This window comes from Gobius niger (assembly GCF_951799975.1).
Source record: "Gobius niger genome assembly, chromosome: 3".
Taxonomy (NCBI): domain Eukaryota; kingdom Metazoa; phylum Chordata; class Actinopteri; order Gobiiformes; family Gobiidae; genus Gobius; species Gobius niger.
The window spans coordinates 16,131,556-16,253,451 of NC_136854.1; the positions used below are offsets into that span (position 1 = coordinate 16,131,556).

The following is a 121,896-nucleotide window of genomic DNA, read 5'->3' on the forward strand; positions in this document are numbered from 1 at the left end:
CAAAGGTTACCAGTTAAAAAGCTTTTAAACAAATACTGAGTCACAAATAGCCTAAATCTATTGCTGGGTTGCAGGTGACATCACAGCGTTCTTAAGGCCAATACTAATATATAGAGGAAAAATTATTTAGTTTTTGAGGAAATTTTCAGTCTTGTACAGAAAGATCATTGACCCAGTGACTGATATTGATGATCATTTTTCTAATTCATACATTTCTACTACACTACATTTTGAAATTGGGTAAAAAGTAAAAGTATATTACTTATAAAGTGACCTTTCTATGATGAACTGGTTTAGTCCCAGTTTGTGTAATAAGAAAAACCCTAAAGAAAATGTTGGTGCACCGACTGTAATAGCTTTCTGAACTTTGTTGTGAACAAAAAGAAAGACATTAGGGCCAGCATCAGTCCACCCCGACATGAAATGGCTTTACGAGGCTGACGTTCATAACGTTAATGCAGTGCACATTTAGTGCCATTCATAAGCAGTGTTAATTATGCATTAATTACAAAATTACAGACGTTTTAGCAGTAATACATTAGTACTTTACTTTCTGTTACGAATATGAACAATTGACATTACCAACTTGTTTCTGAATAAACATAGGGTATATGTAATTTATTATAATTGTATTTACATGAATTAATCAAGACTGTGCACTTTTTCTTCTCTCAGCATGATGGTGGACAGAAGTAGACTTTTTAGTTTGCAAACTCCACACAGAAAGGCACCATCCAGGTGGGACTCAAGCCCGGGACCTTCTAGCTGTGAAGCACTAGTGCTATCCATCCACTGCACCACTGTATAGGGGGATCGCCCTGTCGTTATGTCCAAGGCTCTGGTGGGCAACGCAAATGTATTAAATAGATAATAATAGTTCTACAGTGGGTCAAACCTTTATTCACAAACAGAGCATTGCTTTTGTAAAAAGATCTGCGCTGATCTGTGATTTAAATAAATAGCTCTTTACACCTGGAAAAATGGCTGTTTGCCCAGAATTCAGCAAAACATCCAGTAAAAATCCCGGGTATAAACAATAACAGCGATCCTCCCTATAGTACCAGCAAGAAGACTTTCACCCCTGCATATATAGAGGCTATAATGTGTAATGTCATGGCTAATAAAATAAACACTGCATTCAAACAGTCTGTATTTAAAAAGTACTTTATTAAAGAGTACAATAATTACAAATGGACTTAATTACCGTGGGCTAAACCAGCAGCAAACTCAACTAATGTACGTGTTGGTCTTCCAGACATTCCCTTTCCTAAATATGGAACTTCATCCTTGTTGCTCATCACTCCAGCTATATCCAGATGTGCCCAGTGTGGAGAAGTGACAAACTCTCTCAGAAACGCAGCAGCTGTACAGGCACCTCCAGATCTAGATAGACGTGATTAGAAAATTAGGGTTATCTTCCGATGGTAGAAATATACCATAGGAAGAAATAGAAGACATACATACCGGCTGTACTTGCCGATGTTGTTGAGGTCAGCCAGCTGGCTGTCAGTCACCTGTCGGGTGTAGTGCTGGAACAGAGGCATCCTCCACACTCTGTCACCTGTCACAACACTGGCCTACACACACACACACACACACACACACACACACACACACACACATCAGTGGTCAGTAACAGGAGCGGACACATACAGAGCAGGATACCTTATGGAGCTGCTCCCAGAGCCAGTCTGAGTTTGTGAAGACCCCTGTGGCTGCTGAGCCCAGAGCTACGTCCATTGCACCTAAAAGTACATTTCCAGAAATGAAATGCAACATTTTTTTAATGCTTTGTTTTGAATACATAAACGAATAGAGAATGGAAGTACATATATGTGAAACAAGAGAGTTTTTAATTTACAAAAGTAAAGACATTTCACCTGTAAGTGTAGCCACATTCACAATGGCTTTGGGGTTTAAAGTGTGTCCATAGCACAGTGCATCAGCGAGAATGAGCCTGCCCTCTGCATCAGTGTTGTCGACCTGTAAAAGTACATTTCACACAGTGCACAAACGCCTCAAAGGGAATGTCCAACTGTTTCAAATAATACCTGAATAGTCTTTCCATTCTTGGCTTTGACAACATCTCCAGGTTTAGTAGCCTTTCCACTTGGCATATTTTCACACAAGGGCGCCAGGCCTAAAATCAATCAAAAGTGCATTTTGTTTTGCCCATATTTATTTATTTATTTATTTATTCATTTTTTTGCTATATTCTAGTTGTAGTACATGAATCTTGTGCAAATTTAGTCCTGGCTAGCACATCGTTTCCCATAGTCAACAAAGGTATCTGGAGATATGTCTCCTTCATATTTAACTGTAAGTCAGCAAAACAAAACCTCATCATTGCTCAGATTTCTAATCAACTTCTTCACAATGTGCATCAAGTGTGTGACAGCTTACCAATGAGGTTGACTGGCAGTTTGAGAGCTGCAGCTGTGATCACAGATGCACACACAGTGGCTGCCCCTCCCATGTCTGCTCTCATGGCATCCATAGACTGTGAAGGCTTCAGAGAAATACCGCCACTGACACAAAATGATACAGACATTTAAGCATGCTCTGCTAAGTTAGTGTTTTTCTGTACATTTCAAGTGCAGTAAATCAAATTGCAAAAAAAAGAATATTTCATTTATAATCCACATGTGCCGCGGGCCACATGGACCTTTGTGTGTGGACCTTTGAGGAGCATGAATTCCTGAGCATGACCAAAACAAAAAAGTAAGTCTCTAGCCCATTCCTGCGAGTTTACTCAATCCAGCCACTATGGGGCAGCTTAAATTTAAAAAAGGAAACAATTCCACAGGTGTCCAGCAGAGGACGCTGAGATAATAAGAGATCAGGATATAAACAGTATATTATAGCCATGTGGTACATGGTCAGTCTGCCCTAGAGCGGCTGTGGCTACTTACTGCCATCGAGTGGAGTAAATGAATGATGAATGTGTTATAAATGAAGCCCATTATACCAACAACTCTGTTGCCAAAAAGTCCCCAACCCATAGCAAAACTTCCCTTCATCTCAAAAATCTTGGAGAAAAAGTTGGCTGAACAGCGAACTTCACTTTTGGAACATCATGATTTGCACGATTATCATCAATCTGGCTTTAGGGGAATGCAGTCCACTGAATCAGCTCCAGTGACGTTATGATGGCCGCGATACAGTTTTGGTTTTACTGGACTTGTCATGTGCTTTCGACCCGTTTTGAGAAATGTCTCTTAAGTGAGGAACATGTCGGATCTTGAAATGATCATCCATGCGTTATTGTAATTCTGTGTTCAATTGTTTCAACAAAACGACTCTAAACAGACTTCAGATTGTACAAAATGTAACACCCAGAACAGCCCACATCACCAGCCTTGGATTCCAATTAAACTTTGAATCATGTTTAAAATGTTAGACCAGACTTTCTGGGCGTTGCATGGTCAGGCCCCTGAGTATATCACTGACTTATTATGCCCCTACACCTCAGGGCACACCCTTCGGTCTTCAGGCCAGGGTCTCCTGAAGATTCTTTTCTAATAAATCCAAAAAAATAAACGATAAATAAATGATATGGATTTGTTTACTTTGAGAGTCAAAAATGGTCCTAAAGAAGCAGCTTTTTAAAGGTAAACAAAAATGCTGTCTTATCAGCTAAACCCATTTGAGACCTACAGAGTTCTTCCTCTGAGACACTGAAGAGGCACCAAGAGCCCCTACACCTGCAGCACAGTGGCAGCGTCACAGGAGGAGCAACAGGAAGCAAGGGGCAGACAAGGAGATGGTGAAAGACTGTTGTGGATTGGAGGGAGCTGCAGGAGGAAGGAGGAGGTGGAGCTGACCAGTGCAGGACACCACGCTCTGAAACAGGGACAAACCCAGGAGGTGGTGCACCGTTTCAGAGGATCAGAAGGCAGCCAGCCACTCCAAGGTTATGTGGGTTATGTTTGTACAATGACAATAAAGCACTTACTTAAAAAATATATAAGAGTACCACACACATGCTTTACCTGTCAAATGTAATACCCTTGCCAACCAACAACAGTGGAGCTTGTGTGTTGTCAGGGGAACCGTTGTAATGTAGCTCCAGGAAAAGAGGGGGCTCTTCTGACCCTCGCGCAACACTCAGAAAAGCCCCCATCTGCTGCTCCTCGATCCAAGCCACTGACCTGCAAAACCAGTCTTATTTAAAAACAAAACAAACAAAAAAAGAAATTCACAGGCAGAAAAACCTCAAACCTCTTGTGGATGGCGACTTGTTGAGCACTAGATGATATTTTCTCTTCGATAATATTTGCAAAAGTTGTGGGAGTTATGTGATTGGCGGGCCCTTCCATGAGTAGGCGTGCCAGATTTTGGCCTTCTGCGTACACCACACCCTTTGCCCATCCAGTCGAGTCAGCACTGAAGAAGAGGCAACGCAAAAAATCATACATTACTTGACACCACATATCAACATGGGGCTTATTTTGTGTCTCATCAATAGTCGACTGTTAAAGACCTCTCAAAAGAAGCCCCATCAAGAAAATTGATTATGGGGGCAAGTAGGGGTGCAATATGGACTATACAGTCAATTCATACTACATTATGAATGTCTATTACTTGGTGGACATAAAGTAACCACAGAGATGAAGGGGCAACAATCTACGCAGATTACCCATGGAGAAATGTGGGCGTCCAGTGGTCACACAAAGGACAAAACAAAAATCACAGATAAAAAACTTTGGCCTAAATGTGATTGTATTTACCTTCCATGAAGCTTTGTTGTTACTTTTGTCTTCTTCTTGGTTTTGAGTTGGTCATAGGCAAACAGCCCCAGAGCAGCCCCTTCAGCTGCAGATTGGGCATCACCACAGCCATCCACCTCAACGTGCTTTACCTCCAAGTCCTGTAGCAACCTGCAGCCAGCTGGACACACCACAGACTTCATATACAAGACGCAGTATATTTCTGCACTACAAATACTTCTTGTCATCAGGATGAAGAGAGAGTGTTTGCGAGTGCGAGCGAGGGACAGTGAATGGAAATGGGCCCATGACATGGCCCAGGGCTTTTCATTAACATGCACAGTCTCAACCAAGAAAACAAACAATAAATAAATGAGTGTAAGCCCTCGGTCATCTCAGAATGCACCGCTTTCTGAGATGACTGAGAAACATTAACTTTTTCTTTTGCTGTAATCACTGCAAACAAATAACAAATTGTGTCATATATTAGCAATAAATGAACTAACCCGATACTGCCGCTCTGATGTTCTCTTTGCTTGTGTCCCAGTTCTCCGCTCCACACACGCCTGTGTCAGCCTTACCCAGTCCAACTACAGCAACACAAGGAAAGTCCTAAAGCACATAGAGATAAGTAATTCACCAACACTATTACGCTACAATGTTCACAGAATATGGTGCTATTGTAATACCTCATGTAGTCCATAAAACAGTCTGCTTTTGCCTTTTTTGAGTGATGGTCCTGATCTAAACAGTCAATGGCAAGCAGAAAAGAACATGATGGGTAATTATTGTATGCTAAAAGTAAGGAATAATAAAACGACTCCATCACTACCAAGAGAGTTCCTCATCAATTCAATCACCTACAATGACCCCAAATATGACATGTTATTATTAATTGATTGACTGCGGAATTCTTCCGCAGTCAATTATTGGTTTTCATGTTCTTTATTATTATTCCTCTTCCATCTTTTTCCCGATTTTCTAGAGCTTTCTGCACCTTCATGCTTTGTGCAATTTATGCAAGTTATGCATCAAAACGTTCTGCATGTTGAGGAGAAGGGTGCTATTACTTTTGGGACTTCTGCAACTTACGTTTTTTCCGCAATCGGCCAAAATGTCGGAGATTTTTCCCATTGACTTATAATGGGGCTGCCGCAAATCCATGCTTTTCTGCACTTTTTTCTGCATTTTATGCAATTTCTGCACTTTGTGCATGTTCAGCTTCTGCAACTTGTGGGTTTTGAGAAAAAATTTGCCTTCTGCAGTTTTCCAGTTTTTTTTATACGAGAGTTTGACATTTTTGCATTGGTGTGTATGGGGGAATCCAGCCAATGGGGAGACTCCAGGCCTTTCAGCCATTTGTGCAGCTTCTGCCAATCAAGCTCTGAGGCCATTTCAACAGTTTGACCAGTTTATGGAATATAAAAGTTTATGCAACATTAATAATTTATGTAAATTAACCAGTTAATGCATTTTAAAGCGTTTATGCAACTTAAGAGTTTATGCCATTTAGGATTTATGAATTTTAAAGAGTTTATGCAATTTACATAATTTATGCAAATTAACCCATTCATGCGTTTTATCACTTTATGCAGTTTATACAGTTTATGCAACATGACATTTTATGCATTTGACCAGTTTATGCAAAATAGATTATGCAAATTAACCACTTTATGGAATTTAAACAGTTTATGCATTTTAAAGCCCTATTATGCAACTTAATAGGGATTTTCGCATGTAAAGCAGAATAATGCAATTTAATAGGGATTTTCGCATATAACCAATTTATGCAATTTGAACAGTTTATGCAATTTCTGCATTCGCTTCCCGCAATTCCGCAGTCAATCGCAATGGCGCAGCCATTGCATTTCTAGTTAATATTATAATGTTGAACTATGCGAAAGTACAAAAAATATTTCATACTTTGTGAAAGCTGTCGTTTCCAGTCTTTGTTTCACTTACACTTCAGTTCAGGCAACTAAAACCAGTTTGTAGGACTCTCAATCACAATAAGGGCCAGTACTGGTCTGCATTAGTTAAAGCTCAGTGACTGAACTCTGAAGGTTCTTCAGTTTCTCCTGAGGTATGGCATGTCAAGATATAGTGAGATGACGGAGGTAGAGCTTGTGCTTGTGTCCTCATGCTTAAGGCAACCCTAATTCAGATGAAGTTCAGGGGCATTTTTTTTTCTACACAAGGCCCATAATTACAATGACATAACATACACTACTGCTGCAATAACACCTTTTATGACTTACATTTTTAACAACTCTGAAAGTTTTCCAGAAGTACTTTGGTCAAATCCTGCTGCTGTCTCTGTTAGATGATGGCCCTCTTCTCCTTCCTTCTCAAATACACCAAGAACTAGACCCTATAGGAAAACAATTCATTGGATGACAGACAGTACGCTACATGCGCCCACGAACAGAAAATGTATGTCTGTAAGCGAAATACTTACCTTTCTGTCGCTGAAATGACTTTGTGTTGTGGAAAAACGCCTACAGTAGTTCTTACCCGACAAACATCGTCTCAAAAGTAGCATTGTCATTTGCTTTTCGCGGAGTAAAAAGAGAAATGTGTGCTAAAATAAAGCTTAAAGGTCGCATATGCAACCCAGCAACAACGTCGCCTAATTATTACGTCACCAATAACAAAGCTGCAAAAGCGCGTGTTACCTCCATCTAGTGGCGAATTGTATGCATTACTATATTGGTCTGGTATCTGGGCTGATGATGAGGCCTTTTTGACCCTGAACCATTTTTTCTGCAATTCTCCAAGGCGTTCGTGAAGATTGTTGTGCCATGTCTATCTCTCGACTGTGCAACGAAGACAAACTCTAACCTTTGCCTTGTGCTGTTGGTCTTCAATGAGGGTATTCGAGTCGTCTTCTGTACTCAGTGGTCATATGGCCTAGATAATTATATGGATTATTTGTTTTTCCTTTATGCAGATGTTCTTATTTATTTTTGAGCAAAAGATCAAAAATACATTCGAATACATATTAGCGCATATTAACCAGACTTGTTCAAAGATTAATATTACATGCAAGATTAATAATGATTTGGGAAAATAGGTTTTAGAATGTGTCGCTATACGATCAGTTGGGAGACCAGAACATTCAATAGTTTAGGAAGTATTGCACGGTGTACACCTTCTATTACTAAATGTCCACAATAAGGGCTGAGGCTCGGCTGTGCTGTTTGTTTGGCAATAATAACAACACATTTGCATCGTCCTTTTCTTTAAAAACAATGCCACTTTTTTTTTACTGTGATTAGGCAGCAGTATTGGTTTGGTTGTTTATCTAAAGCCACACTGCATAACATGTCACCCAAAAAAATTAAATTGAAGAGAAGCCTTTATTTTGCTATGGATCGAAAAATAGGCCAAACATGCGTGTTGACTGTGGGCGGGCTTACCTCTCCTCAGACCTGACTCATACCTTTAGTGGGAGTATGACATCACCTGCTCATCTCCATGGAGAAGTTTCCCAAATGGTCCACCTCCGAATACTTTACTCAGATGGCCTATTGCAAAAATACCATTGTCTGTTTCTAGTTTGGTATAATTGGCATATTTGTTTATTCATCAGCACTTTAAGACGATGAGTTGCTCTCCTGACATAGCAACAGATAACCAGGAAAGCTCCGCAGTGTGGCTTTAATTATAAAGTAATAAAATACAGCACACACATAGAGCCATGAGTGTTCGGATATGAATGGTCAAAAATAAAACATTTCAAAAGTGTGACAATATCTACAGCCGGGGTTGAGGAGTTACTATGGCTTTAAAACCAAGTGTTGCAGATGCCTGTATGATTCCACTGTGGTTCAATAGAGAAGATCCAGCGCTGCAACGGTGGGCTCCTCTGGCTTCTTCACCTCGGGTTTGGGCAGTTTGATGCGACTCATGGCGACCACACCACAGGCGCCAATGTGAGTCGCTATGCTACCCACGACCAGGTAGAAGGAGAAGTCCAGGCCGTCTGAGATCACCACGAGGACAAACAGTTTCTCCTCAAAGTTGGCCACCCGCTCTGTCAGACTGTGATGTCTCATAGCGGCAATGAAACAAACCGCTCCTAACGACCCAAGTAAAGCTGGAAGCAGAGGATATAAAATTGGTTGTGAGGAAAATAAGAGCACACACGCTGAAATCCTTTTTTTTTTTTTTTTCTGCACCTGCGATGACGTTCCACAGGTAGAGCCCTTTGTGGCCCTTGACGCTCTGGTATGGAACTTTGCGTGCGTTGTAGACACTGAAAGACAAACTGACCACGGCAAAGCCCATGGACGCCAGCAGGAAGAGGATGACCATGATGTGGAGTCCACCGTTAAGTGTTCGCACAAGTCTGGGGAAAACTGAAACACAAGAGTTGCAAAAGTGAAGTTGTTTTGGTTGGTTAACCACTTAACCCCTGTGCCCACCTGTGCCCACCACCGCCTGCTCTGACCACATTTTCTCCAGTACGGCATTACCTAAATCTAAAAGCTTCTTGAAAAAACAACAACATGAAAACGGCGACAAAAACAAGACAAAACTATGACGAAAACGCAACAGAAAAAGCGATGAATAAGTGTCAAAAAAGTGACAAAAAAATCAATAACAAGTGACAAAAAAGCCACAAAAAATAAACAAAATACAACATAAAAGTGACAAAAATATGACCAAAAAGTGAAAAAAAAAGAAGAAAAAAAAAGCAATGAAGAAGTGACAAAAATAAAGTGACTAAAGTGAACAGAAGAGTGAAGATGAAAAGAGTGACACGGCAACAATGTGAGAAGAAAATGTGCTCAGTTAAATCGTGAGTTAAGAAATTAAAGTTCTATTCATGCCAGATTTTTTTCTAGTAGTGGAATGAAATTATAGCAAAAGCATAGCCTCCTTTGTGCGCCGTGCAGAACCCATTTCATTGTGGAGTAGCAGCTAGTTGTTGCTTATAAACTCATTCCTGTGGTCATTGGAAGGTTAGAAATGCGTTAGGAAAGATAGGAGTTCTGAAAATCCGATTGAGGACCCTTCATTTTGTAGAAAGGGACATCCACAAGACTAGTATTCAGACTTTTAGTTCTTAAAGAGTGGTTAAAAAGTCTATAGGCTACAAATCTCTTGAAAATGATCTGCATTTTACATGGTTAATCAAGACAATAACATTGGTAACAAAGTCAAATCTCTGCCATCTCTTTTGTTCAGATTGACACCTGATGAACTTGTAAAACATGCGTGTATCACATGTATGTGGTCTGAAGCGGAAACTTGATTGACAAATTGTGGCAGAAAGAAAATGTTTTGATCAATAAATCCGTTTTATTTCCTTTTTTGAGGGGAAAAATTTGTACTACAGGACTCAATGTGGCTATGTGGTTTAAAGCCTATCACTTCATGTCACACCTGTAGGTCTAAACCACTAGTGCCTACAGTTTAACATGGGGGTCATCTCCTCGTGGACAGACTTTGAGTCATTATTTTCATTTTGGATTGTCATTAGCAATATCTCTGAGATGGTCCTACATAGTCTAGACTCCAATTTAGGATTAGTCATATAATTGTTGTCACTGCTTTGAATTTTGAAAAACAAAAAAGCCCTTTATCACAGAGGAGAATATGGCCAATGGCTTACTGTAGATCTTGGAGCGTCTATTCCCAAGTCCACAATTCTTGGTCTTCCCTCCCTTGAATAATCCAAAGTAAATGTGTCCCGTGAACTGTTCCATCTCGGGGTTGGAAGCGTTGACTATCTCTGCGCCGGTTTTACACAGAATCCGTCCGGTGACCCAGCGCTCGGTAGACATGGCCACGACCAGCAGCACGACGGATCCGACACAGAGCACCGAGGCCGCGGAGAATGTGATCCGTTTCCACAGGGAAGGCATCTTACGGGCCCATGGTGCCCCGAGGAGAGTGACACGACGCCGGGCATGGATCTCAGTGTGCGCCCCGCCAGCACCATGAGTTCACCGTAAGGTTTATTCCCACAAATAAAGCATAGCTTGAGAAAGAGCGACTTCTGTTGATGAAATGGTGCGCGTGTGATGAGAGGCAGGGGGGAGAAACCGAATCCACGACGGTCAGAGATCTCTTACTGAGAGAAACCCTATCCCTCTATCCCTACTCTGTGTGTGAGCCAAAGCTCCACTCTCTTATTCTCCTAGTCCATGGATTGAATTAACCTTTAAAACTGGCCTTCAACTTGGCATTCATTATAAAATCATTTGACCATGTTTTAAGACCTAAGCAATATATAAAGGTCAATCTGTAACAAACGACATGAGCCAGGCTAATGACCATGCTGCAGTATATTTCACATCGATAGTGCACACTTAATTTAAAGCCACACTGCGGAACATTCCATGTTTTGCCACAAAGCAATTAAACACCTATTAATAAGGCAAGGCAAGTTTATTTGTAGAGCACAATTCATACACAAGGCAATTCAAAGTGTTTCACAGTTGCATAAATATAAGAAAACAAATAGAATCAATAAAAACACACAACATAAAATTAATCAATTACAGTAAAAGGCGAGAGTGCAAATAAAATACTTTCAGTCATATGCATGGGTAAAAAGAACTGTTTTCAGCCTGGATTTGAACATTGTCAGAGTTGAGGCCCGTCTCACATCCTCATGAAGACTGTTCCAGATTTTAGCTGCATGAAACTGAACCGTGTTTATTATTGACTCTGGGAACCACCAGGAGGCCCCTCCCTGAAGTTCTCAGGGCCCGAGATGGTTCATACGGCTCTAACATGTCAGAGATGTACATTGGAGCTAAACCATGAAAAGACTTGTACACAAGCAAAGCTGTTTTAAAGTCTATTCTCTGAGTGACAGAAAGCCAGTGCAGAGACCGGAGCACTGGACTAAGCACTGGATAAGCAGGCCTTTGTGACACAAACATGCCAGGCCAGCCATACCTTCTAAGGATTATCAGCTACAAAGAGAATGACATACTTACAATACATTATCAAACTATGTATTTAGAAGAGGACCGAGCGCAATCTTGTTTTGGCTACCTCTGGAGTCAAAGCAGAGCAGCAACATTTCAATGGGGGTGAGGTGATGTCCCGCTCCGAGCACAGCTACGAATCAAGTCTGGGGAGAGGTAAACCCTTTCACAGTGAGCCTAAAGATGCCATATTTTTTCCTGATTTCTGTAGCCTATCAAATGCGTACTCTGGATTAAAGTAAATAAATAAAAACTTCATAAAGTCAATCGATATAGGCTACTGTATTATTCTTAACCCCCATCTTAACCAAGTGCATTTTCCCAGGTTCAGCTTTACCCAAATCTAAAAGCTTCTTGACTGTAGAGTTTACAACCTACAGTAGGCTAAACGGATTTGTTGCATTTTTGTTAAACAAAGCGTTCTTGTCACTTTTTCCATCACATTTTTGCCACTTTTTGTTGCGTGTTCATTCTTGTTTTCTTCTCCTTTGTCACTATTTTGACTCTTTTAGATTTGGGTAAAGCCCAAACTGGGAAAAATGCGCGTGGTTCAGGTGGGGGTTAAACAGATTAATACATATCGAGAAAAGATCAACTCGAGAGTGCAAGAAAAGCGCAAAAAGGGGTATAAAAAAAAAAAAAAAGAAGTAGCCTAGTCAAATATGCACGTTTGTAGCGCGCGAGCTCTGCTGTTTCTTTTGCGTGATGACGTCGCGGTGTGACGCAGTCTCCCCGGGCAGCAGCAGAGACTGAAGATGGCGGACTCGCTGTCGTCCAGCCTGGGAGAGGAAAAAGACAAGGAAAAAGCGGACAGAGAGAGGAGCAGGAGGAATATCAGAATAGACAAGAACAAAGCCGGGGATGGCCTCACGGAAACGCTGGGGTTCAAGACCAAAGCTGGCGATAGTTCAACCAAGAAACGCAACATGTCAGGTATGGAGCTAGCCTTAAGCCTATGTATGTGTACTGTTTATTCCCTCCGGTGTTTGACAGGGTTTACCCCAAGTATCAGGATTCTCTTTCGAGTCAACCACAAATATCTCATGTGGCTTCGTTATATAATCAGCTGGAGCAAAGCACGGCGCAGGTGAGTTACATTCAGGCACATCGTGCAGCTTTGGGCTCCGATCCAAGTCTGCACACGGGGCGTACAGTACAGCAGCTGACAGGCACTTTAGCTATTTGCTGTATCGTTCAAAAGATGATCCAAATCTGGCCATATTAGTTACGTTTGTGCAGACTCTCGGCACATGATCATGTAATTGTAGCAACGTAGCATTTCAGCCTTGCACTGACGTTAGCTGTACCTCTAGTTATTTACCTCAACTCGCTTTCATTGTGTCTCCCATTATTGTTCTGCACAAACCAGTGAAATGTTTCTATTGTTTGCTCGTTTAACCCGTGGCTAAAATCCTGCTTGTTTTTCTCTTTCGGATGGCAAATTGAAGGCAAATGTTTGCACTCCGTTGGGAGGGGCTTGACGAGTGCACAAGCCTGATTTTTACTTGAGTTACTGTTAAAATGACATTTTTTTCTCCTGAGGGCACATGACGTACAATATATTATTTGACCTGAAATCAAATACTTATTTGCACTTGCTGTTGACACAGGAGCCAGTTTTTTTTTTTAATCAATGTATGTACAATCAGGACCTAACATTGTGCATAATTAACCCCTCTAACCCCAACTAACTGGTGTCTCACTTGCCAACAGTGACATAAGATCTACTCGTAGTAAGATAACTTGCGTCAGGATTCTGAGGTGACTTGGTAAAATATAAATGTGTGGTTTTAACAAATGACATTTACATGCAGCTGGGTTTAACCTGCACTGCACAGCCTGCCATTCAAATGCATACACAAGATGTGCATTTCAGGAATATGTTAACTATGAATTACAGGGAGACTATCAAAGAGTGCCACAATATTTGTATCACGTGATTTCAATATTTAGCTTTTCAATTCAATGTTGATGCTTTTATTATGCTGCTCTCTATACGAGCAATCGTCACATCCGTTGGCCGTGGTAGGCATTTTACATTTTCATATTTGATAAACATTTTATTAAAATCCTATAATCAGCAAAAACAATGTCCATAATCAGGGCATTGCTTCTCTTGCGCTGTAACAGATCTATCATTTTATAAAACCGAGTTAGAGGCCTGTATGCATCAGCTGTTGCCGACCATTCACCAAAACATCCAGGCGAAAATTGCGGAAGTAAACAATAACAGCGATCGCTCGTATACTTTTGATGATGTCATAGATAATGTGCATCATAATGAATGACGTCAATGACACTGTCACACAAATGGCAGCGGTGTCTTGTGTATTTTGTTGTATGTAAATGAAGTAATATACTATTGACACCAATTTATAAATATACCCATTGTCTCTCAGTTATTTTAGTTTTTTTATTTAAGAAAAAGCGGAAAACTGCTCTTTAAAATTAATACAAATCATAGAGGTATTCGCCATGTAATTGTTTAAAGGGACTATACAGAGTTTAGAAATGTTTAAATTATGTATTTCTACCCTACATGTTCTGGCCATGTCCGAAGGTGTAGAATGAGCCCAGACCTGTTCACCACAACTGCCTCTAAAATCCTGCACTGTCACTCAAAAAGTTGTTACTTAGGTCCGAATATGCGAGAGCTTAATATAGAAAGTGTAATTACACGTATGACCTGAGATGGCAGTTGTGAGTATAAAATGGCCAACTTGCAGCTAGCCCCTTTAAAAAACAATGTTAAAAATATGTGTCTATAAAAAATACTTGAGTTTCTTTTATATGATTAAGTTATTGTTGTCATTGTGTGTATTGTATTGAATCATGCAGTACCCAAAGGTTCTCAGCTCTGTTAAGAATGACACTATGACTATGAACATTTAGTAGCTCCCATTTGTTCAGTTTTTCCAACTTTAGATCATTTAGGATATTTAATGAGTACTTGTTTTTATCCGTATGACACCGGCTGACATGGCAATAATGGTCGATATGTTGCCATAGATTGTGCCGCCCCGTGAGCAGTATAGTCTTTATGTAATGGTTTAAATAACTCATTGTACCCTGTTTTGTTGTAGACCTTTCACTACTTAGGTTCATCACCACCGAGCTCACCAGAGGCTACTTCCTGGAACACAATGAGGCCAAATACACAGAGCGGCGAGAGCGGGTGTACACCTGCCTACGTATCCCCAAGGAGCTGGAGAAGGTAACCGCACTGAGCTGAACATTAAAAAGAAACTAAGTTGTTTTGAATCAGTCATGTTTGTTTTTGTCTTCAGCTGATGATATTTGGCTTCTTCCTGTGCCTGGACGCCTTTCTTTATGTGTTCACTTTGTTGCCGCTGCGAGTGATCCTGGCACTTTTAAGGCTAGTCACCGTGCCATGCTGTGGGCTCAGGTAGGGCTACTTTCAACGCTTTCTTAAATTTAATTAGTTTTGTGTTTTTTACACACATGAAGGAAGGGAGACAGTACATCGAAAATCTTCACAGCATTCTCACAGTATTTTGAAATAGGCTTTTGGGGTGTGGATGGTCCCACTTAGTCCAAACTTACTAGTCCAAACTCCTGTGTCGTCTGTAAGGGGGGGTATTATGCAGGTTGGTTTAGTTTATTAGTTTATTTGGTTGGGACCGGGCACACACACTCTCATTCATCCAGGCCTATCGTACATGTTTTTAGTGGTGGGAGTACCCGGAGTAAACCTATGCAGACACAGGGAGAACACGCAAACTCCACACAGAACGGCCCCCGTCCAGGTGGGAATTGAACCTGGGACCTTCTAGCTGTGAAGCACGAGCGCTAACCGCCATACTACCGTGCCAAAACATGATAAAACATGATAAAAATGCCTCCAAACACAAGTATTGAAAGTATTGTAGTTGTGTAGTGTTGTTCCCTCATGGAAAACACGAGTTGATGAGGCATTTTTGGTGACTATTATCAGTGCCGCGTCTGATACAATGCTCCTCCTGTTTACCCCAAGTGCCCCTGCTCGCCCTACGTAACCAGGAAGTGGTTTGTTTCCCTCTGAATCTTTCCATTGTAGAGCACCGATGGGCAAAAACATCCGCCAAAGCTTCAGTAGTGCATAGCAACACGCCACTGCACCTTCTGATACTAGTCTTTACACATGGAGGTTTGGAATGAAGAAGAGCGAGGCGAGGTGGTGAGGGTTAGGGACAGGGTGCTTGTTGAACCAGGAAGTAGGGTCAAAAGAAACTTTGAGTCACCCGTTTTAGATTGATTTATTATTTTCCAACAGTTATTTATGGAAAAAGCCTAATATCCCCTTTTTGAGATGTATATAATAAACATGACAAACCAAATTAAAATCATTTTCCAGGTAAATTTCCAATGAAGTTCAAGTAAAAAAGAGTCATATTAGCTTCTTGAATGTTGTGATGAGTCATATTAACAAAAGGTACATGTGTGTCCTTGCTTTGTGTAGCGGTTCCCGTCTTCTCCAGCCGGCGCAGGTGTGTGACGTGCTGAAAGGCTTTATCATGGTGCTGTGCTACTCCATGATGAGCTACGTTGATTATGCCATGATGTACCACCTTATCAGAGGCCAGTCTGTCATCAAGCTCTACATCATCTACAACATGTTGGAGGTACGGACCATGACCACTTGCAACCGTAGGGGCTCAGCAGGTCTCTTACTCCGTCAGTGTCTTCTTGTTGTCAGGTCGCGGATCGCCTGTTCTCGTCTTTCGGCCAGGACATTTTGGACGCGCTGTACTGGACCGCGACCGAGCCAAAGGAGAAGAAGAGGGCGCACATAGGAGTGATTCCACACTTCTTCATGGCCGTGCTCTATGTCTGTATCCTTCACTGATTTGGCCTGTACTGATGTCACAGGAGCAGGTGACTGTTTAGATGGAGCAACGATAGAGGGTGTGTCCAATTTAAGAAGAAGAAGATCTTTATTTATATAGCGCCTTTCACAGACATGGTCACAAAGCGCTTTACATGAGACAGTTGTACATTCACTCCACACTCGGTGCAACTCGGTAAGCATTTGTTTGAAAAGGCTGGAAAAAGTTGGCAGCAAGAGTGTGTCAGATCTGAACAGTTACAGCTCGAATGATTTATTGCAATTGTATTAAAACCACAAAGGCTGCAATTGTAGCAAAATATGTGGTTTTAATGTTTATAAAACCTGCTAAACCTGTAGTTGAGATCTCTGCTGTCACGGTTGTTTGCATAACCGTGAGATTATAATCTGTGAAACATCATTTTAAACTCCTCCTGTAAAGAACTGGGATGTTAAACATGTGTTAGGAAAGTTAAGAATGCAAATTTTAAGCTTGTGGTTCAAACTCATTCTCCCTTTGTGATTGATTGTAAACAACCTTTAACGCTGTTGCATGTAATGTTCTCTGTTAACTACTGGTATATTGATTTTAAAACGTATAAATCTAATCGCATTGGCAATACTCTAAAAGTAGAAATTCATCCAAAATCTTGTAGCCCTACTTCTGTTTGCATACAAAGAGACATATCTTACTGTATTTCAACTCATTTAATGGGTTTGTCTGCTCTGGGTTGTGGTAATACAACTTTTCCTGTTATTTTGCTGTTTTGGTCACAGATTCTCCACTTCACTTCCCAGTAAATCAGCATTAAGTACTACCAGGCATAAACTTGGTCGAAAATAGGACTAAAATATGACCATAAAATAGAACTGTGATTCAAATATTTTTGCAGCAAAAATGCCCAAAATTAGAAACTAATTTACTGATTGCTTATTGTAAAAAGTCATTTGTGACTCATGTGTGAGTCAGTTGGAAAAATCCCCCTCGGCTTCTTCTCATGTCATGTGGTTCCAGTGGTGACGCGGAGCTTGCAGGTATTTATGTAACGCAGAAAACTTGGATTAAGCTTTTCCTCAACGTCTTTCAAGTTCTCCACGCCATCCTTATTATGGTCCAGGCCACCACTCTCAATGTAGCCTTCAACTCCCACAACAAGTCCCTACTGACCATCATGATGTCGAACAACGTGAGTATAACAAAATAACATGTTCTCCACAATGTAAGCCAATAATGCATTACCTTTTATTTGTTCTAATCATTTCACAGTTTGTAGAAATCAAAGGAAGCGTGTTCAAGAAGTTTGAGAAGAACAACCTTTTCCAAATGTCAAATAGCGGTGAGTACGCCGGTGTTAATCACGTAATTGTTCATGTGCTTCCCTTGGTGCCGGTACCTGCTGATATTGTGCAAGGTTAAAAACTGCTCCTAGTCGCAGGATAAAGTGGGTTAATCCAGGATTGATTTGTGTTTTCACAGATATTAAGGAGAGGTTCACCAACTACATCCTCCTGCTCATCGTATGCTTGAGAAACATGGAGCAGTTTTCATGGAATCCTGGTAATTGGTGTTAAAAATTGACCGTAAAGTCATGAAATCTTTATTGCAGGTTAAAATCAACATCCACGCCTCCTGTTTGCCTCCTAGAAATAGCTCATAATCACTCAAACTCACGTGTACCACATAGTGCCCTAATCTCACCTTTGCCGTGTTTGTGTTCAGACCACTTGTGGGTGCTGTTTCCTGACGTGGTCATGGTCATTGCCTCTGAGATTGCGGTGGATGTGGTCAAGCACGCCTTTATCACCAAATTCAATGACATCAGCGCTGATGTAAGTCAATACTTTATGAAAAACACATTCATGTACAGGACACTTTCGGCTTCAATAGTAATGAATACCGTTTATTATTTATATTTATATTTATATTTTTTCGATATCAGTACTTTAACCTCTTAACCCCCGCCTTTAACAGAGTGCTTTTCTCCAGTTCAGCTTTACCCATGTCTAAAAAGTTACAGCCTACAGGCCAGTGTAACGCCTCATTTGAAAGACCCACAATACTGATCGTGAAGGATCTTTTTCCTTGTGTGGTTGCCATGTTTTCATCACTGTTTTCATCACTTTTTTGACATTGTTTTATTTCATTGCTTTTTTTGTTGCATTTTGTCACTTTTTGTCCTCATTTTCGCTGCTTTTTTTGTTTGTTTTGTTTTTGTTTTTTTTGAGAAGGCTTTAGATTTGGGTAAAGCCAAACTGGAGAAGATGTGCTTGGTTCAGGTGGGGGTTAAAGGAATAGTTCACCGTTTTTCCATAATGAGATATGTTCTTACCTGAGCTTAGACGAGTTGATGCGTACCTGTCCGGTCTTTGTGCCTGTGGAAGAGCGTGGTAGCTTCCAACTTCACCCCGTTTGGAGCTATAGGAATACATTGGGAGAGGCCAAATGCTAACAACATCTTTCGTCTTTTTGCGTGACTGAGGGCACGCACAAAGACCAGACAGGTGCGCATCAACTCGTCTAAGCTCAGGTAAGAACATATCTCAGTATGGAAAAACGGTGAACTATTCCTTTAAGAGGTTAACAACAGGCTACTTGGTTTTCGATACCGATACCTGAAAAATACTTTTTCGTAAGATGTGTTCTAGAACCAGAAAATTAAACAATAATGTGTGGAAGATCTGAAAATTCAGGTTCATCTCGAATGTTAAGAGATGCGTGTAAAAAATTGGGATTATTTGGGGGAAAACTTGGAGAAATTGTGGCAAAATTAAGGAAAAATTGTGTTTCAAGAAAATGGGGGGGAAATGGGAAAATTAATAATTAATTTGAGCTGAAACAACCAAGTCACTTCCTTTTAATGCTGTCCCTGGACCAACAGCATTTAAAAACATAAGATTTGTTTTCGGTGCCTGCTTTTGATACTTTCCTTTATATCAGTAGTACCTGAATGTTTTTTCCTGATACCACACTGGGATTGTTTAATGGTACCCAGCCAAAGTTATCAACCCAGAAAGACAAAAAAGGTTTAAAAAAACGGCACAATATTGGGAAGAAATGTAAAAACTTTCCACATAATATACATTACCATTTGGGTTAATGTACTCTTATATAATACCTTCTGAAACATGAAGCGACTTGCATTTACACAGTTACAGTATAATCCATATGTTTTTACTTAGGAGTCTGAAAATCATACTCTATTAGGGTTGTCAAAATAATCAATACCAATACTAATTGATTCTAAAAGGGTATCTATTACTTCACTGTGTTTTTTTTAAATATTAAACCATTCAATAATAGTTGAGAACCAATACGAGATCTTGGAAAAGTAGTAAGACTCATTTATTGTTGTGTCATATGTTTCTTTTTCTATGACCTTTTCCTCATCCAGCTTTTTCTCTATTGAATCTGAAAACCCTCAAGTACAGTTTTGTCTATCTTTCTGGTTGATTTGGACATACCTGAGCTACATTTCAGGTTTTCACGGTTATGTAAGGGATAGCAGGTGAACAGGAAAGGATTAACCCCTTTATCTCCGGCTTGTCAAACCTAATCACACAGACCTCACTCACACATAGATTTCAGCCATTTGTCAGTGATATTTAATCCGTGTAGGCCAATGTTTAACTTTAAGTAAAAATAACCTAGTAATGTGCTGTGTAAAGGCATCTCTACAGTGGCCTCATAATGCTGTCACATTGCAGGTCTATGGTGAATATCGGGCAAGCCTCGCCTTTGATCTCGTGAGCAGTCGCCAGAAAAATGTGAGTAGAGCCGAGTCACATGTTTTACTTTGAAGCATTTTATCCCAACAGAAAATTAAAAAAAAAAAGAAAAAAATCAAAGGCCCTGAAGGTGAAGCGTAATTGTGTAATTTGAATGTGTCCACAGGCTTATACAGACTACAGCGACTCCGTGTCCAGGAGAATGGGCTTCATTCCCCTTCCATTAGCTTTGTTGGTCAGTGATAATCAAACCCAATATAGAATCATGTATATCATCTTTTAATAATAATTCACACCCTCTTATTGGCTCTTTTAGTTGATCCGAGTGGTCACCAGCTCAGTGAAGATCCAGGGCTCACTCTCCTTTATGTGTGTCCTTCTGTTCTACCTGGGGTAATTACACATATTTCACTTATAAGTCCAGAAGTAAGACATTTGCTGTACTTTATCTATTCTGCTGTTTTGATTATAACAAATGGTGATTTTTCAGATAGTTCTTTGTGACATATTATTCTAATCGAGGTTTAATTAACAAGCGATAATGGTGTTAATGGAGTTCCAAGGCTTGTGGTTGTGAATGAACCTTGCAGAATATTAACTGTTTCTATGTGCGCGTGCAGGATGATCACCCTGAAGGTGCTGAACAGCATCGTCCTGCTGGGAACGTCCTGCGTGTTTGTCAAAGCAGCAAACATGGAAGAGAAGCTGTCTGACCCACCACCGTCTGCCGTCTCGAGCCGAGCCAACTCCCGAGCGCATCGACTCAAACACGTCCCCACGTTACCCCAGCAAGGTACCTTTAATGTCCTGTAGTGTCTTTTTTACAGAAAAGCTTCAAAGCGCATATGACAGGTTTTAATACTTTTAAAAATATGACTTATTTAGATGGATAATAATATTTCAGTGAAGCAATTTTACTAAGAAATGTTGGGCAGAAAGTTATTTTTATTTGAATTTTTATACTGCTCACAGGAAGTGACATAGATAGAGGTAAAGTTCAACAGCAGTTTGACTAATTTCCCATTGACATAACATGGTCGGCACGGCAACAGTTTAAAATTGTTTGCCTTTATCTATGTCACTTCCTGTCAGTGTCCAATAAGGAAGTGAAACTATAAACATCATGACAATGGTCAAACTAAAGAAAGCTGGGTTCAATTTTTATCAAAGCCTTAAATATAATCGTGTTGTTTTGGCAAAAATTGTGCCATGTGCACTTGAGAAATGTTCCATGGGACAGGCTCGCGACCCGCTGAAAATAGTTCCCCAACCCACCTTTTGGTTATGACCAATTGAGAGTTACTGTTGTAGAACTATCAAACAGAAAATGTATAAATGTTGAATCGTATCATTCTTCAGTCATAATTAGGTCCATAAGTTGCCATATTGATCTCTTGGCTTAAACTGTTTTTAAACTGACAACGGCGTCATACGTATGGCTGCACTAATAATAGAAATCGAATTGAAAAAGCAATTTTAACGGGAATTTAATATAATGAATATATTTATATCTCTGAACACCACAAATCTTGTTTTTCCTTTTGTGATTTGTCAGTGTAAAACTTGCAAACCATGTGCTGGTTAAGTACTTTACAGTCTCTCAAGTAATAATGCTGTGTCATGTGGACTGGGGAGCTCGTTTTCCAGAGATGTGACGTCATTGTCCCCAGTTGGTTTGTGTTCATGAGCTTTTTATGTGGGAAAGTGGGGATTCTGACACCATCAAACAAAAACAGTCTTTTATCACTGATGAGCGCTTAGCTGAGCTAATAATTTAAACATGTTAGCATCTCAAAAGCTAAACGGTTGTTTGTGAGTTTTAAAAAATATCAGGTAAATTTACTTTTTGCAAATATTGATGTTGAGCTTTTCACTCGCAATCTTTTACTCCAAGGTGGCAACAGCTCACACTAAAATAAAAAAATAAATGTAAAAAAAGCTCACATTAGACGATAAAAGATATATATATAAGTCGTTTTCCCCAGTTGAGCGAGGGTTCATATGACTTTCCCAACTGGTCCCAGAGGACCACATGAACGCGGCGTAATGCCTCTGAATATGTTTGAAGGGTGCCCTGTTAACTCGGTGTGGGGTTGGTCAGTATGATCTTGAAAATGAAATTTAGGTACTACTTGTACTACGGGTACAGAATTTTTTTTTTCTTTGGATGCAATGGTTTGATGTCTGTTGGATCTAAGGACAGCACTAAAGACATTTACTTGGTGGTTTCAGCTCAAATAAAGGATATAAATGTAAAATGTATGCACTACTGTTCCAAAGTTTGGGGTCACACGGGCCAGTTCTATCGCTTCTCTATCAGCACAACAGTTTTCAGCTAACAGAACTGCATGAGGGTTTTCTCATCATCAATTACCCTCTAACACGATTACCTAACACAATGTACCATCAGAACTCTGGAGCGATGCGCCTCTGCACACCTATGTAGGTATTCCTTTAAAAATCCCCCCTTCCCACAACATTAAATTAATCAGAAATACAATCTAGACATTGTTAATGTTATCCTCATGAAAAAAATCTGTGTTTATCTTTCAAAAATAAGAACATGTTAAGTGACTCCAAACTTTTGAGTGGTCGTGTAATCTTTTATGGAATAAATTAACATTACTATTCGGTTTTATGACTCTAGATGACAAATATTTAAGTATAGGTATTGAAAAAAAGTGTTGTTCAAGTACTGGTATAAAAAAATGCTACCCAGCCCTAGTGTTGGCTTAAAACCAAATTTAAAATTAGGTTTGCTCAATTTTGGAACAATATCTATCTGAAAAGTGTGTCACCTTCTTTTTTGGTGACTGAGTGGCCATTCACCTTAATGGTAGTTTTTGTTTCTTATGGATGGGCCCTGTAGATATATCCTCCGCCTCAATGTTCAACCATAAACTGTTGGTACAGTCTCTCTTGACATTTTCTGACCTCCTTTCTTTCGTCAGAAGCCGCATCCGACCGAGGAGGAATCTCATTATCCTCCGTCACCCCGCCTCTGTCCAACATGGCCAACAGCTCCACGCCCACCATCCCCAAAAGTGACTCAGACACATTTCTCACCACGCCAGACGAAGAAGACGACGTCAGCAAAATCATCAACACGGACACGGGCCTGGAAGGCGACATGAGACCCAAAACGCCAAAGAAAGACTTGCTCGAGATCGACCGCTTCACCATATGTGGCAACCGGATAGACTGAGCGCCAAATCAGGAATCACAGCTGGGTCACGCAGTCAGGCTGGACTTGTACTTTTGCACCTGACCCGGAAGTATTTATTTATTTATTTCTGACAAAACCAGCCAAGGAATAAAGCTGTCACTGCGAGCCCAGGTGCCAGACGTGTCCTGGTGGCGGCTTCAGCGCGTCGTGTCTCCACAGACACGCTGACTGAGCAGCGGCCTCAGCGTAGCCGTGTGTTTATAAACATCCGACGGACAGACTGCACAAAAGTGTGTTCACAAGCACAACTGTGTATGTAGGCAGTGTTATGAAGGGCAGACCAGTCAGTTTTTAATTTTATAAATCTATTTGAAATGATTTTTTAAAATAAAGTTCACATATTTTTTCAGAAAACTTCTCCGGGACTGAACACACTATTGAAGTGAAACAGAAAGCAGGTCTAGCTGTTGTTAAATTCTTTTCTTGGCAGCTGTAATTTTGCAGTAAAACTTACAGAAAAAATACAATGTAGATTCTCGGTCATCCAGGTGGTTAGTTCAATCGTTTAACATCAAACGAGACCTCGTACTCACCTTCTCGGGAGCGTCCTCATGGCTGGTTTCATTTTATTGTTAAGAAATGTAACGGGTGTTGTCATCCTTTGTCTTCAAAAATATGTTTTCAGTGCAAGTGAGTAGATCTGCTTAAAGGAGTTACTACATGGCTGCCTCATACTTTATTTCAGAAAGTCTAAGAATGTATGCTCAGCTTTTTGGACTAATTCAAACTGTTTACATGAAACATGGTCAAACGGCTGATATGGCTAAATGTGAACTAGATCGAATTGAACTGAGAGATGCAGATCATGATTCATGACGACATGTTTAGCACCTTATAGTGTGCAAAATCTACTACCCGCTTTTCATAAAATCAGTAGTTCATGTTTTTCTTTGTTCCAGCCCATTTCCTCATCAACCTTAAACAGCAAAATGCACTAGATTATAAATTTAGTGAATGTGACCAAAATATGCATTAAGCCATTGCTTTAAGCAAGCCTATGATTTCTTTCACAACACTCTTGCTTTTATCGGGCACCCTTTTTTGCGATAGAAGGCTTGTTATTCCCGACTGATCCGCCGCTAACTGCCTCTGCATAAACCTTTCCAAACGAAGTACCTCTAAAATTCACTAGGATGTATTGACTGCTTCATTTGTGTGGCCTGATGTTCCATACTGATTAAAGTGCATAATTATTTCACTTCCTTCCCATGGGCACGGGATGTGTCATATGACCAGGTACAATTTCTATAACTGCAGCCATACTGGACCAATGGGCCATGAGTGAATCCCAGTTCTATTCTTGGATCATGGATCACTGTCTCGTCCGACCGTCAGGGATGTTTTAGAACCGGGGTGTCCAAACTTTTTTTCATTGAGAGACGCAAATTGAAGTGTATACGGTGTGGAGGGCCACCGATTGGTCAATGCAGTGAAAATTCAAACTGAGTGTGTTTAGCAGAGTTTTGCGTAGAGTTATGAAATATGAAACTTGTTGTAAAAAGTACCAATATCTGTGGTGCCAATTCAACAAGAAGCCTGAGGCCACCAGGAGTTGGTCCGAGGGCTGCATTTGGGCACCGCTGTTTTAGAACATAAAGACTCAACATTGTTCTTTCATAGACTTGCCTCTTGGTCATGATTAATACTTTCCACAAGCACTATCCAATCACACTTAGTAATAATTAGAAAAACGTGGAAACCCCCTGTCATAGGCACTTTTTTCTGCCCCCATATAGTCAAACATACTCTAATCATATTCATATCTTGAACGCTAATCATGCTCACATTGATTACCTGTTGTTCATGGTTCCAATTGCAAAGAAGTCTGTTTGGCTTAGTGTGGTGTGATTGTGACTTTTCTGAGTTCCGCTGTGTGTGTGTGTGTGTGTGTGTGTGTGTGTGTGTGTGTGTGTGTGTGTGTGTGTGTGTGTGTGTGTGTGTGTGTGTGTGTGTGTGTGTGTGTGTGTGTGTGTGTGTGTGTGTGTGTGTGTGTGTGTGTGTGTGTGTGTGTGTGTGTGTGTGTGTGTGTGTGTGTGTGTGTGTGTGTGTGTGTGTGTGTGTGTGTGTGTGTGTGTGTGTGTGTGTGTGTGTGTGTGTGTGTGTGTGTGTGTGTGTGTGTGTGTGTGTGTGTGTGTGTGTGTGTGTGTGTGTGTGTGTGTGTGTGTGTGTGTGTGTGTGTGTGTGTGTGTGACAGATCATTTGAAGTGCATGAATGAAGTGAATTGGGGAATAAACGCAGCATATGTACCAACATTTGACTGTTTACCTTTTATCAGTGTAATGCATCTCCTACACAGCAGCTGGAGAATAAAGATTTCGACTTTATTTAAATTTGAGCTTGTGTTTTGTCTGAGAGCACTGCATGCACTGGAACGGAGTGAGCGTGTGCTGAAGGGAGTCACTGCCCTCTCTGTTCACAGAGCAGACAGCAGCCCACTGTTCAACCTGAATGGCTGGTTAGAAACATGTCTGTCGTCACATCCTTGGAAATAATCAGAATCAGGCTGACCACTGATGTTAAGGGGGAAATTCTTTTTAGACACAAAATCTACATATAGAAGATCTAGAAGAAAAGAAATAAGATTAAACAAGTAGTATAGCCTACATATCGCAATATTTTTTCGTGACATTTTTAATCAAGTTTGCATAATAATAATAAAGCATTTATCTCACAAAGCAATACTAAGTGCATGAAATGAACAAAAAACATGCTGTTCAAGACAGAAAAGTGGCGTTAACCCTTTGTCACAGCACATCTCTTTGCACATTATCATAAGGAGACGGGCAAAATGGCAAAAAGTGTTTGTAGCCCCCGGACACTGTGTCTACGATGCTGTTGGACGGTTCCCACTTTATTTTTTACAGCCTGCATTATTCTGTTCTTGATTTCTCCATAGACTGTCACCTCATGCAAATGTATTTATTTTATTTATTTATTTTTATTTATTTATTTATTTGATAGGGACACTGCATATTGATGAACAGTTGCACATGAGCACTGTAAATATGCCAGATTATAGCGGGGATGCCATCTGTAGTCCCTAGGCAGGCAACACATACACAATTTACAATTAACATAATGTGACAACAATAAATGCAGTAACAACTAAAAGTGTTCACAGGCCTGGTTTTCCTTTAGCCACAGTTTAAAACGTGCTTTGAAAGTGGCCAGAGTTGGAGTCTCTCTGACTGATAAAGGGAGACTATTCCAGTACTTGGTGCCTTTTACAGAGAGCACAGAAATGAAGGGGGCGGGCCTGAGATAGTTAGACCCGTGCACTGGGATGACATCTGGGATGGACCAATGGGATGGACCCATTCCCTTAATTTGCATGTGGTGAGACATATCAATAAAATTATAATGTAGGGCGTGAAAATAAAGCATAATAAATAAATGAAAGAAAAAATAAAAGCAGACAGAAAATAATTATACGCCTTTATTATTTTCATTTAAAAAAAAGAGAGACGTTTGTTAACTATTATATGTTTTTACTTCAGCATTTAGGCCCAAAAAATAATTAGGCGACTTCATGTGTTAATGTTCACCCCAAAATAGCAAGTTATTAAAAAACTAACCTTTTCATGTTGATATTTTAATAATCTAACCAATATATTTATTTTTTAACTTACTGATTTATTATTTTGGTTGATTGAGTTTCAACATGCAGTGTTTGAATGAGATATTTGCCGTGTTATTTAGCCCGTTCGCTCATTGAGGCAGTCCTTCTGTTTGTGTTTATGATCATAAAGGTGACAGCTGATTGGATGCTGGTATGTCGCGCGCCACAGATGCCCGTCGTGTGCACGAGCCTTCTTGAGCCGTCTGTGCGCGCGAGATTAGAGGCTCCTCCGACTCCGAGCCCCTCCAGCCTCAGCGGATGAGAGTGAAGCCTCCGAGGGGACAGCGAGAAGAAACATGTCCGTGATGTGTCCGAACCGACGGAAGCGGAGTTAGGGGCCCCGCCAGACCCCGCCGGATGGTCACTCGGAAACTTTCCAGGACGTGTGTTTGCCGCCGACTGTAAAAGGATAAGCCGCGGAGGGACAGGTGTCTTCCCTCTCCCTCCCCTGCGAGCCTCACGCGCGACCCGCAACTACAGTTAACCTTTTGTTTTTCTTTCTCGTGCGCTTTTTGTGTGACTTCTCCGGGGTCATGTTGTGGGCGACGTGGCTCGTGTTGTTGCTCTGCTGGGGGCCCTCAGACGGCCAGGAGCGGGCGGACCAGAGAGTCGGTGCCGCAGGCGCAGGTGTCCATCGCGCCTCTCCGCCGGTGGAGCCGCTGGACTTTGGGTTTGTTCCGGCCGCGGTGTACGCGACCCACGCTTACTACGAACCGGGCGCCATCGGGCTGCTCTTCCACACGGTCCACTCGTTTCTGTACGCCGTTCAACCCCACAATTTCCCTTCAGGTGAGTCAAAGTGGTCCGCTCAGGTAACCGTGTGGCGGAATAATAGGTTTGTCCTGTGCCCAACACTTTTTAAAGAAAATATGTATAGCTTTATGTATTAAATATTGTTGTTGCTCTATTTTATGCTGGCAAGGCACACTGTAACTGTGTGAGACTTGAGTAATTACAGAGTACAATACAGGCCTATAACCCCCCCTCCCAAAAAAAACACTTTAAATCCAAATAGTGTGTAGGGTCATGGTACAACTCTCTATTTGGCTTGGTATATCCCAGAAAAAAAAATCCCTTCACTGAAGGCAAAGTCCAGGAACATCACAGCAGGTGCAGGGGGCAATATTTGCACTGCCTTGTGTGACCTCCCACTGGAATAGTTGAGGAATAAAGTCTAAACCTGGGGTCACCAACCTTATTTCAGCTGAGGGCTACTTTAAGAGCATTAAGTTGTTCGAGGGCGACCAGTTAAAAACAAATCCTAAAGACTTAAACGTACACTGTTCACTTATATTGACCCCATATTATATTAAAATTGCTTTATTTTAAACTCATACCGAGTCACAAGAACCGAAATAACTGTAATTTAAAGAATTAGATTCAAGAAAATGAAGCGTGTTTATATATATATATATATATATATATATATATATGTATCTCCTTAATCTTTCAGAATACCGTAAATGTGGCCACTTACGAGAACAGTACTTTGGCAAAGCGTGCGATACGTTGAGCTCTTAAACCGAAGGTATGAGCAGATTAATCAGTGGATCAATAGTTGTTATGGGTTAATAGTGCTTATGACATCATCCATATGCATAACTCCTGCTCCTCTGTGGCGCAGTCCAGTAAATCAGTCATACATTCGAAAGCCTCACACCTCTGAAATGGCTCTATTTGTCCCATTGAAGGATGACACAGTGCAATAGGATTGAAAGGCTTTAAGTTGCTGCCATTTCGGTGTCCAGGCCCAGAGCCGCGGGGCTGGGTAATCAATTAGCAGATCAGCGATTAGGGGAGGCTTTCTCAGTCACCTGCATCACCGGGTAATACCTTAAGCCAATGGACCATATGCTTCTCCTGCCGGGGACTTTCCAGTTTCAGTCACTGTCACACAACCCGGCGGACCACCCCCCCCCCCCCGCTTCACCCCTCACTTTCTGCTGCATCATATTCACACACCGAATGGCCAGAACATTATGCAATGATAGGATTAAGTTTACATTACTCTTTGGCACTGGAGCTTCATCTCTTGTCCCGCTGCCTGTGCTTTTTGTTAGTTGAGTAAGTGGATCTTAAGCTGTAACTGAAGTAAACAAAGATAATGAGAGTGACTGGTGATTGGTTTAAACTAGCTTGCTTGATGGAGTAGAATTAATCGTGGTTTTACGCAGGGAAGTGTCAGCTTTACAGAGAAAAGTTGAAGAAAAATGTTTATCTCCTCGTGAGAAACATCTGTAGAGCTCTGAGTTGTTCATGGCCCATTGGTGTCAGTATCTTTCCACAGCAAGTGATATGCAGTTTCTACTTTCTACTTCGGATGACATCCTGTGCCCAAGATCACACATACACATCTGGATAAAACGTTGAATCGGGAAGACTTGGCAAAAGTTTATACAAGACCTTGTTGATCACGTTTAAAGTAATTGACTATGTTTAAACTGACCTGTTATACATGTTTCAATATCTCATACTTTGAATAGTTCTTCACATACTTCACGTTTTCATTGTTTAGTAGTTATTAAGTGTTAGTCACACTTAACTAATGAATTGATTTAAGTGTTAACTCATTATTTATTAAGGCTAAAGAAGGTGTAGCTCTTGAAAACAAAAAAACTTCCCAAAAGTGGTGCTTATTTATTTATATTTTTAGTAGATCTTCTGTAAAGATCTACACTTCCAATAACAGTGGTTCTCAAACTTTTCAATTCAACCATCTCCTCTTGTATTTGACCTTAGTAGCAATACTTCATAAATATGTTACCTTCCAAGTATCATCATACTATCCCCAGACTATGTTAAGGATCAACTAGCAAAAAGGATCTTACTTAGACCGAAACTAGACTAAATTAGTCCTAAACGTGGTGTGAACCATGTCTAAACCAGAAAAACACAAAAGTGTTGCTAAGCATATATGAAATTGAACATCTATCAATGAATAGACTCTAAAAAGATCAAAGTATTTAAAACATTAACGCTTTAGGACTAAAGGCTCAATGAAAGAGAAGCTTGCTTGAAAACATCACCAGAGCTGCTGCTATTCCAGCTAAACCTCCCTCAAAAAGAGTGGACTTAAGTCACCCTTTAACAGGATGGACGACAAGAAAGCTCAAATATTATCAAGGAGGAAAGCACAATGTTCCCATATAATATAATAGCTTCCTTTAAATTAATCATATTAGTCAATGTTAGTCAATAAAAGACTTGTGTTGCCGTGCCATGCATAATTAACAGTGTCCTATATAAGATTTTGCCAGATTTGCGCCTGTAGCATGTGAAGTGTAATGCAGGTATGATATAAACATTCATATATGATGATGCTCTGAGTGAGTAGGCTCTGAGTGAGTAGGCACTGACAGAGCCTTATCCCTGAGGTACACAGTGGGTAGATTAGAGGATTAGCATACACAGAGCTAATGCTAACAATACATCGCTACCACCACTACAGATGGCATTGTCGCACACACACAGTAAAAGTGGGTCATAGTCTGGGTGTTTGTCTGTTTTGCCCCTATTACTGTCAGGAAGTGTGTTATTTACATGAGATCACAAGAAGACCTTGCACACAACTAAAGGACTTTGTTATTTTATTGTCTGATCACATTCGCTTGTATTTCGATGAGTACGCAGTGACTGTCAGAAGGGGTTTATTTGTTAAGCTTTTCTTGTGTCACGTTTTGGGCATTTTGATAGAAAGGAAGGTCCTCTTAATCTCCTTAGCTCTGTTTTAGTGTGTCACTCTGGCGAGTTGAACATCAGCTTATGCCTCCTCAAAATACATAGTGATTATGGCATTGTATAACCAGTTCTTGTTCTGTATATTTTTAGTATGATATGAGCTAACTGTGGTTTGCAACGGAGATTATGACTTTCTAAGCTGTCCAAACATATGTGACAGTCACAGTGGGGACAGGGTTGTGCACTGGGGCTTGGTTAGAAATACAGATTTCTTATCATAGAAACTTGTCCACTTGGTTTGAATGGACGTTCACCACTGGACCATCAGGCACAGAGAAAACAATGTAAGAGGAATGTGTTTATCACATTACAAGCAGAAATATCACCATTAATGATGTACATTTATTACTGCTACAATATAAGTAACACATAGAAAATGTGTATGATACACTGAAAAGCTGTGTAAGCATATTAGATGGTGCTCGGACACTAAAAGTGATGATGACGCTCTGTGTTCGTGGGATGTGACAAAACAAGATGATACCAGAGAATGAATTTTGCAAATGACTGTGTGTGTGTGTCAATGCAAGATTCGCTGAATGAGGGCCAGCTTACTAATGAGTACAGGGCGTATTGAGCGAGACTTTTGCTGCTTGTGATCAGTCTGGGAGCTGCATCATACACAGCGTCCAACCAGTGCTCAATTTGTAAATTAGTAGTTTCAGGAACACTTTTGGTCTGAAGTGATGGATTCGAGGAACAGACCAAAACAGTTGCCGAACACTCTCATTAAACACCATTATATCAGATCAAATCTTTGCCGGATCCTCCTAAATATTTCCCGGATCCTTTACCCTGAAAAACTGAAAGGGGGATGAAATTAAGAACTGCGTCCGACAGAAGAGATGGCAGAGGCATTCTCATAAGCCAAATGCCTAAACTACCAGTCGGTGTTTGGGTCCTGATCTGGACCGGAGTCTGCTTGTTTTTGACCTCTGCTTTATAGTCAGTAAATATTGTCAAAGAAAGACTTTGGGGGTGCTAAAATTTGGGGTAAATCCGGGGTTACTGTTTAGGCACAGCAATAATTTACAGAGTCATTCACAGCTGTATCTGCGACATCACGGCCCAAGTTGTATTATGAATTCTTAATAGAGTTGGCCTTAAAATGTAACCTTGTGGGACGCCAGTGATATCAACATCACCTCTACCTGTAGATAACTGCAAATACCTATTACAGGTCTGAGGATGGAGCGCGTTAGCGTTTACTTTATGTTCTAGCCAAATAATGAACTATGTGAGTATCTCTGTCTGGATATATACGAACCATATCAATGTGCTACCCTTTACACTTTTTCTAAAACCTATTACAGTTGTTTGTTAGCCTGGCTAACACCAGACTAAAATCACAAGTGATATTTAGTCTGGGGACCACCAATTCATTTTCTCGTAGGAGAGGTGTGGTTTACAATCGTCCATACTCGTTTATTGGGCGATACGAAAAAAAAAAAAAAGTCTATCATGCGTCTGCACGTAGCCCCAGCCAATCATATCATCGTATCCGATGACGTATGACGCACCCGCTGTAAACTTTTGAGCTAAATTATTTAGAACAAGGTCTAAAGCTTGATCGAAAAATACCATCGTGTCTGCTGCTGTCATGTTGGATCCGTAAATAAACTTTTTTTTTTTTTATCCGTAAATAAACTACAAGCTTCCATATATCGAATAGCGCGTCATCGTCTTGCCGTCCCTCCTCGTTCTGTGATTGGTTCCCAAATCCACCGGAAAATTTGGGCCATGGTCCCCAGGCTGTTGTGCAGTTCGAAATAATTCGAGCGCACACAGCAGCATGGTGTTAGCCAGGTTAGTTGTTTGTACTTTTATCTAATAATTCTGTCAGTAGAAAAGGTCTGATAGTTGTCATATGATTTGATAAAGATTTGGGTGACTGGCATAACTCAAGCAGTTATTTGTTTATTGACATTTATTTATCCAGCCCCTTTGAAATTCAGATTTTTTTTATACTGTATGTCTTCTTGGCCTCCAGAGAGGAAAGTGTTTTAGTATTTGGGACGACACTGACTCCTAACCAGAGGGTTGGTAGTTTCAATTCTACTCTGATCAGTGCATACTTTATGTTGTTGGGCAAAACACTTTACCACCTTTTCTGTCTAAAATGTTGTGTAAGTGCGGTGTAAGCCATGAGGCCACGTGAGGGAAACCTGCAGACATAACATGAGAGACAACCTGCAAACTCCACGCTAAACATATAAGTCAGAAGACAGAACCATCCAGCTGATTATTTGTCTACCTGCTCGTCTCAAAGCAGCAACACACGACTTTCACAAACCTCACAGTGATCCAAATAGATAAGCTTCTTCTTTTTATAGTGTTCCCAGAAATCTATCTTTAGAAAAAAAACAAGTTCAAAATAGCTACATACACGAACCTAAATTATAAAGAAAAAATGTTTAATTAATTAACAATATAAGTCGGCGTTCCTATTTTTTAAATTTTTAAATTTTAATTTGTTTATTTGACTTTGTTGCCGCAATCAATTTGAGTGTAATTATAAATGATCTTGGGGTTGCGTAAGGCCGGGGCAGTAATCTCTCCAAGTAGGTCACTGTCAAGGATTTGTTTTTATCGTGAGCTAACTAACAATCATCCAGGAGTTTCCATAAAAATAGAATAGAATATTGTTCCAAAATGATGCATGTAAGCCTGATTTATCCTTTCCCTTTCATTGACAAACACACAGTTCAACTTTGTCGGTTTAAGGAAACATCTGGGGCCATTTCTTTTAGATTTTTTTTCTTCACGACTTCATGTGTGTGTCTTATTTCCTGAAGTTAGTCCTAATTCTGGGTCACTCATCTAAGCTGTCTAAGCTTAGTTTACCTTCAGTGGCTAATGCTAAATAAGCTGAGCAACAACAGGTGGCAGTGAAGCAACTCCAATGTGTCCGTGCACCAAAACAAAAAAAAGGTTCTATTCAGGCTTTGTATGTCGTATCACATGGTATATTTAATGTGGCGTATGTGTATTGTTGTGTAATGTTGCATGTGGGAGGGAAAAACAAAAGATCTTGGGAAGCTCCGTCCGTCTTCCTCCCACATGAGGAGAAGGTGGTGTTGAGAGGATTATCCATCTGGTTACAGAAGACCCCACAGCGACCACCGCTTACTGAGCTGAGCGACTTACTGATACCTTTTCACTTTTGTAGATAACTACGCAAACAATTTATCAGTATAAAGGAAACACGGGTAGAACAAAGAGGCAATTTATTCAAATACACAAATGTATTATTTTGCCCCAAAAATTAAATGTATTTTTGATTTTAATGAATGATTAAACATTGACTGAAAAATCTGTCAGATCAGTGAGTTCGGTAAGTGTGGAGCTGAGTTATTGGGCTTGTTTTTTCACCTCACATGGGGTCACAGCAGACGTACTAGCAGAAGGCGTGGTATTACTGTAAGCACCGACTCACTGCATGTTTGTGCCTCGAAGTGTTATTAAGCTTCTTCTTAATAACAGGTTACTTGAGACAAATGTTCGCCATTACCGTATCAGTTGGTTCATCACCTTCTCCTCAAGGTTTACAGTCGGCTTTCCCAGCGAGAGATGTAAACAAACGATCTTTTGAAATGAGTATTTATTTATTTATTTTGTTGAAACCACCTCTGTATTTTAAAAGAAATACAGTGTAGTTGTGTAGCCTGGGTCTTAAACACACTTTTGCCTAATGTGTAAAAAAAACTCTTTTAGTGATAATCAGCTTGCCACTATGACTCCCTAAGATGGATTTCATAGTATTTTTCAACGACCAGACCACCACCACCTGATACATGACGCTGTTTAATAAAGCTAAAAGCCATGGCTCCCCAAAAATGTCAGTTTCGAGGCATACGGGCCCGTTTAGCTAATGGTGTGGCAGAGTTGTGAGCATAGACTTTATCATGGCATGCTGTGCCTGCTCTGGTGGTGGTTACCTGCTGAGTAACAGTTTGGGTGAGTCAGTGGTGCACAGGTAGGCTTAGCGGCCTGACCTACATACAGCACACGGACAGTTGGGCCCTGTCTTTAAAGTCCAGACAGGTCTGACTAAATACAAACTTAAAGTCAAGTGTACATCTGCAGTCCGTCTGCTCCAAGATTATTCTAAATTATGCGTCTGTTTGGGATTTAGTTCATGGCAGGTGATGCATCAATAATATAAAACGTGCTCTCCTAATATTCTTTGTTTCTTTCTTTTTCCCCTTTTTTTGGCAGATCTCATTGTGAATTTTATACAGCAAAATAAGGGAGGCATCAAAATAGAAGAATTAAGAAAGGTATGTCACTGGTTTGTGTTGTTCAAGTTAAACAATTGCCTTAATCCTTGATAGTGGTTTGTAAAGAAATATAAGCAACATATATTAACTGTTTACCAGGACTTCACCAACTCAACAAAGACGATTATAGATTGCTGTACCTTTTTTACCTAACCTGTCTTGTTTCTCTTGTTTACATTTTTTGCCTCTCGCCACTTGCTCCTCCAGCCTGAGAACGTCGTCTTTGTTCTACAGGTGAGCTCCTTCACAGGCTTTCCTCTCACATTCTCTAAAACCATAAACCGTAGAATACCATTGCTATTTTCCTTCTCCGCAGTGGCTCTACTATGAAGCAGGGTTCTTGATCTGCACGACCATTGGCGTCTTGTTTGTGGTGCTCACCCCCATCATCGGCACCTGCCTGTGCGTGTGCCGCTGCTGTGAGAACTGTGGGGGGGAGATGCACCAGAGGCAGAGGAAGAACGCCGACTGTCAGAGGGGAGTCTACACCGCCGCTCTCATCGCCACCTCCATCTTCATCATGTGAGCCCCTCCACACAACTGTGAACTAGTCAGCTTTCAACTCTCCACACATTCAGAGTGTATTTAGGATGCTCTAGCCTCAACAACACTTCCAGAGTCTTCAAGTGATAGTCTGTAAGTTTGCAAAGTGAGGAGAGGTTTAGTGAAAATAAACAATTAAGTTCCTCCCCTCTGTAATCAGAAAGTCCTGATTAGTTTACAAAATGAGGAGAGCAGGAACAGGAATTTCAAAAGTGAAAGATCAAGCTCCTCCACCTCCCTCCTGATTGGAGGCGGGTTCCCTGGAAAAGCTCGTCTCATTGGTCAACACGGGAGGACACTAGACTCAGATTGGTAGCTGAGATCCGGGAAAAACTAATATGTATATATATATGTTGTTACTTACTTTACATCATACCATTTGTAAAACATTTAGACTTCCAGACTATCACTTTAATATAAACTCATGCCAACTGAGCTTGGGATTGATCTGAATGTAATTATCTACATTATGGGACTTCATTATAATGCGTCACCGTTTTTCTGTTGTCAGAGGTTACAGAGCTGCAGCTGCCAACACAATATAATAGAAGTTAACAAATGAGATTTTACCTGCTGTGTAACAAAGCAGGTCCTCTGGTACTTTTATCTGCGAGGGAATTGGGGCTCCAAGTTAAATTTGGGAGGCCTCCACCAGATCATATGTGAGGCACATTTTCTATGTGGTTTGAATGGAAAACATTGATTATTGTCTTGATTTTAAAAATCTTGTCCGGTAATCATCCCTCGACCCCACTTTGGGAACCACTGCTCTATTGGAAATTATGATTTCAATTCAGGATTATGCCATTGAATTAATGAATTATAATCCTACTTACCTGTCAGTTCTGTCTTACTCTGAAGGCCTCAAAATGTTTGCACTTTCATTAGTAAAATGTGTTTGAGGGGGACAATATATTGTTTATAATTACAATGCTCCAGGATCAGTTTTTTGGGGGGTTTTCTGGTGAGAGGCTCCGTCAGCAGTGAAAACCTTCCAAACAATTGATCCTGGAGTGTCCGAGAGACCACTGTGCTGGGCAAGAACTGTTTCCACATAAAAGTTGCATAATGCACCTTACATAGAATAGAATAGCTAATAGTATATCTCTCTCTTCCTTTATTGTGCTCAAAATGTGTGTAATGTACCTGCCTGAAGTGAAAAGGATCAATGAGACGAAATGGGATCCGAAAAGTGCAGTTAGGTGTTAGATACAACTCGGCTGACCATGAGAGAGCGCTCTCTCAAACATGGACTCAGACACTGTGTGCATCCACTTAAAACTTCATGATCATGTGCAGTACAGTCAGTCTTTTTGACTGGTAATACCACCCGATACCACCCTCTGCTGGCTGGCTTAGAGTACTGCTTATGGCTCATTTATATTTTTTGTGTTCATTGTTTTTCAGTTTGGGAGTTCTCATTTCTTACGCTGCCAACCACAACGTCAGCGCGCAGGTCAAAAGCACTCGGCGCCTGATCAACACCAATCTGCGAGACTTGAAGACTCTGGCCAACAACACTCCTTCGGTACAAACTACAGAACAATGACGCTTACTCTCTAAATCTTCGGCCCTTCTGTCTAATTTCTTTTGTTTTGTTTGTGATGCAGCAAATTGATTACCTGACAGCCCAGTACACCACAGCAAAGAACAAAGTCCTGTCAGATTTGGACAGTAAGATAAAGCTCTTTACACAAATGCGTTTGATGTCTGTTTGTCTGTGACTGATCAGAGCAACCTTTTTGTAATGTTTTTTTTCTGCCAGACATTGGACCTTTGCTGGGCGGACGGGTCCACAATCAGCTGGAAAAAGACGTGATACCTTCTTTAGATACTGCTTTGCGCATGGCAGGAGGTATAACATTTGGAGCACTTCAGCCAAATACAATAACGTGTTGACTTTAAGGCAAATTGATGTTGTAATCTGTATTTATCTCCCTAATCTTTTGTTTACTAAAGCCAAAGTTGAGAATGCCATCAAAGGTAATGTGAGCTAAAGGCTCTGCCCTGTGACTTGGTGTCAGTCCATCATCCCTGTCCCACTGTGACTTGTTTAAACGGCTTTGTGCCTTGTGACCTTATGTAATCTGTTGTGGTTTGTAGACACGTGCTGTTTGTCCCACTACTGTATGTGTCGCCCTGTGGTGGTGTATTCTAATATAGATAAAAGTTATATCCGCCATACACAGGATTTGTTCTGTTTACAACCAATGACAGAGGGAGCGTGTTCAATCTACATTGTTACTTGTTGGAACGCATTTCTCTCAGCCCTTATGCACAAATGTGTTATTTCACATGAGTTATAGGGCTTTTAACAACATATAAATATAGTAAGTCATTGTCCGGTAGAACCTTCTGCCGAGATAAAAGCAAAGCAGTCTTCTTCTTTTATAGTCATTTGATTTTAATTAAATCCTAGCTAAACAAATGAACTCATTGCACCTTTCTACAGACATACATTTGCTATTGTTCTCTTTAAAAATCAATTTTGTCATTAGAAACATATTGATGTGTCACAGAAGTAATGTGGAAATGGTGGATTTCTTTTCAATTAGATAAGAGAGTTCACTCAAAGAGGTTTTTGTTTCAACGCTATGCCCTTCTCTCCAGCCATGCGGGAAACGAAAGAGGCGCTGGAGAACGTCAACTCGTCTCTGGAGGTGCTTCAGGACGGAACAGTTAAGCTCCAGAACAGTCTGTCCGGCGAGCGAGCGTCCCTGTCCAACACGCTGTCCGACCCGGCCTGCACCAACGGGGCCGTGTCCCCCACGTGCAACGGCATCCGCTCCACGCTGGCGCAGCTGGGGGTCAGCGGGGACTTCTCCAAGGTGATCTACAAATGCAGCCCAGAATCGTAATTCGCAATTTGTTCTTGTCATCGTCATCTAATGTTGCAACTTTCAGCTCCCGGACGTCAACCACGCCTTGGAGAATGTCAACGTTGTCTTGAAAACAGACCTCAGCAACATTATTCAAAAGGTAGGTCTCTCCTGCGGGCACATTTACTTTCATTGCTTTCTTCTTTTTTTTTTTACGCAGAACACGCATTACCTTCCCCCTTCACCATCTCCTCTCTCCGTTTTCTTCACTTTCAGGGCTACTCATCCTTTAATGACACGCCCAAACTGGTTAAAGAACAGACTAGAAATATTGTTGCAGGTACACTCTCTTGTCTTTGCTGTAGTTCATTTGTAAAGTCATTAGAACTCAATGTAACAAGTCGATTTTACGTTTCTCCCTCTGCATGCGCCTATCCACAGCTTTGCCTCGTAAGTTCTGATTTACTTCCCTTTCCATTTCTAACCTGTTGAGCACATTTAAAATGGGTGTAAAATCTCCTACGCTTTGTGTGTGTGTGTCTGCAGGAGTGAAAGGAATGCTGGATAAGATCGGCATAGAGATCGCGACCTATGCCAAGATGTTCCCAGTGGAAACTTCTTTGGCCAATTTCACTGTGTTCCTCAATGAAGGCCAGAAGAACATCGAGGCGTATTACCCACAGTTGGACCAAATGGACTTTTACAGGTTTGCTTACGCATTCACGTATTGGCTATAATGTCAGTGGCTTCCTGCAGTTTAGCAGTTCTGTCCAATAATAATAAAGGAAATAGAAATGCATCGATCCAGCTTTTTTTGCTTCCGATACCGATACTGGGGGTTTGAGTATCTGCCGATGTCCGATATTAACCAAGAGACTTTCTTAAAAGTAGAAGCTGTGTGTAAAAAGTTTGTCTTTTTTCCATTGTGAGATCAAGTCTCATTTCTGTTATCAATTATCAATTATAGGCTATCTATTAATAAACACATTAAACAAGTATACTCTAAAAAAAAAAACCTTTGCCTGGTCGGAGGGTCAGGTCGTAAATGATATTTTTTGAGTAAAATAAATGGTCTGAAATCACCAAATATGACTGAGTAAGGACTAATTTCAGTTTGTTTGTTTGAAATAAATAGTTATTAGAAATTATTTTGATACATTTGTGGGGCTTCATGAACTAAAATACAAACATGCATGCTGTTGCTAGCATTTTGCGCGGCGATCAAAAATACATTTGCGAAGTTTAAATCAAAGTCACCTTGTTGAATTCTCCAAAATGACATACAGCATGCCCATATGCACTGTGATTTAGTTGGTGAAAGTTGTGTTTTAAAGCGGTGTGAGCAAAAACTAGTATTGGATGTTTGTAGCCGATACCAGATATCGTCTTTTTTCTGGTGTTGGCTCCGATATCTAACACCAGTATCGGATCAGTGCATCCCTATTCATTCGTCGCTCCTTGTGTCTTGCAGGTGGATCGGCTGTGTTGTCATCCTCTGCCTCGTGGTCCTGGTGCTGGCCTTCAATGTCCTGGGCTTGCTGTGTGGCACCTGCGGTTATGACAAACAGGCCACGCCCACCACCCGCGGCTGCCTCTCCAACACCGGGGGCAACTTACTGATGGCGTATGTACCACAAGCAACACACACACACATTCGGTGACGACAATAGTGATGTTCGGATATGTCTTTTCGCAGCGGCGTGGGCTTCTCCTTCCTCTTCGCCTGGGTGCTCATGGCCCTCGTGACCACTCTGTTTGTTGTCGGCGGCAACGTGGAGAAGCTCGTGTGCGAACCTCTGGCCAACAGGCAGATATTCAAGGTACTGTTTGCCAACCTTAATCAGCCGCTAACTCGCTTACCCTCATCGCTGCCACGCGCTGCGCTCGGTTTAGACGAGGCTCGATTTGAACCGTCATGAAACCATTACTCAACGACTACTTCCCTTTCTGCAGATCATCGACACTCCGTTTTTGGTTCATCCTGCCAAGAAGAACTTCCTTCCGGGGATGCTGTTCCAAAACCCAAACATTGACTTGACACTCGGAAGCATGTACAGGTAGAGTCTGGTTTGACAATGAGCTTTGTAAGAATTTCAGATTTGTTTGCATCTCTATTGTCAGGAATGATAGATGGATTGGCAGCAATGTACAACTTTAGCATGCAAACTTACTCGTTTTTCTTACAGAGAATGCTATGAAAACAACGGCCTGTACCACGCTCTGCAACTAGAAACATTGTTCAACATCAACACCTTCCTCAACAGAACCGTGGTACGTATCACTCTACCACTTAGAGGATTGTCATCTTAACACAGAGGAGTACATGTTGTTGTTGTTTTTTTATCACAGTACAACAGGGAAGTGTCGAAGGTCTTGGAAGGCGTTCAGGTGGACTTGCGGGACGTCTCTCTGCTGGAGCAAGCCGGCAGAGACAACCTCCTAAACTTCGCCAATTCCGGACTTGGACGCATCGACTATGAGGCGTACGTGGCGGAGGTGAGCCCTGCCAGGGAAATTAAATCCTTTTCTTTGCAGTTTAAGGAGCTTTGATATGAGTGAAAAACAGAGTAGCGTTTTAGAGTGGCTCATGCGAAATGAAAGAAAGTTATGTATGTAGGCAGCATATCTTTTCTTTAAAGGGGCTAGATGCCACCTCAGGTCTTATGTGTAACTGCAGCTTCTATATAAAGCTCCTGCATGACGGCACTTCGGACTCGAATTAACACCTTTGTGAGTGACTGTGCAGGATTTTAGAGGCAGTTGTGGCAGGTCTGAGCTCATTCTACACATTAGGAAATTGCTGGAACATGTAGGGGGAGGAAAATACATAATTTTAATATTTTTAAACTCTGTATAGTCCCTTTAAATATTTTTACACAATGCCGAGCTTTCCCTTTGATTGATAATCGTATTGTTTCAGCTCAACAAGGGCGTCACTCTTGTGGATCTGCTGTCATTTTCCGCAGACCTAGAGGCTCAGGCTGACAGCTTGGTAAGTCCAACACTGACGTCTCGCGCAACTAACACATTTAAGCCACTTATTTCTTCTAAAACCTCCTCTCCATTGCCTCTCATCAGCCCCGTGGAGCGCTTGAAAATGCCCTGAAAGGCCACGCCAGCAGCATCAGGCAAATCCACAGAGAACAAGTGCTGCCTCTGGAGCAGGCGATGGTAAGTGTCTCAAAAGCAAAAAGGCGTCTGTTTTCCTGGACCGAATGCGAACATACCAAAGCTTTTTCTTCTTCCTTTTTGAATTCAGAAGTTTGTCAAAGCGCGGGTAAGAGGATATCGATGTGAACTCACTTGTGCGGTAGAGCTGTGGTTCAGACGTGACACTGTGCTGTCCTGTGACTTGTGACTTTTTGTTCGTTGGTCTGATCTGTCAAATTATTATTGCATTCATGTTTTTTGGCTTCCAGAGCTCACTGAGTCAGAGTATCAAACAGCTGCAGAGGACGTCGGCAGACCTTCCTGTAAGAAAAAAATATACAGTACTATCTCACTGGATAAAAGAAAGAAAAAAGCAATATGAAGAGTAAGTAATTGTCATTTTAGGTGAAAGTCAACAATATCCTGAGTGCCATTGACGCAGCAGAGTACCTCATTACACACAACGCCTCCCATGTGGTCAGAAAGGTAAAGAGAACACTGCTCAAATGTGTTTCACAAGATATGTGCCTCCAGAAAGAGACGTCATGCTTCATATTTGTTATCCAGGTTTAAAGATGTTTGTTTCGCTTTGTATTTTCACCCCAGGGCTTATACAACTGCAGCCATATTTCTATCAGCCAGACATATGGACCGGTACAGTCATGAATCTATTTCTCACTCACATGTTTTATTTCAGGAAACGAAAGGCTATACAGACAGTCTTGTGGGATACTTCAAACAGTACACGAACTGGGTGAAAAACTCTGTGAGTACACGGACTATATTTCCTCTGTGCAAGACAATAAAACTTAAAGAAGTTGATATTTACCAGCGAGAGTTTTGTGCCCACAGCTGACTGCAGAGGTGGCGCAGTGTAAGCCCATCAGTAACATTGTGGACACCCTGGAGATTGTGGCCTGCAGCTTCATCATCGACTCAGTGGTAAGAGCTGAACACTGTGTGAGTATGTGCAGCATGTGAGCCACATGCAGCTGGACTCGGACCAGAAACATGAACGCCTCTTTGAGAGTCAAGGGCCTAGGGAATAAGCCTGGCTACTTCACCATATATGAGAACAGCATGTTCCCCAGCCTCTGCTCAAGCACACACTTTGATACGGTGCTGTAGTCAAGTGTGGACAAAGATCCTTCACTGTATCCAGTCACTGGCTCAGCTGAGCTTTATGTTTTAGCGATATATCATGCACGTTGAGTTTGTGAGCAAATGAAAAGGTTAAACAAGCAATGGAGCGGTAAACAGAGAATCTGTTCTATCCTGCCTGCAGCCTCGGTACATGTGTGCACGTGTGGCTGTATATACAGTATGTGAGGGAGGACAGGATGTTCTGAGCCAGGCACACTGGCCTCATTTATTCTTACATGTGATTGCTTTAAAAGAGCATCACATATTACAACCAGCATCAGTGACATTCTTCTCAAACATGTTTGTTGAACTAAACTGCACCTTAAAATAACAGTTAAAATTACATTATTATGTGTATACATTGTCTTGCTATATCTGAACATCCCTGTTTTGTGTGTGTAATGTTTTCTTTCAGAACACTTTCTGGTTTGGTTTGGGAGGCTGCTGCATCCTGCTGATTCCCAGTATCATCTTCTCTATCAAACTGGCCAAGTACTACAGACGGATGGACACGGAGGACGTCTTTGAAGAGTGAGTTTCCACACAGCCCATCCAACACCAACTGATTTTTATCTGCCACACTTTCCTCGTCACGTTTTTCCCCCACTCTTCCTCTCTTTAATGCTTTTCATCAACATGCTTTGGCCTTGTCCATCATCAGCGGTTATTCTTTTGGCTCATGTCACTTTGACTTCTGATTCATTTCCTTTTTTTTTCACTGCATCATGAATTTTAAATGTTGCCTATTTTTCCATCTTACTTCTTCTTCATTTTCTTCTTGAAGCATCATCATGTCTTTGCTCTGACTTATTTTCCTCATTGCCTCATTCTCTCCAAATTATTTAATTACTTTATGAGCTCCATGTCCGTCTTCTCTTTTTCATCTGACCACCATCTACTCCTGCTGTTTGTTGCTTTTGCCGCTAACATGGGTAACCGTAGGCAACCAGGGAACCCACTGTCTTTGTGCCTGTGTCTTTGTGCGTGTAGATGCCCTTATTATGACACTTTAAGCCGGTTTCCTCGCGCCTCCGCTCCGCCTTGTTACCCCGACTGGTGACGCAACGGAACAGTCTTCTGCAACCGGAAGGTACTCGAGAGGTCGTCGTTTATAAAATCGTCATCTACTCACCAACTAACAGCAATCAATCGTTCATGTTTTTTTCATCTTCATCTTCAATGTAAAGCTATTTTGTAGAATAAGTTTTGTAGAATTGTTTCTGGTGAGAAAATGAAAATGTTTACCCGAGTGAAAGTGCATCAGAAACATCTACAAAAAGACCCTTTTTGAAGCAGTTAGGCAGGGCATGTCTAACAACTTCTTGTTATACAACGGTGAGTAATATGCATGACTAACAATAACGTATGCATGCTTAACTGTAGTTTAAATATTGGTTTGGGACTTTATACCTTTTTGTTTCCTCAGGCTTGAGCTTTTTTTTGCACAAAATCCACTGATCCATTGAATAACCTTTGAACTCATCTGTTGCAGCATGTAGTGCATGCAGTGTTTAGTTGCTCTATGTTTATGTCCAACATTTTAACCAGGGCTTGACATTCACTTTTTTCCTCCCTGGCCAATGGAACCAGTCCTTGTTTTTGGTTACCTGTCAATTTCACTTGTGCTTTTGGTCATTTTAATACACATTTTGTTGTATGCATTTTATTTGCCATTAGATTTACACCTTAGGCCTTCTAAATACACTTAATGTGGTGTTCGGGAAACATCAAATACAATATATTTGCAGTAATCCAAAGTGGCTTTTGAGAGTCGACAGGCAAAATATTTATTGATGATATCCTTATTTTTCCCAGTAAATATTTCTTAAAGGGACTAGATGCAAGTTAGTCATTTTATACTCACTACTGCCACCTCAGGTCATACGTGTAACTGCACCTTCTTTATTAAGCTCGGGCATGACGGCATTTCGGACCTGAAGTAACACCTTTTTGTGTGACAGTGCAGGATTAGGACATGGCTGGAACATGCAGGGGGATGAAAATACTTAGTTTTAACATTTTTAAACTCCATATAGTCCCTTTAAGGTGCCATCAACATCAGATATCAGCATGTAATCCAAGAGCACTCATTGCCATTAAGTTTGTGTATGTAAGTATTAAAGTATACATTTCCGCCAACAGTCTGCGTTTACCATCATTTATGTTCGTCTCGTTTGATTTCTCTACATGAGTGGATTTGTTGAAAATGTCAATTGCACATTTAGAAACATATTTACAGAGAAAAATAGTGATGTTGCCAACACTTGACCTGCTGTAGCTTGTTTTCATGTCAAGCTCTGATTATAACCATAGGATCATTCTGTTCATCAATAGCTGAAAGTCATTTTTCTGAGTTCAGATATTTGCCAGAATGTTAAATGTTGTTTTGTATCCTACAGTGGCCAAGAAAACTGGAACTGAATGTGGTAAGTTGTAAAGAATCGTGTCCCTTTGTAGTGATGAGAAAGACACAAGTTAAATGAAATTGTTTCTGTTTTTAACTTTACAGAATGACTGTAAGGACAAAAGGGAAGACCACCGATCAAAAACTGTGGGGACATCTCGGTCTCCACTGACTCTTCACGCCATTCGACAAAACCGCCAACTGTTTTGAACCAAATGTACAACAGTAGTTTTCAGTCATTGTCCATCATGAAGTGTCAGAGCTGAGTCTCTGCGTAGATGGTTGTTTTGTTGTTACTACATCAGGTAAACTCAATAAAACAATTACATTTTATACGCTTTCAACGTTACTGAAAGTTTTATATATTTTTGTCAATATTTGTTTTTGGTTTTTTTTATGAGATTTTAGTTCGAGTGGCTTTCCTTTGTTATCCATTGTTTCCCCATCCTTCCTGTAAATACAGTAGTTTAGTAGAATTATATAAAGTAACAGTGACCAGGTAGAATTTCACTCTTTGTAAAGAAATGAAATGTAAATTATTAATTCTTCCGGATTTTAACGCACGACTTCATTTTGTGTGCTGCTTACTGATCATGAACATTTTTGACAAAAAAAAAGTGTGCTTTAATTTGTATTTTCTCAAGCTAAATCAAACTGTACTGTGAATTTTGAAAAAATATGTGAATTAAAAAAAGACCACAATGAAATTGTCAACTTTTTACATAAATGCAGTCGCTCACAGCAGTGGAATCAACAGCATTTCAATCATCTTTTTTGTGCTCACATGTTATATAAAAGCAACTGCTGCCAAAACACACGGAAATGGAAGATTCCAGAGAACATTCATGAAACAAATGCAGGGCCAGTACATGCTCGCACAGAGCGGAGCGCTGTGGTTTGGGGGGTCGATAGGTCCAGGCCCAGAGAGTGTGTGAAAGGGGGGGGGGGGGTCATGTGGCAGAGGGTGGTGGCGTGACGCTGCTGCATCCTATCAGCACAGGATTACACTAATTTAATTTAAAGGAACATCTGCTCCGGAAACAAACACAGACGACATGTTTATTCTACACTGGCTGCGTCTATAATAGCACCATATTCAGTACAACTGAAGTCTATCATGCCTCCTTCAGGTGTGTGTGTGAACCCATGTAGGTTAAAACTTTGGTATGTTTGATCAGCTGGATCCAATTTTCTCATTGGAAAAGTGCACGGTTCAGTGCTCAGATCATCACATTCTCTTTCAAATACTATTTCTATTTGAATCAAACATTTGTATTCATAAATAATTCAGAGTCTGATTTAGCTGGTTATTAAATACCTACAAATGTGTATTTTAAGTATATTAAAACATCACATATTAGTGTTTCCTGACCTTTTTATCTCTACAACCCTCAACCCCGTATTGCAATATTTTGCAAAACAATTGTCCCACTCCTACTCGTAAAGAGCGGCAGAGATGACTGAGGCTCTTGCCATTGATTTGAAAGCTGAATATCAATGATTTGGTCAATATAATAATAATATTAATAATAATAATCTTATTAATATTATTGTGAGCTACCCTTTCATCTGCTCTTTTACCACATGCAGAAGTTTCCAACTCTCTCAAATTGCTAATATAACTTGACTTGTGACAATTAGAAATAGCTCTATAAACATGAAGGGTATTTTGGTGTTGCACCGGTGTTTAATGTGTTTGCATGAGGTAAACTTTACCTTTCGATGAACACGATATGGTTTTTATTCTAACTCTTGGGTAAATGGCTTGAGGCTGCAATTAGCTCTTGCACTCTCAGCCCTCTCTGCCGTCGTCAATAGTCAAAGAGCTCCCTATGCCATAAGATTATATAATGTGTCGCGTTCTCACAACATTGGTTTGTGTGTACTGTCCTTCAGACCTACACCCCTCCTCCCTGGAGTCCCACAGACCCATTGACCGCTTCCAGTCGGCCCTCTTCCTCCCCAGCCCCCCTCTCCTGGTTTATGTTTCGCCCTCCCCCTTCCATCCTGTGCCCATCACTTCTTTAAGGCTGGTGCTGACCACACAGAGCTGTGTATTAGCCACATGTTCAGGATATATGTGTCTATGTAAAACTCCTGGGAGGAGTCAGAGCTCACCTGAAGAATACTGTCTTTGTGGTGACTGCTTTATAAGTCCACTCCCAAGCACTTTCAACCTTCGCACGCCTTACCCATCTCTCCACACACCATCCACTCCACAGACCCGCCATGAGGACCAGGCTGAGACTTCTCCTGCTGCTGGTAACGGCTGTGTGTGTGTCTCACGCACAAACTAACAACAACAATGTCAACGAAAGCAGGCAGCCCCAGGCCCAGCCGCCACAGCAGCGCAGCGTTTGGGATGAACCCATCCGATTCAGCACCAAGGCCAAAGACTCCTGCACCATGGTGGTGTCCGGAGCTGGGGAATATACTCGACTGCGTGTAAGCTGCAAAGGCCAGACTCCTGGACAGTCCTACTACTGCGACTTCCAAGGCAAACCCAACCTCTGCCGACCATACAACCTCAACCCACGTCACTACTTCACCCAGATGATGTGGGATCTCAGGAAGTTGAGCAACGCTTGCCAAGGTCAGAAGGTCTACCGCCCGGCAATGTGCAAGAAGTACCCAGATGAGGCCCACATGACCTACCTGTCTGCATACCCCAAGCCCGCCACTGCTAAGCCCTCCAAGCCTGTCCAGGAGCCTCGCAAGCCAGTGGTACCAGCCGTCCAGCCTAAACCTGTCACAACCCCCAAACCAGTGAAGCCTCAACCACAGCCAGTCAGACCCCAGCCAGGCAAGGCCCCCCAGCCCAAGAAGACCACCCCCAAACCTGGGAAGACCACTACACGTCCAACAGAGCAGCCCGATTCCAAGGCGTCCCGCATGGCTACGGAGTACTGCTGGAGGAGCTTCCATGGTATCTGCACCTACTTCATCGGGTGGTTCCAGAACTGAGCCAACAATTTGATGCAAGCAAGTGAGTAGACTTATGTGCAGTGCTTCAGTCAGAAAAAGTAGGATTAAAAAGTTTTATTTTTTCCTAAAATTGTTTTGTTGCTTTGTTTCAGATTGGACCGAGTGGAAACTATCACAGAAAAATGTATGAGATGTTTGGATCTACCGGCATTCATCACGGCTGCATTGCACAGGCTGAACATCCTCCACAATCCATGGCCAGCCACAATGCTATTCTCATTTTTGTGGTACCAGTGTAACGTAGAACACAGCAAGGCTTTTGACGATATGGCAGGCATGTGACTCTTGTTTGTATATGAAGGTATAGTCTTTGTTTTTGTATGACGGATTTGGGAATAAACTGAGGAGTGGTGACAATCAAAGCGCGCCTTGTTTCTTTCCATCACTGTAGGTCAAAGCAACAACAGGCAGGAAACCATTAAGATGCAGACACTTACGATAATACAGGGACGTGACTGAGGAGGGCTAAACACTTTGTCTTTGTACGAGTGGATGAATGAGTCTGCAGAGGTGGAGTGTGCCAGAACAGAGGGGGTCTGTGTGCACGCCTCTGCAGACCAGGGGAAAATAAATTGGACTAAATAAACACACCTCACTCACTCCTCTCTGTGGACGAGAATGCAAGCAGCCCCTCGCACACTTGTTAAAATATGGGGGGAAAAATGTGGGTGCATTCAGTGTCTACTGTTTTGTTGATTCAAAGAAAGTAAAATGAAATGAAAATCCAGTCAATTTTACATGTATAGGTGTTTTTATTTTTCATTTCCAATTTAAAAGTTTAGTCTTTTCCACACCAACTTGTAAGTCCACAATTTGTATCAAAGTAAAAATTATAAAACACAAAGTAGTTTATACCCTTAGGCCTCAACCTGACCATAGTGTTTTGTTAGTGTGTTATTTGCCTAATTTTGTTTAAATAATTCTTGCACACTTTCCATAAATCATATAAACTTTATTTAACTTCTCAAATATCACTGTGTTGATATATTTAACTGAAATTTCTTATCCAGACAACCAATGTTTTATAAAGGAAAATCATGAAAATTTACAGGGATGCCCAAATAATGAATGTAATGAGAGTTTCATTATGAATTCAATTCAATGCATTATTTCGAACTGTGAGAGAAGCCAGTGAGTCCATATAGTCTACTGGAAAAATATTGTGGGACCGTCAGTTGCATTCTCATGGCATCCTTATACGCTGCAGTAGCTTTTGTATATTATTCTTTGTAACGCCTCCACAGGTGAGCAGTTTACATGGGAGTGCAATATCAATAAAACAATCATTCAAACTTTATTTATAAAGCGCTTTTCATACCGAAAGGTATCACAAAGTGCTTTACAGATTACAACATTTAAAACAATGCGCCTGGCACAACCTCCAATATATATTTTATATTAGGATTAAATAAATAGATGTCAGTTAAAAGCTAAGCTAAAAAGGTGGGTCTTGAGCCTGCTCTTAAAAACATGAACATGAAGGTTCATAAGGTAAAAGCAGTTCTGAAAGATAAGAAGGACCAAGACCATTAAGACATTTAAAAAACATTAAAAGAACTTTAAAATCGATCCTGAATCACACGGGAGCCAATGCAGCGATTCTAAAACCAGTGTAATGTGGTTCCGCCTCCTGGTCTTCGTCAGGACACGAGCTGCTGAATTTTGTAAAAGTTGTAAACCTGAGATCCTCTTTTTGGGGAGACAAGAAAGCAGGGCATTGCAGTAGTCGATGCGACTGGTGATAAAAGCATGCATTAGTCCTCAGACTTTTTTCTCTGGGGGCCACATTATTGTTCCTGACTGTGATGTATGACCCAGACCAAAATGCCTCATTGTGAAGTAGAGATTACTCGCCTGCACAGTCGTCCCCACGACTATATCCACAAGATCAACACTTGATTCAGGCTCATATTTGTTTCACTGTAGTGCTTTGCAAAACATCATTATGTAATGTGACCAAAGTAATAGCTTCTTACACTTGTATTGTGCTTTACAAGCCTGTGTCACAAGTTTCTCAAAGTACTGTCTTCATTATTCATTCTCTCCACACTCTGTGGTGGTAAGCTTCATTTACCACGTGGCTATAATGTGTTTATATTCTGATCTCTTATGTAGGTGCCCTCTGCTGGACACCTGTGGAATTATTTTTTATTTATTCAAATTGCCCCCTAGTGGCTGGAATGAGTAAACTGGTTATTTAGTTAAAATATCCTAACTCCGCACAGGAATGGGCTAGAGACTTATACATACTTTTACATACTCAGGGATTTGTGCTCTACAAGTCCGGGGCCGGATTAAATCATCTCGCGGGCCGTAGTTTGAGGACCCCTGCATTAGCGTCTCCGTGTTGGCCCGAGAAAGAATGGGGCGGACTCTGGCTATATTCTTTAGATGGTAGAAAACTATCTTTGCAATATTCTTAATGTGTGGAATAAAAGTCGGCTCAGAGTCAAAAATCACACCCACTTGAGGGGAAGGATTAATAGACAGTGACTGTAGTTTGGGTAAAAGTCTCTCTCTCTGGGCCTCAGGACCGATGATTAACATTTCAGTTTTGTCCTGGTTAAGCTGGAGAAAGTTTTCTGTCATCCAGAATTTGATGTCTAAAATGCAGTTAAAAAGTGCATCTATTGGCCTGGTGTCATCAGGAGACATGGAGATGTATAACTGTGAATCATCAGCATAACTGTGAAAATTTACCCCGTGTCTCCTGATGACATCACCAAGAGGGAGCATATATACAGGTTAAAAAGCACTGGGCCTAAAATTGAACCCTGAGGCACGCCACATGTGATTTTATGGACTTTTGAGGAGCAGGTGTCCACACTTAGCATGAACGTCCTGTCTGTGAGGTAGGAAGTAAACCATTTGTGTTCAGCACCGGAGAGGCCGATGTGCTTTAAACGAGTTAAAAGAATAGTGTGGTCGACTGTATCGAAGGCAGCGCTCAGATCCAGGAGGACCAACACTGTGACCTTCTGTGAGTCATAATTTAATCTAAAGTCATTTAAAATCTTTAAGAGGGCGGTCTCAGTGCTGTGGTTTACCCTAAAGCCAGACTGAATTTTTTTGAGGACATTTTGTGCAGTAATAAAATCATTAAGTTGGATAAAGACAAGTTTTTCTAAGATTTTGCTTAAGAATGACAAGTTGGATACCGGTCTAAAATTGTTAAGCTCACTACAGTCCAAATTGCTTTTCTTCAACAGGGGCCTTAAAGAGTCTGATTTTAACAGGTGTTAAACACATTCCTAACCTGCAGATCAGCATGTTAGCCTGTCCATAAGTGTTTCACACTGTCTGTAAATGTCTCCATCATCAGACAGGTCTGCAGTCACATACTGCCCCAAATATTTACTTTCCTCAGTGGCATTTAGTCTATTGCCTGACAAAAATAAATCAGGGAATGTCAGTTTGGAGTCCTCCCTGCTCCGGGCTATTATGATACTGGTTTTCTTTGTATTTTATATCAAAGTCTCTTCTATCTTCCATCTCTTGTAACCCAATGCTATATGAACAAAGAATGACAAGGTCATATTATTCTCATTTGGTCTAAAACTGATGTAAACGTTACATGTGTGACTTCAGACGGCAGTTAACCTGTTGACACCCATCACGTGTCTCCCTGCTTGTTTGTAAAATGGGGTTGGGACAATATATTGTTTTGCAATAAATCATAATACGGCTTTGATTGATTGATTGATTGATTGATTGATTGATTGATTGATTGATTGATTGATTGATTGATTGATTGATTGATTGATTGATTGATTGATTGATTGATTGATTGATTGATGTGAAACATGCTAGCCATACTTCAATTACATTATGCATATTTAACAGGCAGAGCTTCACTATTACCACAGTCAACACTCATCCGTGGCTTAAGGGATTGAAAACTGCAAAGGAAAGAAAAGTATTGTAGGCCTGGATATAAGCATTTTTCCAACAATAATTTCTCGCATTTGATCCAACAGCACTATTTAGATTTAATGACTTCCCCTTGTTTACCTGGATAATTTCACGTTATAAAATAGCTACACAATAATGATACTAAGTTGTTTTACAGTAATTAGGCCACTCTACTCTTACTCGAAGTTACTGTTAGGTAAGTTACATTAGCACACAATTTGTAACCCATGGGATGAATAAAATGGTTATGATGGGAAACCCCCAGTGCCCAGTATTTTCACTCTGACTATGCGACCTCACGCTGCAGAGTTCAGCCACCAGGGGGTGCCGTTGCCTCTTAAGTGAAAAGTCACCTGTTGAGTTATTGCTTAGTGTCCCATTTACTCACTGCTGGATGAGCAGTAGCAGCGTTCAACTGAAGTAAGTTTATACATGACTCAAACGTCTTTATTAATTTTCTTTAAAAGTTTAAGATGCTTGTTGATTTTGTTTTTCCATCTACAGAAGCTGATTGGTGGCATCTGCGAGCCTCTATAATTGACTGAGAGGTGTGTCAACATTGTAGTAAAGTGTCATTTTGTCTCTATTGTGAAATCGCTCGTCACTGGTTTAACTTCACGCTCTTTGATCTTCTGCCAGTAAACAGGGGTTTTGTTGGATCATGCCAAGGCATGTTAGACATTAGGAATCTTGCATTCCATGACGCCCCTTATCATTACACGGAATATTCTTTTCAATGGGTTGTAAGGAGGTGCTTTGAGAGAGAAATGGGCGTGTAGCTATAGCTGTGCGTAAAAGCCATGTGCGCGGCCGGAAACCTCACAGAACAGGACAAAACAGCGCTTTTTAAGACATCCTATCAGTAAGTAGCCTTTGATTGTGCTTATGATTATCTTATGATTATTCTGTTTATGTATTTATTCTTATTTGGATTTCCAATCACTAAAATTGAGCTCTAGATTATAAAATAAATTTGACTTTCTCGCTGAACCAGATTTGATTTTGTGTTTTGTTTTGTTCTAAGCTTAAGAACTGTTGAATTGTGCGCAAAATGACTTCCCCATCAATTAGCTTTATTTTCTATTGGTTTAAGGTTGTTTGTTGTTATATTAATAATCTTTGCATTTTTCTCAGGTGCCTCTCTTTGCTTCAGCATGCTGATTCTCAGGACTGTATCTCCCTGGATACTGGTATCCATCCTCGCGCTCCTCTCGGTGTGCTCGGGGGCCCGCGACAGATCCCGGTCCAACGGGGTCACGAGAGCACCACGGAGTGGGAATGGGCCTAATCGGGGAAAGTTCAATCAGAAGAACGGCATGCAGTGCACCTGGGCCGCCAAAGACGTGAATGAAGTGGTGAAGATGACGGTGAAGTGTGAGGACCCCCAGGCCCGCATCTATGGAGGAGTTACGGAGTTTCAGTGCGAGTACAAGGCTAAACCACAGAGCTGCCCGGACTATCAGTCCAACTCCAAAGGATACTACAAGCAGGTGTCCCGTGCGCTTAAAAAGCTGCAGGGGAAACTGTGCCGGGACGAGCGCGCGCTGGTGAAGGCGGGCATGTGCAAGCGCGCGCCCCGAGATGCGCATTTCAAACTGGACATAAGTACCTCTGTCTTTGCAGCTCAGTCTGGTAGGGACACCTTCCCGCTGGGAAACAGGGCCAACACAACAACCAGCAGGAGTACCCCAACCGCTCCCAGTGGGACCCCTGCAGACTGCAAAGGGCGCGCTGACCACCGTCAGGTGGCTCAGGAGTACTGCAACAGCTCATGGGCCAGCGTGTGCGCCTTCTTCTTCTCCATGTTACAGAGCGATGATTGTTAGGAACAAGGCAGAACGGACTGAGTGCAGATTGTCGCCGCTGACTCTTTAGTTTTGTAGTTCATTATTCTATATGCCACGGGTGCATTTTTTTTCAGGTGTTTTGCAGAGATGTTTAAAAACCTCTTTTGGTCAAAGTATTTAATGATGTAAATTTTCCATTTTCATTGTGACTTTGGAAAGCACTTAACTTTATGTAACCTGTCACGTGTCTCCGTGCACGAAGACAGAGTGCGTTTCATTGACAATATTGTGTGACAGTTGAATAAATAACAATAAAATATACTACTTAAGATGTTTATACCTTAGAAGAAGTGTATAATTCTATCACAAACACATCTGTATCTATGCACTATAATGTTTTTATTTTCTATCTTTTCGAGTCATTTTGATGACCAATAGAGGGAAAATCCTTGCTTTTTAAAACTTTTTATAGCAATACACGTCCCGTAATATTTCCTCAGCCAGATCCAGCTGCTACAGCCTCAGAGTTCAGCAGCTATTTTAGTCTCTGGTAAATGTCTTTATGCACTTATGAAAGTTAAGGGATTATACATTAACCCAGCAGCCCTCTCTCCCTCTCCCATGTTTCCTGCTGCAGTCTCTAATTACATCCACAGTGACAGCAGCGCATTTGAGTTATGCACATAGTGAAGACTGATGTGTGCATTGAAATCCCTGAACAAGTGCAAGCCCAGATGTAGCTTTATGCTTTCCGGTCTGTTTGACCCCTGTGATCCCTGGCCTGAACCTTTTTCAGACTCCTAGAAACAACTGCAGAGTGACTTCCAACCTCTTTTAACGGAACTGGACTCACAACACACATTATTGTAGATATAGTTAACTGACAAGTCAAGGACACATTCCAGTGGCACCACACACAGGAAGGAAGTTGTTAGAGGTTAGAGTTCAAAGGTGAAGGAGGAAATGAGGATCCCATCCATACACCTCCTCCCAGCTCTTCCAACATGTGGCTTTGTGGCTTTTATCTCCTAACCCCTTTGAGCTTTGATCCAAAGATCTACCAGACAAATATGGACTCTTGGCCAGACATCCTTCCTTATACATCACCTGCCCAAAGGCTGACAGTGCCTCTTTTATGGACCGAACATTTATCCCCTTGTCTGGACTCAAACCTATTACTGCAACGATGATGTTGATGATCAATGTCATATTGGCTTTGATATTATTTCTCAGTAGTTGAACTGTTGAAGAGTAGTTGGGTGGAAGTTGGGCGTGTGCTGTGGCCAACTGCGTCCAGTTTCAACATTATATGTTTGACATAGGCCACAAGGCCAGCAGTGATAAAACATCAGATAAAGCTAAGGTGGATGGTTGCACGTTTGTTCACATGTGCTTATGGGCAGTGTGGCCTTCATTCCTTTTGTTCTGGGGATTTCAGCTTGATGTATCATTTTCAGGGTGTTATATAGTTACAACAAAACAAAATGACTTGCTGGGTGTAAAGTTATCCCATAAAAGACACAATCATCCGATTTTCAGCCACCAATCACCGCCCTCTGAGTCTGACTCACACTTCATTCGTCTGATACACTTTTGAAACACAATAGCTGTAAATGTGCAGAAAGCACAGTGCAGAGTAAGAACATATTTTAACTTTAAACCTTTGTGATTAGCATGTACAGTACATGTTTCAGAACAAATAGTGGGCCCCTTTATATCTATACAGCAAGGTATTCAGCTCATTCATTATAGCTTCATGTCTCGTCATGTTTCTGTCATGGAAGTGCCAGTGCAAACCAAACAATCACCTGTGACTGTGAGATAGTGTTTCTTCTCCACTTCCTACACAATCTCTTTGAAGCTACTGAGCTTTACATTAACCACGGACTCATGGAGGAGGAAGTCTGGTATTGTGACTGTTGTGTCTGTATAGCTCAATCAAACAGAAGACGAGAGTGTGGAGAAAATAATAGGTGCAGGTGCAAACATTTCTATAGGTTCAATCTATTTGTAGAGAGTTCTGCTGATACTTTTAAATAAGTAATTTGTACATGTAGTATTACTTGTTCTGACATATTATTTTACTAATATTTTTGTTTCATCCATTTTAATTCTTTGATTATATTGTCAGGGCCATTGACAGAACAGAGGAGCAGGCACCACTGATACTTTGCTTCTCTAAGACAGGCTTCAAAGTAGAACTCAAGTGATCAAAGTGAATTATTTAATGCCTTGCCAACAAATGTGACATGGTTAGAGGGCGTTCATTTAGTCCACTACACCAACTACGGCACTAATTGTAGCCATAGCATTTGATCTAGGTCTGCAGTCTTTGGTTGATTCTGTCAATAGCAAGCTCCTAGTGTGGGAGCTTTTTACGTACACATGACAATGTTTAATTCCTTGTGACAGCCCCTCCCCTTCTAAAGTCATTCTGAACTTGAACCAGTGTTTGTTTCTGACTTAGTTGGAGCCTGTCAGATTCACAGAGCTTGAGGGGATGTGATGAATCAGAGGAGGGGCTGGAGGGCAGGAGGAGGAAAAACATGAAAACAGTAGTCAACGCTCCAGTAATCTGACCTACAAATCTGACAACCCCACACATGCCCTCCCAAAGCCTCCTGCACCCACACACACAACGCATCCGGGGGAGGAGCCAGAGGTATTGTTCCCACTGTGGCTCGAGGTGGCCTGACCCCACACCCTGCTGTTCAGACCTCATTATTGGCTGCCTGTTTCTACGGCAACAATCAAAGGCAACCGCCTCACTCTGAAAAATAATAGAAAGTAGTGAAAATGGCAGGACCTGGGCTGACCTGAGCTGGTGACATACATAACAACAAAGCACTCTGACTCTGTCATCATCGTTATAGGTTAAGACAAGGTCAAGCAGACTTTGTGTCTTTGTGCATGATCTGCAGCATGGATGCGTTTGGAACTTAATGTGAATGCCTGTCAAAACACCCAGGCGTCGGTGGTTCTCAAACTTTTCACACCAAGTATACCACCTCAAAAGAATTTGATCATTCAAGCATCACCAGGCCTGGGTCCTGATCAAATCTAGGTGTATAAAGGTTTAAATTAGACCTTTTTTGCACAAAAGTATTTCTAAATGTGGTATAAGCTATGTCCAAATTACTAAACTGGAATGCATTACTAGAGGATATATTAAATGATCTAATTCAAACGAATAAAATCTAAAATCACAAATGGCCCCGAGTACCACCTGATCAGTGGTACCACGGTTTAAAGAACCATTGATGCAGGCATACTTTTTGTTGCTTACACATATATTTCTATGGTCCCACGTTACCGGAACTACCTTAGTGTAAAAGCAAAAATAGTACATATGGTGAATAAAGGAGGCTTATGCTTTTTTGTTTGTTAACTTAAAAGTATTAACTGTTGCTCACTGTGGCTACTTGTCCTTGAAACTTTACAACTAAAACGGCTCTATCACCATCTAGTGGCTCAAATGAGACTTGAAATGATGTTTCGTGGTTTTTCCAGAAAGCAGAACTTGAATGAAAATTTATTGCATTTTCCGGTTACAAAGTGCAACAAAGACAAAAAACGGTTTGAAATTATAACAATACAATGACTTCAGTGGTAAAATATTAGTTGGACCAAAGCTGCTTTCATGCTCTGATAAAATGTTAGCTACCATTCAGACGTGTTACTGGAAATAGAGTTTGAGAGGCCCATGAGAGTCATGTGTCACTCACAAGCTTTGACTCATTTAACAGGAACTTCAACTGGCAGAGGCACTTCAGGTACGGTTCTTTGGACGGTTCTGTTTATTCATCATCACCATTACAGAGCAACAGTAAAGCTTTACGATAGTCCCCGCTGGTGTCACCCTAGAACACATTTGGTGTATCATGTGACTGTTCAAAGGGAAAAAGCACCAAGGTTTATGTGAATGGGGCATACCTTGATCATTGAGTGCAGAGAACCGGCAAACAGCATCCTGAATTCCTTTCTAATGTCCATCAGGTCCACCTCACTGCGAGTTGCCATCACTCTGATGAGGGTGTCGTCGTCTGTTCCCAACCCCTAACATGTGCACATTGCAACAAATAACACATTTTCTGTTAACATACAAACCTCTAAACGAACAGCAGCTAATCACCTATATATGCAAACTCATGGACAAAAAACTCATTTAAAACAACGTAAACTTGTCAAAAAGTCTATGGAGATTTTACTTCCGGAAACAGGCGTAGCCCCAATGAGTTGTATTAAGTCTAAATGCATCCAAAAAGTATATTAAATGGATATAAAAACTGGAAAATTTTACAAATAAATTTGAACATTTCATAAAAAGTGCACAGTGTTGATACAGTGTAGCTCTTATAACGCAAATATTTAAATACAGTAAACAGAAATTAAAAACTGTAACAGAAACTACCACCTTCATGGAGTTGTACAGGGTTTCGGCGAAGTAAGCTGGGACACTCCTGGCACACTTCACTTTACAGAGAAGCAGAAGGAAAGACAGGTTGAGTTTTTCAGTTACACTTAACAAATCTATACAAAGAATAGTTTCTTACCAACAGCAAGAAGCAGTTGTTCGAGGTTTCCTGAGGTCTCTCTTTTAATGCTTTCCTCGATCTCAAATCCAGACATTAACATGTAAGCATCAAACACTGTAAAACAGCAAGGGCCAGTTAAAACATGCTGACTTTTTTGTGAATGATAACCGGTTCTCTGTTACCTTCCCTCAGGTGCTCTGCACTACGGTTGCCCAAAATTGTGACAAAAGCCTGTTCGTCGGTGCCGAACTTCTCCTCTCCTGCCTTGAAGAGAGCCTAAAAGCCACAGAAGCGAAAGACAAGTCACTCTTCCATCATGAAAGTGCTGTTTTGCTGTGCGCCACTAGAGGGAGACATAACACTAAATACCATCTCTGCCTCAAAAACAACGTTTCCCTCCTACTGGCAAACGCATGTGACTGTCATCCCCCGAAAACAAGAGAGACATTCAAAATAAAAGCAAACAATTTGAAGAATATGAAGTCACCTTAGCATCGGCCTCGATTTCTCCCGCCTGGACACCACTCATCCTGTTCCCCTGTGAACACAAAGCAATGTGACAAGTGAACATGGCAAAGTTACAAAGCTCAGTATTGCCTCCAAAACGCACCTGCAGCAGAATGACCAGAAGTCTCTGGAAGTGTCCGGAAGTGTCTCCACAGACGTCCTCCTCCAGACTGGCGTCATACTCTGAGGAAGATCATATTCATTAGCTTCAAACCAGTTCATCTGTGTAAGCACAAGTATAAGCCGTGGCTGCCTTGTGCAATACAACGCTGTCTCTTGAACTGCAGCAGCCATGGTCAGTGTTGAAATCAAATTGTGTGGGAGAACTGAATCGCACAAATGTTGCAGTTGCAGTCATTTGAGTGGTAAAATAACAGCCACGTGTTAAACCTTTATCTTATCACTTCCCTGGGATCAGCCTCCGACATAAGACAATTGAACGATAAAATTTACTTTATTCATACAGTAAGTCTGAGTTTGTAAAACAATGAAATTGGCTTCTACATTTTAAAGCTTCTAGATGTGTAACGTTCACTGTTGTTTAAGTTGTACATACCCAGTCTATAGGCGACCACAATGTCCTTCACTTGAGCGGCAGTTCTGGAGGCCAGGATCTCGATCAACACTTTCTCATTCGTTCCGGCACCCTAAAACAATAAGTACAGATTTGGAGCAGTTTGATTGGCAGGCAAGTTACATAATCCATAGGTGACATCTCTATTTATTCCAATGATTACCTTGATGGCATTGTAGAGGGCGGACACGTCATAGGCGAGGGGTGGAGTCATTAACGCCACTATAAGAGTTTCGAATTTTCCCCCAAGCTCTCCTTTCAGGTCATTGATCAGATCCTACACAAACACAAAACCAATTTAGACCTCTCCAAACATGCTCTAAAATCTACAATAAGCAATGATGTGTGGTCTGTTTTTCCCCCCAGATTCATTCGCTCTGCAGAGACGGGAAGCAAGTACCAACCTTCCCGAAGAGAGTTTTATAGGTCTCCTTGATCTCCTGCCTCTGGAAGTTAGTACGAGCGGTCAACAGCTGCAAGATGGCATCCTCATCAGTCCCTATGGAAACAATGCCCACGGTCACTCAGCAACAGCCCGTTTACAGCATGGTTTACAGTGCCAGGTGAGCATAGATATCAGTCCCAGGTGATGATTAACAACAGCAAACAATAGAGGGAACTGGGCTAGATAACGAGTCGTGGCACTAGGTGATTTATTTAACAGTGTATAAAGCTAGTAACATGTAATGACCAAAATATAACTCAAATTAAAGTTTTCTAGACATATAGACTGTCATGTTACAGTTCACGCATCTAGACATTTTTGTTTACAAACATTGAAATATGGTGTGTCTTGATTTTATATTGTTTACTCATTCCTAACACAGTTCTAACCTCCCCATTCTCCCCAGAGATACGTTTATAAGCATTTTTCACTAATTCAGGGAGCAATACTGTCACTGCAGTGTAAACAACGAGCAGCTAGTTTGCTATTGAGTTATTAATCATATGCACAGTGCACAATTTTTTATTATTTTATTTGTTTGCGCAAATGTCTGCTTTTACAATCGACTGAAGGTCAAAACTTCGCACATCAATTACTTGAGGCAGGTGCGTAGGAGATGAGGGGAAAGAAAATCCCAGCGTACATGAATGAAGATAATACTATTTCGTACTATTACTATTTTATAATATTTCGATAAGGTCAACGTTTCGGTCCTGACACAGCAATTTGCCTGGTGAAGGTCTCCGGACCGAAACGTTGACCAAAAAAATCCATAAACTATTTTTGCAAGGTTGGCAGTGTGAGGGAAGTATTGTTTTTATTCATTCCACTACAAGAAAAAAAATAGATATAAGGCTTATAGATACAGACGGCATCTTGTCATAGAAGGGGGCGTGGCTTCACCGAGGGGGAAAATAGAATCTTTAGAGAAACACAATTTGTCAGTCTTTTTAGCCATTTTCTGGCGGAATATAAACTTATTCATCACATATAAATAAAGTCAAGTGTAAATCGGGTCCATATGGATATTTTCTCACAGCAGATTGTTCAGTAGAAGTGAAAAAACAGCAGTTGTAGCTCGTGCTAGCTAACCGTTAGCATTAGCCCGATGCTAACATGTAGCATCAAGTTAGTATTCTCTGTTATTTATGTATTTATGGACTGTTGAACCACTTTGCTCCTCCCCATGTGTCTGTTTCTTTCTTAAGTAGAAAACTATATTCATAATTCAGCATTTGTTAAAGTAGTTTTTGAATAATTAGAGAAAGTTTAGATTTTTCTCCAAATTGTTTTCCCCCTTAACTGTTTTCAAACATGACCATATATGGGCGACTCCAGAGATGCCGTCTGTATCTATAAGTGCTGGGTCACTACTGTATGTAGCATGTAACACACTTAAGTCAGAACTCCGTTGAGTGTTTTAGCTATACGACTAATTGTAAAATTGTTCCTGTATTTCAACATCAGCTATTTAAATCAATAAACTCCTATCACTTTTCATCGTCACATAGGCCATGAATGTCAACAGCCCACACCGAATGTTATCAGCTGGAGTGTAATAAATAGTTGGCCAGGTTGAGGTGGGTTCTTCCTGACATTATAACCCACATAATTACATCTGCGCGCCGCTCGTGTGTGTAATGGCTAACTGCTGTCTGGGCGGGGCTTCAAAAAGATATTCTACAGCCATTGTTCACAGAATCTGAAATGAAGTGTCGTCTAAATGTTCGGCTCTCGCTTTACACCGAGCCAGCTCCTGTTACTGCGACCGGACGGGTCATGGGAGCGTCTTACCCAGCCCTTTCATGGCCTTGTACAGAACATCGGCATCAGCGCTGGGGTTGAAGTCATAGTGGGGCTTGATGGTTCCTCTGTTGGCCTGCAACACACAGCATGAAAAAGAAATCATAAACCGTCAGAGAAACTGAGAGAGAGCGATAAACTTTCTCGGTACAGAAATATAATGTTCCCAAACGAATGCTTCATCATTTTGCTTGGGAGTATTAAGTGCATTCTCTGGCCGCAGAAATGGCAAGATACTCCCTGCATTTAATAATTTACAGATGTAGCTCTGTGAACAGTTTACAGGAATACACCCATATTGTTTGGATTATTTCACTGAGAGCAATAATTGTAATAAACACTGGTAATAAAAAGGGATTGTTCATGGGCTGACTTTTGCACCACTAGAAACTTAAAGTGAATATCTATTTTGAAACTTCCTTAATGCCACCTCTATGGTTCAGTTTCAGTTTCTACTGTCAGCCTGTATCACCCCATTATTAGCAATTGAATATTAGCCACGATATCCAGGCTCTAGACTCACATTTTGTGAAACCGGAAAAGGTTTCATGTAGTTACGACATAATGTGGGTTTACCACTTTAGACATGCCGTAAATGCATTAGGAAATAGGGTTCAGTGCCTTCGACTTTACCTTTAAGATCTGGGTTGTTTATATTTATGAATAGATGTGGGGGAAATGGAAATAGGAAGTACCAGAATTCTTTACAATATACAAACATTAAAAAAATGTACGTGACAGTCAAACCATGTCCATTACGCCATCATTACCACATTTCCCAACAGTTTCTGCATCTAAAAATATGAGCATAGCCAACATTAACCCCAAACAAGGGATAAAAACACTTCAAGCCACTCATCATCCGCACCACTCCCTTTCAAACTCCCATCAACAATGAAACAGCTGAAGTGGTCTCTTCTTTTCTCTGCGGTGAGATGTTTGGAGCTGAAACCACCGGAATGCCTCTGGAATTTCAACCCTGGAAATCAGCGTGAAAAAAAAAAAAAAGTAGCCAGTCTGCAAACAAATTTTCACCGAACAACCGCTTTCTGTTCAACTCTCTGCATGAGGAATGCCCAAACGCCGATATCCGTTAATTTCTTATAAACACGTCCAAGCTCACAAGATGGACCAAATTGAATCAATGCACTGGGCAAACAGCTGGACAATGGGACACTATGAGAGACTTGGAAACATCACAATACCGATCATTTCCAGAGTGTGTGGCATGTTCAGACCTGAGGTGAGGCAGGGGTCGGCTGTAAGGTTGGTATGCTGAGCTCCCATACACAAACACTGTTATGTCACCAGTTATCTGTGCTGTAAATCAATCCTGCAAAAATGTTCGACTTCTATCTTTAAAGCTGCACTGTGTAACATTCCACCAAGTCCTGAGAAGATCTATGTTGGATTTCTTTCATCGCGGGGTGTTTTTTATGGGTGAAAAATCAATCAATCAAGCTCGCCCCTCAGCCGTCTTCGCTCTGAACTTTGCTCGGAACGGGACAGCACCAACTCGTCTCCGTGGAGATGGCCAAACGTGACGCTAACGACGTGTCACCTGTAATGTTCCGCAGTGTGGCTTTAAAATCATGCAATCTGTGACCGTGAAAAGTACATGCCATGACGCAGGTTGATTTTCAGTGCGAGCGGATAAACATCTCATCTTGTCCTGTCACGTTTGATATGATTGCCATGGTCACCGCATAAATATAGCATATAGTTTGAGAAGGGTTGTATATGGTTCAATCGATTCAGCACAAGGAACGCTGTGTTTACTTCAAGTGACATGTTTTGGGATATGTCTCTTTCTTTAAGATTTTAGGTGTTTAGTTCCACAAATCTGCTAAATCAATCTCGAAATTCTCAACTTTCCGGCGCTATAAATGTAAACATATACAGTGCATGTCTTAGTTCATTTGTACAGAAAGAGAAGATGCTGTTTCATGCGGCGTCACCCGGTAACTACAGAGATATTAACCATAAACCAAGTGAAAACATTTGCCAGTTTAAAGGCATGTCCTGCCGCCCACCTATATATAAATCTATGGTCAGCGAAACCCATCTGGGTGGACTGTTTGCGTGAAGTGACTGTGAATCACTGGAAAATCGATATCATATGTTTCAACGGGTTTGCTCCACGTCGAAGTGGCGATTCCCCTTTAAGAGAGAGGCTGGCTTTAACCACCAGGCTCTGGTGGAAATGAGTGTAGAAACTCACAGAGGAGGAGAGGCAGACAGACAGAGACCCACCCGAATGGACTGGAGCCCATGCACGCTGGATGAGTCATACTGTAAACTTCCCTAAATGATCCACTGTGCGTCGGAGTTGGCGAACTTTACCCAAAAGGCATACGATTATAACGGTAGTAAGTGGGTTACTTTAACATAGAAATAACAAAACAAAACGTGGAGCCTATCAAACTATGTAAAAGTGATCAAAAAGTTATACCTTCTCATGGATTCAAAGTTGACAAATGCACAGAGCTGACAAAATAGTACATCATCTTCCCCACATTCAGAAAAGTCAAGAAAACAAGACATTTGCAACAACTACTAGAAAAGCTGGATTTGAATTGAAAGTAAAAGGGGGGGGAAATTACATAACATTAGGTGGGCGTTGTCCAAGAGATCAGAGAAATAAAAACCCTTCTCCATTAGCATAAATAACGGCGTCTCCTTATGGCGCGTCGTCTATGGAGAGTAAGGGCAATAATAAAGGGAACTACTACTCACCATTTTCAAGTCTTGCAAGAGAAAGCGAAGGGATCTGTGGAACAAAACGGAAAGAAACAAAGCTTTTACACAGGAATTGGACACACATGCACTCTGCTTTTACACTTTCAGAAAGGTTTTTTCTATTGACAGTAAACATCCTGAAGAAACGCCTTTTTGTCAAACAAGACTTTTTTTTTTTGCTCCCTGGGACTAACTGTTTTTTGTCCTCTTTTCCCGCAGGTGACAGACGGTTTCATCACCTGGTGGTTTGTGAGCTGTGAAAAGCTGGGTGGTTAGTGAGTGCGGACTTACCGTGAGCAGAAGTGTCAACCTGTGGAGCGGAGGAAGCACCGGCACCGAGCGCAGACTTTGGGCGAAGTGGGGCGGACGCACAGACCCACTCGGGATAAAAAGTCCAGCTGCGCGCGTGCGTCAGCCGGGCCGTGAGCACGCGCAGGGCCACACCCCGGAGAACACGAGAGCCCCTCTGACATCACTACAACTCGGTTTGAGGAACTCTGGGAAATGTGGTTTGTTATACTTTGCCGAAAATACAGCGTTTGTACCGAAGAATCACATTCGCAACTCGCCTGCATTTACGCACGGGGCGTTTTAAGCTTTAGGACTTAGAAGAAGCTACTGCTATATATAAACAGGCTTTTTATTGAATACACAGGAAAGGTGGGGTTTTTCCTCCCTTAGTAATAGGACTAATATAAACAACGCAATTTGGCACAGACCAATTTGTATCCTATTTGACAGATTTTTTTTTTCTAATTTCCTTCAGTTTATCCAGGCAATAAAACATCATTATTGGTCAATGTTATTACCAATAATAATGTCAACCACCTGCTTTGGGCTTGGTCCACTGTTAGGGAACCACAGTGGGCCTGCAGGTCCTCAGATAGTGATCCCAGTCCCTGTCCCTACTCCAGAAACATAATACAAAAGACAAAAAAAAAAGTTCAAATTCTTGCTTCTCAGACTGCCACCCATACTTCAATGTTTGTGTGTGTGAATTATTAATTAAGACAGTTTATAATGAACTAACTATTATGATTATCCCAATTACATCTTGGTTCATTTTTTTTCTCTTCATGTTGGTTGGTCATTTTGTTCACTATTCACCAAACTACTGTCCCGAGAGACAACAAGAAGAAAGTTTAAGGCGAGACACTGCAGGTGAATAGGGAAAAAATGTATATTTACAGATATCAATTTGAAACTTTTGCTGTAGATCACTGCCATAAATGTGAGAAAAAATCTGAATAATGGATAGAGCTACATTCAAATTTATGGTTTCATTTTATTGATGAATGAGTTACCAAGACTTTTTCAGAGGGGATTTTGGATGTCTTATTTAGTTTTAAAATAAGCTGTTTTTTAGTGGAAAAAATTGTAAAAATGTAATTTTCGCCTTATTTTTTGACATTCAAAACTCAATAAATGGGGCTTAGGGATTAAATAATAAAAAATCCCTCTGAAAAAATCTTCCAAATATTGTTTAGTCCAAGGCTGGAAAATGTGAAGTCTTTAGGTCCGACTGACGTGGACATAGTGGCCCCACAATGACAGAAAAATGTGTTTTGAGAAAAAGGCCCTTGAAATTGCATTGTCCCATATAAGTCTATGGGGGAACATTGAATCAGCGCAATATTTAAACATGTTATTGTGAAGATTAGGCATATTTTCTGTTTCCGGGTGAAAGCTTAGGCTATATGTTCAGAGACCAATTTGGCCCAAAACCTGAAAACTGAAAAAATTGAGTTTTGCCTGTAGTGTCTCCCCTTAAATGAGTGTGTGACCGATGCAGCCCCGCGTCCGTGCAGAGAAAACCTGAGGCGAGCAGCGCCGGGACACAGAAGGCTGAGCGGGGACGCGAGTGGACAAGCACTCGCACCATCATTTACGTAATACGACTGAGATGTGGGGCCCTTGCGGCTGCGGGGCCCTTGCGCAACGTGCGTAGTCTGCGAATAGGAAAACCGGCTCTGCATGAACACACTAGTCAACTGCTTTAAAACTGTGTCTACTAGTGCCACAGTAGTCGATTAGACGGTTAAAACCCCAATCTGTGTGAAACACCTGTGTGTGCCTTTTTGATTCGAATTATGAAGACAATATTGTCATATCTTGGATCTGTGCAAACAAACAAAACTTTTAAGACAGTCTGTGTGTTTTTGCCTGAAACTTAGGTACTGCTGAGAAAACATTTACAAGACAAACTTGTCCTAAGGGCAACAATGGAAGAAAAACGCCTTCACAAGCTTTATTTATTATAATTTACCTGTAACTGTCAAAGTAGGAATGACTTCATTGATCCTGTCCACATGAATCTATTATAAGCATTTATTGTCGTCAATTTAATGCAATAAATAAGTCTTTACCAATAATTATGTCAACCACATGTTTTGGGCTTGGTCCACTGTTTGGGAACTGAAGCTCTACCTCAACCACTGCAAGTCTGCAGATTATATAAAGGCAAGGCAAGGCAACTTAATTTGTACCACGCATTTCGTACACAAGGCAACTCAATGCTAGTGATCCTAGTCCCAGTCTCAGTCCCTGCTTCAGAAACATAATACAAAAGTATAAAACAAAAACACAAAAAAGGTCAAATTCTTGCTTCTCAGATTGGCGCCCATACTCCAATTTAAACTAAATTTAGCACAATGTAATGTGCTCTGTAACAATCTGTAATAACTTGTACCTATGTAGTACAAACACAGTAGAATAATGTCTATTACTACTTTGTCGGTACAATACAATAGGTAATAAGACACGAGACCCTTAGGGTTAGGGCTTAACCCCTTACATATACTCTCTCCCCCCTTGGGCGTATGGTGGTATTGAGTGTAACAGTTTAGGATTTTTTGTTTTGTTGCTTTTTTAACTTTAACTTAATCCTGTTTGGCATTACCCAAATTTAAAAGCCTCTTGAAATAAGCATCAAAAAAGAGATGAAAAGACGAGAAAAATTAGACGTTTCAAAAAAACACAACAAAAATGCCACAAAAAGGTGCTAAAAACATGCCAGAAAAGCAACAATAACACAATAATAAAGCAACAAAAACACGTCTGACACAAAAGTGACATAAAAGAGACAAAACACCACAAAAATGAGACAGAAAGGTGATAAAAAAGAAAGCAAAATGTAACAAGAACGTGTTGGAGAAGCAACAATTAAAAAGAAACAAAAAAATGCGACAAATGTGACAAAAACGCAGCAAAATGTTATGATCAGTTTTGTAGGTCTTAAATTGGCCTAGAGTCTGTAAGCTCCATTCGAGAAGCTTTCAGATTTGGGTAAAGCCGAACAGGAGAAAATGCGCTCAGTTAAAGCAGAAGTTAAGAGGTTAACTTACTGACGCTTATTATAATTTTCCATTGTGTTAACACGATCCAGGGCTTGACCTTGGTCCTTTTGATCAGTGTAGCGTGTAATGTATGTGTGTAATTTCATTTTGTACAATTATTATAACAATATTTATCAATTGCCACAACAAAATTATAACCGTGTTATCACCAGAGAACAATTTTAACGAAGAACAGCTACGAACACAGAGTATAAAGTATAAAAGAGACTAATTGTGTGTCTCAGATTGTACCTGTTGTTCTCAGGGCGGCGTTCTGTGCAAACACTTTTAATTACAAGTCAAACTGTGTGTTTTTGCCTGAAACTTACATGCTGCTGTTGAGAAAGTGTTTACAAGACAAACTTTGCCTAAGGGCAAAAAGTCAAGACAAACTTGTCCGAAGGGCAACAACAGAAGAAAGACGCCATCACGAGCTTTATTTATTATAATTTGCCTTTAACTGTCAAAGCCGCAATGGCTTCAATATCTCGGTCATAACTGAGCCTGTCCACATGAATCAAAAACAAACGTTTATCACATTCTCTGTCAACACAAACAAACCAGGCTGAAATAGTTTTTATTATGTCAATGCTAACGGACTGACATAGTTTAGTGACATAGTATTCCTCTTCAGAGGTGAAACTATTCGTCCGTGTGCATGAGTCCTGGTCCTCTGAGAGCATGTTTCTCTTTTGTCCATTAGATCAGTTAGTGCAATTTTACTATGTACACAAATTATTTTGTGTCCTTTGCCATTCAGGAGCTGAATAAGTTGTGACCCCTAATGTCGCTCAGTCTGACCATGAAGTGTATCTATTCTATTCTATTCTATTCTATTCTATTCTATTATATTCTATTATATTATATTATATTATATTATATTATATTCTAGCTGAGTTTACACTTTACTTAGACAGGGTTTCCGTAAGCCAAATGTTCAGTAAATATAAAGTCCGTCAACCAAAATGACTGACAAGAAAAACAGAAAATGTGTTAAATACAATGTTTCACCTAAGTCAGTGACTGATATAAACTTTTTTTTGAGACAGGCGTCTTAAAAGTTTAAAGGGACTAAATGCAAGTTGGCCATTTTATACTCACTACTGCCACCTCAGGTCATACGTGTAACTGCAACTGGAACATGTAGAGCAGGGGTAGGCAACGTCAGGCCCGCGGGCCAAATCCGGTCCTCCAGCATGAAACTTTTCACCCACAAGAGGATTTTGAAGAAATATTATTTCATTAATCAGAGCCCAAATACGTGATCAAGTGCTCTAAAATGTGGAAAATACTGTCAATATTTACACATTTTCCAGCAAAACACCCCATTACGTTGTATAAAACTAATATTTGTAGAAAAAATGTGCTTTACTTTGGGCTACAATTATGACTTTCGGCCCTTGGTGTTTTGGCAATAAAGAAAAGCGGCAATCCACGACACTACACTACTAAATATTCAAGGGGGGTTAAATATTGAGGGTTTAAGGTTTAAAGGTTTAATATTTAAATCCAAAAAGGTTTGATCTACGCCTTCAGGAAATGAAAGGATTTCCTCTTTGTGCGTTGCCATATTTTCCAAGAGAATGGCAGCCTCCTGGTACATTTACTTTTATAAAAGTGTGCTACGAACTCAAGACCTAATAAATGCAATTAGACCCATGCGTGTTCAGTAAACTTCTTCAAAAAAGTGTCAAAAGAGCGACAAAAACGCAACAAAACATCCATCTATCCATTCATTTTCTTCCGCTTTATCCGGGGCCGGGTCGCGGGGGCGGCAGTCTCAGCAGAGATGCCCAAACTTCCCGAGTGGGAACGTAGATCGACCGGTAAATCGAGAGCTTTGCCCCGACTCAGCTCCCTCTTCACCACGACAGACCGATACAGCGACCGCATCACTGCTCACGCCGCAACGATCCGTCTGTCGATCTCACGCTCCATCCGTCCCTCACTCGTGAACAAGACCCCGAGATACTTGAACTCCTCCACTTGAGGCAAGGGCTTAGCAGGGCTTTCAAATGAGGCCTTACACTGACCTATAGGCTATAAGCTCCAGTCAAGAATCGTTTAGATTTGAGTAAAGCTAAACTGGAGGTTTAAACCACAAGCATCAACACACAGCTGCATAGAGAGAGAGAGAGGTTAAGACACTATAGTCAACTCTTTTAAAATGTTGTCGACCAGTGCTTGATGAGACGGGTAAAGCCCCAATCCGTGTTAAACTTCAAATACCTGCGTGCCTTTTTGAATCGACTTTCTTGGATCTGAAAAACACTTTCAGGCTTGTCAAACAGTCTGTGTGTTACCTGGAACTTATGTACTGCTGCTGAGAAAACATTTACAAGACAAACTTTTCCTAAGAGTGACAATGGAAGAATGTATTATAACTGAAGTAGGAATGACTTCAATGAGCCTGTCCACATGAATCAATAATACACGTTTGTCATCTTCTCTGTCAGCACAAATAAAGCAGTATAAATTATACTATATATATACCTAACGTAACTGCAGTTCTTCGAGTGTGGCGTGCCCTTCTACGGGCTTCGCACATGCCCGCGAAATCCTATGGTTTATAAAAGGCCCATGGCCCCAACACTCTCCCTTCTTCGAACCAGCTCAACAGAGGAAGGTGGTCCAGCTGGGCCTGCAGGTAAGTGGGCATGCCCACACTCGAAGAACTGCAATTCCTTTAAGTAACTGTAATTTCTTCATGGCCTTCGCTATGGGTGAGGCGAAGGCCTTGGGGAAAATGTACTCCCAGCTGGACAGCCTCGCAAGATTGGATGGGGAAGAAAGAGCAATGCAGCACGTACTCCAGGCACAAGCCACAAGCCCCCACTCATGGTGCTCAAACTACCTCAACTGAGGCGTTGGCAGCAGGTCCACACCTAGACTCAGAGCAGACTGGGCCACCTGGTATGAAAAGGAGGACTAAAATTGCTCCCAAAGACCCCTGATTTAAGCAACGGGTCACCTGTCCCTGCCGAACACTGAGACAGCCACTGAGGTAGCGCACATGTATCCATAAGATAGGAGCGCAGAAAAGTGGACAAAAGCCAGCGCGACAGATGTCACCCACAGTGAGTCCTCGACAATGTGGACACCCCATGCATAGAGTGCGTGGCTATGGGTGTCCCCCTCCACTTTGGCCCAGTCCCGATGGGCATGAGCTGAGGGCAGGTTGTCCTTGTCCTTTAGTGTCTGCTTAGACAGTAGACACAACAATTAAGTCTTTACCAACAATAATGTCAACCACATGTTTTGGGCTTGGTCCACTGTTTGGGACCTGTTAGGTATAGATTCTACCTAAACCACTGCAAATCTGCAGATCTTCAGATAGTGATCCCAGTCCCTGCTTCAGAAACGCCCCTGACTCCACAGGCTACAGTGTCTGAACTGTTCATATTGCTCAAATTGTGTAAAATAATAAATAAGGTCCTACATACAGACTGCATATTTCAGCAGCAAATTGCACCTAAACCAACCTGTATTCAGGTTTGCCATATCAGGTTAGACACAAAAATTAAGTAGACCAGCCCATATACTGTCTATATACTGTAGAATAGCCAGGGACTGTCACACCAGTTCAACCCCAAACTAAGTAATATGATACTGACACTGTGATGGGCCGGTACTTGTATGCACTGAATTTTACAGCCCACCTTTGTCTCAACAATTCGTGTAATGACGCCAACCGAACTTGTTATAGTAGTTAATCAATCCCAAATATGAATTGGATGTATCTAATATCAAACCCATCATGTATTTTAACCTTTATTTTTCCAACCAGGCAATGTTAAATAACTATTGTCTGCATGCAGGTGACAGTTACACAAAATACTACATTCTGAAGCATTTTATTTCTACTGCACATTGAAAAATAAAAACAGAGAAGCAATGTGCTAATAAGACTTATACTTCTATGAAAAATATACAACAATGCAACTACTGAACGTAAGAACATAAAATTAAAGCCACACCGCCACATTTTACCCAAAAAATACAATTTCAATACAAGCTTTTATACAGATATTTTCAGCAATGAAAAATACCTCATAAATGCACAAACAAACATGTGATTTTGCTGTGAGACATGACAGACATGACAGTAACTTTACTGGGAGTGGGTGCGTCTCCAGCTTGTCTCCATGGAGATGTGACTAAAGTCAGCAGAGTTTGAGATTCAAACAGATAACGTTCCCTTACCAGTCCACTCTTTGATTACCCACTACAGTAATAGCCGCTTCTGTGTCGAGCTGGTCATTAGGAGCACGTTTTGTACTGATGGCAACAGTATAGTCCAAAATGTTACGCAGTGCGCCTTTAAATGAATATATATTGTGAGCCATTTGAGAAAGGAGGTTGCATGACCAAGACTGCTTTATCCAAAGTTGGATATTTGGCAATAAATAATACCTGATATAATCGTTGTTTATTACTTTTATTGTGTATAGTTATTGATGTTTGATAACAACAACTCTTAACTCTTAACAACTCTGCTTTAGTCCACCTCCTCGATGGTTGGCCCCTGTGCACCCCTCTGAGCCTCCTCTCTGCAGCTGTCTGCAGAAGCTGCTCCCTGGTACAGCTTACTCATGATAGGGTTGCAGACTTTCTCCAGCTCTTTCTGCTGGTGCTGGTACTCCTCCACCTCGGCCAGCTGGTTGTTGTCCAGCCAGCTCATGGTCTCCTCACACTTGTCCAGTAGCTTTTGTCGGTCGTCTTGGCTCAGTTTGTTGCTCACGGCCTGGTCCTGCACACTGTTCTTCACGGTGAACACGTAGGCCTCCAGAGCGTTCTTGGCACTGACCCTGTTCCTCTGGGCGTCATCCTCAGCTTTGAACTTCTCAGCGTCCTGCACCATCTTCTCAATCTCCTCTCTACTGAGCCGGCCCTTATCATTAGTGATGGTGATCTTGTTCTCTTTGCCAGTGCTCTTGTCCACTGCTGACACGTTTAGGATGCCGTTGGCGTCAATGTCGAAGGTGACCTCAATTTGAGGGACCCCTCTGGGGGCAGGGGGGATCCCTATCAGCTCAAAGCGTCCCAGCAGGTTGTTGTCCTTGGTCATGGCCCGCTCCCCTTCGAACACCTGGATGAGAACCCCGGGCTGGTTATCGGAGTAGGTGCTGAAGGTCTGGGTCTGCTTGGTGGGGATGGTGGTGTTACGTTTGATCAGGGCGGTCATGACCCCTCCAGCCGTCTCGATCCCCAGGGACAGGGGGGCCACGTCCAGCAGCAGCAGGTCTTGGACATTCCCAGAGGTGTCCCCAGAGAGAATGGCAGCCTGGACGGCAGCACCATAAGCCACTGCCTCATCCGGGTTGATGCTTTTGTTCAGCTCGCGGCCATTAAAAAAGTCCTGCAGAAGTTTCTGGACTTTAGGGATCCTGGTGGAGCCTCCCACCAGCACCACGTCATGGATCTGGCTCTTGTCCATTTTGGCGTCTCTCAGGGCCTTCTCCACAGGCTCCAGTGATCCTCTGAACAGGTCAAAGCACAGCTCCTCAAAGCGTGCTCTGGTGATGGAGGTGTAGAAGTCCTGTCCCTCAAACAGAGAGTCAATCTCGATGCTGGCCTGGGAGCTGGAGGAAAGAGTCCTCTTGGCCCTCTCACATGCAGTACGCAGCCTCCTCAGGGCCCTCTTGTTCTGGCTAATGTCCTTCTTGTATTTCCTCTTAAACTCATCCACGAAGTGACTGACCATGCGATTGTCAAAGTCCTCTCCGCCCAGATGTGTGTCCCCAGCTGTGGCCTTTACCTCAAAGACACCATCTTCGATAACAAGGACTGATACGTCGAAGGTACCACCTCCCAGGTCAAAGATGAGCACGTTGCGCTCTCCAGAGCAGCCTTTGTCCAGGCCGTAGGCGATGGCAGCGGCCGTCGGCTCATTGATGATTCTTAGGACATTGAGACCGGCGATTACGCCTGCATCTTTAGTGGCCTGTCTCTGGGAATCGTTGAAATAGGCGGGGACTGTGATTACTGCATTGGTCACCTTTTGACCCAGGTAGGCCTCAGCCACCTCCTTCATCTTCACCAGAACCATGGAGGAGATCTCCTCTGGGCTGAAGGCCTTGTCTTCTCCCTTGTACTCCACTCTGATCGTGGGTTTGCCTCCATCACTGAACACGTTGAAGGGCCAGTGCTTCATGTCAGCCTGCACAGTGGGGTCGTCGAACCTGCGCCCGATGAGCCTCTTGGCGTCAAACACTGTGTTGTTGGGGTTCAGAGCCACCTGGTTCTTGGCAGCGTCCCCAATGAGACGCTCAGTGTCTGTAAAGGCCACATAGCTGGGGGTGGTTCTGTTGCCCTGGTCATTAGCGATGATTTCCACTTTTCCATGTTGAAAGACCCCCACACAGGAGTATGTTGTGCCAAGGTCAATGCCAACAGCAACTCCGTTTGCAGACATCTTGATGGATTGACTGAAAAACTGCGAAAGAAACAAAAAAATGTTTAAATCCCTCTTTAAAATAATAATTGGAGAGTTAGTTATTAATAAACTTTAGCTTTATAGCTAAGTAACATGATACTACAAAGTGATCTGATTGTCTGATTGACCAAATGTCACTTTTCATGTTATCTTATTTATTTAATATTCTTAATGCAGGTCCCATAGCCGTATAGTTGAAAGTTCAAAGCTTTTTTTAAAGTAAATCTTAATTCTGTGTTACATGTTTTATGTAGTAGCACGTTTGGACTGAGAAAAAATCCTAGTTTATGAACCTGTTCTCAAATCATGGCAATAAAACCTATTCTGATTCTGATTCTAAAAATAAATATTTGTTACAAACATCATTTATTATTTAATATATTGTTTCTGCTACTTTTCAAACATTGCATCCCATTTAAAACGGTGATGTAAAAATTCTAAATTAGTTGTACTCACATCTGTTGCAGCTCAGTGAGAGGAGGTTCAGCCTTGAAGAAGTTTGCACTTATTCTGATTTATTCTTCGCTTTGCAGTCAGTCTTTTGGTTGAAGGTTCAAATCTCTTAATGTTGCTGCACCCCACATCTTTATTTATACTCTCTCCTCTGTGTTCTGGTGGATTCTGGAGCGATCCCGCCCCCTCTGCCATCCTGTCCAATCATCGGGCTGAACGAGAGAACAGCGTAATGACGTGGATCACATGCTCGATCTTTCTAGTGTTGTCCATAGACTGCAAAACGTCTGGATTAAGGGAGAAAACAAGACAAATCTCCTGAAAAATAGAGAACTTCCGCTCGGCTGAGACTGTAGACAGGAAGAGTATTGGTAATGAAACAAACAGTGGGTTTATTGAGTTTGATTTTGCATTTATCAAGTCTGTAACGAAAACCCTTTCCTGAACTCTTTTCTTGATGTTTTCTTGAGCCATCTAGCGGCTACATACTGTAACTTACTCAAATGTTGTAATTTTGGGCACAGCAACTTCTAATAGTACTCAAGGGAAATAACGATTATGAATATGATGTTTCTAATATGACTAATTGGCTATTTTATAACTTAATTTAAGTGTGTTTATTAAAAATAATGGAATAAAATTGTGCCCATTATTTCAAATGTGTTTTCTTTAATGTGTGGACGACCTGCTTTGGCTGCTGTTATCATACAGTATAGTTCTCTGGCCTGTCTTTTGTCCAGTCAAAAGCTGTGTCAGGTTACATTTAATTGCCTTTTTAATATTTTATTCATATCTTACAGAGTTTACTTAATAATGAATGCTTCCCTCAATGTGACATGAAAAAATGAGTGGATGCTGAAGTCTTCTTTTGTTTTGCTTTGGATGTTGTTGACATTGAATACGAGGCATTTGTGGGGGCGTGAGTTATATTAATAATGTATAGTTTTTACTGTTTTATAGGGTCTTTATCCTACTCCTGCTTGTTTTCAGCAATATCCACAGTCCACCTGGCTTTTAAAACTCTACTTTCTTTAGGGTTTAATTTTAAACTCAAATTAGTTGATTTACATCTAAAATGAGTCTGTTCTTTTTTTTCTTGCACAGGGGGAGGAGAAATTAGTGTTGCTGTCTTTCAGACCCTAATGAGTTAAGGTATGTGATAAGTCTAAGTATTTTCTTTGTATTTTCCAGCTGGTGAATTTTGTTGAAGATCAAATAAAACCTGTAGGTCTACAGTGCCATCTATTGGACATGTTTTATACAATACAGTACTGCACAGTCAGTCTAATCTATATAGGCCTAACAATTGGCAATGTTTGAAACTGTAGCATCACACATCAACACATAAAGATATCTATATTTGAAATCTGTGTTATTTTGCACGGTTAACAACTAAAACTGTTTCCAAAGTGCCTCACAAAGGAAGAGAGACACCACAACAAACAATTGTGTACAATTATGAGACTCTCACTAGTGCACTGATAAAATGTGTTCGAACTCACAACACTTCAGGCCAATTTAATTTGCAAAGTTAGAACTCAAAAAGTGATAATACATGGACTGTATATTAGCTAAAAGCAGAGCCGTGGGAAGATATTTTAGTTAGGGGGTGCTGAGGGACAAAATTTACCCCCAAAATACTTTTTCTGTGCATAAATCCTACTTATTAACCTCTTAACTCCCGCCTGAACCGAGAGCATTTTCTCCAGTTCAGCTTTACCCAAATCCTGTAGGCCAGTGCAACACCTCATTTGAAAGCTAAGATCTACAAAACTCATCTAAATGGATCTTTTTCCTCACGTCATCAGATTTTTTTTCCATCTTTTTGGGGGGGTTATTCAACTCTTTTTTTGTCACATTTTTTGTCATTTTTTGTTCTTTTTTTTGTCATTTTTTGGTCATTTTTTTTCGTCACTTTTTTGTCACATTTCCATCATTGTTTTCGTCTCAGTTTTGTTGCTATTTTCACACCTTTTTTCCAGAAGCTTTTGGACTGGGGTAAAGTTGGAGAAAATGTGCTCGGTTCAGGTGGGAGTTAAGGGGTTAATATTGCCTGCAGTTCACAAACTATCCACCAGGGGGTGCTGCAGCGCCCTCAGCACCCTGGGTTCCCACGGCCTTGGCTAAAAGTGTATTTTTCTACCCTGTCAAACATTTAACTAGACATTCTACTGAAGGCAGTTTGATATTGCTCGTTGATTTTTATCAAGTTGGCTACCGGCAAGTATGAACATGGCATTATTAATAAAAACTGAACCAACTGGTAGGCCACGCCAGTAGGACATGTGAAATGCTGCAGGTAATCTAACACAGAACTGCTTGTATCTTTATGCAGAACTGATGAATAAAGTTTTGTTGTAAGAGCTTTGCCCCTCTGAGCATTGTCATTAGACTTGCATACTGATTCACCCCACAAATCCCTGTGATTCAAACACAGCAATGCCGTTCATGTAGTCTGGCAGAGGGAGGAATGCAATGACCTCAACAAGCTCGTAGTTGATCCATGAAAAACAGCTGCATCACTGCAAAGGAAACAGTCTAATAGCTAATGTTAAAGATGTTGTCCGGGGCATGGGCAAGATCAGAGGCTACTTGTTGTTGAACAATAAAACACAAGATTTACCTCAACTGATAATACTTATATTTATTGGAATAGCTGCCGATGGAAGCGACCTGATTTTTGTTTGTTTTTGTTTTGTTATTCGGTATATTGTAAAAACTGACAGTTGTGAAAAAATAAAGCTTTGTGTGCATCTATGAAGTTTTTGTTTGTTTATCTGGAACTTGCAGGCCAGTTGTTTACATTACCGTAACTATAGGTTGTCAAATTTGCTCAGAAACCCATCCTTGTGTCAAATTGGGGTGAATAGAAAAGTGTTTGCAAAGGAATAAGAATGGGTTAACCATTTAACATTCCCGCTCTCCATTGTTTATTGTTTGTAAACAAAACAAAATCTGATATATGGCATTTAAGTTATTTCCCGAACTGCTCAGTAAATTGTCAAAGGACACAGGAGTTTTAAAAAAAAATGCATTTTACACCAACAAATTGCACTGTTGCCACTGGTGAATTATTGTGTCTGACCCACATGATCATTAACCAAAGATTTGTCTGTATGTTGTAACTTGAAGAATCTGTCCAGCCCAAGTTAGATCGAACCATTGTTAGTTGCACCTGTAGAATTTGCAAATGTTGCTGAAGCGTTCAAAATCCTGATGTATATTTTGTTCTCACGCTTGATCAACAAAACGTCTCATTTTATCACCTCTATCAAGTCAAATAAAACACCGCGCTGTGTGATTTTGCCGTTTCCCTCCCCCCCTCCCGTCTGCGCCCGAATGGTACAACCCAAACCTTAAGAACCGCTGCCGTCCACGCGCTCCCCTACCGTGCCAGTTACAAGAAAAAACGTCCACCTGAAGTTCCTGCGGCTCAGATTCACCACTTTTACGGCGGAAACATGGAGTGGACTGCGATGGAAATCAACCCCGAGGTGTGCGAGATACATACGCGTTGAAATAAATACATTCAGCGGCGCTTGAACTAACATGACTGTGTTTTTATTTATTGCAGATGCTGAACAAGGTGAGTAGCTAGCGTCACAAACTCCGTAACGTGCGGCTAACTACTTCAACGGTCGGTAAAACTGAGCAATGGTTTGTCTTTTAGTTTGACTTAAGTTCACTGCTTGTACTTCATTGACGTGTCGGCTAACACATTAGCATTCCCACAGCCCGTGAAACGCAACACACGCGCCTTTGTGTATTTTATTTAACGCTACGACAACTCCAGTGGAAGTTGTGGGTTGGGAGTCAGGCCACACAGCAGCAGCATCCTCCTCCTCCTCGTCTGGACTCAGGGTGTGGCCCCCCTCGCACCACGCAGCATCTTTAAAGCTTTGGGAGTGGGAACATCACTTGACCTCCTCCTCCTCCTACTATCTATGACACCGAATCCGTCCCATTGATTTTCCCCGGTTCTGCATTACAGATGATGGAGAAGCTGGGCGTGGGCGGAAAGTGGCGCTTCGTGGACGTGCTGGGACTGGACGAGGATCAGCTGTCCGCCGTCCCCAAACCGTGCTGTGCCCTGATGCTGCTCTTCCCGTTGACACAACAGGTAGGGTAGGACAGGACAGGGCAGGGGGAGAGCCGTCTGACGACATCGGTTTCTGGAAGAGACAGAGGGGGGGGGGGTACATGCCCGATTGTCTGGGGTGGTACAGACTAGAGCCTGGGAGGGAAGAGGGAGGGCAGTGGGAGAGGCAAGGCTGTGTCATGGGGTTTAGGGAAGACATTTTCATGATGCATTTTTCATGTACAGTGTGGTTAATGTTTTACTAGGCTGTGTAATCTACATTTCTGGTGTTTGCTGCAGATGTGACTCTCTTGAGCTTCTCCAGGTGCAAAAGAGTTAATATAGTTGCCTCTTTGAGAGAATGACTCAACACAATGTGACCCATGAAGCCGGAGGAGCAAATGAGCCCTCTGGGAAATTAACTACATGTGATACTTTTTTCAACACTAGTTACTAAAATGCTTGAGATTTTTGATCTGGCGTAGATATTTGACAGGTTTTGTGGAATACAAATAACACTGAGGCCATACACATTCCTTGCAATTAAATGAATCTGCGTAATATGCAATTTTGAGAGTTTGTGCCGCCGTCATTTTCAGTAAAGGTTATTTTTTCCAGACGACTTATGATTCTATGAAAAGGTTATTTGTTACTTAAATGGCCTGATGATTTCCTGTGTTTTACTTGTATGATCGCTCTCTATTCTCACTCCATTAGGCCTGTCATTGAATCTGTTTGTCTTAATGCGCTACAGCACGAGTCCTTCCGGAAGCAGCAGGCAGACAAAGTGGCAGCTGGCTCTGATGTGTACTTTCTGAAGCAGACTGTGGGCAATTGCTGTGGCACCATTGCCCTTCTCCACAGCGTAGGCAATAACAAGGACAACATGACCTTCAGTAAGTGCATTTGAAAGAGCTTTCATGTCAATGTTGAGAATAATGGACAATGGTTTCCTTCTCAACTTTGACTTTTTTTCTGTTAGATGATGGCTCTGCATTGAAAAAGTTTCTGGATGACACTGCTGGTATGTCCATTGATGAGCGCGCCAAGCAGTTTCAAGAAAATCAGGTAACGTGTTTTCATCACAGATGTTCAGCAACAAAGTAAATTGATTTATTGCAGTCAGAGGGGCAGCTCCTGTTGTTGCTAGTCAACTTTTTGGCCACTTGGGGGCGACAAACGCTGTAAATTAAATCTGTATAAACCATCTTGCACCTACAACGCGTCCAGGTCATGTAGTTTATGTGAACATTTTTATTCTAAAGAAGTGCGTGCAGGTAGTTTCCATCTACAGGGAGGATTAACACGAATATAAACAGTTTTTTTCAATGTATTTCTGCAGGCAATCAAAGAAGCGCACAACGATATTGCTGCACAAGGCCAATGCAGGGTAGGCCACATCTGCATGACTTTACTTTAACTAAAATGATTAGGTCCACACTCCTTTTTAAATGTCTATTGGCTTTTTATTGACCAATTTACTATTCGTCTTGCAGCCTGGAGATGATAAAGTGAACTTCCACTTTATCGCCTTTGCAAATGTGAATGGACAGCTTTATGAATTTGGCAAGTGGAATATGCTTTTCAAACACATTTGTCCAAATAATATTCCCTGTTCTTATCCTGTGTTTTTGTTTTTGTTTTTTAGATGGTAAAATGGACGGAGCAGTAAACCATGGTGCCACTAAAGATGAGACTTTTGTTTCGGTATGTGCATAACTAGTATACAATACAAAAGGTGTCAATGTTTTGGTTTTTTTAAACATTAATTAAACCCTATGCTTGCTCGTGTTTAGGATGCTGCTAAAGTTTGCCGCGGCTTCATGGAGAGAGAAGAAGGTGAAGTCCGATTCTCTTCTGTGGCTCTCTGTCAGAGTTAAGCAAATTGTAGAGACCCATGCTCTGAAGCTTTTAAATGTTGTTAGGTCACCTGTACAAGCGTTCTATGCACTGTGAAGGACCTATTGTTTCCCTCAATTGTCCTGGGTTGGAGAAAAACATTCTTGAGCGGTGTTCAAACCTTTTGTTTTCAAGCTTTATGTATGTTCAGCAGTGTCCAACACTGCCTATTGTTCAGCACTTTGTCGCATCTGTGGGTACAATAGATGTTAAAATGCCTTGAGCCAAACAGTTTGCACTTAGAAGATGTGGCACAATCTACTGTTATCTCTGAATGATGTAATGTTCAGATAAAGTTACTTAAGACCATCATTTTGCATACTGCCAACCTTTGCCAAATCTTCTTCTCACAATAGCATTTCAGTTTGAAACTGCTGCAACTGTGATATTGTTAACCCACACATTCATTTGGGTCAGCTTTATTGAATAAATGTACATTTCTTTTGTTATTGTGGAAATCTGTTCTGCAAAAAACATTAAAGCAAATCTGCATAAATCAGAAGTGTCATGATTATTGTTGGGGTGATGCATGCTGTGGCTAAGCGCTTCTAAAACGCACTGGGGAAATGGTCAACAGACAAATTCTACAGAACAAAACAAGCGCAACTTGTATTGATCCCCTCTCTCTCCTCGCTCGACCTCCCCCGCACGGATTCCTGCCTGCGCGTTCACGTCTCCTAAAACGCGCGGCTGTAGCAGCGCCAGCGGGACGCAGCCTCTCACTCCAGCCTACTCGGGTTATTTTTAGCGGCTCTTCGTGTTGCAGTGGCCGTGTCTTCATCATTTGGAGCGGGACAAGGGAAGCACGAGCGTGTCGGTAAGCGCCGCACAGGGACTTATTTCAGCGGACGGCCACGAGGATAACGGACTGCCTGCGCGGGGAGGGAGGGGAGCCTTATCCCGTGTCACACATCCCAGTCTCACCGGCGTCCAGCACGCTCTCGCGGACCGATATTTGGAGCGGCCTGTCCGGACATGGCTTCCCTTGAAAACGGCACAGCGCGGGAGGAACAGGGACCACCGGATCACAGCCATCCCGAGCCGGCCTGCCAGGAGGCTCAGAAATGGATAGAGGTGAGTTCAATGACCGATGAATAGCACCGTGGGGCCTGCTGCGGTAGAACTGGGGGAACAAATGGGTTAGGCGGTGACACGCTGTGAATGTGGGACAAAAATACGCTCCCCCGAACAGCAGTGGTGCACCGTCACCTGTTGGGGACCATGCAGAGAGTCGGGTTTCGGAGTGAGCAGGACAGGCATCGGCCCCGCGTGAGTGGGGCTAAAAGTTTGGGACGCATGTCATGAGGGGTGCGTTTTTCTGCAACGGGCTACACATGGTGTCGAGTGTTGAACAGAAAATAAGTTCTAAATGACCACGGAGAGGAACCGTGAAGCCCTTGTTTACGATTCGAGGACATTAGCTTGTTTTGCAGGACAGGAACGCCCCTATTCCGAGCGCGAGGGGATTCCGGTTGTCATGGTTATCAAACCCTTCCACCAATCGACTTGAGTTGATTGCATTGGATGAGATGATTTATGGTTTGCTGCAGAGCTTCATCTGCTCCACTAAAGCATCTTTATCTGCAACAATGAATCATCATTTGACCTATTTTGTACCGTCTCCTATGGCTGTGCTGTAGTGTCCTGTGTTCTCATCTTAGTCTATCTGCTAAGTCAGTGGGAAGTGGAAGAACATCAAGCTAGAATTATGAGGTGGTTTCATAAGAACTCCCACCTGTGCGATGCAAAAGCCAACCAAGGACAAGCTAAGGTTGTTAGGTTTTCAACAGTTCTTTATTTGTTTTGGAATATTCACAAAAATACTGACCCCATTGGCTGATGCCTTATATCAGTGTTATCACCATCATTATCAATGTTTTTTTAATAAGCAATGAGGCAAGTTAATTGTTCATAGTATCTGGTAATATGGTTGTTTAATGAATGAAAAAAATGCACAATTTTGGCCTTTAATTAATAATAATCTATCATTTCTTGCTGTAAGGATTAGCAGACCAATTAGGCGTCTTGTCAGGTATTAATATGCCAAACTCTTTTTCCAACACGGCATCGTTTGAATAAATAATGGACTTGGGCCGAAAGTTGACGTATCAATTTTCTCTTTGAGTAACAAATATTCCTTCACTCATTCGTTCATCATAATTTATACATAGATACAAACATAGATTGAGATGTTATATTTCTGTTTCACTGTTGAATGATAAACTTCAGGTCAGTTTGTCAAAATCATGTGGAAGAAACATTTGCCACATTCTTAGCGACACAGGAAATGTGATTTTTTTTGTTTTGTTTACATTTCATGATTAAGTGATCTATCCTATGTTTGTTGCCAGTGCTTGTTTTGTCGCCTGCCTCCTAATTCCCTGCCGTTATTTCCAGGCTGGGCTGACGCGCTCTATTTTTGCGCTCATCACAGGTGCCAGTGATTCGGTACTGCTGGTCTATTACGGTCTGGGTAGGAGTATGCAAAGTACAAACACACATATAGCGATCGGGACATGCATGCCACCCCCACCCCCCTCTTCCTCCTTTCTCATGGACACACCCAGGTACGGTGACACCAGTTTCTATGGGAACATAACATGTCTCAGGTGTCACTTTCCAAAGAGGGGGGCACTAGAGCAGTAGGCTATCACCATTTGACCCGTCTCGGAAGCTACTTTGGCACCAAACCTCCTCTGTCTGTTTATAGGTAGACGGGGGTGGATTAGTCCCCTGTCCCTGGCCATGGCACCCAACCATCCAGAGAGCCTTTAAACCTGTTGGATGTGACACTGAGCAGGTCACAGTTGCGTAAGCTTTGACGCCAGACGTGGGTAGAGGAGCCAAATGTTACTTTGAAATCAGTGATAGTGATAAGTATTGATCCAAAGAAGGAAGTAGGATGTTTGTGTAGACTCCGAGTCATCCAGGAGTTCACTGCTGTAGAAGAAGTGTCCGAAGTAGTCAACTGGACTGGGTGGTTTGAGTTCAGAACGTTTAACAAAGGCTTCCGATTAAAAGCAGAAGACGCCTGAAGTAAAGTAAACAACTCAGTCCTGTTCATGACTTTGGAAGCTTCTGCAATACTCAAGTAAATGAGACGGTGAAAAAACGACTTACCACTATTTAGTAATATAAGACAAAAGAATTAGGCCGATGAACTTTTTTCTTCTGTCAACATGAAGCTGTTGTCACTCATAGATTTTAATGACAGTGGGAGCCCGAAGGTGTCACTCAAATAATAGTATTGGTGCTTCAAATGACTCAAGTAGGAGTAAAAAAGTACCGTGAAACATCTCTTGTGCTACTACACACAGCTTTGACGCTAACCCAGGCTGGCTCTGTCTGTCAGAATGTTTAAGAAGTTGGTGTTGGAGTATACCGGGAGAACGTATGTGACAGTAAGTATGTGCAGCAGATGTCGCGGGTCAGATTAACCCCCGTGCTGAGCAGACTGCCAGCTGTGAGGGCATGACAGAGCCGGTGTGAGAGCACGGATTGATGGATTTGCCTCGCATGAAGAGAGAATGTGGAAGGATGATGCCATAGACGGGCTTCTGCGACTGCTGTAGAACACATGTTGCCTCAGGGACTTAAGTGGTTTGTAAAGGAGCTGCTCATTGAACCTCACTGTATGTTAGCACTTAAGAATAGGATGTAGAATATACGTGTTCTTGAAATGCAATATGATAAGAAAGACGGCTATATAAGAGTTTTCAAAGGTGTACTTTTTGGTCCCCATGGGGAAATGTCCTCAGCTTTTGACAGTAGTACCGCTGAGGGGTAGGCTACCTGAGTACTCGGAGGAAACCCACCCAGACATGGAGAGAACAGGCATGCTCCACACAGAAAGGCCCACACTGTCCGGGACTCGAAGCAGAGACAGCAAGAGCGTCTCATAGTGTCACACCTCCACAACCGGGGGCATGAGGAGGGCCCATGGTGGCTGTACACGAGCACTAAGAAGGGGTACTGTTTCTTTTCTTCCTTATTTTGAAATCCTTTTTATAGGATTCGATCCCACAGTTCACAGTAAAATGGGGTAAGAGCGGGGAGAGACATACAGCAAATTGTCAAATATCATTGCCTATACGTATTAGCTTTCATTGTACCGTTGATTTTTTGTTTTGTATGGTGTGAGGCCTATCCCCAACTTTCGGCCTGTCTTGGAGGCACAATGTCCTCTTTGTCAGCTTGCTTTGAAGCCTGTTCATTCAGAACTGCCTTATATCCTCACACAATAATGTGTTATATGCAATACTTTATCTTGGAACTGGTGCATTTCACATCGTCTTGCCTACAAACAAACAAAGGCTGGCAACAAGGGGAGTTTGTTATGTCCATCCATAGTCCCATCCCATCATTCAGTTTAATTACTTTGATCCAGATTAATCTTTCCCTCAGACATACACTACATCTGGATAAGGACTTTATCCCTCTTTGTCTCACTGTCTACTATCCAGACTATCCATTGTTGTACTATACAATATCATTAGATCCTTTGCAGTGGGAATAACGTGACCGTACGCATGTTGCTATATTCATATACATTGTTCTGCATTGGCGATCTTTCTCTGTATTAGTACGTGTATTACATGGGGGCCAAAAGTGCCTATAGCCCTTTTGCTACAAGAGTGTGAGTAGGTCAAACGTCACACCACCACTAATGCCGGTCGATGCGCTCTTAAGGGCAACAAGATCCAATATGGAGCACACATTTTGATCGTACTATTAGATTATCTACTGCACTTTATCTCTTGGCAAACCCCATCCCCCATCCTTTCTCTGTCTATCCAACCACTACTGTCCGACTTATCTATTACTTAAAGTAACGGCACCTAACATTTCATCCAATAAACAGAATAATATACAACCATGCGTTTTATCAAAGACATGATTAGCATTTAACAGAACCTGAAGGTTAAGAAACAAAGCATGTGTCTTTGCTGTGAGCGGCTCACCTCTCCAAAGAACTGAACTTACTGGTAACGGGGACGTCTCCAGCTCGTCTCCATGGTGATGTCGACTTAAGGCACCCAGATATGAGATTGGTTAGGTCCTCATCCAAATCCGTTCTTTGATCACCCACTGCACAAATAGCATTTTCTGCTGATAACCGTGCAGTTCAAAATGTTGCGCAGTGTGCCTTTAACAGTACAGTTTCACAGTACTGAAGTATTTGTAGAAGAAAACACTTAAACCTATTGGAAGTAGAAAGTTTAAATAAGTGTTGTGAATATCAAAAACACAAAGATTGTGCCCCGAACTCACCACCGGTGTAAAAACTCTTCTTCGTCTCAAAAACTTAGCTGCAGTACAGTTATAAACACTACGTTATAAACTTCGTTACTGACCTTTGCTTGCTTGTAATGTAGCAATCTGATGCTAAAATCATATAAATATATTTTCTATTGGCAAAAAATGTACACTGCGCAGCTGAAAAGCTCCCAAAAATTGTAGGTATTACTTGCCACCACAAAGTAGTGTTTCAGACATGATGGCCCTTTATCAGGTTGTCTGAGGAGGGAGGGTAAAACATAATTTCAGACTTCAACATAAATTATATTGGATTAACTAGAGGGGCATGAGTAGCTCTTCTTGCTTTGTTGTCCCTTCTATTTCATCTATAAATCTGTCTAAGGGCTTGCTTGGCCTCCTTGTGCTTATGCTGTGCTCCCCACACACGCTGCAACCTCCGGGTTTAACCAGAGTCTAACGCTGGAGGCTGCTGCTGCCATTCACCCGTCACCCGTGAGCTCTGAAAGAGAGAGAGAGGCTCGGATTACCGACGCTGGCACTGAAATCACCCCTCAGCCAGTGGCCTTTTGTGGCAGGCAGGAATGCTCGCTTCACAACCACACAGCCAATTTTATGCACTTTGCAGACACAACAAGCTTTTGTCAGATGCTTAAATGTTTCCGAATTGTCTATCAAATATCAGCTTGTTCATGGGGAAATAAGATCTAGGGCAATTTTGCAACCGAGCCATAAACTCTAGAGTTGAGGTTTGAGTGAAGTCTGTTCACGGGTTTTAAGTTGTAAAAAAACGAGCACTTACATGTGACTGAAACCCATGAATATGTGTGGAATAAGCATTTCACACAGAAGATGAGTTTCAACAAAGACAAAAACAACTAATCAATAGCTTTGCATTAGACCCACTTTTATACAAACCTTTGTCCTTTGCAACACTTGTACTGTAATGATTTTTAGTTTACACTATGAAGAGTCAATTAAAGTTCTTATGTTTGAAATGCAGACTTTATATGTGCAGTAGTTGACTGAAAGAAGGGGCTAGAAAAATGTACTACATTGAATTTACATAGTTGTGGTCCAAACTCATTCCTATAACTTTCCTAATACATTTCTAACATCCCAGTTCTTCAAAGGCATGGGTTTCACAACTTTCGGGAGCAAAGTAGTGCTAACATCAGCTCGCCTGCAAGTAGTTGATACATAAATATGCTTTATAATCAGATGCACAATTAGATTACAATCTTTTTTTTATCTACAAATATCTGCTTTTACAATATAAACTAATGTGGATGTTATGTTTATGGGAAAAATAGGGGATTTTCACTTCAGTGTTAAATTTTATAATATTCAAACCAATCCCAAACTCTCTCAAACAGTCTTCAGAGCTCTACTATCCATTATGCGTTTGCAGTTTTCTTCCCCTAAATCGCTGACAAACCTATTGTGCTGTGTGTTAATACAGCGCTCTCCCTGGTGGTTTAATAATGCATGACAGCGGTGTAAATGTTTCAAAGAGCTTGGAGCTGACTGCATGAACAGGACAGGCCCCGCAGCACATACACTTCCTCTGTCTGTGAGGGAGAGACCCTAACATTGAAAGACAAGAGCAAGTAAGAGATGCCAATGGGAAACATCTGGACATAACTTATGTAACACTAAACAATAGGCTGTTTTCAGAGCTGCAGATGGACTGTTTGTGGGTTATTTCCTTTTGCAGGTGGTCAATCGGGATACAGCGAAATTGGTGAAGGAAGGATTATATGGTTTGACATAGTGCTGCACATATTTCTGTAAATGCTGTTGCGATTTACAGAAATTTTCTCACTTTAGAACCACTGGGACAGGATATCCCAGACAGATGGGAATATTAACATAAGAGGATACTGAAATTTGAATTGCCAAACAAAGACAATAATCACAGACAGGATGTTTTGATATTCTACCCATCTAAATCAGTACTACATGTGTAATGCAATTCAGAGCTTCCCAGTTTAAGAAATATTGAAATATATTAAGAAATCATTACAGTCTTGTCAAAGCAATGTTATTATTCCCCAGAGGCAGGGGTAAATTCCTAAGAAACTTCCTTAAAGTGGGGTCCAGACAGTTCCGGTGACATTCCACTGCCACAGCACAGCTCTTGTCTTACTGACCACCGCAGTTTTAGTTTGTGTTTTTAATCAAATATGCCACAAAATGTTATGTTTAACACAATTTTGTTCATATTAAAGCCACACTCAGAGTGGTTATCAGTAGGTCGTCTTCATGGAGATGCTTGCTCTGCCTTTGCTAGCCAAATATTAGGTTTCTTTTCCACATGCAATATACTGACAACACATTGCAAAAATAGCATTGTTGGAGTCTGGCTGATCATTCAGAGCATGTTTGGTAGAGTTAGATGCTCCTGTGACGTTGGAAACATATAACCTGGATTGTTCTATGGTGTGACTTTGACCGATAAGGTTTTAGTTTGGCTATTGTTTGGCCAGAATAGAAATAATGGGTTGTGTCTGTCCCTCTCCTTCACAAAACAGTCTAATCATGTTTTGGAAGCCACATGAGCGGTTGGATCAGTATAGTGTGCACCGCGTTAACAGTTTTGCTCCAAACTAATCTGCATTAATCTGGATTAATGGTCTAAGGAGCCAGGCCTTTCCATTCATCTTTGGCTGCTGGTTACACAACACCTCCAAAGGCATGTTTCTGTGTGTGGGCTGGCTGCACTTTGTCCGTCTTGTTCCCTGGTTCTCTGCCTTTTCCCTCCCTCAATCTTGTACTTCAAAGAATTGAGGTTATCACGGTGTCTTTTTGCAGCCGGGCCTGACTGAGTGTATCTGAATCAAGCGTGTGCGTGTGTGTGGGCGCTGTTCGGGAAAGTGGAAGGAGGGCACAGAGCGGTGTATCATTGCCCTGGCTTCTCTCTAATTTGGTTTGTAGTACCAAATGTTGGGGGAAGGGTGAGCTGGGCAGCATCAGGTTCCTCTGTTTAGGACTGGGGCACCATTCAAGAAGAGTAGACCACTGACATAGTAGTAGAGCTGGCAAGTACAACTGAAAAATGTTAAAGTGCCGAGGATAATACATTTAAGGTCGCATTACATTGTAAATTATATATAGAGGAACACAAGCATAACCTGAAAACGGTTGTCCACATTCTGTATTGTTGAAGCACAAATGACTCACTGCAGCAAGTTCAGTTCAGTTCAGTTCAGTTAGTTTTGTTGTCTATTCTGCCTCATATAAATACAGAGAATCAAAATTGTGTCATGCCAAACCCTATTATTATTATTATTATTATTATTATTATTATTATTATTATTATTATTATTATTATTATTATTATTATTATTATTATTATTATTATTATTATTATTATTATTATTATTATTATTAACACATTATCCGAAATATATGAACACAGGGGAGAGTTCAGCTTCCTGACAGCCTGGTGGACGAAGTTGTCCTTCAGTCAGTTGGATCTGGCGTGAACTGAGACTCCCTGATGGCTGGAATGAAGGCTGTGGGATGGGTGTACATCATGCAAATGTTCCGTTCTCTGCTGCCTGTTATTTTCCTAAACCTAGTCCTCAAAAAACACTTATCACTGGGAAGGGCCTCCAATGCAGGCGAGGACACCCTTTGATTTACTTAACACAATATCCCTTGTCAGGCTGGCACCAGCAGATCACCAACACTTTGTGACATAACACCCATTTGCAAGTAAACGTGGGAAAAACGCAAGCACAATCTCACTGTCACATTGTATGGATTATCGGGGGCGCAGCTTATATACTCAGTTCTGCAGGGAGTAACGCTAATAACCTTATTCAAGAACACTTTTCTCCGCTTCTCCTCCTCTAAAGTCATGTCTCTTGTGTCCCCTTCCTGTTCGCTCCACAGGCCGTCACAGGGAAAAGCTTCGGAGACAAGGACTTCCGCAGCGCGCTGGAGAATGGCATCCTGTTATGCGAGTAAGTCCATTACATCAGCTCCATTCTGGTTTTTGATCTTTGCCCAGACATATATAAACACCTTAAGGCTCATTAAAACCCCGCTTCCACCAGACTGCTGAGTGCAATCAAGCCAGGTCTGGTCAAGAAGATCAACAGACTGCCCACCCCCATCGCAGGGCTGGTAAGTGGACACTCGGTGGTGGGATATCCGGCAGGAGCGTTCTGTCTGAGTGATAAAACTTGTGACTGCGGCCCCCCACCCACCCCACCCCTGCTGGTTTTTGTAGGACAACCTGTCAGTGTTCCTGCGCGGCTGTGAGGAGCTGGGACTGAAGGGAGCTCAACTGTTTGACCCCGGAGACCTCCAGGACACATCGATACGAGCCAATCTCAAGTACGTAGTTGACAGTGAGCGTGTTTCTTGTTACATTTACCCATTAGGTTTTTGTGACATTCATTTTGAAGTGTGTGGAAAGTCCAACTAGTGCAACAACCAAGTACCTTTTCTTTTGTGCTGCCTCTTGACCCACCAGGTTGTTCTGTACCAGTTTTAGATACTGATTGTCATTGGAATCAGTAGTATTTTTAGTTATTTTCCGCAATACCATGTTGACACCATTTACCTATCCCAGCATTAGTAGCCAAGCCTAATTAGAGCAAGCGCCTTTTTAGCTAATGCAATCAAGCCCTTAAAACTAAGTGCTACTTTGCCATGGCACCAAGTTTAAGCCTACATTTTAGCCGCTATAGGTGAGAAGCTGTAGACCAAAGAAAGATAACAACCCTAACTGCAGTTGTGTAGCCTCGAGAACAGAAGAGAATCTGAACTGGAATCCTCTTGAGCTCTCCAATCCTTATCTATTCACTCAACTTCTCTTTTCTTCAGGGACTCCGACTGCAATCGCAAACTCAAAAACGTAAGCTACTTCTTACGTCGTTATTCCACGTCATCATGATTGCATATTCAACAGTGCTTGCGTCTCAGGTGCTGAACACAGTATTCTGGCTCGGGAAGGCTGCAAGCGGCTGCGCCTTTTACAGTGGTCCCACGTTGAACCTCAAGGAGTTTGAAGGACTGCTGGCTCAGATGAAGGTGGTAAGTGAGCGCGCGCGGAGCAGGGAGTGGGAGATAGAGGACACATGGAGGAGGAAGGGGGAGGGTGGTCTGCTCAGCTTCCTGTTTTTGACCAAGAGACACTCTTGACAGGTGTAAACACAGGCCGCAGAGATAGGGGTTTTCGGTGAAGGCGTGATTAGGTTCTGGGGGGGAGGAGGGTCTGAGGCGTGGGAGGGAAACAGGATACTAAAATGTAACTACGCTAGAACGGATTTAGAACAACTTGACAGTGCACTTTTTGTTGTTTCATGGAGTTTATATGATATTTTAAAGTAATAACGGCAAAGAACAAAATGCATAAAAGTTGTGATGTGTCGTAATAAGCTCATCCCTGTGGAGAATGTTAGAAGTGCGTTGGGAAGAAGTTTGGACCGTATGTGTGTTCATTGTTTGTAAAGAATAGAAATAACAGAAAGGGCCTTCAATGCTCTTTTTCTGGCTTTTTTGTTTTACTCTATTACTCAAAATGTCATGTTGTCTACCTAGGACAGTGACGAATCGGCGGAGAGTTCACAGAAGCGCAGTGTGAGAGACAGCGGCTATGACTGCTGGGATTCAGAGCGGAGCGAGTCTCTCTCTCCTCCACGACACACTCGAGACAACTCCCTGGACAGGTCGCTTTTCTATGGGAATGTTTTGTTGACTTGTGCCTGTGTTTTTATTCAGTGTTACACTCAACCACTATATCATAACATTGTAACAGGTAACTTTCTAGAGTCCATTCTGTGATAGTAATTGCCTATAAATTGCAGTAGACAAGTTTATTTCTGCACACACCTAGCTATCTTGTCTCTTTAATAAACATTGATTTTATTTTATGTCAACAGCTTGGACTCCTTTGGCTCCCGCTCGCAGCACAGTCCCTCTCCCGATGTGGTGAATCGAGGCAACAGCGATGGTCAGTCCCAATGAATAACGCATACTGAGCAAATATAAAACACATATTACCCTCCCCCACTTGTATTCAACATCGCATCCTTGTAGCTGCCACCTCCCCCTTGTTACTCACTGCATAGATTTACCTATAATGTCAACAACTTCTTTTACGCAGAAAGGCAAAACCACCCTTCCATAAATAGTTTCGACAGCACGCTGAGTTTTTGAACCGTGGTATGTTGTGGTCATTTAGGTCAAACAGCTGAAGGACCTATGTCATAGAATGAGTGTGCCCAGGTCCATTAGCAGCTGTTGGGTCTAAGTTGCAATCACTGGAGATTTGGTCAGCATCCTCCCAGTGGTATATGCAGATAACACACCCCTTTTAATATGTGTGTGTGTTGGAAAAGGGAAGAGGGCCATCCCGTTTGTCTTTCACGTTGACAGCGTTATGTGTGCGCAAGCAGCTGTCAAGAAAAACACTATTCCAAAGTCAGGAATAGATTCATTGCCCGCATTCCCTGAAGGTCACCATGGAGAAAGCACACTGTCGCCCGTCTAGCAGCCAGTGAGAAAGGACAACGCAGCGTGCACTTTATCCCACTCTGTCTGCATGCCAGTCCACAGGATAGATTTACGGGTCTGTAATAGTGAGTGCTTTTGTATTTGCATAGCAAAGTCAATGGCGGCAGCGGTGTGACCCCAATTGAAATATTCTTTATGAAGTACTCTGGTTTATTGTCCATGTAGGTTAAGCTTGTGTGTATTTTTATTATCCTGACCTAATTTTGACTGCCCTGCTCCCAACAACACAACACATGGCCACCCCATACTGTAAAAATAGTTTTCAATCAATTGCACCCATTGTAATAAAGGCAAGAGCTGACCTTTAATCTCTTTCTCTGTGTCACTTTTTCCCCCTGTTTGATGTAATGTAGACCTTTTCAAAAATATAAGTTCTAACTGAAAACTAATTTCCACATTTACAAGAAATAGTATTATGTCATCAGCAAAACGTCCCGGTGCTCTTTACTGTTCTGGTGTTGTACCTTTTAAAGTTTTGACTTGTTACAGCACTTCTATGCCTATTTCTATATAAGAAACAATAAAGGTGACAATGGGTCTCCTTGCCTATATTCTCTGTTTCATAAATATCTTTGTATAATAGTTATTGATTGCTATAGCATAGTGTTGTTTATGTATAAAGTGCTGTTTTCCTTTAATTTAAATCATTCCAAAGCCTGTATTTTGAATGAAGAGGCCAATCCAAACACTTCTTCCCTTTTTACTGTTTTTCAAGATGCGACATAAACAACCACATTTAGATTTGTATCTTTTTAAGATAAATAGTACAGGCAAGAGGCCCTTTTAGTGGGAGGAAAAAGTAGAATGAAGTCCAATAAGAAGTACTACTCCAAAACCTGGTTTAATTTCTACCTCTTTACACGCAGGGAGAGGCAGCGACTCCGAGGCCGACGCTCCAGGCAAGAGGCCGGACGTGAGGAAAGACGACATGCTGGCCCGCCGCACCGCCAGCAGTGACGCGAGAAGCTCAGTCCCCTTTAACCAGTTCCTGCCAAACCGTGCAAACGCCTGCACGTACATCCCAGGTCCCCGACGGAAACAGCATACAGAGGAGGGAGAGCAGCGGAGGTAACAGGCCACACATGATTAAGTTCATTCATCCAATCCAGTTTATCATTTAAACGGATAAAAACGCAAATTGTAGGACTATCCTGACATGCAGTGGGCTCAGGAAGTATTCATACCCCTATTTTTATTCCTGTGTCATTAAAATGGTGTTAAATCTCAGTCGATCTTTCAGCAGCAGGTTGGATTTATACAGACCCCCTCTTTACTAATTCAGTTCAAATGCAGCCTGCAGCTAAAAGAGTGTTTGTTGCTGACAAAGCCTCATGAGGGGTCACTAAAACAATCCAGTCCTGATGGAGGTTTTATGAATGATTTTCCAAAGCATCTATGATTGAGAGCACTGGAATAAACTACCATTTTATTTTGTACCAATTGGGTTGAAATATATTTGATTTTAGTATTAGAATGAACCATAATAAGATGGTAATTACACAAAACTAAAAGACATTTGAAAACTTTCTGAACCCACCACATTTCCTACAACTGTTCCCAGTCAAGCCAATGTAGAACATGGCAAAAAACCTGGACCTCCCTTCAGAAGTCCAAAGTGTGTCACGTGGGCTCCAGAAAACAATTTCAACCACAAAGAGGAGCCAATTCTGGAGGAGACCGAAACCCCCGAGGAGTCAGAGCAAAGAAAGATGCAGAAACTGGAAAAGGCGGGCATTAAAGTGTTGCCCGCTGCTGTGCGATATAACAGGTCAGACAGGACTGGCATGGCGCTAACGCTGTTGTGGGCTATAACTTAATTGAAATGCTTTGGCCGTTGGGGGATTTGTTGTTTGGTTTGGCCAGGTTTGAATGATGTTGAGTTTGGTGTTAGTTGCTGCGTTTGGTTGGTATTTTTTACATTGTTATTCAAGACTTATAGTATCAAATATTACGTTATGTCCAAGATTGCTGTTGCTGGTTGGTTGTATTGCTTTGGTGTTACTAAAAGTTTTTGTAGCCTTTTGTTTGTTATCATTAACAGTATGCTCAATAGGGCCGGGACAATGCACTTTTGTTGTGATACAGGGGGCTCAATACAGTACGTATACAATAACAAACTGCAATACTTTACCCTGAATTAACTGAATAAGAAAGCACAAGTTAATTTTCTAAAAGTAATTAATAAAATATGTATCATACAGACACAGAGTAAAACATGTTGAATAAGAGGCATTTGAAAAGCATTTTGTTTAAACCGATCAGCAGTGAAACAGATATTAACTCAACTTTAAGTAAAAAAAAACATTTGGATACTTTGTTGTGTTTGTGATACATGCCTCCAATACAACACATGTATAACAATAAAGACACATTGTGATATATTGCAAAACGATGTGTTGTCTCAGCCCTAATCCTCAATATTGTACTTTTGCGTATTCTCTTCCAAACAACAATGTCGGTGATGTTCGTCCAGATAACCAATAATCTCGCTTGATCAATTAAACCCTCTATCTGTTATGGGGGGTGCTACAAGGGTTGTCTGCATGTGTTAGATTGTCGAGTGACCGTTTTAGGTCTGGTGTGTAAAATACTCCCGATTTGCGACTCGCAGATGAACACTGGAATGCAAAACTAATCCCCTAAATCCATATTTACGAAGGCCAAGCCGCGCGCCGTGCACGTCACTATCCCTCGGCTGCATGAATGCTCACAGCGTCACAATCCAATCAGCCATCTCTGACCCCAGCCCGGCCGCCAAAGAGGAGCCGGAAGTGCGGTCGCCGTCGCCCCCCAACATCATCCTGCGCAGAGACAATGAGTTTCTGCGATCTCAGAAGGCGGCCTGGGACTCCTCTTCGGACGGGGAGGAGGGGCCGGAGGTGCAGAAGGTGCCCGATGTTCGTAAGGATGACTTGGCGTCGAGGAGGGCTGCACGGGGCCCGGCTGCTCCCAAAGTGCGGCAGTTCGTCCCTCCGCCTGTCTGTAGTAACAAGGACATGGAGCGCTGGGAGGGCATTAGACGCGCCTCTCAGCAAACCCTGCAGGAGAGGGAGAACAGGTTAGCGCCCTGCATGCTACTGCTGTTGGTTTGCTTCCTATATCCATTCATAACATTTATTGCAAAGCACATACTGTAACTTTGATGAGTAAACATCAGTCATTAAGGTCTGAATTTGACCAAAACATGACTTAGTTATGCCAGGACGCTGTATGTTTTTCCTCACATTGTGTTGCCCTACTTTCATTCAAACTTCTTCCCTTCTGTTTCCTATTTCTATCCTTCCTCCTCTCCTTGGATGGTGTGGTCACCCTTTAACACATTGCGTGCCGTGTGACCCCACTGTACCTCCCGTCTGATTGGCCAGTGACAAGGAAGTGATAATCCCTGACATCATTACCCGCAGAGAAAACCCCTTCCTGAAGCCCACGCCTAGCGGTGAGCGAGAGGAGGATGAGGAGGAAGCGGAGAAAGAAGAAGTTAGGGCCGTGCCTAATAAACAGAAGGACGACCTGGCTCTGAGGCGTGCTCAGAGCAGGCCCCTCCCAAACAGGGACGGACCAATGAGCTTTGCCGCCGCGCCCATGAGTCAAGCCGATATGCTGAAGTGGGAGAGGCTCAAGATGTCTGACCCCAGGTGCTCCATCCATGACAGTAGTTAGTGGACGAGTGTGTGCTGTGTCAACTCATGGTTGTCGTGTCTGTACTTACGAGTCTTCAGCTTTATTATGCATGATTGTGCCCTATTTTATGACACCTTAGTATTGTTTTTTTCCCCACTGTTTTATGAAGCAATGCTGCGGAGTATTTCAGGTCACGTGTTGCTATGTCACAAGAGCACTGAAAAGTATGTACAATTCAAAACATAGGTGTCAGTCTAAATATGCTGGGTTACTTCAAAATGTATGAAAGAAACATTTGAAGTATGTTTTTCATGAGGGAACAGCATGACATTATTCAAAGCTCAATGCTAGAACATTTTTAACAGTTGATGTAGCATTTTATTGGCCTTTCAAAAGGTCTGTTGAGTTAGGCAGAAACATATTTGTGTGTTTAACCCCCCAATACTCAACAGTTAACAACCTTGAACCTCTACAGTTTAAAAGCTGAGAGAAAATGATAAAATGTACAGTGCTACTCCCAGTGTGGACTTAAATGTTATGAAGCAGCGCACTTATTCCGCCTCATGCACTGTATTGATTGGTACGGACCATGTCAGGTCAGGAATGTGAGGCATTTTCATCCTTTAATCACCTCCAACTGTGACATAAGTACTGTAACTCCACATCTTTGTTTACAATTACTCAAGCTGAGAGAAAAAGGGAAATTCTCACATAATCCAAATCAGTGGTTAAATAAAGTTGTTTATTTTTGCACAATAGCAGGCAGTTCTCTTTCTCTGTATACCAGACCTCTGCAATATACTTTTATTATTATCTATAGAAAATCCATACTTTGAGCAAATTATAGCAAACTAATATGCAAAACCCCTTTCTTCATTTGTGGCAAACAACAATGACAAATTCATACCATTCCTATAAAGTTATACTTTTTGCTCATCGTCCCCCTCCCTTGTTTATTCTCCTCATGACTGTGCTCCTCAGTCCTCTCCAGTGTCCATTGAAACAGAAGAGAGACTTGGCCCGTGCGCATGAGGGTCTGTGTGAGGTCACTGTTGGCACTGCTCAGCCTTTGTGTTCCTCTCTTTGCTGATGTCATTAGATTGGATAAAGAGTGTTTTGTGCGCCTAAAAGAGTAACCAGGAAAGTGGCTGTCTAGAAAGAGAATTGTGTGTATGTATGCAAATGTGTGAGAGAAGTTCATAACACACGCTTTGTCCTCATCTGCGCAGTCATCTCTCCTTCTCAGTCTATTTCTTTGTATGTTCATGATTTCTCTTCCACCCTGTTTGTCCTTGAATGCTGTGTGAATGCTGTTTTGTGTCTTCTATTGTGAGACCGTATCTAGTGAGGAAAGTCCTGTGTGTCAGGCTTGTCTGGAGAAAAACTCTAGAAGCTCATTGAGTGGATCTTCAAAGACCAGACGGGGCCACGGCAAAGTGGTGACCTTCGGGGCGGTGACTGAGATGGAGCAGCCCGTAGATACAAGTGAAGGGGAGGAGACGGAGTTGCTAAGACGACTCCTGTCCAAAGCAACAGTCTCCATGCCAACCATAGGCCCTGGCTCCCGGCTTTCAGAGCGGGAACGCAGGTATGGATAAGGTTAAAGGCGAGACGGCACCAGCTCCCCTCCACAGCCGCTTTAGTTCGAGCTGCAAGATAAAGTGCATTGTTTATGCTGCATCCAAAAGTCCCCCTCCAATCAGTGAATCATGAGCTAGCGCGATTATATATAATTTTCCCAGTTGTATTCCATCGTCATTCAGCAAAAAAGAAATCTGGCCTCAGTCAAGTAGTGGGATTTCCAAAGCTGAAACAATTCAAATGTTACTTTAGAAGTAGATGAAATCTGACCTAAATTTGACCTTTTAAAAATGATTTTGGGAAACAATATGAATGAATGAAACATAACAAGACAAGAGTATGTGATGACTGGAGGGGAACTGTGCTGCTTGCACAAGAAATGTGTAACATGAAAGCCTTTTTAAATAATAATCATGGCACAGATTTTTGCATCGTGCTGATGACGAGCTCGTAATCAGGTCAGAACAGGCACATGCATGTTCACTGCTCAGACTCTGGTGATACTGATGCCTACAAGCCATCAGTATTACAGTGATTGATAGAGATGCTTGAGCTAACATGGCTTACACTGCCTTTTTGTGGCTCTCTAGCTTAGTGACTTGCACTTTTGCCTCGCAGCAAATAGCAAATGTCCCATTTTCGATTCCTATATGGGGCAGGTGTATTCTATCCATGTTGTCCCTATGTTTGGGTTGTTCTGATGGTCCCCATCCACCAAGAACAGGCTAGAAACTCTTGACCATGACTCAGGGATGGGTCAAAATCAGAAGACAGATTTCCTTATTGGGACTTTATTGTCTACAAGTACAGAATAAAGATTTACTTGATGCAATAGAACAAGTGTTGTCCATGCTCGCACAACACAACCCTGCTGAACCCTAATGCAGTAATAGTTCCTGCACCTGCACACTCAGTTTTCTCTTACTCTTTTGTTCCTGTGTATTGATTCCTGACTGGGGTTTACTTCCTCTCTCTTATACATCACAGAGCTTGTATCCCCTGCATGCTGTTTGCATGTCCCTGCTGTTACTTTGCATGCACAGATTCTCCTTCTTCAGCTGTCGCACTTTACATATCTCTATCCCAGCCTCGTGGCTTATACCGACCTCAACCAGAGTGCTGCCCAAAGTTTCTCCGAGCTCACTCCGACCCCCGCCGAGGTGGATGCTCGCCTCGCTCAGTACATGAAAAGAACAGATGAGGAAGAGGAGGAGGAGGAGGGGCAAGAGGAGAGAATCCCCGACCTGGAGAAGGATGACATGATGGCACGGAGGACAGGTGTTTTCCATAAACAAAGCAGTGCCACAGTCTACAGGTTCCTGCCCATGCCCGGCACTAAACACCACACGCAAGACGGCAGCGATAACTTCCCATGGAGCAAAAAGGAAGCAGACCTGAGCAGGAACGCGAGGTGGGACTGTGTGGAATTACCCCTAAATGTGTGCAGAGGACGCTACTAACCCGCTTGGTTTGTACCCTGGAGACCTCCAGTGTCTTGCTTCCGTAGGATTTTGTGGTTTGGCAGCGCAGTGGTTAATACTCCCGTGGGACTGCATGATTTTGGAAAATATCTCAATAATGGATGATGTAAGGAAAACAAATTGCGGTATTTGGTAATAATGTCAAACACATTATTATCACTATCTTACACTTATTAAAAAGTCAATATTGATCTAAAACAGCTAAAGCTAATTCCCAGTAGTTTCACTTCCTGCCTATTCAAGCAAACTAACTCTAAGCTCCTCCCACCCTATTTCAATGAATTGGAAAATAAAAAAACAGACCAACGTATGTTTTTATGGGGAAAGGATTACACTTAGCAACATAGGACATAGGACCTCAGGAGGAGCTTGTCTTTGGAGGAGATTCGAAGATTACTCAAAAATGCGCGAGTGCCTCGAAATACAGCTCCAGGTCTGTTTTGATGAGGGAGGCACAGTGTAACCCAATTTGTTTATTTCATCAATTTTTATCAAAACGAGACTGATCTCAAATCTAAAAATGCTAAATTAGAACTAAAACAAGGCTAAAATTTAGCCTGATTAAGAAAATCCAGAGTATTGCATGAAGATACTGTTTTCTGTGCTTCAAAAATAACTCCACTTTAATCGTGATTTGCCAATTGACCATTCAAACTGCATTTTCTATCTGATTGCCATTAATTGTGCTGCCCTAGTCTCTCGCCTTGAAACAAAAAGGTTCCAGGTTCGCTGCGGGGGCCTTTCTGTGTGGACTTTGCATGTCGCAGCAGCCCTGGACTAACTCTTTCGCTGATCCGTTTTGTTTCGAATTAAGAACTTTCCCTTTCTTGTAGAGGGGATCAAGCCAAACCCCCCATGGAAACGATCCATCCCTTTACCGAAACTGTCAAAGCAGCCACTTATCTGGAAGAGGAGAGTGAGAAAGACGCCGAGAAAGACGACATGATGGCTCGGCGAAGTCTGAAACCCGGCGGAGGCAAATCGAATCAGTCTTTTAACCAGTTCTTGCCCATGCCTGGATCGGTCAAGTATAGCGCCGCGCTGAAACAGAGTCGCCCTAAAGTGACTGAAAAAGCGGGCGACGAAAGGTACTTCCTCCGGGCCGTGTGTCAGTGAGCGCCTTGTAACTGCGTTGATCCAGCATGGAGTGCGGCTACAGTGGGTTAAATAATAATTTCGAACATTACTGTATGTTTCGCCACATTGTCAGCTGTACTAATTGAAGTGCGGTGGACCTCGTAACCAGCATGTTTCAGAGCGGTCACAGCCGGGCTCCTGATGTGGGCTGACTCAAAGTATTTGTATTTGAAAGCGCTCGTCTGCTCGGATTTGTTTCTGTGGGTGATTATCAGATCTGCAGTTCATTTGTGGTGGTTTGAAGTCTGCATGTGGGGGGGGGGTCTAACCTTGGAGTTGTCTGGCATGTCTCTGGCTCCTCTGTGCAAGAGCAAGAGAGTGTGGAGCTATTTGCTGTTGTTTAGTTATATCACAGCTGCACCATATGAGCCTCAAAACTGCTTAACTTCAGCTTGATGACACACCGTCTGAATGAAAATAATACACGCTTTGCACTTTTGATTTGAGTTTTTCAAACAATACCAATTGTTTGGTGTTGACTGGCTGGTGTTGACAATTCCAATATCGATTCCATAATTTTCAGTCACTTTTTCGTGTTTGTGTGAGTTACATTCTTTTCAGTTTTAGAAGCCAGATGCATAAACATTACAACTAGAGCTTCTTTGTGACACTGGAGCAGCGGAACAGGAAGAATTTTAACCAAAAAAGTCCAGTATAGCGCACACGCATGAGGATTTTTTAATAGGAAAATTATATGTTTTGCTGTCACTCTTAACAAAGAAATAGGCACGCACATCCAAAGGCAGTAAAACCTTGTCTGATGAAGGACACGTGGCCCGAAACGTCGTATATGCTTATGGCGTGCGGAGCCTTACTTTAAATCTTTGCTATCGCTCTTAGGCATTGTAGTGATTCTGAAATAGGACGGAATTTGTTCAAAAATGTTAGGATGTCATTAACCAATACAACTCTATAGGAAAGAAATAGTTTTTTTTTAAAAGAAATCTCCAAAAAAAAAATTGCCAAATGTTGTAATTGATCATTATTTGGAAGTGATTGGATTCACAAACCTGCTATATATCATCTTGTGGCTGAAAGTCCTTTCATCTGACCAGATGTTTTGGATATTGTCACTCCTTTGGGATGCCTTTATAAGGAAATAACTTGATAGTTTATATGTGCTGAAAGACAAGACTCTGAACATTATGACGGTTTTTTTTTCATGTGGATTGTCCCAGTAATGACTGAAATATTAGACAAAAACCAGGACAAAAAATAGCTGCATTTTGACAGAATGTTGTGATGTCACGTGAATGCAACTTATTCACTGGTATGAAAAGTATCAATACTTTATTGATTCACACATCCCAAATTGTAAAACATGTAGGTTTGTGTAAGTGTAAAGCAGGGGATTATCTAGATTCAGGTTCATTATTGCAGTTCTTTTTTTTTGCACCTAAGCTGCTTCAGTCTCCATATAAACACTTAATTTAATTTTTTTGCTGGAATCTGGTAACTCCAGCAACAACAAGAAAAAAGTATTTCTATGAAGTTTCTTTAGCACAAACCATCTAAAGTTAGTATAAAGACTTCTATACATCTAATACATTGTACCATAACCCACACGTACTGAACATGTAGTTTATCTATCGTTGGAGGGAAAAAAAAACATTCTTGTGTTCATTATCTTTACAAATTCAGTAGAAAATGAAACAAAATACTGCAGAGGCCTATTGTTGCACGTGTTGATTGTGGTGTTGTATGTCTGTGCATGTGCTGTTTTTATTGGCAATTCCTCTGCAAGTGAAGTGGATTGGATTTCATGTTTATTTCTTGATTATTAGCCATATCACAGATCAATATGTGTATCTAAATCTACATTGTCATCTCGGCTGAAATTTGACCGTTAAATTCCTCTGTGGTGCAGTTTGGATTGTGCACTTGTGCTATAATCTTTGGGCCTTGTCATTGCCTTCCCAGCAGCTTTGTTACCGTGGTGGCAGAAACCGTCCCCTCCCAGTCTCAAACCAGGAAGAGTGCTTTGGTGAAAGATATGTTGGAGGAAAAGGATAATAGCAAACTGGCTCTAGACCAGGCAGCCCATAGCATGTGCGTTCCCCCATCTCCCAGCCCTCTGCCCATCTCGACTGCCCCCCGGGCCTGTAGCGAGGAGGCAGAGCAGGGCAAGGCCGAGGCTGAGGAGAGAGTGCAGGGGGTGGGCTCACAACCACCAAAGAAACCCTCCTGGCTCCGGGACGATGACCTGCCTCCCATTATGTGAGACGCCTGGTGAACTATTCTTTGCATGGATTGTACCAATGTCGCTGTTTCTCAAACAATCCAACACATTCACTTTCACATTCAGAAATTACAACATTATTACTGATTTCCCTCGAGAAATGTCATGATTCATAACAAGTTGTTTGCCGTTGCCTCTGGTGTTTTCCATCCATTCACACTGTGCTGCTGTTGTTGTTGTTTTAGGATGAGCCGCCGAGTTGCTTTTATATCTGAGGACACAGAGTAAGTCTCCGGCGATGGATGAAGGACATATTTGCATGACAAGACATTGTTTTCTTCTGCTTTTGTTGGGCGCCCTGTCTAAAGTGACTGCTTTTCTTCAATGGCCGCTCGTCTCGCTAACACCAAGCCTTTCATTTGGTTTTTATCCAAAGGGTTAGTTGGAGTCTGGTTTACTGGTGCCATCACGCAATAATAAAAAACAAACTGGCATACATATATATCTACCTATTTTCAAATTGGAGAACTACTATTGTTTTTTTTTTCTTTTTGAATATTCACGCTAACTAACCCTTTATGAGCTTTTTAACACTGCTTCTTTTACTTGCTCAAAATGACAGATTTGCACTTCCCAACCTGTGGTATATGGGCGAGATTTAATGGGGCTAAATGCCTCAGAACATAATATTGAATATATTGAAAGAAATATCTAATAAGTGATCCAAAAAGATCAGGAAATGCCAATGAAAACTAACTTTAACTAAAGGCTTTGTTAAAGTTAGTTTTAACAAAGCCCTTTATAAGGCTTCATCTAAAGCCTTATAAACCATTGGTAAAATATCTGAAATCATCAGGTGAGAGGCAAAACATCTTCAAATGAAAAAATGCTGCTTTTGTCATTTGCACTGGGCCCTTTCCGATTACTAATCAAATCATCTCTTCTTTTGGCTTGAGTAAACAGACAAACAAACAAATCGTGCCGACATTAGCTCTTCTTTGCGTGTTCACCATCGTTGCCCTCTTTGCGTCCAGGAGTGCGAGCATGGGGGACATTCTCAACGAGGACGACATGGGCCACTTGCCGCACATCAGCCCCTCGCGGTACGAGCGCATGCAGGAGCAGTACAGCACCTTCAAAGAGGACGAGAACGAATGGCAAGACGTAAGAGGGATAAGATTACAGACAAGTGCCTTCATATCGTGTGACTCTTTTGTGCGCTAACAACACTTTTGTCATGGCAGGACCTGGCCAAATGGAAGACCCGCAGACGCAGCGCATCCCAGGACCTGATCAAGAAGGAGGAAGAGAGGAAGAGGATCGAGAAGAAGATGAAGGAGGAGAACGATAAACGGAAAAGCATCAAAACCTACAAAGAGATAGTCGAGGAGAAGTATGGATTACACATTCTGTTATACAGTTTGGGATTGAATGTTTATAAATTGAATGCTGGTATAGTAATCCACCATTTTAGGGGGTGCGAGCAAACATTGTCTTACCTGTATATTATGCAAATGATGACCCCAGAAGTCCCTCATTACTTTATTATTCTGTAATGTACAAGAAATCCCAGAAATCTAGTTGCATAGATAGTTGCCTATAGATGGCATCTCTAGGAACGCCCACAAATGGTCACATTCGAAGCCATTGCTTTAAGAAATGCTGAATTATGGATGTATTTTCTACCTCATAAAGATAGAGACATAGTGAGGTGCAAATTGGTTCAACAGCTCATGAATGCATAAATAACGGAGAAAAACTAAGCTGATTTAACTTTAAATCAGCTTAGTTTTCTTATGTAAGAATGAGATAAAACATTTAGCTTAACTTTATTTGTTTGTGCTTATAGTGCGCCAGAAAACATCTAAAAATGGTAGAAAATTGTGATTAGCTCGGGGTGCCACGCCCTCAAGTATGACACAATGCTGTGGTCGGAATAATATTAGTTAAATCTTATCTTATTGTTGCAAAGTTTTCAACATTCAGTTTATATTTTCTATAAGCGTTGTGGTTTACTTTCATGAACATATTTAATTGGAATCGATATCCGACTACAAATAAATCAGATTAATGGTTTAGTAATGTCACGCGATGCATCTTCTGATTATCGCTTGTGTTTTTAAGGCAACGCCGGGAGGCAGAGCTGTGTGAAGCCTATAAGAATGCAGCGACCCCAGAAGAAGCCGCCATGGTTTTACAGCGATACGCTCTCCGTTTCACTATTAGTGATGCGACTCTTGACAGTCTGAAAGTGCCCAGGCCCGTAACGACTGCGACCAATCCAGACCAAGAGCAAGCGGACAAGGAGCTTCAGTCGACGCCACCTGTAACAGACATTTCTGAACTTCTGCACAAAACTGTTGTCGTATCGGACAAGAAGCACAATACTGAACAAGTGGACTTTAGCAATAAGGAAAAAACTCTTTCGCCCATCCCCACTCCGCCCAGCAGTCCCGTGAAGACTCCTGAACTTGTGCCACCTCGGTCTCCGGACCTCGTAGAACCACTGAGGAAACCAGTGGCAGAGTCTCCGATCGTCACAGTCCAGCAACAGCGCCCTCCGGTCCGACAGCCCCTGCCCAAAGCGGCTCCAGCCCCCTCACAGCTGCACCTCCAGCCCTCCCCCGCAGTGAGCACGCTGCCCTCCCCCCCGTCCGTCTCCAGACCGGTGCCCCTGCTGGCAGCCAAGCCCTGGAGCGCACAGTCCGGACACAAGTCGATCAAGGTTTGTCTTCTCATGCAAGCAATTCAGTGTTCTAACCATTCCACCCTCGTCATTCCTATCAAGTATTCATGAGCATCAGCATTATTTAGTTGTTTAAAGATGCGGTATTTCATTACAAATGTTGCAAATTCACGCTGTATTCAATGGCGTAAATTTATTATTATTATTTTAACTTATAATCGTCCAGATCCAATAAACACACAAAGGGGTTGAAATACTTGTCCTGGAACGAAAGTTTCTACAAAATTTGAGCAATACTGCCATCTGGTGCTGTTTTTTCCAAAGTTCAAACATTGCACAGTAAAATCATTTTCATGAAGGAGCCAAATGCTGCCTGCAAACCATCTGACCATCTGGCTCCCTTCTCAACCAAAACATTGATAGCTGTAGTTAAATTCAAAAAGAAGAATCAACAACAAAAGAACAAAGAAAATGGATTTGCTTTATTGTCCCCAGAGAGAAATTTGGGCGCTGCATTTGACCCATCCTGCAATATTGCCTGGTCAAACTGTTGAGTGGTCCTCCTCATTGTATATATTTTCAATAAACCTATTTTTAACTCAAAAATATGCAATATACAAATACTTTTTCAGACAGTAAGGGAGAAAACTGGTCTGCTGTGTCTCCCCTGAAATGCAGATCGCCCCTTAGACAGCCACTGTGCTCGTCTCAGCTATAAATAAAAAAACAGGCTGTACCCTTTTAATCCCCCTGTATTATCCATATTTCATGTCCTCTTCAGATGGATGGGCTGGTGAGAGTAAACGGAGAGACGGCTGAAGCCTCTTTAGCTCACGCTGCCCCTGTCTCCCCCTTGCGGTCACCGGAAGGCAGCAAACCCATCTCCCCCCAGAAGCCGGACAAGGACGCCCCGTGTGAACAGACAGTGAGCGTTCAGAAGACGGTGGAGGTGCGCCCGCCCCCTCCCCAGGTCCCCCTCCCTGAGAAGCCGGCGTCCGCCACCAGCTCTGCCATCAGCTCCCTGATCGGAGGCCGGAGCTGCATCATCACCACCACCATCGTCACGGAGCTGACGCACGTGGAGCCTGTCACCCCGGACGGCCACACCAACGGACAGGTACTGGCCCGGGTGTCACGGAGCTACTGACATGCTGCACGTATTACAGATCTGAGCTTTGCTTGAGTTGTTTTTTTGTTTAGAACTTAATGCTTTTACGCCACAACATTTGAAAGATACATTCAATATACTTTCTACTCTACATTTCTAAAAAGGCATCAGAGTAAAAAGTACAGTATTTGGCCAATGCGCTTTGTTCTAAATTTTGAAGTAACGCAGTAGAACAGTGTCTTTTACTTTTTCTTGAGTAACACAAATTTGACACAAAAGGAATGTCAAATTTGTGTTTCTTTTACTCTCATGTGTGTTATTATTTGGGTCACTTTTTACCTCCACATGAGTAAAGTTCTTTTAAAGTGATAGTCTGTAAGTTTGCTAAGTGGAGAGACAGAGTGAAATTTTAAATTATTCTATCAAATTCCTCCCCTCTTTAACCAGAAAGCCCTTCTTAGTTTGCAAAATGAGAAGAGCAGGAGCAGAATTTTCAAAAAGCAAGACAAAGTGGTCAATTTTTCGCATTTTATAAAATTTGTAATACATTCAGACTTCCAGACTATCACTTTAAAGCAGTGGTTCTTAACCTTGTTGGAGGTTCTGAACCCCGCTGGTTTCATATGCGCATTCACCGAACCTTGAAACGGGGCGTGTCATCACAAATCATATGTGTCGGGTTTGTGTCTTGACCTCCTCTGAACCCATGAGACCGACTCACCGAACCCCTGGTATTCGATCGAACGTATGTTAAGAACCACTGCTTTAAAGCAACATTTCCCTTACATAACTTGGATTGTCCACAAATCTTAAGTTACACAGGAATATTTTAAGTCTTCTTTGATATTATGAGAATCCACTTCACAAAAATAGTGCATGGACCTGGATGACTAGGATTATTATTATTATACAAAGAAGTCATTTGTAACTGCGCTGTTATGTAATGAGAGAGAGTGGGTGAAAGTGTAGGTGGCTTTGTTCGTTTAGTCTACCGGCTCTGAAATTGTTATGGAGGACTGCGGGAAATAAATTTAAAACTGTTACAGCCGCCTTGTTCCAGTGTTGCCAGCTGGGATTGATTGCCCATAAAGCTTGTCCATAAGCCACACATTGTAATTCATATGGACATTCTTCAGTAATAAATAACATAATTCAGCAACGACAGAGATTTGCTCTTACTTTTTTTTTTTTTATGAATTGTTTTGTAGGTAAATGGTACATCAAACTTCAGCCAGACGACGGTAGAGGAGCAGAAGAGTCCTGCGTCTTCATTACCTAACAGCACGCAGGATTACTCTCCCACTGTGTCAGGTAAAAAAAAAAGAACGAAAACAGTTGGACCACTTACCAACAAATCTTTTCTGGTCGCCGCTATTTATATCCTAAACCTTTGCGTCATCTGTTATATCCATGTCTCTTCCAACAGAGGGCCTGGAAGAGAGCGACTTTACCGTGAGTATCCTAAAACTGTGCCAACTTTATTTGTGTGTCCCTCCTTCATTCTGATATTTGACCCTGTCCTTTGTCTTCACTAGCTGTGGTGCCGTAGACTTGTCCTCTCACCTTTCCTCTCTTTCTGTCCTTTTATTCTGTCCACTCCGGTGTGTGTGTGCGTGTGTGTGTGTGTCCTCATTGGAATGGGTGCGGGTAGATTGAGACCCCCATGTTGAACTTGGCTAAGCGTGTAAATCACTGGGTGTGGGACCCCAATGAGGAGCGTAAACGCCAGGAAAGGTGGCAGCAGGAGCAGGAGCGCCTCCTACAGGTACACCCAGGACTGTTTGTGTGCACAGGCATGGCTCCATGGCTGGAACACATGGCACTGCTGGTTACGAATGTACTCTTTTGTGTCGTCAGTGTGAATTTGGACACATTTGAATTTCTTTTCAGTCTTGTTCTTTTGACTACAATGTTTTGGGATTGTGTCCAGGTTTAGAATTTAAAAAAATCAGACGTTCAGGAGTTCTCCATTGAATTAAAGGATTGCAGAGTCATCAACTGGACTGTGTAGTTTGAGGGTGTATCTCCTCTATAATCAATGTTTTGTTTTGACTGAGAAGAAGCCTCTGAAGATAGAGATAAACCGTGCTTAACTCAAGCAACCCAGTCCAGGTGAAGACAACATTACTGGTTGCTTTCATCTAGTTTTTGTGGACAAAATATGAAACATCTAAATCTGTGATAGATCAAGCAAAACTGCAACCGATTTGGACTACGGTACACAATAGGCTCTGTGCACAGAATGTTGCATATCGACATGATGCTAATCTTTCCAGGGTAACGGCTGTTTCCTGTCTGTGTTTCATTCCTATGAAGAGTTAGCTTTGTGGAGACTTCTCTGTTTAAAACTGTACATGTTTTAGCCTTGAAGCTAAAGGCTAGCATTAATTGGTTGCTAGGAAATATTATAATAGCACAACTATCTGAAACTATTTTTATGTGTGTATCGTATAATGTTTTTTAAATTACGTTCAAATGTGGACAGGAAGTAGTTTTTACCTTGCACTGGCCAACAGGAAGTTAGCCAAAAACTTTCCGTTCACAGAGCCTATTAATCGCAATCAAAATCACAATTGGCAGTTTGGAAAGAAATTTAAATTGATATCCATATTCAATGCAAACATGCTATTGCCATGGCATCTATAAAACCTAAGTGTAGTTTAGGGCTCTACTAACATGTTCTGAGATGCCTGTGATTCCTGCATTAGTTTGGGAGATCAGACTGGTGTGCGGCTTTTTGAATCCAAAGGAATTAATTCCAAATACAAATTATTGCATCAGGAGCCTGGATTTTGTTTCTATTCACCCCTTCTGTTCATTTTGTATTCTGTCGTCGTTGTTAGTCGTTGACCAAACTATGACAAAGCTATGAGTGCCCTCTGGGGTTGAACTTATGGTGCTTGTCTCTAGGAGCAGTATGAGAAAGAGCAGGAGAAGCTGAAGAAGGAGTGGGAGCGAGCGCAGTTAGAGGTGGAGGAGGAAGAGCGGAAACACAATGAGGAGGTAAGAAGGTTTTCTATTTCAGCGTGATGCTACTTCAACATTGATTTATCCTTCAAAAGATAATTTCGTTTGGGTTTTTTTTTTTTTTACTGTGTGATGCCTCTACTGTACTCAATAAAGTGAAGGCGGATCAAGTGTCTTTATTATATAATATTTTGTTTTCTTTATATGGCCAAATCATACAGTATATTGTTACGTTTTTGTTTCCATAGGCCAGTGTAATGCCACATTTGAAAGCTAAGACCTTGTAAAACACAACTTGCAGGTGGTGGATGCAGGGAACTGGTTAAAAAGTAGAATATTCCGCATCAAATTGTTTGCTAAACTTGTTTGGTCTGTCTGCGACCCAGGAAAGGCGGATCCTTGAGGAAACGGTCGCTCCGCTCAATCCCACCGGCGCGCTGAGCCATAATCCGCCACAGACGAGTGTAAGCTCACCACCTCAGAGCACCAGTGTTCCTCTGCAGCACAACGGCCACAAAGTCGCTATCGGAACTGAGGATCAGCATGCCTCAAAACTACACTTCTTCCAAGGTGGGCTGCAAACAAAAGCACCCCTCAGTGTGAAACCGCGTCAACTGAACAAGTGTGATATGTTCCCGTAGACTCAGCGTGTGACGTAGAAGCTTCTGGAAAACAGGAGCTGCAGAAGACAGAATCTCTCGACCACAGTCCTCCCAAGCAGCCTCAAAATGTTAAGAGGTACAGGCTTGTTTTTTTCCCTTCTCTACTTGTCAGAATGCATTTGTCTAGTGGGCTTTTACACACTGCTGAACTTGCCCTGATTGTATTGACGTATTCACTGCAGGTCGGGGTCACATGACACAAGCATGGGGCGTCAGCAGTCTCATCCATCTCCCCTGCCCCCTTCTCCGAGCAGGTGCTATCACTCACCAAACCCCCTTACGACTGCAATTATTCTAAAAGGCTGTTCATGAAATATCTAATTGGCCTTTTCCCTGTTGGTTCAGATGTGTCAGTGGGAAGAGACTGTGTTCCGGTTGTTCTCAGCCTCTGGGGAAAGGAGCTGCTATGATCATCGATACCCTGGGACTCTTTTACCATATGCAATGCTTCAAGGTAGATATATATAACAGCCAAAATACCGTATTTCCCCTATTGTTTTATTAGAAAATAGTAATACTGTCCATTGTTGCTTCGGTGGACTTTAAAAAAATATACGTAATGAGTTTTGGTGTCTTTTCAGTGCGGCGTTTGTGACGGGCAGCTGGGAGACGCCACTACAGGGACTGACGTTAGGATCCGTAATGGGCAGCTCAGTTGTCATGAGTGCTACATTGCATCAAGGGGTGAGAAGGAAACAGGAAACAGTCACTTTACCCATGATCTGAATGTCCAGGGTGGTTTAGTGCAGCATTTAAGTGTGCACAAAAAGCGCAAGACACAGCTCACATTAAAAGCAAAGGTAATATGAAACATGCTAAAAATAAAAGGCTCAGTCTGTATGTTAGGTAATATTGCCCTAATTTCTGACAAAACACTTGTTCTCTGCTGGAACAAAAGAGAGTGAACCAGTTAAGCGAATAAAATATCTACACGCTGTTAGCTGGAAGTTATTTGTAGTGGAGTCATTCTGAAATTGTAAGAACATTAGCAGGTGACGGCAAGCCATTTGAGGTTTTTGACAGGGAGAAAGACTAAAGCTGCAGGATTGCTCAAAGTCATTGTTTGAACTAAGGCACCACACACAGGAAGAAAAGGTTTGTGGTTTTGATACTGACACATTACTGACTCTGTTTCATTATTGTTTTGTCCAGGGAGGGGTCAGCCCACCACACTATGATGATATCCTGTGACTTGAACACCAGCCCAACGTGAGCGACTGGACGAGAACTTTCTGGATTCTTAAATCACTTTCTTGACATCTGGGAATCATTCTGGAAACTGGAATCACTCGGACTGACCACTTTTTCCCCAAAACAAACAGCACAACCACAACCAGCTTTACTGGTATCAGGAAACAGACAGAAACACTATATGAAATTCCTGCTCTGAACAAATAAGTGTAGCATGGATTTATTTGCTCTATTTGATCCTTTGCACATCGTGAACATTAGCAAAGTAATTGAAGAACTGGTGTAGCTTGTCCGTTGTATTGCCTTACTCTTCCTCATTTACTGTTCATAGATTTGCATGAAAGAAAACATATCTAAGTTATTGTATTCACCAGTGGAACATTGAGAGTGCTGTATCTTTCTTAACAGATTCTTTTATCATGTTTTTAATATAAATTGTACATCTACGGTTCTCAATCCATTATAAGGCTATAGGATATTTCTTTGACTGGACTGCATGTTAACTAATATTTTGTTCTTTGGATTTTCTTCCTTTTTTAGGATGTTTTAACCATTGTTAATTCTCATTCGAAATCAGTGCCTTATGTAAAGAATAAGAGGGCTACTCGCACGGACCTGCGGGTCATGGCACAGTGTGTGAGAGACATAAGTGCATGTGTGTGTGAGTCATGCATGTATAGATGTATGCAGTGACTTGACGCTCCGTACCAGCATTTCACCCCCACCTCGTCTCACCTCGTTCATCTCAAGACCTAAACCAATGACAGTCCTTTGCTGTGCTTTTGTCAGTGCAGTGATTGGCCTCTCCTGTTCTGCCTCCTTTACAAATGTTGCCTCACCATAAACTGGACACACAACATCATATCATGGCGCAGAGAAGTGCAGATTTGTCTTTTATAGCAAGTGTATGTTTATCAATAAAATATTTTAATGATTGTTGCTGTAATTGTTGTTTTTCTTGTGATGTCATTGACATTGGTTAGACTAGTGACACGTATACAGCATGTGCGCTCATGTAATAATGACTAATAAGCACCATGACCTTAAAACAAAATTAGCCCATTAAAGGTGCATTATGCAACTTTTTATGTTTGAAAAAAAGTTGATATTTGTGCTTATTTGACCTTGTAGTGACCCAGCGGAGTGGTCGGTATGGCACCTTTACTTTCCATCACAGTGGTTTCTCGGATGCTCCAGGATCAACTGTTGTCGAAGCCAACATGATAGAAAGGCGCCATGCTGACCACTCTTACAGCCGCTCGGTCACTCACTACAAGGTTAATTACACACAAATATCAACTTTTTTTTCGCATACAAAATTGCATAATGCAGCTTTGAATGTATAATGCTGATTGAACAGTAGTCTACATTGTTTGTGATTATAAATTCGTATTTATTTACAAATTAAAATCATAATAATAGTAAAAATTAGAGGTTTGCGATTCGTGATGTATATTGTGTGTGTAATAACTAATGTGTACGGGAATATAATAACCCATAGATTGTTACGCTGTACCCTCACAGAAACAGACCATCGCATTTCCACCAAGGCCCATTATCGGTGTACTACTGCCCTCTTGTGGTCATGTTTTAGAACGGCGACGTCATGTTACATTAATTTCACGATGCAATATATTTCTTGTATTTACAGTTATTATTAGTCTGCTGCCGCAAGATGATGCGCCCGCTCTGACTGAAAAGAATAATATTAAATACAATTAAATAAATTAATAAAAAATATAGTTTTAAAATTTCAAGAAAATGCACAATATGAACGAAAATGTCTAAGTTGGATTGAATTCGGGAAATTGTTTTGAAATCCTAAACACAGACAAACCCTCAGAGCCAGTGTTTTACGCAGTTTTACGGTGAGGTCGGAACCATTGTCCCCGGAACCAATGTGAACTTAAGGATCTTACGGACGTCACACAAAAACCGGAAGTTTACAGTCACTTGACAGAAAATGTGAGCTTGGCGTTTGCTCGTACGCTTCTATTGAAATCATTCCTTTTCAAATACTTGACATCAATCTATAATGGACTCACGAGAACCGTCGCAGTATCCGGTACGTTTACATTGTTTTCTTTTCACGGATTTGTGTGTCTTTTCTCATCCAGACAAATGAGTAGCTAGCAGCTCACGAGGGAAACATGACTGGTCAAGATAAAAACAAACTTTCAAACTGGCGTCAGACTCGGTGTAATCGTGTTTCTTTACCTTGATGTATTAGGTTTTTTTTTTACGTTTATTGGTATTTCTCTTGTTTTACTTTCACTTTGTGTTCAGGTGTGCAATTAGGGCTGCAGGTTCCATGGAGTCTAGTTATTATGTGCAGAAAAGCCGCTTATCATGTGATGTAGCCAGGTTTGGTTTGTGTTTAAAATGCATTAAAATGTAATCCTTAATTGAATGTTAATTTCAAACTATAAATCGCATAAATAATCGAAATTGCAAACAAACAAACAAAAATCACAATTAGATTACATTTGTGCAGGTCTTTGTCCAAGTATCAACTATGAACTTTGTTTCGCAGGATCTCATGTTTCACAAATCACACCACACAGGCAGTTTTGCTATTCTGATATCAATTTCATACATGTTTGATCTGTCAGCGTTTAACCAAATCCAGCTAATTATTCACTCTTGTCTTCTCAGAGCGCCACTGAAGTAGATCTGTCTCGGAGCATGGATGAGGACGCCATGGTGGACGGTCCTCTGATCTCCCCTGATGCCCTGCACTCGGTCATCCGGAGGGAGTTTCAGCCTCTCCCCACACACTGGCACTCGATGCTGCTGTCTGCGGTGCATGTAGGTGTTACACAGTGGAAACGCCCACTGTTTATTGGAGGGTTCAAGTTTTCTTGTTTGGTCATGTTGAGAAATGGTGCGGAATGATTACTCACTGCATAGACTTTGATCATATCAGTTGACTGGGAAATAATCTCACGAATAACAAACAGCAGGATCTTGCCTAAGACACGCACCATACAAAAACAAATAGTCGTGTGGCGAGAAAGATTCTGAGACGCTCCGTTTTTAGACAAATAAAAGTCCTATATTCTATATGGACATAATCTCACTAATAGTTCATTTCACTGTACTTAGATTGTTGCACATCTTTTTAAAGGTGCAACAATCAATAAATGATCTCACTCCCATGACTGATTACACACTTTAGTCCAGATTTAAGCTGCTTCCTATAATCCCAGCAACAGACTTTAAATGTCCTTTCCCAGGTGGTGTACGTGGTCTTGTCGATTTTGGTGGCAATTCTGTGCATACTGGAAGAAAACAACGTAGACCAGTGCAACGTCATCCTGCAGCCTGTCGGAGGAGACGGAGCCATTGTGTTCGGTAAAGGCTTTTTGTGGGGACTTGTCCTGCTGTTCACAGTCTGTGTCAAGTACCATCACAGACAGGCCAGAAGCAGAGGTTACCTACAGTTCTACAGACAGACGCACGAGGTGATCCACCTGCCTCTGGCGCTGCACTCTGGAGGTAGGACTGTCTGTTCACCCCTAGAGGGCAGTACCTGTTTCACAAGCTAACTTGTGTGATCTTGTGTTTTTTGCAGGTAATGCTTTGCTGCTGTGGGTTGTGGCTGCAAAAATACCGCAGGTTCTGAGAACGTACCTTGTGCTCACTATTCTGGGGGTGGAGCTTCTGGTGGCGTTGCCATGTTTAGTTTATTACACAGGTAATCTGATCTTTTGTTAATGCATGTGAAACAATGTATTATTTCTCCCATATGAACATGCATTTAGATTTCACTTTAAAACTGCAGTTAAAATCGTTGCTACGCAAGGAGAAAATTATAAAAATTAGATTATTGTTTTCAGCAGGACTCTTATAATAGGGACACATAAGACCCGATGGAGACAAGAAAATGTGTTGTTTGCAGAGGATGGAAACTAAAGGCACCACGTGAACAGTCACTGGGTTACAATATGTTAAAAGAAAAATGTTTTGCACATTTAAAGTAACACTATGCACCTTTTAATTGCCTCATATTAGTTACTCGATCCTGATCAGTGGAAATCTGATTTACAACAGCTCCCCATTAGTGAAGTGCTCAGCGCCTAGGATAGGATATCAAGAGTTTTGATTTCCCCAGAGGAAAATCTTAAGCATTTTGTGTTGATTTAGCCTCATTGAGAAAAGGAGGTCACAAGAAGTTGCATTTGTGAGGTTTTGAGTTAATTCTTTGCGACTTTCTTGTGAGTTTCCTTTTTTGTTTTGATTGTAAATGCTGTGGTGTAGCATGTTTTATCCCTAGCCAGATGTCCGATGTCAGCTGTGCCTTTATTGACAGACACACCCCGTAGATTACATTATACACACTACCCCCACACTATCTATCTATGAGAGGACATTCGCATCACAATACCTGCCCTGCCCTTTTCAGACCTGACAGCATGACAATCAGCCATTGAGCCGCGTGCCTCTGTCCCACTCTGCTGATCGCCCAATTCTTTGACACGAACTTTGCCGCATGATAACCGCTCCTGTATATTTGCCCCAGCGAGAACGAATTGATTAACTTTAGATTTGGCCCGAAAACACTCTCTTCCCGGTGCCATTTGGAAGATAATGTAAAAAAGTGACCTAGTTCTCATAAGTCAGAGGCCAGTGATGCAAAGAAGGGAACCCCTATGTCACACCAGATTATCCATCCATCAAAACAAGCGGCTTCTTAGTAACGCCAGCTTTGTCTGGAGAGATTTATAAACTAAGGTAAAAGACGGCATCTTCCAAATACGTATGTTATTGCAGTGGGGCCAATTCTACTTTATACGACTGTCAGAGGTGGGGAGAGAAGGCCAAATGTTTACTCAAGAGTTACACTTTAAAATGGTTTAACTCCAGTAGAGGTAGTAACAAGATGTGAGCCAAATAATTACTCACGTAAAAGTAAAAATGTGCTTGGAGAAAATACAACTCAAGTACTCTGTAACAGTTTGATTTCTGTTTTCGTGTTAACATTATTAGTAAGGCTGTCAAAGTTAATGCTTGAACAACTATTCAAATCATATTTAAAGAATTGATCAGAGATGTATAACATGTCTCTCTGAACCTGTGTCTTGAGCACACGTTACCTGAACAAGCAGGTCCTCACCCCCCGTTCAGTTTGTTTCAGGGCTTTTCACATGGATTTATAAAATATAGTTTGTAGTTTGTAGCAAAATGAGGAGAGCAGGAACAGAATTTTCAAAAGTAAACGATCAAGCTCCTCCCCCTCCCTCCTGATTGGACCTGACAGGCTGGTTCACAGGAAAAACTCGTCTCATTGGTCACTTTAATCCTGAGTGATCACAGCTAGTTCTAATCAAATTTCAGAAGTGTGATTAATGTGATTATTTAAAAAAATGATTAACAGCACTAGTTATTTGACAAATAATGATGATTTTTTTCAAGGTGGAAAGAAACCAAATGTTTTACTCTAGTAGGAGCACTATTACTTTTAAATAATATTACTCAGGTAGAAGTGAGTAACTGCTGTGCACAGACACTACTCCATCAAGACCGTTACATCTCCTTCTATGTACTTGAGTTACATGCTTTGCTTTAATATCACAGTCGGCCTCCACTACTGATCAGGCATTTAGTTATGTTATCTACCACTCAAGCTCACTTTTCTCTTGGTGTGTCTAGTTCCGATTTATTTTGCCGTACAGTAGTCCCAAACTTTAGACAAACTGATATGTTGTAAATCAATTCATGCCTTATTTGCCCAAAGGGACGATATAATCTACTTGCTTTTACCGATGTAAAATGAATGCTGTTGCTGCACATCCCGTTGTGCTATGCGTAACTGGAAATAAGTTTTGCATTGTAGTTTTAAAAGAGCGCTGTGAAAGGGGAAATCGATGTGACGCTTGTGTTTGGCAGCTGAAGGGCACAGATTAAGCCTTGCAGATACTAGGGGCCAAACAGCGCAGATAAGGCGCATTAGCTTAGCCAAAGGGGAGCCCTCGACCCACTCCACCCGAGCGCAGGGACACCCTCGCGCACTCACTCACACTCACATTGTCCCGGTGTTTACAGTCAGGGGACAGCCATGCGAAGTTGGGGGGGTTTCTCCGCTCTATGCTCGCATTCCATCTCAGATCAGTGCAGTCAGGCACAGCAGAATCTAGAGCCACCCGGCCAACTATTTAAAGCCCGGAGTGTGTGTGTAAACTCTTACTCTAGGATGACGTCACGGCCCTGTTTAAGAGAAAATAAAACGTCAGCTTTAGGGCAGACGGCGAGGCAGAGAGAAGCGGCCTGCAGCTACGGTTCATCCAGGAAGACCTCGTTCAGCGGCTCTTTGAAGTGCGTGTGTGTGTGGGCACGCGGCGGCCTCTGCTCTATGTTTCTGACTCGCTCATTTGAACATGAATACTGTCCTCTATAGAGCTCCATGCACATCAAAGGCCGTGCCCTGCTCATCAAAGGCCTAACTTAGAATACATCTATCTGCACTGGCCGCTCAGAGCTTCACGTAAGCACTGCAGGGCACACGCTCACGGGCCCAGCGCTCAGGAACGTAAGCACAGACTTTGACTTTTAATCAAGTCTTTATGGTAATTTATATATTGTGTCGTAGTCAGTCATGAATTGATAACAAGTCATGGATTTTGAGAATCTGCTGAAACAGACCAGTGCAAAGACAAACAATATCAAATGGCTCCAAATATTGAAGTTGGTTTAATGTTTTTATCAGCATCTCTGCAGCTGCACTGACTTGACAAAAGTACCAAACTTATGTGACATTCACCCTCAACAGTGGGCAGTAAATAGACTGGAACCACTTCCACTTTTCTGCGATCGCACCTGGAAATGTGCACTTACTTGAAGGCGTTTGTGCCGGTGTGAGCAGGTCTGAGCACTGTCTGTCCAGTGTGTGGGACCTCGGGGACTGTCCCTGGCAGAGACGTGTGAAATGTGTCACTTCTTTTATACTCCTCCATCCATCATTCCATCCATCAATCCAGCCTTCCTGGGATCTTTCTGGCCCAGCTGTTACACAGCTTTAAAGACTTCCTACTGACCAGGCGAGGCCTCCGTCACACGATGATGCATTTCCGAGACACGAGCACAGCTTAAGTTGAGCGTTAAATGGTACGAACTGAAAGAGAAGAAAAACAAAGGTGCTATTCGTGCATCAGAACCGTCTTCTGGCTGCACCATTTGGGATCAACAAAACCCAGCGCACAATGATTTAATTGATTAGCCCCGTAAAATAAATGCTTTTTATAAAATGTAAACATAGATCTTTGATTCAGGAAGATTTTCTTGTTTCTTCGCTCTTTGAAAGTACCTTCACCACAGAACAATGGACTAAAAAACTTCCTGAGCACTTTGATAATTGACTTTTTGCACTAAAATTGTACATAATTTAAATCTTCTCTCTTGCTTTGTCCATCTTTTGGTATCAACTAAAAAAAAAAACATGTTTCATCAGATTTATCTTTTATGAAGGTTCAGGATTTTGTTTTTCATTTTCCCAAAAGCCTTAAAACACTGCCATAGTTTATAAAGTGTGAATGACTAAAATGATTAAGAATTCATACTAGTATATTTAAACTGCTCGGATACTTCGTAGATTAGATAAACCTGGCCAGAGACCAGACTTGTTATAAAGGTCTGTAGATTCTCCAGACGAATCATTCGGCAGCAAAATGATTAACTCTGGTAAATATTTGGCCGCCATTTGTCTCCCGTCTTTTCATTCAGCAACAAACTCCCCGACAAACACTGCAGCATCATCCCCTTTTTTTCTATATTTTATTGTCTTTCTTTCTACCGTTTTCTATTCTTCTTTTTTAAGCCTTCATTTTGTCCGGTCTGGAATGCCCCTCTTTCTCTCGCACATACTTGCTTACTGTTGCCCTATTTACGCTCACAAACACGCACAGATTTAGCAGCCCATTATGCAGGAATGTGCAGAATTCTTTTGGGTTGAGAGTTGGTGTGGATCCCGTGGATAGTAAGTCGTACAGAGTTTAGGGCACGTCTTCTGCCTATAGAGTGTTTGTCGCATTGTCAAAGCTCTCCAAACCGCACACTTAACCTCCAGTCTGATGCTTTGCACATTTGCTATAAAAGCATTTGAAACTTAGGCTGAAAACGAATCTCGAGTTTCTGCAGAATCACAAACCATCATGGAAGTTGAGCAGGTTATCTGTGCGCTTTGCTGTTTGCACGAATAGTTTTAGTTTGAAAACATCATTTCTGATCTGTGAAATGTGTGAAGGTGGTAGAGAAAATCTAGAAACGTGAAAGTAAATTTCTCTTCGAAACCTGCCTGTCTGTTTCCTCTGGCCGATGACACCCGAATCGCCCCACCCTCTGCCCTTATCCCCAGATTTGATCCCCCCCTTTAAACATATCCTTATCTTGACTCAGGGCCCGACATCTGCAGCTTTTAGCCCCAGAGCTGAGCCGCGACTGTGACGCCCCCAGCCGCACCTTACTGCCATGCCCGCCCCCTGTGTATGTTTAGGGCGCAGGAATTAGAGGTTAGAGCGCAGGATATGGCGGCCCGTAAGCCTTAAGTGCGGGATATAACAGCCGGTGTGTGTGTTTAGGAAAAGGGAGAGCAATGAAGGCCAGTAAAACAACGTGTGGCGTTACTCACCTGAGAGCACAGCGGGGGGAGGCGGCTTGTCTGTCACTCGCACAGAAACACTAGGGATTTCATTTGCATTAGAAGTATTGTTTGTTTGTTTGTTTATTCGTGACGTGCGCTTGGATAATTTACCGTTCGTAAGTTGTATGAAGTTTGTTTTGTTTTGCAGTTAAAGTGGTGCAGTTCAACAGAGAAAGAGCCGCTCCGGACGTGAGCCAAGAAGAGCATGTGCACAACTTCAGCGTCAGCAGCTTGCCCACAGAGACGGGCTTCAGGTGCTCGGAGTTATTCCTCTTTGAAAGATTCCTCACGTTAAAATGCAGCTGTTTCACCTGCTCGTAATTGGTTAATTACTCGCCAAAGTACTTAAGGTGCTTTGATTCAATGTTTCTCCTCTTGAGACTTGATTAAGGGCTCCAAAAACATTGCTTGACTTCAGGCCGCGTTTGTTGCCCCTGGAGCGACTCAAGGTCTATATTTAGATCTTCTCAATCGGGTAACGGGGTAACGGCTCGGGCTCGGGAATCGCTGCTTCCCAAATAGGGGTACGGGGACCTCAGGAGGAACGGTAGAAACTGAGTGGTATTTCAATAAGGTTTTAGGAGATAAGTTCATTTTAATATTTAATTGTAAAAAGTTTGTGTTTAAGGGCGGGGAATAAATCTCTTAAATCTCCTTTTTTTTAATTGCTTTTTACAATGTTGGAGTAAAGACGGTCACTGGAACCTGCTAACCCCCACCCGAACTGGGCACATTTCTCCTGTTTGGCTTTACCCAAATCTAAAATCTTCAACAACAAAAAAGCATCAAAATAGCGATGAAAAACAGGATGAAAACGCAATAAAAACGTGACAAGAAAAGCAATGAAAAAATTATTAAAACTTTTTTAAAAATTCAAATTTCAAAAATTTGACTTAAAACACGGAAACAATGCGACAAAAAAGTTACGATCACTTTTGTAGGTCTTAGCTTTTAAATTGCTCTCCAGTCGAGAAGCTTTTAGATTTGGGTAAAGCCGAACTGAAGAAATGCACTTGTTACAGGCGGGGGTTAAGTGGTTAAAGGAGAAATGAAAGACTGATTGTTAACGGCTCAAATAAACAAACTAAACTAAGACTCAAAGGGGTAAAGCGAAACAATAAAAGGTTGCAAAGCAATGTTAATCAATCAATAAAGGATCAATAATTGTTTGTTATTCAAAGGTGAAATTGTTAACACTTGAGTTTCATTGTCCACTACCACAAACATGTGACTACTGTATATTGTATTGTAGTATATCCGTTTTGATGACTCCAGTTATTGGCAAAGGTTCTGCTGTTGAATAAGTTCGTGTTTCGTCCCACAGAGAGGGCTCCAGTCTGGCGGAGGTGGTGGACAAACAGGCCGACCTGATCGAGTATCTAAAGCAGCACAACACTCTCCTGAGCAGAAGGCTGCTGAATCTCACCGCTCAGCACTAGTCTGCACAGTCTGTCGTGGAATCATTTACTTACTGAAAAAGAGCCGTTCTAACGCGCGGGTGTTAAGAAGACTGTGGAAAGAAAGTACTGCTAAACCCTGAGAGCGGGTATGTCCGTGTGCACACTTGCACCTGTCTGCACTGACTGACTGAGAGCTGGAGCGCCTCACCTGCTCAGATAACAGTGTTGGAGGTTAAAGAGGAGGAGGAGGAGGAGAGGAGTCAAGGGTCACAGATCACAGCGAGGGCTTTTATCACTGTCTTACGACCCTCAGCGACCCACCACCTCTACCACCTCTACCACCGCTGCTGCTGCTGCTGCTCTGACTGTGGGAAATACAGGATGGAACTTTGTTTTAGAGCTGAAATGCACTATAGAGCCCTCACGGGGTATTATTAAGACATGGGGTTGTTATTCTGTTGTACTGTATATGCCTATTCATGTTTTTATACTATCAAACTGATGCTGTTTAATTCTAATTCAGTCTAATTCAACTTTTTCTACTGGTTAAATCAGTAGGCCTATCTGTGTTTTGTGGTTCTAATAAAATGTATTATTTTCATGTTAGCCGTTATCAGGGTGCTTTCATTTTAAAGCGTGAAAGTAGGCGACCTCGCTTTTGTGCTTTTAACAGACAAACACTGTAGTTTAGATTGAGAGGCAAAGACTCTTCTGGGTTTGTTACCTCATAATTCTTAACCTCTGACGCCGTTACTTCACAGGAAGTGCAGTACTTGCATCACCCCTGTTGCCTTAGTTGGAACTCGTGTACAAACAGGTTCATGGTTTAATCTATTCTAGCCA

At 41.8% G+C, this 121,896-nt stretch overlaps 12 protein-coding genes and 2 long non-coding RNA genes across 20 annotated transcripts; 10 read left to right on the top strand and 4 right to left on the bottom strand.

Annotated features, from left to right (window-relative positions):
* Nucleotides 1-1,173: 1,173 nt before the first annotated feature.
* lap3 (leucine aminopeptidase 3) lies at nt 1,174-7,332 on the bottom strand. The gene is made up of 13 exons (XM_079554160.1): nt 7,168-7,332; nt 6,968-7,080; nt 5,399-5,453; nt 5,216-5,321; nt 4,731-4,890; nt 4,222-4,386; nt 3,993-4,151; nt 2,404-2,528; nt 2,052-2,140; nt 1,881-1,983; nt 1,666-1,745; nt 1,465-1,577; nt 1,174-1,383 (listed from the first exon to the last, which is right to left on the bottom strand). Exons 1-13 carry the CDS (start codon nt 7,255-7,257, stop codon nt 1,197-1,199), a joined length of 1,545 nt encoding a protein of 514 aa, XP_079410286.1. The 5' UTR covers nt 7,258-7,332; the 3' UTR covers nt 1,174-1,196.
* Nucleotides 7,333-8,361: 1,029 nt separating this feature from the next.
* On the bottom strand, nt 8,362-10,834 carry clrn2 (clarin 2). The gene is made up of 3 exons (XM_079553551.1): nt 10,330-10,834; nt 8,891-9,070; nt 8,362-8,808 (listed from the first exon to the last, which is right to left on the bottom strand). The coding sequence occupies exons 1-3, from the start codon at nt 10,580-10,582 to the stop codon at nt 8,540-8,542; spliced, it is 702 nt and encodes a 233-aa protein (XP_079409677.1). The 5' UTR covers nt 10,583-10,834; the 3' UTR covers nt 8,362-8,539.
* A 1,551-nt stretch (nt 10,835-12,385) lies between these two features.
* Nucleotides 12,386-24,555, top strand: tapt1b (transmembrane anterior posterior transformation 1b). 2 transcript variants are annotated; one of them, XM_079554221.1, is made up of 14 exons: nt 12,386-12,589; nt 14,740-14,870; nt 14,944-15,062; nt 16,116-16,278; nt 16,353-16,488; nt 17,571-17,668; nt 17,749-17,818; nt 17,959-18,039; nt 18,202-18,311; nt 20,187-20,246; nt 20,374-20,442; nt 20,524-20,600; nt 20,828-21,000; nt 23,159-24,555. In XM_079554221.1, exons 1-14 carry the CDS (start codon nt 12,412-12,414, stop codon nt 23,410-23,412), a joined length of 1,719 nt encoding a protein of 572 aa, XP_079410347.1. In that variant the 5' UTR covers nt 12,386-12,411; the 3' UTR covers nt 23,413-24,555. The 2 variants fall into 2 exon arrangements, with proteins under 2 accessions (XP_079410347.1, XP_079410348.1); XM_079554222.1 differs by having other exon boundaries at nt 23,162-24,555.
* Nucleotides 24,556-27,252: 2,697 nt separating this feature from the next.
* Nucleotides 27,253-43,884, top strand: prom1b (prominin 1 b). 2 transcript variants are annotated; one of them, XM_079553781.1, is made up of 25 exons: nt 27,253-27,842; nt 35,010-35,071; nt 35,279-35,305; nt 35,388-35,593; nt 37,022-37,142; nt 37,225-37,288; nt 37,380-37,469; nt 38,225-38,442; nt 38,519-38,593; nt 38,710-38,785; nt 38,983-39,139; nt 39,905-40,057; nt 40,130-40,253; nt 40,387-40,490; nt 40,620-40,704; nt 40,783-40,929; nt 41,354-41,425; nt 41,512-41,604; nt 41,693-41,710; nt 41,853-41,906; nt 41,989-42,069; nt 42,281-42,349; nt 42,436-42,525; nt 43,142-43,257; nt 43,717-43,884. In XM_079553781.1, the coding sequence occupies exons 1-25, from the start codon at nt 27,587-27,589 to the stop codon at nt 43,784-43,786; spliced, it is 2,628 nt and encodes an 875-aa protein (XP_079409907.1). In that variant the 5' UTR covers nt 27,253-27,586; the 3' UTR covers nt 43,787-43,884. The 2 variants fall into 2 exon arrangements, with proteins under 2 accessions (XP_079409907.1, XP_079409908.1); XM_079553782.1 differs by lacking the exon at nt 41,693-41,710.
* Nucleotides 43,885-43,964: 80 nt separating this feature from the next.
* On the top strand, nt 43,965-45,663 carry LOC306961486. The gene is made up of 3 exons (XR_013792771.1): nt 43,965-44,061; nt 45,126-45,152; nt 45,236-45,663. It is a non-coding gene; the product is annotated as an uncharacterized lncRNA (long non-coding RNA).
* Nucleotides 45,664-47,179: 1,516 nt separating this feature from the next.
* Nucleotides 47,180-48,106, top strand: fgfbp2b (fibroblast growth factor binding protein 2b). The gene has a single exon (XM_079552793.1). The coding sequence runs from the start codon at nt 47,360-47,362 to the stop codon at nt 48,092-48,094; it is 735 nt and encodes a 244-aa protein (XP_079408919.1). The 5' UTR covers nt 47,180-47,359; the 3' UTR covers nt 48,095-48,106.
* A 4,745-nt stretch (nt 48,107-52,851) lies between these two features.
* Nucleotides 52,852-53,885, top strand: LOC306960689 (fibroblast growth factor-binding protein 1-like). The gene is made up of 2 exons (XM_079553165.1): nt 52,852-52,889; nt 53,162-53,885. Exon 2 carries the CDS (start codon nt 53,182-53,184, stop codon nt 53,851-53,853), a length of 672 nt encoding a protein of 223 aa, XP_079409291.1. The 5' UTR covers nt 52,852-52,889; nt 53,162-53,181; the 3' UTR covers nt 53,854-53,885.
* A 3,456-nt stretch (nt 53,886-57,341) lies between these two features.
* On the bottom strand, nt 57,342-64,448 carry anxa5b (annexin A5b). Of its 2 annotated transcripts, none has more exons than XM_079553755.1 (12): nt 64,415-64,448; nt 61,670-61,754; nt 59,835-59,929; nt 59,594-59,707; nt 59,413-59,503; nt 58,960-59,039; nt 58,837-58,887; nt 58,532-58,625; nt 58,368-58,463; nt 58,229-58,287; nt 57,748-57,870; nt 57,342-57,674 (listed from the first exon to the last, which is right to left on the bottom strand). In XM_079553755.1, exons 1-12 carry the CDS (start codon nt 64,415-64,417, stop codon nt 57,612-57,614), a joined length of 954 nt encoding a protein of 317 aa, XP_079409881.1. In that variant the 5' UTR covers nt 64,418-64,448; the 3' UTR covers nt 57,342-57,611. The 2 variants fall into 2 exon arrangements, with proteins under 2 accessions (XP_079409881.1, XP_079409880.1); XM_079553754.1 differs by having other exon boundaries at nt 58,226-58,287.
* A 7,802-nt stretch (nt 64,449-72,250) lies between these two features.
* LOC306960332 (heat shock 70 kDa protein 1-like) lies at nt 72,251-74,778 on the bottom strand (the record flags this gene model as incomplete). The annotated part of the gene is made up of 2 exons (XM_079552758.1): nt 74,645-74,778; nt 72,251-74,188 (listed from the first exon to the last, which is right to left on the bottom strand). The coding sequence occupies exon 2, from the start codon at nt 74,165-74,167 to the stop codon at nt 72,251-72,253; it is 1,917 nt and encodes a 638-aa protein (XP_079408884.1). The 5' UTR covers nt 74,168-74,188; nt 74,645-74,778.
* A 141-nt stretch (nt 74,779-74,919) lies between these two features.
* Nucleotides 74,920-78,050, top strand: LOC306961343. Of its 2 annotated transcripts, none has more exons than XR_013792755.1 (3): nt 74,920-75,012; nt 75,746-75,793; nt 78,003-78,050. It is a non-coding gene; the product is annotated as an uncharacterized lncRNA (long non-coding RNA). The 2 variants fall into 2 exon arrangements; XR_013792756.1 differs by having other exon boundaries at nt 74,973-75,027; nt 78,003-78,045.
* A 44-nt stretch (nt 78,051-78,094) lies between these two features.
* On the top strand, nt 78,095-81,056 carry uchl1 (ubiquitin carboxyl-terminal esterase L1 (ubiquitin thiolesterase)). The gene is made up of 9 exons (XM_079553209.1): nt 78,095-78,135; nt 78,216-78,227; nt 78,633-78,761; nt 79,474-79,615; nt 79,702-79,787; nt 80,062-80,109; nt 80,216-80,285; nt 80,368-80,426; nt 80,516-81,056. Exons 1-9 carry the CDS (start codon nt 78,103-78,105, stop codon nt 80,597-80,599), a joined length of 663 nt encoding a protein of 220 aa, XP_079409335.1. The 5' UTR covers nt 78,095-78,102; the 3' UTR covers nt 80,600-81,056.
* A 231-nt stretch (nt 81,057-81,287) lies between these two features.
* Nucleotides 81,288-111,951, top strand: LOC306960697 (LIM and calponin homology domains-containing protein 1-like). 3 transcript variants are annotated; one of them, XM_079553171.1, is made up of 24 exons: nt 81,288-81,692; nt 89,775-89,845; nt 89,939-90,008; nt 90,115-90,221; nt 90,714-90,744; nt 90,813-90,923; nt 91,431-91,558; nt 91,772-91,842; nt 93,272-93,473; nt 102,650-102,688; nt 103,439-103,568; nt 103,649-103,797; nt 104,529-105,129; nt 105,872-106,207; nt 107,407-107,509; nt 107,625-107,650; nt 107,850-107,963; nt 109,109-109,201; nt 109,552-109,735; nt 109,807-109,903; nt 110,010-110,081; nt 110,173-110,281; nt 110,409-110,511; nt 110,980-111,951. In XM_079553171.1, exons 1-24 carry the CDS (start codon nt 81,594-81,596, stop codon nt 111,003-111,005), a joined length of 3,072 nt encoding a protein of 1,023 aa, XP_079409297.1. In that variant the 5' UTR covers nt 81,288-81,593; the 3' UTR covers nt 111,006-111,951. The 3 variants fall into 3 exon arrangements, with proteins under 3 accessions (XP_079409297.1, XP_079409299.1, XP_079409298.1); XM_079553173.1 differs by lacking the exon at nt 107,850-107,963; XM_079553172.1 differs by lacking the exon at nt 102,650-102,688.
* Nucleotides 93,484-96,196, top strand: LOC306960698 (uncharacterized protein). Its single transcript, XM_079553174.1, has 3 exons — nt 93,484-94,173; nt 95,152-95,463; nt 95,771-96,196. Exons 1-3 carry the CDS (start codon nt 94,115-94,117, stop codon nt 96,063-96,065), a joined length of 666 nt encoding a protein of 221 aa, XP_079409300.1. The 5' UTR covers nt 93,484-94,114; the 3' UTR covers nt 96,066-96,196.
* Nucleotides 111,952-112,953: 1,002 nt separating the features above from the next.
* Nucleotides 112,954-121,556, top strand: tmem192 (transmembrane protein 192). The gene is made up of 6 exons (XM_079553795.1): nt 112,954-113,083; nt 113,674-113,826; nt 114,255-114,516; nt 114,593-114,715; nt 119,802-119,907; nt 120,978-121,556. Exons 1-6 carry the CDS (start codon nt 113,054-113,056, stop codon nt 121,090-121,092), a joined length of 789 nt encoding a protein of 262 aa, XP_079409921.1. The 5' UTR covers nt 112,954-113,053; the 3' UTR covers nt 121,093-121,556.
* The last annotated feature ends 340 nt before the right edge of the window (nt 121,557-121,896 follow it).

What these genes read in the sequence shown, in the direction of transcription:
- lap3 (XM_079554160.1), bottom strand. Translation starts at nt 7,257, where the DNA reads ATGACAATGCTACTTTTGAGACGATGTTTGTCGGGTAAGAACTACTGT. An exon ending in TGTTTTATGGACTACATGAG is followed by an intron (nt 5,322 to 5,398) that starts GTATTACAATAG and finishes TATGTGCTTTAG; the next exon opens with GACTTTCCTTGTGTTGCTGT. An exon ending in ACTGCCAGTCAACCTCATTG is followed by an intron (nt 2,141 to 2,403) that starts GTAAGCTGTCAC and finishes GATTGATTTTAG; the next exon opens with GCCTGGCGCCCTTGTGTGAA.
- clrn2 (XM_079553551.1), bottom strand. Translation starts at nt 10,582, where the DNA reads ATGCCTTCCCTGTGGAAACGGATCACATTCTCCGCGGCCTCGGTGCTC. An exon ending in TAGACGCTCCAAGATCTACA is followed by an intron (nt 9,071 to 10,329) that starts GTAAGCCATTGG and finishes CTTGTGTTTCAG; the next exon opens with TTTTCCCCAGACTTGTGCGA. An exon ending in CCTGTGGAACGTCATCGCAG is followed by an intron (nt 8,809 to 8,890) that starts GTGCAGAAAAAA and finishes CTCTGCTTCCAG; the next exon opens with CTTTACTTGGGTCGTTAGGA.
- tapt1b (XM_079554221.1), top strand. Translation starts at nt 12,412, where the DNA reads ATGGCGGACTCGCTGTCGTCCAGCCTGGGAGAGGAAAAAGACAAGGAA. An exon ending in CAAGAAACGCAACATGTCAG is followed by an intron (nt 12,590 to 14,739) that starts GTATGGAGCTAG and finishes GTTTTGTTGTAG; the next exon opens with ACCTTTCACTACTTAGGTTC. An exon ending in TCCCCAAGGAGCTGGAGAAG is followed by an intron (nt 14,871 to 14,943) that starts GTAACCGCACTG and finishes TTTTGTCTTCAG; the next exon opens with CTGATGATATTTGGCTTCTT.
- prom1b (XM_079553781.1), top strand. Translation starts at nt 27,587, where the DNA reads ATGTTGTGGGCGACGTGGCTCGTGTTGTTGCTCTGCTGGGGGCCCTCA. An exon ending in TCAGCAACATTATTCAAAAG is followed by an intron (nt 38,594 to 38,709) that starts GTAGGTCTCTCC and finishes CTTCACTTTCAG; the next exon opens with GGCTACTCATCCTTTAATGA. An exon ending in CCTTCCTCAACAGAACCGTG is followed by an intron (nt 40,705 to 40,782) that starts GTACGTATCACT and finishes TTTTTATCACAG; the next exon opens with TACAACAGGGAAGTGTCGAA.
- fgfbp2b (XM_079552793.1), top strand. Translation starts at nt 47,360, where the DNA reads ATGAGGACCAGGCTGAGACTTCTCCTGCTGCTGGTAACGGCTGTGTGT.
- LOC306960689 (XM_079553165.1), top strand. Translation starts at nt 53,182, where the DNA reads ATGCTGATTCTCAGGACTGTATCTCCCTGGATACTGGTATCCATCCTC.
- anxa5b (XM_079553754.1), bottom strand. An exon ending in TGTGGTCGCCTATAGACTGG is followed by an intron (nt 59,040 to 59,412) that starts GTATGTACAACT and finishes GATCTTCCTCAG; the next exon opens with AGTATGACGCCAGTCTGGAG. An exon ending in CTCTGCACTCAATGATCAAG is followed by an intron (nt 57,675 to 57,747) that starts GTATGCCCCATT and finishes AATGTGTTCTAG; the next exon opens with GGTGACACCAGCGGGGACTA.
- uchl1 (XM_079553209.1), top strand. Translation starts at nt 78,103, where the DNA reads ATGGAGTGGACTGCGATGGAAATCAACCCCGAG. An exon ending in TCTTCCCGTTGACACAACAG is followed by an intron (nt 78,762 to 79,473) that starts GTAGGGTAGGAC and finishes AATGCGCTACAG; the next exon opens with CACGAGTCCTTCCGGAAGCA. An exon ending in AGCAGTTTCAAGAAAATCAG is followed by an intron (nt 79,788 to 80,061) that starts GTAACGTGTTTT and finishes GTATTTCTGCAG; the next exon opens with GCAATCAAAGAAGCGCACAA.
- LOC306960697 (XM_079553171.1), top strand. Translation starts at nt 81,594, where the DNA reads ATGGCTTCCCTTGAAAACGGCACAGCGCGGGAGGAACAGGGACCACCG. An exon ending in CCACCCCCATCGCAGGGCTG is followed by an intron (nt 90,009 to 90,114) that starts GTAAGTGGACAC and finishes TGGTTTTTGTAG; the next exon opens with GACAACCTGTCAGTGTTCCT. An exon ending in AAAACTACACTTCTTCCAAG is followed by an intron (nt 109,736 to 109,806) that starts GTGGGCTGCAAA and finishes ATGTTCCCGTAG; the next exon opens with ACTCAGCGTGTGACGTAGAA.
- LOC306960698 (XM_079553174.1), top strand. Translation starts at nt 94,115, where the DNA reads ATGCAGAAACTGGAAAAGGCGGGCATTAAAGTGTTGCCCGCTGCTGTG. An exon ending in GCTGCTGTGCGATATAACAG is followed by an intron (nt 94,174 to 95,151) that starts GTCAGACAGGAC and finishes CTCTGACCCCAG; the next exon opens with CCCGGCCGCCAAAGAGGAGC. An exon ending in CTGCAGGAGAGGGAGAACAG is followed by an intron (nt 95,464 to 95,770) that starts GTTAGCGCCCTG and finishes CTGATTGGCCAG; the next exon opens with TGACAAGGAAGTGATAATCC.
- tmem192 (XM_079553795.1), top strand. Translation starts at nt 113,054, where the DNA reads ATGGACTCACGAGAACCGTCGCAGTATCCG. An exon ending in GAGAACCGTCGCAGTATCCG is followed by an intron (nt 113,084 to 113,673) that starts GTACGTTTACAT and finishes TTGTCTTCTCAG; the next exon opens with AGCGCCACTGAAGTAGATCT. An exon ending in TCTGGCGCTGCACTCTGGAG is followed by an intron (nt 114,517 to 114,592) that starts GTAGGACTGTCT and finishes TGTTTTTTGCAG; the next exon opens with GTAATGCTTTGCTGCTGTGG.